Here is a 139,657-nt window from a genome sequence, read left to right on the forward strand (position 1 = left end):
TCCTCACCAAAAAATAAAAAAAAGTTTGGGTCTAACTAAATTGTACAAAATAGGTACATGTTAAACATGTAACTGAATCCTATTTCAGATTGTAGCAGGGATACTTGCTATCTGGAGAAGCATCCTGAAGTAAAACAAAGTATTATACCTAATTTTACTGTTTTTATATTTTTTATTGATTTTTTGTCGCTATTAAATTGGGGTCTGTGTTAATATTGTATTTCATTCTTTCCACCCTTTCCTTTGTATAAATAGGCTCCAATACTGAGTGGCTACCATGCAAATAAGAACACCTTATCTGGGGGTAACATTTTAGAGTTTACACAGACTGTCTCATTGGATCATCAGAATATCTTGTTTGGTGGGTTTTCCTCCCATTTTACAGATGAAGAAACTGAGGGTCTGAGATGTTATGAGACTTGTTGAAGATAACCAGCTAGTTAAGTGATAAAGTTGGGGTGCAAAGCCAGGTTTTCTGAAGCCAAATCACCTGTCCTTCCAGCACTCACGACGTCACCTTTGGGAACTGAGCTTCTCTCCTCCACCGGAGGCTCTAATTGTTGATGCGGTCAACGCAAGCATGTTGAAAAGTTTGGGATTTCTGCTCGCATTTTTGCTATGGCAGAGGCATGTGCCTCTAGCAGCGGCTTAGGAAATGACATTTTAACTCTCTGATCTACATTCCTGAAAAACATTTTCTTCTTGCAGGGAGATATTTGGGCCATTACCTGGTTAACATTTGCAAATTGCTGCAGGAAATTCATTAGCTTGAAAGGAACATGATTACAGCTGTCACACTTGGAAACAAAAGGTGAGGCGTTAATTATTAACAAGCGATCACCCAAAAGATACAACACAGAATTACTAACAGAGCTGTTAGGACTGTTAGGACAGAAGGAACAGAGTCCATTTAAGGCATCTCGGGAGCATAAAAAGACACTGCTCCTGCCCTGAGCATTCACAACACCCCTATAAGAGCCCAGTGGGAAAGAACCACTTGCTATTCTCATTTAGTTATGATGCTCATTCTTATTAAAATGTATTGAGCCATTCTAAAGCCTATGAGGGGCCAGTTTCATGCTTGGTCAAGGCACCGGCATTTGCAATCCAATAAATTCAACCATTCTTTATTGAGCACCCATGGTGGGCAAGGCTCAAAGCTACAGTCTTGGGGGCCTGGTAAGGAGCAGGATGCTGAGCTGCCCCTAGGACTGCAGTCATTCATTGGGGAGGATCACGATGACACACAAATCCCTATACTGCAAGCCAGAATGGACCTCTCCGAAGACCTGGGTGGCTTCGAGAAAAGAAGAAAAAATATCTGGAAAGCTGACTAGGAGTGAGGAGCAAAATTAACTAACATTTCCTGAGCACTAAGTACAGAGCACTGTGCCAAGTGTTCAGTGTTATTTAACTGAATCTTCGTAACACAGCAACTTGATGAGTTGGGTTATGATGTCCATTTCACAGGTCAGAAGACTGAGGCTTGGTGGGCTAACTTGCCCAGAGTCACACTGGTAAGTGGCAGAGCCAGAGTCACACCTAGGGGGGCCTGCTTCCAGGCCCCATCCTCTCAACCTCTCTGCTCTACCTCTGAAGAAGAAGGGCATTTGGAATCACCCCAAGGAATGGTGGATAGAAACAAGGAAACGGAGGGCAAATCCTTTCAGGCAGTAGGAATTTAGGAAGAGCCAAGGGAAATTACAGGTTGGTGTCTATTATGAAGAATCTTATATGTCAGGCTTGGGAGTCTGTGCTTAAGTCGGTCAATAATAGGAGCCTTTGTATATCAAACCATCTCTCCTCAGTAAATTGGGATTCATGGGGTTCAACTAGAACCCCAGGTTTTTCTAAGAACATTTAACACATAAATAAATACAGGAACAAAAGATTTACTCTACTATGACCAGACTGAAACAAATGTAAACTCAGTAACATAAATAAATTGATAACCAACCATAAGCCATTTTATTTGTCATCAACAAGATGTCATCAACAGATTAAAACAAAAATGTCACAAAAGGACAAAGGCACACACACACATACACACACACACACATACATCTACTGAGAGTGAACAATAACCATCCCAGGCTTTCCAAAGCATATCACTTTACACACTGCATGTAATTACACAAGGCATTAATTTTTATTTTAAAAGAGCATTTTTGCATGTGCTTTATGATTATAAAGGTAATACATGTTTACTGCAGAAAACTTGCAAAATGCAGAAAAACACAAATATGTGTCTACCTTATTTACAACCCTATCTGCTGGCTATCCTGTACAGCTGCTATTTTTCTCCTTATAAAACACTCTAGTGTTTATTACAACGTGTGAAGCATTCCCTCAATTAATTACTCTATTGACTGGAATTCCAAAGGATTCTGTTCACACCGATTACCAGTACTGGTCACACCTGTTAGATTCTCAGCTTCCTTCCTTGTCTTTTCCTCTCCTCTCTCCCCTCCTTTTAAGAAAGACCCATCTCATGAGCAGCCTGAGAGCAGGGACCAAGTTCTATGCGTATCTCCACCTTGAGCACTCAGCATGTGTGCTACTCTCCCAAGCCTCAGAAATTAAAAATAAAAGATAGGTGACAGAGATGAACTTAAGAAGGAAAAAGCTGGAAAATAAGCATTGAATCTACATATACTTTAAATGTTTTAAAGAAAGCATGTACCTTCTCATCAAATTTGTGTGGGGAGGAAATGGGCTATGTGAAAGCAAGTTAGAATTTTACTTTGGCTGTAATTACACAATTCTACGGTATTATTTTTGCCATCAATTGCTCTCCAAACATCCCCTTTTCTATCACAATCACAAGAGGCAAGCAGAAGCATTTGAAGAGTTAAAAGAGGGGGAATAGCAGCCCCCCAGCAATGTGCTCCCGGGGAATCATTTGCCTGCTGCTCTGTTTACAGAATTTTATTTGCGTACAAGAACTGCAGGAGCTCTGGATGGTAGTGGCTCTGAAAGAAATTAGCAAAGGTATACATGAGGCAGGGCTTCGATAAACCTCCTTGACTATAGAACAAGTAGACAGTGTCAAATGCAGAGCATGAGGACAAGCAATCTTCAGATTCTCAGAGGTGGAGGCATCATTGCCTGCGTTCATCTAATGATCTGAACACAACTGCCAATATATTGTGTGCACAATCCTCCAGGCGTTTTGCCATTTACATTGCATTATGGGTCAATTACAATTGAAACATAATTGGCCTGAGTCATTTTACGGGGAGTCACTCCCTGGTCAGCCTGCCACCTTCTGCATTACCACCAGGAGGGCAGGGACCTCTGAGAGAATTCTCTCTTATCCTCGCTCACTCACCAGCTGCCGGCAGAGTTTAGGGTTCCTTTGATCTTCTTCACTCTGGAAGCTGTATTCCTTCCTTCGTCTCAGATATGGAGAACAGGCTCGAAAAGCTGTTTTGCAAGCCTGAGAAATATAATATTACCATCTTATTGTCAAAGATATTAGAGAGTTCTGTAATCCCAAGCAAGGAAGAGGTTTGCACCCAATCTGTGGTCTGGGGGCCACTAAGAGTGTGAAAATCACTTCCAGGAAGTTTGAAAACTTGAACCTTAAAGGATTTATGTTTATAAAATGACCGTGTCTATAATTTGGGGCTGGTAGGGAGGGCATAGCTTTATAGTTCACCAAAGCCCTTGTTATCATCCCATCAAAAGTAGTGGATTCCTAAATTCAATCTCTCTCTCTCTCTCATGTGCACTAACTTAAAGAAGACAAGTGGTTTGATGGAACTCTTTGCTCCCAGTGGTTTTGAAACACTCTCCCACTCCAAAGCAAGCCTGAGGTTGATCCAACCCCGTTAGGACATATTTTCTTCAAGAATAAAACAAAAGCTCTATAGGGAATCGAGAAGCCAGGGGCTGCAAATCTATACTAGGCACAGTGACAAAAGCTAATTGGCATGAATAAATATCCTCATTATGTGGGCTGCTGCCCTACAGATTAAGCCTGCACCTCTCTGCCCCCATTAACCTGAGCTTACCTAGTATTGACAGGTGCTGGGATTGGGCAGGTAGGGCAGGAGTAAATGGAAAAGAACACCCTTGCTAGGAGAGAGGTTACACAAGGAGGCACCTTTTCCAGATTTCACACGGATACACAGCTAAGTGTCCATAACTGAACTGGCAGGAGCTGAGGGTCTGGCATCTCAACTCAACATGGCCGCATCACTACTCCCTTTATGAATGGCATAGGGATTTCATGCAGTGGGTTGGAGAGTCACAGACTTACCTTGGCAACCTGGGGATTTCTATCCTGTAAATGGATCAGGAGGGAATCTTGAGTCTGCTTAACCTGACTGGTGAAAAATTTCTTCCATTTCCGCCCAGCGAAGGCAGCCAATTGCCCAAACAAGACAAAGGCCGAGTATCTCAGACTGTCATTCTCCTGTGCGTCCCCCATGAACAAAACAACAAAACCCAGGTCATTCTCCTGTGTGTCCCCCAGGAACAAAACAACAAAACCACAAGGCAACAGCATCAGAGAACATCACAGCCATCCGTTCTTTGTGGGATCTTACAGGGTGGCCATCAGATCCCATCTAAAGCACTTAGCTGGCTGGGGTGGAGGAGATGGGCTGAGTCCTCAATGAACACCTTCTCCAGTGGACAGGAGGGTTAGACTAGGGGATCACTAGTGCTACTCCCAGCTTCCTAGCTTTTTCTTCATTACTTAGTATTTTTAAGATCAAATACATTTATATGGTGCAAAATTCAAAATAACCAAAAAAGGTTACTTTAAAAGTTAGTCTCCGGGCCGGCCCTGTGGCTTAGCGGTTAAGTGCGTGCTCTCTGCTGCTGGCGGCCCAGGTTCGGATCCCGGGCGCGCACCAACACACCGCTTCTCCAGCCATGCTGAGGCCACGTCCCACATACAGCAACTAGAAGGATGTGCAGCTATGACGTACAACTATCTACTGGGGTTTTGGGGGGGAAAAAATAAAAATAAATAAAAAAATCTTTAAAAAAAAAAAAAAATTAGTCTCCTTCCTACTCCTGTCCACTTGCCACCAAATTTCCCTCCCCACAAGCTAGCAAAGTTATGTTTTGTGTGTATCCCTCCACAAAATTAAGAAGAAAAAAGAAAAAGCTATATATTACATAGTCCTTTCCCACATTTTTACACAAATAGAAGTATACCATATCACTGTTACGCATCTTGATTTTTCCACCAAACAATCTATCTGGGAGCTCTTTCCATGTCAATACATAAATTTTCTTTCTTTCTTTCTTTCTTTTTTTTTTTTTTTGGCTGCATCATTGGACCTGTCCCCTGTTTACTACTCCCAGCACTTTTGCCAGGTCATCTCTCTTTACTTTTGGTCTGCATTTCTCCAATCTTTAGTAGATATAACAATTATGTTTCTTCCTGACCCCCGCCAGCTCTCCCTGGTTTGCCCCTGAAGGCATGTCATGAGTTCAGTCCTTCCTCCTTCTCCAAGGTGAGCTGTCTGTCCAAGTAGCTTCCTTTCCAGGTGAGGAGACTGAGACCCAGGGCACATCAGTGACTTGCTCAGAGTCATACCATCAGGTAACAGAGAACCAGGCTAGTCATCTCGCCTCCTGACTCTCAGTGCAGGGACTTTCATATCAGTGTTTCCTGGTCCTGTCCAGCTCTAGGTGAACTAGAGGGAACAAGGCTAGGACACACCTCCTCAGGGGCAAGGAGCACCTAGAACTGGGGCTCACAGACACTCAGTAAGACTAAAGACCACGATCATTTTGCGAAGCATTTTAAAATATTGTTTTAGCACATGTGACACATACAACAATTGCTCTAGCGTTATACTTTTTTTTACTGTTCTACCTGTGTGTGTGTGTGTGTGTGTGTGTGTTTAATTTGACTACCATGTACTGAGACCTGAGTCTATCCAAAGCACTACCCTAACACTATGAGATGTACAGAGTTGCGTTAAGACGGGTACCTGTCCCCAAGGAGTCTGACAATCATCCAGTGGGGGACACGTGCACAAGCGAGCACGCCATAAGGCAGGTAGTGAAGAGTCTATCCTAGTGACACACACTGCCAGGAAACAACACTCCATCACTCTTTCCAGGTTTCTACACCACCGGGGCTTTCTGATCAAAACTTACGGTCAACCTGGGTTTAAAAAATGATTGCATGGCAAACAAGCGCAGGAAATTAAGACAGCACCTTCAAAGAGATATCTGCTTACATTCCAGGGAGGTGAAGTAGAGACCTTCCTCTCCCCTCCCCAGAGAGGACTGGTTTACATTCCAGAGCAAGGGTCTCTTTGTCTCTCTGAGAGGGAGGAGAGGCAAACGTGCCAGCAGCTCCTGTAAAAGCTCCAGGTTTCATCATTTAAAGATTTTTCTTCCTCCCATGTGGTGCAAGCACATCCAGCTCTCCCTGTGCTACTCCATGGGGAGTTAGGTGTGGGGAACTCATGCAAGATGCTCTGTGAGTAAATAAAAGGTCTGTTCTTTGTTCTACAAGTCTTGTCTTTCTGTCAGAGAGTGCATGTGCGTATGTGCATAACTGTGTGTGTAATCAGTTGGCCTGCAAGGAAGGTATCTCAGAGTCCTCAGTTTCAGACTAAACAATGTTATCAGTGCACTTTCTGAATAGCCTGCCTTGTCGCCTGGCAGTTAAGAGTGCAGGCCCTGTCGTCAGAGGGCCTGGTTTCATACCGACTTACTGGCTCTGTGAACCTTGGGCAAATTGTCTAACCTTTCTGTGCCTTGGTTTCCTCATCCATAAAGGAAAAAAAATAATAGTGCCTATCTCACAGGATTATTGTGAGGATTATATGAGATAATCCATGTAAATTGCCTAGCACCAGGCCTGGCACTCAGTAAGGGCTCATTAGATGCTAACTATTGTTATTGTTACATTTATGAGACAGCATTGAATACATGTTGGTATTGTCATCAGCAGCAGCAGCAGCATCACCATCATTATCATCATCACCATCACCATCATCACCGTCACCATCATCATCACTATGATCACCATAGTCATCATCAGTGTACATATATTCACTTCTCTATTACAAGGAAAACTCCTTGAGGGGAAACGATGGAATCCTACACTTCTTTATATGTCTTCCACAACCCCCAGCACAGTACTAGTCTCCCAATAAGATTTGTTAATAAATAAGTGAATAATAGAGATCTTGTTCCCTGAGGAATACACCACCCAGGGCTCACATTTCTAATCCCACCTTGATTTCAGTAACCCTGAAGTTTTCTGAGTTGTCTCACTTACATCATCTAATAAAGTCCTGGTCTGAAGAGTGATGTCTATGAAGAAGGAGCCCAAACCTTTCCCCTGGATCTTGCCCAGGATGATGGTCAGAGTCTTCATACTCTCATGGATGACTTCAGAACTCACAGGGTCATACAATCCATGTACCAGCAGGTCTAGGACAATTTTCTTATACTTTCTCACCTGTTAGCAAGGTTGACAAGCATTAGCAGCACAGAAATTGCGCCCCATGAGTTAAAAAGCAACTCTACTTCTAATCTTCCAATAACCTAGGACTTGGACTACGAGACCATGGCTTTCTTCAGGATCTGCCACAACAAATCTCATCAAAATACAAATGCTTCCATTAACCTGACCAAAGAGTCCCACTCAGTCTTGGAAGGAGAACAGAAAGGGCAATCTGGAGTATGGCCTATGGGTAGATAAGGCTAGGTAGGGCACATCAAGGAGGGTGGTGGACCTGGATGATGTATGGATCTGGGGCATACTGGGGTACCTTTATAGGGGACAAGAGGAAATGGTCACTGAACTTGACAGATGCTAAAGAAGTAGGTGGGGGAAACATCTTTTACAAAACAAGCGTAGCTTATTAGAAAATAAATTAAAGTCATCAAAGAGAGTGATAGCCAGTTGTGTGTTAATCCTGCCTGAAGTTTTGTTTCCCAAGGCTGATCAAACTGAGATGGGATGACCCTAAGATGACCCCAAATGAGTCACGCCCTTGTACAATCGCCTTCCCTTGAGCCTGGGAGGAACCAGTGACTTGCTCCTAGCCTATCGAATATGACAACGGTGATGGGATGTCACTCCCATGGTCACATTACATTATATAGACTCTATCTTAGTAGACAGGAGTGGGAGACACTCTCCTGTGGGCCTTGAAGAAGTAAGCTGCCATGTATGAGATGGTACCTCTACGAACTGAGGGTGAACAGCCAACAAGAAAACAAGGACCTTGGTCCCACAACTGGAAGGAACTGAATTCTTTCAACCACCACATAAGCTTGGAAGGGGACCCCAAGCTTCAGAAAGGAGTACAATCTGGCCCACACCTTGATTGCAGCCTTGTGAGACCCTGAGCAGAAGACCAGCTAAGCCCAACCTGGACTCCTGACTCAAGGAAACTGCAAGATGATAAATGCTAGGTCTATGGTAATTTGTTATGCAGTGATAGGTGACTAGCACATGAGGTACCATATCCAGTCCTGGGGACTCCAGGCCATGAGAGTTGACCGAGTGCCACCTTCCCTTCTTACCTTGTCCGGGGTCTCACAGGCCATGGTTCCCAGGCCTCTCATTGCCATGTGCCGTTTTTTAGCACTGGGGTCACGGGCTTTTTCTGCCAAGATGAAAAACACATTCTTCAGAGGCTCCCGTTTCTGGAACCTCAGTTTCCAAGAGACCTGAATAGTGAGTGAAAAATATATTAATTTGGGAGTGTTCAGAGTCACAACCAACTCCAATCCCAACCCCAACCACTCCCTCTAAAGAGAATCCTGTGTTGCCTGATCAATCTTACCCCTTCTTTTGCCACCTAAAGACATCTGATTTTTGCTAGAAATATATGTTTGATCTACATACTGAAGAAATTGATGGAGGAAGAGGAAAGGGGTAAAGAAAAATTATGCAGGGCTGGTGTGGAGGTAGGTTTGGGGAGATTATGGAAAGAGTGCTCTAGGGCAGCTGTGGCTGTGATAGAACTGAGAAGAAAGGGGGCTTTAGAAGTGTTGGTGTGGGGCCGGCCCCATGGCGTAGTGGTTAAGTGCACGTGCTCCACTGCTGGCGGCCTGGGTTCGGATCCCTGGCACACACCGAGGCACCGCTTGTCAGGCCATGCTGTGGCGGTGTCCCACATAAAGTGGAGGAAGATCGGCCAGATGTTAGCTCAGGGCCAGTCTTCCTCAGCAAAAAGAGGAGGACTGGGAGATGTTAGCTCAGGGCTGATCTTCCTCACAAAAAAATAAATAAATAAAGAAGTGTTGGTGTGAGTTGAGAATGGGGATCCCTTTCACAGGACAAGGGACACTGTGTTCTTCCCATCTCAAAGAAGAGTCCCTTGACCCTTCTTCTTCCTCTAGCTCTTCTCCACTTTTCTACTCTACTTTGTAGCTATACATCTTGAAAGACATATCTATACTTGCTTTCTCCAATTCCTCTGCTCTATTCTCTCTTGAACCCTCTGCAATCAGGTTGATGTCCCCTCCACCCCTCCTGTCCAATGTGGCTAAATCCAAGGGTCAATTCTCAGTACTCATCTTCCTCAACCTCTCAAGAGCATTTGACACATTAGCAAAGCACATCTACAAAAATTTCAGGGCACCTTAAGGATATCCCACCCCAGAATGCATGCATCTGAGCTATAAAGATCAGGAAAAGAAATGCATAAATAATGCAAACTGGAAAACACTGTGTGGCTGATGCAGACACCTGTATTTCAAGGACTAAAGTCTAAGTATCTGCAGGGCAAGAGATGGGTTACCCTCTGTAGGGAGCACAGGAGCCCTGATACCAGGAAGGCGCCGGTGTTCTGCACATCACAGGACATGGCAACATGTGCTGGAGTCAGAACCAAGACGATGCAAGATCCAGACAAGAACCAAGAAAAAGCCACCTCCCCACCATCCTTCACAGTGGCAGGGCTGGAGATGGGATCCACAGACCTATTTGGTGTTTTGGTGATTATCAAGCCTCATTATTATTATTCATCACAGTTTGTTATATATTTTATTATTAAGTTAGCAGCAAGTTAAATTCTCAACTCATCTTCTTGTTATCCTAAAAACACTCTATCCATGTTTAAAGAACTGCCATCAAACTTTTTGCAGAAAAAGAAACCTCAGTGCAGCGGGCCTAACTAACGCAGACCAGGCAAGCACACATGTTACAAAGCAGCTGCTAGGAAGGGTCATTTGTTCATAATAGTTGTGTCAGACCTTGGAAAAGAAAGACATCATTGATGTCCTTTTCTTCTTGGGCTGGGCGGTGAGGATGGAAGGGGGCTGGTCCAGGATTCTCCTCTGTGTTTGATCCATGGAACTAAAAATAACAAAATCATCATGTCAGCCACAAACACTCTTTTGAAGCCTCCTCATCAAGGAGCATCATCAAGAAAGCACTGTGCCAGGGGAAGGATATAAAGAAGCAACATCTCTCGGCCTGTCCTTAGGAACCTGTCACCTTGGTGAGGAGGTGCAACAGTCACATCAGAAGATAAAGGGCAATTCAAGGCAGCCTGAGAGGAATCATTGGGGTCAAGATGGTTCTGCCCCCTGGTTCCCATTCCACCCTACAGCCTTCTTGTATCAGAATCACCAAAGAAATAAACTAGAGATTCTGGACCCCACCCACAGAGATTCTAATGAGTTGAAGCAAAAAGTAGTCTGAAATTTTGTGGGTTTTTTTTTTGTTTTTTGCGGGGGGTCTTCCAGCGAGGACCGGAAAACCTGCTAGACAAATTCTAAGAGAGCTATAACACTAAATTTTGTGTTTTTTAAAGCTCCACGAGAATGTAAATTGGCACTGCATTTTAGAGAGGATTTTGATATTATCTTACAATTTTAAAAAGCACATATACATATATATCCTTTATATACATAAAGGATAGGCACTATAGCCTTGTAATGAACAACCTAATGTCCTTTAATAGTTGTAATACAAATAAATTATACACGTATATTACAACTACACAACTAGAGGATGACTATTATGCAGTCAGTAAAACGAATATTGGGCAGATCAACATTTGCTAAAATAATCTCCAAAATATACTGTTAAGTGAAAAGTACAAATCAGTATGTAAGTATGATACGATCTGTATAAAAACAAAATGAGGGATGGAATCTATATGTGCATATGTGCGTGCATATGCATAGAACAGGGAAGAATACCCAAGAAACTAACAAAGATCGCCTCTGGGGTAGAATCTGAGCAACTGATGTGGGAGGGAGACTTACTTTTTTCACTCTTTTTTTATATATATACAGTTTGTAATTTTACCACGTGTATATATTATTTTAAATGTATATTATAAATAAATGTAGCTCGCAAAGGGATTCTGACTACAGCCTGATTTGAGACCCACTAGTGTAAACCAGGCCTTCCCAGACATCAGTGTGCACTCGAATCATCGGAGGATCTTGTTAAAATGCAGGTTTGGACTCAGAGGAGCTGGGGTGGGGGCTCTAGAGTCTGCCTTTCTTGTAAGCTCCCAGGGTTGCCAATGCGGCCAGTCCGAGGACCACACTTTGAGGGCGGGGGTGTAAAGTTAAGTGCGACAGGAGTCAAGAGAGGCCTGTGGCTGGGAAGGCTGGTAGGGACCTGCTTTAAAGGAGAGGGGGAAGCATATCTGACACGTTGGGGTTCCAGTGGGATTCCATGTGGGTGGTATCATGGTCTGGTAGTAATAACGATTACAATTTAAGAGAGTGGTAAAAGATATAGCTACAGGAAGTAGTAAAAGGCCAATGGTGAAGGACTTTGACTGCTAAATTGTTTAGTTTCAATTCTATTTTGTAGATAAGAATGAACCACTGATTTTTTTTATTGAGGTAAAAGCCACATACCACACAATTAACTATCTTAACAATGCTGTGCAACCACCACCTCTATCCAGTCCCAAAACTTTTTCATCACCCCCAAGGAAAATCCCATAAATCCCATACCCATTAAGAAGTCACTCCCCATTCTGCCCTCCCCCCCAGCCCCTGGCAACCATTAATCTACTTTCTGTCTCTATGGATTTACCTGTTCTGGATATTTTATATAAATGGAATCATATAATGTTGTGATCTTTTGTATCTGGATTCTTTCTCTTGGCATAATGTTTTTGAGGTTCATCCATGTTGTAGCATGTATTGGTACTTCATTCCTTTTTATGGCTGGATGATATTCCATTATATGGATATGCCACATTTGTTTATCCATTCATCCGCTGTTAGACACTTGGGTTGTTTTCACCTTCTGGTTATCATGAATAGTGCTGCTATGAACACTGGTGTACAAGTACTCGTTTGAGTATCTGCTTGCATTTCTTTTGGGTATATACATAGGAGTGGAATTCCTGAGTCATTTGATAACTCGATGTTTAACTTTTTGAAGACCCACCAAACTGTTTTTCACAGTGGCTGCACCATTTTACATTTCTATCAGCAATATGCAAGGGTTCCAATTTCGGCACATCACCAACATTTATTTTCCATTTTTTAAAATTTGTTATTATTATAACCATCCTAGTGGGTGTGAAGTTGTATGTCACTGTGGTTTTGATTTGCACTTCCCTAATAACTAACGGCATCTTTTTGTGGGCTTGTTGGTGATTTGTATATCTCTTTTGGAGAAATGTCTATTCAAATCCTTCGCCCATTTTCAAATTGGGTTGTTTGTCTTTTTGTTTTTGAGTCTTAGAGTTCCTTACATATTCTGGATACTAGACCCTTATCAGATATATGACTTACAAATATTCTTTCCTATTCTGTAGGCTGCCTTTTCACTTTCTTGATAATGTCTTTCATGCACAATAGTTTTTAATTTTGAAAAATCTAAGTTATCTATTTTCACTGTTGTTGTTGTTGCTAATGCTTAGGGTTAGATCTAAGAATCCATTGCTAAATCCAAGTCATGAAGATTTACCCCTATGTTTTCTTCTAAGAGTTTTATAATTTTAGCTCTTATTTGGGTCATTGATCCATTTGAAGTCAATTTTTCTATATGGTGTGTGGTTGGGGTCCAACTTCACCAGAACAATTTACTTTTATTTGTTTGGGTTTAAAAATTTGTTTTTTTTTTTTGGTGAGGAAGACCAGCCTTGAGCTAACATCTGTGCCAATCTTCCTCTATTTTGTATGTGGGTCACTGCCACAGCACGGCTTGATGAATGGCGTAGGTCCGCACCTGGGATGCGAACCCGCAAAGCTAGGCTGCCGAAGTGGAGTGCACCAAACTCAGCCACTATGTCACCAGGCCAGCCCCTGAAACTTTTTTAGCAGGAGAAATGACAGACAACCAGCTGTAGCAGTTCTCAGCCCTGGATGCATCAGAATCACTTGAGGAACTTATAATCTTCTTAACACCCTGGCTACACCCCAGACCAAGTCTGTCCTCATCTCTGAGGCACGCCCAGGCAGCAGTAACTTTTTTTTTTGGTGAGGAAGATTAGCCCTGAGCTAACATCTGCTGCCAATCTTCCTCTTTTTGCTGAGGAAGACTGGCCCTGGGCTAACATCCACGCCCATCTTCCTGTACTTTATATGTGGGACGCCACCACAGCATGGCTTGATAGTGGTGTGTGGGTCTGTGCCCGGGATCCAAACCAGGGAACCCCAGGCCGCCAAAGCAAAGCGCACGAACTTAACCACTATGCCACCACGCCAGCCCCAGGCAGCAGTAATTTTTAAAGCTCGCCAAGTAATTCCAGTGGGCAGTCACTGAACTAGGGTGACTAGTGACCAACCACATTGGTTTGCCCGGGCTGAGGGGTTTCCCAGAACATGGGACTTTAGGTGCTAAGACTGGGAAAGCCATGGGCAAACTGGGACAAGCTGGCCACCCTATAGATTATTCTTGAGTCTCGAAATTACTTACATGCAGGTAGCTGACAGAACCCAGCCCCGTCAAACAGCTGTGCTTTGGAACATTGGACTCTATTGGACCTGGAGGTGCATGGCGCTTTGATTTCTCCACCATTTTTGCCCCCCTGCTGGTTTCAGTAATGCTCTCTTGGTCCAGAAGACACTGGAGGGGCCCATGAAAACACTTCCCCATCCCCGAGTCTCTAGTCCATCTTCATCTCTGGCCAGCAGACCTCCCCTCACCACTGCAATGAGGGACCCAAATAGAAACCCAGAAAATTGCAGCCCCACCAATTAGCAAGCCTTTCCTTATTTGGGTAAAGGCATTCTCATAGGCTTCACATTAAGCTAGTGGTTCTCACACTTGAGCTTGTATCATAATCACCTGGAGGGCTTGTTAAAACACAGATTCCCAGACCCAGTCTTCAGTCTCTGACTCTGCACATCTGAAGCAGCGCCCAATAATTTGCATTTCTAACAAGCCCCCAGGTGGTACTGGGTGCTGCTGGTCTGCAGACCACACTTCGAGAACCACTGCATTAAAAGAAGAAACCACAGTATTACTATTGCATTCATCTCCAGAATAAAGGGATTTAAAAATTCACGCTGAGGCAAAAAACATGCTTGGTGGTTTCTTCCTGGGGGTTTTCTGCACACAGTCTTCTGTTTCAATAGAACCTGGCACTCCTCAGGTGGAGTGCTCTGGATCAGAGCTAATGGGTGCCTGACAACGGGTCTGAAGAGCTTAAAAGAAGCAAAGCTCCCTCAAGCTGGGGCCACTCACCGAGGAGGGTACAGGCCTCATTATGAAACAGCTGACCTCTCTGTGCCGAGGCATAAGAAAATCGTGCTGGAAGCTTCTCTCCATTGGGAGGAAAGTAAACCTGGTCTTTAAAAGTGTTTAAAATGGACTTCTCCTGCAGAATTAGCATAGCGGCTAAGGGCTTTAGCCAGCTAAGGAAGCTTCCCCAGGCTTCAGAAGCCAAGCATCAAGCCTTGTCACTTCTTAACAGACACATCTAGAATTTAAGGTCATGGGTGGCTCTCAAGCAGAGCAAAGGAGAGCTGAGCCCTCTGCGTGGAAGATTCAGCACATGGTTAGAGAGAGACATACAGCTCCACCTCTGCTAGCTGACCCTTCCCTACCTCCCCATCACAAGATAAAAACTGGTCTAGTTCAACCTCACAGGTCATCAGGGCTCATCTCCACCTTTGGTGCAGGGAAAGCAAAGCATTTCTCCCAGTGTTGGCTGGGCCTCCTACATCAGAATCCCGCAGAGTGCTTGTTGTAAAGTCCAGGCCTACCCCATAACTATTGGATCTGAATCAAGGGAGCATAAGGCCTGAGCACTGCATTTTTTTTTTTTACAAGGTGCCTGGTGATGCCACACACACACACTGGTATATAAGAACCGCCAGTGGAAATTAAATAACTCCAGAATTGGCATACTCCACTAACCTGAGGCCACGCATCAGGAGAGACCCCAGAAGTCAGAGGAGCAGCTGGGGCAGAAAGGGAAGAAGGGGGAAGTGTCAGCTTCTTTGCAGAGAACAAAGCATTGATGGCACATGTTTGTGAAGCACATTGAATTTCACTTTCAAAGTAAAATTAAAATCACTTTGAGCTATACATGCTAGGATCTGTGCACTTTTCTTAGATGCTATTCTTTTTTCTTTTGGTGAGGAAGATTAGCCCTGAGCTAACATCCAATGCCAATCCTCCTCTTTTTGCTGAGGAAGGCTGGCCCTGGGCTAACATCCGTGCCCATCTTCCTCCACTTTATATGGGACACAGCCACAGCATGGCCTGACAAGCGGTGCGTTGGTTCGCACCTGGGATCTGAACCTGTGAACCCCAGGCCGCCAAAGCGGAGCGCACGCACTTAACCGCTATGCCACCGGGCTGGCCCCTCTTAGATGCTATTCTCAAATTAAAAGTTTCCTTAAAGAATAAAACAAAATAAAAGTTAATTTGGGGTCTCAAAGCCCCTCATCTGGGCTCTGTATTTCTTGAGCTTGCAGCTTCTTAAAGGGCTCCCACCACCAACCTGCCCTCCTTCCTGCCCGCAGTGTCCTCCCTCCTTTGTTCTGACAAATTAAGTCCTTTGGACCCAGTCCAATCAAACAAAAGGATAATTTCCATCTGTTGCCATACAGGATCTCAGAAAGGAACATTTTAAACAAATTACGAATAAACTTAGGACACAGTTTCAAAGGTTTGTTATGTGTTCTAACTCCACCCACCAGCCTGCTCAAGCCCAAACGGCCCTTGGCAACGAGTGAGGTTTTTCTGGTGGGTTGCTCTGGTCATCACAGGCACCTAGTCCAGTGTGAGTGAGGCCAGGAGGCCACCTGGCCCTCTTGAAGCCAAAGGCACAGCTCTGCTTGTAGTTTCATTCATCCCCGCGCACATTCTTCAATAAATTCTTCTTCCGTTGGGGAGTGCTTCCTGTGTGTGCTGATGCCCTGTGCCCCGGGTTCCACCCTCCGCTAGATCCTGGAGCTTGGCTTCATTGTCACCTTGTGCTTCTATCTGCTCTTCCCGACATACACGGGTCTGGGGTGACTTAGAAGACTTTATGCTGACTCCTAGATGCCTTTGCAAATTTAAATCCTTCTGACTCAAAATATTAGGTTTATGGTCAATAATCCTTTTATTTATGGAAACCAAGAGGTGCACTATGAAGGCCAAAATTACAAAACACTTTGATCCTCTCTCCTCATTTGTAAAATGAGGGGAAGAAACTGTTAGATTTCTAACAATCCTTCCAACACTGAACTTATTAATGATAATAATAATATTAATAGCTACCATCAGCTGGACATATGCATGCTAGGCACTATGTTAAGTGCTTTGTGTACGCTGCAGGAGAAGCTGCTTTAGCTGATCTCTGCTTACCCAGCCTGCCAGGTTAACAGTGATTGTCCAGGCGCTCGGTAAACTGTACCAACCAATGCTTGTCGCTGATAGTGCTCGCTCCTAACTTCTGTCCCACTGGTCCTTATATGCTTACATGACACCTGCACTTGTTATTGTAACTGTGAAATTTAATTAAACACCATATAAACTGATGAAATATGAGTATACAAAGAAAGGAAGTTGTTTCTATGAAAGTAAGTTTGAACGTTTTGGAAACACTTGAAAACAGGAATCTGCTAAAAAATTGTTATCTAGTCAGTATGGACAGTAACAATTTGGAAACAGTCTTAATAATCTGGAATGATGATTGGAATTGGAATGATTCTGTAGAAAGTGACTTTAAAGTGTCTTCCCAAGTGTCTTTAAGTTCTCACTACATTGAAAGAAACCCAAACTAGAACTCATAGATGAAGTATTATGCGTGTGGCTTATGCAAAAAAGACAACTCAGAAAACATCAACTAGGGGCCGGCCCGGTGGCGTAGTGGTTATGTTCGTGCCCTCTGCTTTGGCGGCGTGGGGTTCACAGGTTTGGATCCCAGGTGCAGACCTACGCACCGCTTATCAAACCATGCTGTGGCAGCTGCTCCCACATATAAAGTAGAGGAAGATGGGCATGGATGTCAGCTCAGGGCCAATCTTCCTCAGCAAAAACAGGAGGATTGGCAACAGATTAGCTCAGGGCTAATCTTCCTCACACACACAAAAATATCAACTGTGGATCCATATTCAAAGAAAAGGCCATGGCCCTACATTAAAGATTGGGAAATTCTATATTTTAAGATAAAATAATATTTTTGAGGTATGTATCATCTTTTATAATTCTGCTTTAACCAACTTCTCCCATTAAGTCTCTAAAATACAGTCCCAATCTCTCAAATAAGAGGGATTTTTCTGTATTTCATTTAATCTTCACAATAATCTTGAGAGGTAGGTTTAATTATGCTCATTTTATTTATTTATGTTTTGTGTGTGTGAGGAAGATCAGCCCTGAGCTAACATCTGCCATTCCTCCTCTTATTTTGCTGAGGAAGACTGGCCCTGGGCTAACATCCATGCCCATCTTCCTCCACTTTATATGGGATGCTGCCACAGCATGGCTTGACAAGCAGTTTGTCAGTGCACACTCGGGATCCGAACCGGCGAAACCCCGGGCCTCCGCAGCAGAGCGCTCACACTTAACGGCTTGTGCCACCAGGCCGGCCCCTAATTATGCCCATTTTAGAGAAGGGGAACTGGGGCTCAGAGTAATGTAAACAATTCACCCAAATTCAAATAGCTAGTAGTGGCAGAGCAGAGTTCCAGACTCCAAAATCTAGACTGTCCATCGCTATATTGCAAGCCTCTCTCCAGCTCCTAGACAGCGTCTTGCGTGCTGACCAGGTAAGGAAACACTGCTTCGACACTTCAGTTTGAAGCATCAGTATCTTCTCGCAGTCCCCTCCCATCCTAAAGCTCTTTGCTGACTTAATATAATGATCTATAATCCATCGTAGATGGGTTGACATAGATTGGATTAAGATATTTTGTGGAAAAAAAATTGGCTTCACGGTCAACATTGTCCACTTCAGTTTTACAAAGAGAATGTCCACGCCCTGTGATACCAGTGACCTGAGTGACGTTGGGCTGCTCCCGCCCACAGCTGGCCCTTACCTGCGGCGGTCACGTGGTGACGGGCGGCGGGAGGGCTGGAGCGCCGGTCCAGGGCGGCTCGGAGGGCTACTGTTCCCGGGATGGAAGCCAGATGGGATGACTCGGTTCAATTTTCCCAGCCCTGAAGTCCTAACAGAGAAAAAGGGAAATGAGAAGGTGAAGTAGGGTCTGTTCAGGATAACGGGTCAGCACAGCGCTGGACGGTGAGAACCATATGAGGAAAAAAATCAAAGTTTAGATGGTATTAGGGTAGGGGGCGGAATTTCCCTCTGCAACCGACAAGGTTGTTCTAGGTGCCGCACAAGCATCACATGCCCGTTACTTCCCCGAACTGTGCTGTTTTCCCTCCTCCCTTGTGTTTTCCTCTGCGATGAGCCCTGTTCCGCCTGCACCGTGCCGCCGCTAGATGGCGCCATCGCTCAATGAACGGGTTCCAGGCGCCTCCACACAGCCGCAGCTGTAGCGCTTTGGTCCATAATCCTGTTAGAGCAGCATGTAATCCAAGGACGGCACATTGTGTTCCAGGCTACGCAGCCTCATTGTGACTGGTTAGTGCACCAACATCTCGAGCATTAACCATTGATGCCCTTTCCTCCTCAACAAACACCATAGGTCCTGAAAGGAACGATTTAAACTCTCACCAATTTAAATGATTTATTTGTAAAACAAAACAAAACAAAAACTTGGGTGTAACAGTACTTGCAGAATTTGGGAGCCTCCCTCTCCCCATCACTCCTTTTTTCCTGGACTCTCCAACCATGTGCATAAATCTATTTATCAGTAATTATTTATTGTCTGGCCCTGTGCTGGGTAATTTGGGCGATATGTCCTAAAAGGAAAAAAAACTTACATTTTCAAAGATCTAGGAGCTTATTTTTATGCTAATAGATAATATTTATTGAATATTTCTATGTGCCAAACACTGGAGTAAATATCACATAGACTATCTCATTTGATTCTTACAACAAACCTGAGGCAAGTACTCTTATTATGATGCCATTTTAAGGAAGGAGAAACTGAGGAACAGAGAGATGACCTCGCCAAAGGTCACGCAGTTTGTAATGGAAGAGTTAGAATTCAACCACAGGCAGGCTAATCTCTGAGCTTGGACATTTAGCCACAATGCGATGCAGTGGGCAAGTTTGTGAAATCTAACTAGGAGATAAGTGAACAACATAAACCAGAGAACTATGTTAGGGTGGAAGGTTGAAAGAAAAACAGGGGAGGGAAAGAAAACCGATGTTCTTGAGAAAACAAGAAGAATGAGGCTAAGACAAAACTCTCTTTGGACTTGGTCCACAAGGCACCGTTAGTGACCTCTGAGAATGCAGTTTCAACAGTGACGGAGGAAGGAAGCTAGACTGCAAAGTTAAGGGGCTATGTGGAAAGAGGAAACGGAGATAACTTGCTGCAAAAGGAAGGCAATAAATACACTGGAAGTGACAGCAAGGCCAAGCAAAGGCATTTCAGTTTTCTTGTGAACTTCTTAAAATAGAATCAAGCCTGGGCATGTTTGACAGCAGCTGCAAGGGAGACCTAAGACGTGGTGGTGCAAGTCGTGAAAAGTGGACTAGGAAGAGGCGAAGGGAGGGGTCAGGGGCACAGGGGAAGGGGTTAGCTCTGGAGAGGAGGAAAGGGGTGCCCCCCTTTCTGTCTGAAACTGGGAGGCAACCACATAGATGGAGATGCATCAACGTTAAAACGAGAAAGATGAGCAAGTTCAGTTCTTGCATATTAGCCTTAATCATCTCAGTAAATCCAGAGGTGGGTTATCTGCCAAGAGTGGGATAAGACTCGCGAGGACATATTCTTATACTGGACTAATTCATGTAGCGCTTAGAATGATCAAAAAGCAGATAAAGTTAATCCAGGCAACAGAGGCAGCTGGAGAAGGGAACTCTGCACTGCGCTGTAAGGATGCTCTGCCAAATCTCACTGGGGAACCAGGACTGAAATTTACCCCCACTGCATGGACAGAAACACAACAGGTACCCTATTAATGACCGCTTATGTCTACAGTTTCTTTGTACAGTGTTCAGATTTTAAGACATTTGACAGACTAGTATTGTCTTCCTCATTTGCCAAATGAGAAAACTTAAGTGCAGACAAGTTTTCCTGTTTGGCTTAAAGCCACAAAGAAAATCAGGAGCAGAACCAGAATTGGTACCCAGGAACCTTACTGATCCAACTTGAACTTTATTAAACACTTCCCACAAAGGGCATGGACATAGCTAATGGCTCCAGAGAGTGCAGACACAGCACAAACTTGGGAAGAATCCAAACCAGGACATGATGCCCAAGAGAACTAAGATTCCCCTAATGTGGCCTTAGCACACAGCATGGTTCTTCCAGGAATTAGAGGGGAAGTGTGTCAGATAATTTGATTGCAACATATTGACTTACTGATGACATGATATTCTTCACACACCATAATTATTTAATTTTATTGTTAATGGCTCTATTTTCATTCTCAATTAACATTTCCTTATTGTCAGAAGTACACGGGGGCTGATGCAACAGAAAAATGAAAGAGGGTAATTATTTAGTCTGCATTACTGATGAAAGGGGCAACAGGCAGAACGAAATCAATCAACAATTCACTTCCGATTTAGACTCGGGGAAATAATGACAAATGACAGTCACCAGTCAAAATGGTTTCCTGTCATTGTCAGGATTTTCAGAAGACCCTCCTTCTGTGATGGTGCATTGTCTAATCAGGAGACTTGTCTAAAAGGGATGGGTTTTAGCTTCCTCCCTTTCATCTTCTTTCAGGAAGTACCCCCAGGTCAGGCCGAACCCTCTCCTGATTTTCAGTTGCAAAGAAAATCAGCTGCCTGCTCAGCTGCAAATTGGGAATACCAACTTCTCCTTCATTCATTCTTCAAATGTTTCTTGAGATCCTACTTTCAACAAGGCAGACTGCTCGTCAGGTGGCAAATGCTCAGACTGTGCCCTCCAGGAGAACTGACCAGGAGAGGAGCTGAGACATGGTCTAATGTGTCCGTAGGAATCAGTAAGTGCCACAGAGAGGAGCTGACCAAGAGCGTGGAGTCAAGGGCAGTCCATCAGGACATGCTTCCTCAAGGAAGGAGCATCTGTACCTGGGCTTCCCGGAAACAGGGTGTAGCAGGGAGAGACAGAGAAGAAAGGCATTCTAGGGGGCAGGTGCAGCACGGGGTTGGGGGCCCAGATGGATGACCCCAGATGAGCTAGGTAACCTCGTGCTCCCCAAACCCTCCACAAGCCACTTGCACCAATGGCAGAGCCCAGAGCCTTGGGAGGCTCTTCTCAAACTTCAGCCCCCGTTTGCTTCCCACTCTGCTACATATTTGGTTTGTTTTAATATAAAACAACCGTCTTTTTGTCTCAAGTCTTGAGTAAAGTAGATGCCACAGGGAGACGCACCACATTGATCCCTCAGCTTCAAATACCCGCTGGCACAGGGAAGCAGCAGCCTCCTGATGCCCAGATGGGAAGTGGACCGAAGGCTCTCCAGTTCTACAAACTCTATGAACAGAAAGCTACTCTCAGCCGTTTCCTTGTCCAACCCACTGTCTGGCTGACCTGCCTTCTGTTTTCCTGACTTGATTACTTGGCAGTCATTATTACTACCGGGATGCAAGAATAAGTTCAAGTTTGTCCATAAGTAGCCTGTGATGACCTCTGAAAATGGTTTGCTACTCACTTGACCCAGAAAACCCCACAAAATCGTGCAAATCAAGAGGTTCAAGTCACCATGTTCACTTTAAGAACATCTGTGAAACTGCCTGGACCGTCAAAGGTACACATTTCTGAAAAGCCACCGACTCTCTGAAGGATGTCCCTTTACAGGAGCAATGCATGCCACCCCATTGTTACAGTGGTGGAGCACCCAGGCCAAATAGTGGGGCCAGACGCAGGGTCAGAGGCCCCAAAAGAGTGCTGAGTTTTTGCCTCACATGCTTAAAAATACAGAGTAACCCTGAACTTAACAGGTTAGATGTTGCCTCTCTGGTCATTGAGCTCATCCAAGAACACAGCCCTCAAGATGCGCCCCCAGACTGACAGAGCTCAGAGACTGATGAACCCCCACATGAACTCCTGTGGCCACACTGAGATGATCCTTACTGAAAAAGAGCAGATTGTTGCTCAGAAGAAAAAACTATCCCAGAAGAAGCTGAAGAAACAAAAACTCATGGCCCGGGAATAAATTCCGCATAAAATAAATGCAAATAAAAGTTTAAAAAAAAAAGTTCAAATTTAAACATCTTTTCTATCTGAGAGATGAATTACCCCCTCACCATCACCAATACCCTTACTTCCAAAAAATAATCATAAACTTACATAAACATTTTTACATAGCCAACTGGTTAAATCTATAGCAATCAACACACTGTGTTGAATTACAATGTTTCGTAGAATTGGTTGAATCTAGAAAATGTTCTGTGCTGTCTTACCTGAGCTAGGCATGGGGAATGAAGTACAGCTGGCTTCTGACTCGGAGCTCATCCTGATGAGCGACAAGTGTAACTAATCCCGGGAACATTGCTGTTCTTTAAACAAGCTTGGAGCTGACGGTAAACCACAGTTTGTCCTTGAAGATGAAACATAGAACAGATTAGCGTTTTATCACTAGAGAGAAATACATAATAAGACCTTCCTAGGCTCTCTGCCTCTGACAACTGCTAGAGATACATTTCAGGCTATGCCATTCTGCACACTTAGAAGATTCTCACATTAGTTCCTATTTCTGCAAAGGCCCGATGAGAAACCCACACGTGCTTTATTGTTGAAGAGAATTGGATCAATAGACAGAACGGTGAGAGGCCAGATCAACCCCACAGACGTGACCGTGTGTCACTTTGTCCCTGCTTTTAACTTCCCAAAGCATCCTTATGCTAGTTGTCATTCTGTCCTAGGAGGGGGGTCATTCTCATGCCTCTTTGACAAGTAGGGAAACTGAGGGGCAGGCAGAGTGAGTGGGGGACTTGCCCAAAGTCTCAAAGCTGGTTGATGGGACTGGGGTCTCGGTGTTTGGCTTCCTCTCCTGCTGTGACCAGTCAGTCATTCTGTGGAATCTGTCAGTCACCTCTAAAGGCCATTCTTATTCTCTGTGGCCTTCCTGTCTTCCATCCCTTCTACCTTTTCCCACCTGTTTTCTTCTCCACCCTCTCCCCCACCCTCCTTCTCTCCATTTTCAGTTTATTGTGGACGTTGTTTAATATGTCCCTTCCTCTTTTTTTTTTTTTTTTGTGAGGAGATCAGCCTTGTGCTAACATCTGCCAACCCTCCTCTTTTTTTTGCTGAGGAAGACTGGCCCTGGGCTAACATCCATGCCCATCTTCCTCGACTTTGTATGGGATGCCACCACAGCATGGCTTGCCAAGTGGTGCATGCCCAGGATCTGAACCGGCGAACCCCGGGCCACCACAGCAGAGCACACGCACTTAACCGCTTGCACCACTGGGCCAGCCCCAATATGTCCCTTCCTCTTGATCTAACCATGTCTCAGGGTTGCATTTGCTTTCCCTTCAATTTTACATTTATAGGAGAATCCAGTAGCATCCCACTGGTGACAAATGTGTCAGCATTTGATGACAATGAGAACAATGTCAGGTGCAAATTTGACCAACAGAACAATACACCCACGTCCAAAATTTTACAATGTGTGCTACTGTCATTAAAAATCCAGCCTATTGTTAGGACAACTGACTCTTCCTTGAGAGACTGGAGAAGACTATAATAGAAGGGCGTTCTTTCTTCTAGTCATGTGCCGTATAACTACGTTTCTGTCAACAACGGACCGCATATGCGACGGTGGTCCCATAAGATTACTACCATAGAGCCTAGGTGTGTAGTAGGCTGTACCATCTAGGTGTGTGTAAATATACTCTATGATGTTCATACAACGACAAAAACACCTAACGCCATATTTCTCAGAACGTATCCCTGTTGTTAAGCCACGCATGACTGTAGAACCACAACGGACGTATTTCATTTTTTTTTTTTTTTTTTGTGAGGAAGACCAACCCTGAGCTAACATCCGATGCCAAGCCTCCTCTTTTTTGCTGAGGAAGATTGGCCGTGGGCTAACATCCGTGCCTATCTTCCTCTACTTTATATGGGACGCCGCCACAGCATGGCTTGACAAGTGGTGCGTCCATGTGCGCCTGGGGTCTGAACATGCGAACCCTGGGCCACCGAAGCAGAGCACGTGCACTTAACCGCTTGTGCCACCAGGCCGGCCCCAAGAAATATTTTTTAATTGCTGTGCACATCCCCCAACAGACTACATTAAAAATTGAATTGCAGGGGTTTTTTTAACAGCAATGGGGCCAAAGAGGGGAAAGGGGAAGAGGCTGGTGGTGAAGCAGGAAGGTACACCGCTTCCTGTACCTCTGCTCTCTGAGGGCATTTTTCACTTCTCAATTCTTGCTGCTGAAAACAAATACTAAATTCATTTATCTATTAGACAACTAATATATTTAGTCATAGAACAAGAGTATCATTAATCTCCCTTTCTTTTATTAATTCAGTTCTAGTCAAGTGTAAACTCAAAGCTTCCAGAGTTGCCATCATTTAAAATCCCATTAGCAAGCTACTAATAGTGTGCATCCTTCATTTTACGGTGCTAAGTGGGTGTAGAAGAATGAGGTTGGTTGTCTTTCTCATTTTGATTTTGGTCCCTAGAGAAAAGAGAATTCTAGCCTTCCATTTGTTCCTGAATTTAAGCCTCTATTAGAATAAAAGTAAAGCTGAATTCATTATTACAAATTTTATGCTAAGAATTCACTCCCCCGAATGAATATTTATTTAGGCTACACATACATTGTTCCAAAAAAAAGAGGATGAAAAGGAGGATTTTTTTCTTGGATGAGCGGAAACGACATTTCATTTAATTAAGTAACATAGCAATCCCAAATCTAACAATAGAGTGACATTTATATCTTTAAAAAAAAAAAAGAACTATTTGTATTTCCTTTTTAAAAAATTCCCTTCAGGAACGGATGTAGGAGGAGAGCACTCTGAATGTTACAAATTTTTTTTTTTTTTTTGCAAGGAAGATCAGCCCTGAGCTAACATCCATGCTAATCCTCCTCTTTTTGCTGAGGAAGACCGGCTCTGAGCTAATATCTATTGCCAATCCTCCTCCTTTTTTTCCCCAAACCCCTAATAGATAGTTGTATGTCATAGTTGCACATCCTTCCAGTTGCTGTATGTGGGACGCAGCCTCAGCATGGCCGGAGAAGCGGTGCGTCGGTGCACACCCGGGATCCGAACCCGGGCCGCCAGCAGAGGAGTGCACACACATAACTGCTAAGCCATGGGGCTGGCCTGAATGTTACAAATTTTACAGAAACCTTTTCTACTTTGGAGTTTTGTATTTTGAATCACTTGTTCCAATGTCAAGGGTATCATACCTGGACTTTGATTACAAGTTATACACATTTTGTTTGTAAGTTACACACATTCCATTCTTCTACACATAAGAAAGTAGGTTTTAAATATGAACTCATTCCAGGGCAAGGTCTCCTCTTGGCACATGAATGTTAACAAATTCTCTTTTATACTGTGCTGAATTTCTGTTTGGAGACTGATTATTTAGGGCCCCAGCATCTATTTGCTCAACACATTTGCCTAGGTTGCCCTGACTGTGTCATTAAACAAATATTTATTCATTCAACAACCATTTATGGAGAGTCTCCTGGGTGCCAGGCTCTCTGCCCAACACTAGGGCACAGGGAATAAAAAGATAAATATGCAGATAAAAACTATACGGTCCCTGCCCTCAGAGAGGTCACAAGCAGACAGCCCATGGGTTCTTCCATCCTATGCCCATTAGAGTGTTTGTCCTGGACAATCAGGGCCAGGACTAAAGGAAAGCAAGAGAGACACCTAGGACAAAATCTTAGGAGACACTCACCCTCAGGGGTGTGCAAATGCAGGTGGGCACCTGAGAGTGAGGGTCTCAGTAAATATGGAGCTCCGGAGCTCCTGGCTTCACCCTTGTCCTGGCCTGCCGGCATCCTAACCCAGCCACCTGGTGGCCTGACCTCCCACCTGGGAGCCACCTGGCCTCCTCTTCCCTCCTGCTGCCCTTCTCCCAACTCACTGACAGAGTCACTCTCACTCTCATCTCAGCTCCAGTCACTTCCCTGAAAATGTCTAACTCAGGGTCTATTCTTTTTTTGTGTGTGAGGAAGATCAGCCCTGAGCTAACATCCATGCCAATCCTCCTCTTTTTGCTGAGGAAGACTGGCCCTGAGCTAACATCTGTGCCCATCTTCCTCCACTTTATGTGGGACACAGCCTCAGCATGGCCTGACAAGTGGTGCGTCAGTGCGCGCCCGGGATCCAAACCGGGGCCGCCAGTAGTGGAGCACGCGCACTTAACCGCTATGCCACGCGGCAGCCCCCAGGAGCTATTCTTCATGCCTAGGAGTATGCAACGCTCCCTGTCCCCACCCCTCATGTACCCACTTCTTCCAGGCCTTGTTCAAACCCCACGCTGAAAGTCCTCCCCAGACCTGACAGCCTGATCAATTTCTCCCCACGCACATGCACACCTATAATGGCCTTGATCCCGAGCCAATTTGTATTCAAACTGTTGCCTAGGAACCTATCTCCCTGACCTGGGTTGTGTGCCTGTGGAAAGCAAGACCTATGTTCCAGTCTTTGTGGGACCTTGCTCCAAACCTGCGGCACCCAGCACAGTGCCTTACACATGGTGGGTGTCTTAGGCCAGTCAGGCTGCTATAACAAAGTACCATAGACTGGGGGGCTTAATAACAAACATTTATTTCTCACAGTTCTGGAGGCTGTGAAGTCCAAGAGCAAGGTGCCAGCAAATGCAGTGTCTGGTGAGGGCTGCCTTCCTGGTTTGCAGATGGCCCTGTTCTTGCTGTGTCCTCACATCACAGAGGGCAGATAAAGGAAGCAAGCTCTCTCCTGTCTCGTCCGTCCTGTAAGAGCACTAATCCCATTCCTGAGGGCTCCCCTCTCATGACCTAATCACCTCCCATAGGCCCCAACTCCAAACACCATCACTTTAGGGATTAGGTTTCAACATATGAATTTTGGGGGGACACAAACCTTCAGTCCATAAAGTGGGCTTTTAGCAAATGATTCCTCCATTTATCTGAATCTTTACAATCTTCAGCACAGTTTTGGTGTTTCTTTTCACTTCAACAAAAGCAAACATTTGATTTGAGGCATTCACAACACTCTAATTCTACAGAAGTAAAATAGGAATTATAATGAGTTAGCTTGCTAAAAGAAATGCATTTTCTTATTTCCCAGCGGCTAATTAAATGCAATAGTAGCTTAAGTAAATGGGTATTTTGTTTAGCATTAATTTCATTTGTGTGTGGGGGGGTGGTAAATTGTTTATGATGATAGGCTTTTTCTTTATTGTAGAAAAGATGGTCACTGGGTGAAGTTCTCCATATCCCCTTCTAGGAGTAACACCACTATTGAGTGGCTTCTAATAAAGAATTACACTGGTGACCTTCAAATTGGGCAACTCTTAACAATAGCAGGATCTTCTCTTTACTGATGATGAGAATGTGGTGTGGGATAGAATTGGATGCAGCCAATTTTATAAGCAGCATTCCCGATATACTACTCAGGCACACCACTTCATCAGTGTAGAAAATTGTAACCCCTCCTCCCCCACACAAGCCACAAATGGTCATCTAAATGTACAGTTTGGATACTTCTTGAGACGGTGTCCTGAAGGAGTTAGTGGCCTGGGACACAGCGTAATTTTACTAATGGCATATGCTCTATACAAGGCCACAAAAGGGATTGATCTATCACAATTATCCTAATATCAACTCCACCCTGAGCATTTGTGGCCAAGGCTTGAATTTGCCCAATCATTGGAATTAGAGTGTAGCCACCCCCTCTTCTTGCTGTTTCCTTGCAAGGACCTGCTGTATGAGACGTTTGTCTTCATGGTGTGACTTGACAATACAGCTTAGAGTTATAGCAATTTTGCTAACATATTCATGCAAGCAAATTCAAAATGCTGAATGGAAAACCCTTATCTTTCTAGGAAGACCCTAGCTAAAGCCCTTTATGACATGTTTTTCCTCCTTCCTCACTCCACATCCAGGCACCAGTCCTCTTCCATCTAAAATGTGTAATAATTAAAATCAAAATGAGCGCCACGTGCTAAATGTGGAACAGAGCAGGGTTTTTCTAGTCCATGGTGACTTGACTACTGCAAGCAAGATAGGCATTGTCAACCAGGACAGGTTCCAGACTTAGAGGTCCCAGAGCACATTCAGGAGATGTGACTTGAAATGGAGCAAGGGTGCAGCCAGGAGGTAACTAAAGAGAAATTCACACTGTTCAGTAGATGCACATCTGGAAATCTGTGTAAAGGCTGAATTCTGTAAAAGCAATGAGATTTTAAAATTGGTTCATTGGGAGTTGGTTGTTTTCAAGGAACTATGAATGAAGACTCATCAATTTTATCTGCTTCCAAGTTTTGACTTTAGGGCTTTCTAAAAGTATGGAGCTTCCTCCAAAAATTAAAAACAGAACTACCTTATGATCCAGCAATTCCACTTCTGGGTATTTATCCAAAGAAAATGAAATCACTATCTCAAAGAAATATACGCACCCCCATGTTTATTGCAGCATTATTCACAGCAGCCAAGACATGGAAACAACCCAAGTATTCATCAATGGATGAATGGATAAAGAGGTGATAGATAGATAGATAGATAGATAGATAGATAGATAGATAGATAGACAGATAGATAATGGAATATTATTCATCCATAAAAAAGAAAGAAATTCTGCCACTTGCAACAACATGATGGACCTTGAGGCCATTATGCTAAGCAAAATAAGTCAGACAGAGAAAGATAAATACTGTATGATCTCACTTATATGTGGAATCTTAAAAAACTGAACTCAAGAAACAGAACAGATTGGCAGTTGCCAGAGGCCGAGGGTGGGGGTTGGGGAAAATGCGTGAAGATAGTCAAAAAAAAGAAGAAGAATATTTCATGGTTGGTGGAAGTTATACGAAATTCAAATTTCAGTGTCCATAAGTAAAGTTTAATTGGAACACAGATTAATTAACTAATTTTAAAAAGTAGCCAGTCAGTTCTTTGAAGCTTGGATTCCATGATTATGGACCTGAACCATCCAGAAAATGATGAAGGGGGATCTGTACAGATGTCACTCAGTACCAGGTACTCTGGGCTCATATAGTTCATTTGAATTGGTAATGGGGCAAAGGAAGAATGCCTTGCCGTCTGTCTTAGATGTTGTCTCTGCCACCACACATTCTATTACTCTTTGCTTCTGTGGATTCAGAACCCAAATTTAGGATCATCTCGTAGCCACCAGATTGAGAGTGACTGCCAGGCACAAATAAACTGCCACCAAGTAACTCACCCCAATTTTTGCTCATTTGTTCTTGGAGATCTCTTGGAAAGATTTGCAAAAATTCTAGAGTCTGATTGCTTCAACCTTGAGCATGTGTTTCTTGGTAATGTTGTCACTTCATTGGTTTGGGGTTGGGTAAACAACTGTGAACAAAACTGGGACCCTTCTCCCTGGTCTAACAGGTGAATCTAACAAGCGAGCTACATAGGCTTTAAATCAGTACAATAAAAATTCATGCTGTACTGTGAAGCAGCCATGCAGGCCTCCTAAGCCTGTGTCTAAATGACCTTCTCATCATCTCATGGCTGAAGACGCCAGCAGGATGAATCACCAACGGGAAGAGATAAAGGGCACCTCACTCTCACATTTCCCAGCTGCATTTCTTAGATATTGAGGGAAAAAGTAACAACCCTGGTCCTTGCCTCCCTCCACACATAGATAGCGCCAACACTCCAAGCCTTGTTTGATGTATAACCAAAAAGTTCTTGTTCTCTTTGAAGTATATCACTGTTAGATGTGTAAGCCCTTTCCTGCACATACACTGCATTGTTAAAAAGTATATAAACTACACTCAGATCTGTAGACCTCAGAGCAGTTCCTCAGAACACTCTGTTGGACTGTTTCCTGGGACTGGAGATCCTCACTTTGATTATTGAATAAACTCCTTGATTTAACCATTACCTAGACTCTTTATTTCAGTCAACACAATCATAATTGTTTATGGAATATTTTTGGATTCACATCTTGGACATAATGTGGTTTATACACACAAGGATACCAAAAAGATGAAAGATGAAGCCTCTGTCCTTAAGAAGTTTATAGACGAAATCAAGAATCAAAATGAATTTCCCTGACTTCATTCTCTGTGCATTTCACATGATTCCATAACATGACTTCCAACTAATCTTCTAGAAACTTCAAGAACTTTTCAAGATCAAGTTCAGGCTCCTCATACCAGTCCTCAAAGCTTTCCAGGTTCTGCCCCATTTTAAGGTCTCCAACCTTATCTCCCCTGACCTGTTATCTGCATACGTTCCACCTCCCCCAAGACCTACCCCAGTTCCAGGCAGCCCAGGAGTCTCCCTGTCCCTCCAATATCAGTTGTTTGGTTCATCCTCCTTGCCATTGCTCACAAAAGATATCCCCAATGGCACTAGTCAACAAAGGCTTTATGTAAGAGATGGTTCTAGAGAATGAAAGCCCATTTTAAAGATCTTCTGTGGTGGCCTCAGCTAATTAGCTTCCATGTCTTCACTTGAGATACATTCATCTTTATCCAAATAGTAATATTTTATATGTAGTAAAACTTAATTGATTCTCATAGTTTGGAACTTGTGCAGATAAGGGTTAATTTGAAGTTTGACTTTCACAACTGAAAAATGGCAACAATTAATATACAAGCAAATTTTATGGGGGGAAGGTTTAAATATCGTAAAAGATCAAATTTTTTTAGCTCGTTCAAGTATTTTAGAAATACTCCTTACAAAAAAAGGTGAACTAATTAGAAACAAATCTTAAGTATTTGTTAAAGCATGATTCATAAGGTAATCTACTAATATATTTATTAACTTAATTGGGTACTGTACATACTTCAAAGTAATCAAAATCCATTTTCTTTACATATTATGTAATTTAACTTTTTCTCTAATTCAGATCCCCTTCAATTTAGTGCAAACAAATAAAACATTATTCACTTGAAAACTTTACTCATTTGGAGATCATTAAAATAATTCTCTATGCCTAACTCCTGTGCTCTAAGGTTTACAGTGTGACCTTGGACAAGTTATTTTAACATCTGTAAGGCTCAGGTATGTCATCTATAAAATGGGAAAAAACAATACCTCTTGTGAGATTGGTGAGGATTAAATGTGAAGACATCTGGTGTAGACACTCAATACACATCAATTTCTTTTTCCTTACCTTCTTTCTTACTGATTCATAAAAGATAGCCTGTATATATCTTTAGATTGACGTTTTGGTACTATATTTTTATTTGATGTATGAATTTCTTTTACAAAACCAAAATCTCCCTATTGGCATTTTGTTAAAATAAATCCAGGGGCTGGCCCAGTGGCGTAGCGGTTAAGTTCACATGTTCTGCTTTGGTGGCCTGGGGTTTGCCAGTTCAGATCCTGGGCTTGGACCTACTCACTGTTCATCAAGTCATGCTAAGGTGGCGTGCCATATAGAAGAGCTACATCTCTACCACTATGATATGCAACTATGTACTGGGGCTTTGTGGAGAAACAAGAAAAAAGAGGAAGGCTGGCAACAAATGTTAGCGCAGGGCCAATCTTCCTATAGATAAATAAATAAATAAATAAATAAATAAATAAATAAATGTTTTCCATTAGTTCTAGTAAGTGTTTTTGATAGGACTGACAACATCTGGTCATTGAGGTACTCCATATCAATTAAGAATGCTTTTAGCTGCAAGTAATGGGATATCCAACCCATAGTGTCTGGAAAAAGAAGAGTTGTTTTTGTTTTGTTTTGTTACATAACACAAAAATCCAGAGATAGGTGTTATTAACATTGGTTCATCTGCTCAGGGGTGCTATCAGGACCTCAGTTCTTTTCATCTTTTTACTTACTCTTGCTATTGTCATTATACCAATGCTTCATCCTTCTGCTTGTCTGAGATTGTTACCACATCTCCAGTTTATCTTTCCACATTCATGGTTGGATAAAGGGGAAAGAATAGAACATCTTTTTCAGCAAAGCAAAATCCTCACCAGAAGTCTCTCCAGCACACTTCCTCTTACATATTTTTAACCAGAACTAGCCACATGGACATTTCCTTCCATTGCAAGAGAGCAAGAATATCAGTATCTGGCAATGGAAAGATGGATTTCCATAATTTTCTTAGACTAATGAGACATCAACTGGACCAAGTCACATAACCACCTGGAACAAAATCAAGAATTTTTTAGCAAGAAAGAAGGAGGGGGGTGGATACGACATTGGTAACAGGGTCTGGATGTATGGACCTTCTATTCCACGAAAGTAATCTGTAGGGTTGTGAAGCACTGCTCTCTGCCCTTTGTCTGTCACCCACATCTTTCATCAGTTACAAAACTCTCAGATACAATCCAATAATTAAGATTAAACTTGTATGAATCTCAAATTTTTGTTATGTTTGCTTTATATATTTTGAAAAAAACTCTTTAAAGGCAGAAAGCTAGATTAGATGATTTCTTGAGATTTCTCACAGATCGGAGACCTATGATTCAAAATTCAATATGAAGACCATAACTGTACTCTGTATACTTCTTATATAAGAATATCTTGCACTGTGCCCTTATCTGCACCTTACTCAAGTTGTGATTAGTTAGAATTTCAAGATCTTTTTCAGAAAGTCCACTTTTTTTCTTTTTGCAGCTTATTTTTCCTCAATAAGTTAACTAATTGGTACTTTTCTCTATTAATACCTTCCCAACCAATTTGAACCAATATCATTCAATCATTCTACAAACCTTAATGAAGCACTTACTTTGTGCCTTGCTCTGGGAATATAAAGATGGATAAGAAACCATTTTTTGCCTACCAGCAGTTTATAATCTGAGAGAAAGATGGATTTGTAAGCCAATAATGTATAAGGAATAGTTTGTCATAGGCACTATGAGAGAAATAATAAAGGAGAAGGGGAGAGAAAGGCAGGGGTGGTCGGTTCTTGAAGGGGTAGAGTCAGAATGAAACTGAGAATGAAGAAGTTAAAATCTTCCCTAGAGAAAAACTTTGAGATAAGATTTGCTAACTGTGGTTTTGTATACTCAGCACAATCAACTGTTATTCGAAACTAACCAGGTCTTTCTGTCCCTCTGTAGTATATGAGTGAGCTGTTTTTCCCAGAAGTTAAGGTCCAGATGTCAAGATTCAGCCTCACAAGGCTGAACGCAGGCTGAAGAAGAAAACTAACCAGAAAATTCCAGACAGTCAAGGGAAAAGAAATTCAGTCTTCAAGGCCAAACGCAGGCTGATGGGAAGGCACCAAACAGCAAGGCCACATGCTCTCCCTCCCCTACCTAAAACCCAAAATGAAAACCCTTACCTTTCTCCCTTTAAGGAGGTGGTTTTGAGTTTTAACTCCCATCTCCTTGTCTGGCTCCCTTTCAATAATAAACCTCTTTCCTTGCCACAAGTATGGCATTCCAGTTATTGGCCCTCCTGTGGGGCAGTTAAACAAATCTGTGTTTGTGTTCAGTAACAAGAATTCTAGGACCCTGAGTCATTAACATTGGAGACTTTCTCCAGAACTAGCATTTTCTGGATTGATTGTATTTTCAAGGAGTTCATTCATATGTGTGTTCCTTTAGTTAACATATGTTATATGTTACCATATGCATATGTTAGAAACTCTTTAATTAAAGATTTGTTAGTAGGAGAAAGTCTTTATCATGATGCTCTCTAGCTTTCGAGAAGAGAGCCAAAGGGAAAAGATTGATTTCCCAGTTTCCTGCGAGGTCAGCAGGAAATCACTCACTCTTTTGCCTCTTGGCCACTCAGCTCCCCTGACACACATTTTTACATGATACTAGGAAGTGAGTAGGCACCTACTTGTGATCACCAGTTTCTGAATTCACTTCTTCAACTTTTAGCTAAATGAAGATGAAATTAGAAATTCAGTAACTTCATGTATCAACTAGTGTTTTCCAAACTACAGATTGTGACTCATTAACAGGTCACGAAATCAATTCAGTGGGTCTTAATCATCTTTTTTGTTAAGAAGTAGCATAGAAAATATCAGAATGCATTTCACCTAGTAAGATAAAAATTGTTTGGTGAAACTTTTGTTGCAGTCGTGTGTGTGTGTGTGTGTGTGTGTGTCTGTGTGTATTGAGTCACAACATAAAATATATTTCTCACTGTGTCACAGTAAAAAAGTTAAGCCTGAACTTGACTCTGTGGGAGATCAAAATTGGCTACCCTGAAATATGTCTCTTTACCTTGATTATTTTCTCTGACAGGCATTTGACCTCCCCCAAACTGCCTAAAGAATTTAACATAGAAGACCTGTTTCAGGAAGGAGCCAACATCATATGATGGCTGTAACATAGTGTAAAATGAATGTTACAATAGGAAAGGCACCAACAAGCCCATCTTATCAAAAATTCTGTCTCTCCCAGGCCACGTTCTCTAGGTGGCTCTGTAAAGAGTTACCAGACAAACATTTACATTTAGAAGGGAAATCTCCATTTGTAAAGGTGTCTCCCTCTCTGTATTGGGAAGAGGGGGGATGGGCTTATCTGTGGAAACTCTTATCAGTATGGAAGGAGAGGACTTAAATCTGCATACCCTTGATTACTGTTATTTCTATCTCTCTTCTGTCTCCCACCCCACCCCTCCAACATCCTCCTTTGTCTTTAGCTGAAGATGGTATTTAAGATGAGAATCGCTGCCATCGTGTTGAGAAACTCAGTTTCCCTGGTTTCTCCCATGTATACATATTTATTGAACTTTGTATTATTTTCTCCTGCTAACCTGTCTTTTATTTATTTGGCCAGCCATAAGAACCTTAAGGGAAAGGGCGGAGGGGGATTCTCCCTCTTCCCCAACAACTCTAATCTCCATGAAGTCACTTATTAACCATCTAGCAAATATTTGTTGAATTGAACTGATTTGTACGTGTGTTTGTTGGTTTACTCAACAAATATTTACTAAGTCTAACTGTGTACACTACATTGACCATTGCAACCTCTCATTTAAATTTTGTTAAAATGTGGGACACCAGCAGGCTCTCAAAGGTTAATCAGATTCAGTAAATGCTCTTTTTTGGGGGATAAACCATTCCATTTACTAGGACTGCTTCATAATCTTTAATCTGGCTTAACCCCCACCTGCTGTATAAAATAGACCCTAATGCCTCTAAATGATGTCCAGAAAAAGATCTTATGAAAGCATGAGGTACAATTGGTCATCAGCAAACAGAGCCTTCAGATCCTTATCAGTCCTATTCTGGTCTAAACCTCTCCCTCACAGTCAATCAGAGCAGCTCTACACAGTCCTTGTCACCAACATAGGTGATGTCACAGGTCTCTGTCCCCAGTGTTCCTTTTTCAGGCATTGGGTGCTGAATGCTTATCTTTTCTTGCTATAATGACACCCCACCCCCACCAGCACTGCTACCAGAGTGCTGGTACATTCTCACTGTCCCTCAATGGGCAGAGTTCCCCACTGTCCAGAGCCATCACAGTTCTCAACACCCAAGACGTGCCCCCAAGGGCCCCAGGCCATCCCAGGAGACTACAGCTTGCCAGATCTGGGCCAGGCCCAAAGTTGCCTGCACCACCTGCTCTTTCAATTCCCAGCCTGCGTGGGTAGATCTTCCTATGAATTCCTGAGTTCTCTTCCTGCCTTGGACATGGGGGCCAAGCTGTGGCAGGGGCATCAGGTTAAGATTGCAGTGATGACTAAGACTCAGCCTCTGACTTGCTCCAAGCCTGGTGGAGGGCATGGCACCATGATGATCCACAGATACGTGAGCAACCAGGGGGTTGAGCAAGACTCTCAGAGGTCCCCCTCGTTTCTCACCCTCCCTACTCCAAAAGAGAATGCACTCCCACGCCCCATTAGCAGGGACCAGGGCTGTAAGTGTTCACAGCATCAGCCACAGCCCACATGCCAGTGCTTGCTGGAGAGGAGGCTTATCACGTCTCCAGCCCCGCCCCTGTCAGGCATGTTCATATCATCTAAGCTCTGAAGCTTGGGTGACCCTTGTGAAAGTCCAGCCTGGGTCAGTTAGGCTTGGGACCGCCTCAGCTGCACTCCTCCCGAGCTTTCTGAACTCCCTAGCAAACAGGCAAAGCGTGAAAGCAATCAGCATTCTGGAAGTCACCTTTTTCTCTCTCCTGAACCAGATCTACATTACTCTGAAAGAGAGTGGATTTGCAGGCGTTTCTCAGCCTTTCTCCTAATCAAACCTTTGGCTGTGGGCTGGTTCTCCTTCCTCCTCGCTGGCCCCTCCAGTGTCCCCAAATAACTATCCTGGCTTACCCTGTGGGAGCTGTCATCCCATTGTACCATATTGTCTCCCTCACTATAGTCTAAACGTCTTGAGGGAAGTGAGTCTATTTTGTTTGTCTTTCAGTCTCTGGTATCTAGTGCAGTCCTTGGACAGAGCTGGTGCTCAGTAAAAAGCTTGCAGCTCATTGAAAGAATAACTGAAAATTGCAGAAAAATAGAGCTGGTAGGAAAAATAAGATTCCTTTATTACACATATTCCAGGGAACAACCTTAGCAGCTATATCGTAAACTAACTGTTGTATGTTGAGATTTTCTCATTATAGTAGATGTAATTTGACTTGTTTTCCATCCAAATCTTCATAATAAGTGGTATCACAATGCAACCCACCATTTCCCTATTCCTGTGGGTTCTGTGTTATCTAAGCTTGCTTCTCAACATCCCTCTGAATGGAAATCTTTTCTTAAATTGTCATTATATCAATAACACATGGTCACAAAAAAATCCCAAGTCTGGATAAGCTAAACTAAATATAAACCTAAAACACTCCAAATCCTACCACCAAATAATTATTGTTAACGTTTTGGATGTAGCCTTCTAAGTTTTTTTTCAAATAGCCTTATTAAGATAGAATTCACATATTGTACTAGTTTGCTAGAGCAATATATTAGAGTTCTCCAGAGAAACAGAACCAACAGGATGTGTGTGTATGCGTGTGTGTGTGTGGAGAGAGAGAGAGAGAGAGAGAGAGAGAGAGAGAGAGAGAGATTTATTAATTTTAAAGAATTAGCTCACATGACTGTGGAGGTGCAAGTCCAGAGTCTGCAGGGTAGGCAAGCAGGCTGGAGACCCAGGCAAGAGAGGCAGCCCAAATGCAGTCTTCTGGCAGAATTCTTCCTTGCCCAGAGGAGGCCAATCTTCATTCTAGTCAGGCCTTCAACTGATTGGATGAGACCCACCCACATTAGGGAGTGTAAAACAGCTTTACTCAAAGTCCACAGATTTAAATATTAATCTCATCCAAATAGTGCTTCACAGAAACATTCAAAATAATGTTTGACCAAATATCTGGGTACTGTGGTCCAGCCTTTAAGTTGAAAAATAAAAGTAACCATTGCAGGCTGCCGTAACAAAGTACCACAGACTGGGTGGCTTAAACGATAGACATTTCTTTCTTTACAGTTCTGGAGATTGGAAGTGCAAGATCAAGGAGCTGGCAGGGTTGGTTTCTTCTGAGGCCTCTCTCCTTGGCTCTTGTAGAGGGCTGTTTTCTTCCTGTGTCTTCACGTGGTCTTTCCGCTGTGCATGTCTGTGTCCTAATCTCCTCTTCTTATAAGGACACTAGTCATATTGGATTAGGGCCCACTCTAATGACCTCAGTTTAACTTAATTGCTTCTTTAAAGGCCCCATCTCCAAATACAGTCATACTCTGAGGTACTGGGGGTTAGAACCTCAATATATGAATTTTGAGGGAGACACAATTCAGCTTATAACACATACCATACAGTTCAGTCATTTTAGCACACAATTCGATTTTTTAACACATTGAGTTGTACAACCATCACCAAAATCAAATTTAGAACATTTTCATCACTCCCAAAAGAAATCCCATACCTATTAATACTCACTCTCCATCCCGCATTCCCCATCCCAACAGCAGAGGGATCTAAAGCTCTATTCATAATTGAGGAAACTGAGGCCCAGAGATTAGTCCAAGGCTAGAATCCAGCTGAGAAAAACCACAGGGCTTCCTCCAGGGAGGAATTTGAGACACTGCTAGACAGTCACTTGCTCAGTTATACTAATTTTTTAAGTGTCAAAATAAGAATTAATATCCCCAAGAATTTTTTCCATCTGTCAATAAGTTTCATGGCTATCCCAACTGTATGATTGTGCTGCTGGATATTTGCTTCTTCTACTCTATTTCATCAGCATGTTACAGCCTTATCTTTAAGCATCCTGTTCATTACCCCTCAGTAGTAGGTACCAAGTGCCCTTCTCAGGGAATGAAGAGCTGTCCAAGCCAAACGCATTAGCTTTTTACCCACACACCTGAGGTTTGGCTTGTAATGTGAATGTCAGCAAAGAAACATGATATTAATTGTCCAGAAATCCTTCCACAATAGCCCCACTTGGAAGAGACAAACCAACTAGTTTTATTTACATTACGTAGAAAGGACAATATGAAAAGCCAGGATAAATTATGTCATGGGTTATGTGGTTCTTGAGTTGAAAGACAAAACAAAACACCATGTAGGGGGATTTCCTTTCTTGTTATGTGTGTCCCTAAGTTGCTGGTTTCTTTTGACTTCTAGTTACTTCTACTTAATAAGATGACTTCCAGCATAGCATTCAGCAGCCACCTTTAAACTTCTAGCCCCATAAATTTCAAGCATTATCACTGTGTAGTTTGAAGATGCTGACTGGCATACTACTGTTTTATTAAATGAATAAGTAAAATTCTTCTGGGGTGGTGGGGTTTCCCATAAAAGAAAGCATCGAGGGAGACAAAGTTACAAGATATGGAAGACACTGTTCACAGCTTGGGGTGGTGGGTAGATGCTGGTGAAAGCGAAAGCAGGCACCTTTCAACTAGGTTAATGTGTTTTTTATGGAACCTAGTTTACTAGATTTAAGGGCTCTAAAATTAAGAACAATATATTCTGCATTGTTATAAACACATTGTCCGTCCTCTCTTTGTGTTAGAACATTTAAGACACACCATAGGATTACAGAGTTACATAGTTAAGCCAGAATTGCCTGTGGTTTGAAGGCTGAATATAGCTCCATTACCAGGGTCAAATACATACCAGTGAGACTGGCTTGTAGCCACACTCGGGCTTTACTTTGTGGCGAAAGGATATTTCAGGCCTAAAATCTGGGAACAGGCCCAATCCTTCTTGAGTCAAAAGTCAGAGCACGGTCAAGGTTGTTGTTAGAGTCCTGTTCCAATTTCATGCCCCTGCTAGCTTGACAAGCCAGTTCACACCCAAATTTCCAGCTCTTCCAGTCCAAGAATAGACCCAGAGAGGTGAACCACCCTCATTCTAGAAAAAGACAGGGATGCAATAAAAGTACCTGCCTTTGCCCAGGTTGTATACTTTCTCCACCGGTCAAAACAAACGCAGACCTCGTCTATTCCTGACATAGGCAGTCAAAAAGGATGATCTGGAGTTTACGTACAGATTATTTCTTTGCTTCTCTATGATGCAATTATCTATTAATAAGAAGATAAGAAGCTGCCATTAACAGCACTAATTGGCTTTCAGGTGAACTCATTGAAATACAGAATTCTGAAAGTACAGACAGATTCATATCAAGGAGAAGCAAGAGGTACCAGGACTCAGTTTCTTCTCCTCGACTTAGGGTAGAGGCTTCCTTCCCAGCTCCCCCAGCTTTGTCTAATGCCATCACCAATTTATCAATCACTTAAGATTCCAAAACGTGGAGCATAATTGACTCACTCTTCTTTCTTTTCTCCCTTATCCTATTAGTCATCAATTTCCAGGCGTTATTTCCTTGAAAAGTCTCAGGTCCTCCCTTCTGCTCTCAGCCAGGGCAGGTCCTCAGTAACCCACACGCTGATTATTACAACTCTTACTCTAGGCTCCTCTCCTTCCCATCTGCGTGGCACATCCTTGCCAGATATCCCTGAAATGGCTTCTTCATTGTATCATTCCTCAGTGCAAACATGTAGAACGGCAGCCCCCTGGCACCTCCGACATTGGTCTATAAGCCATGACCAAGTGTTTGAGGTCCTTCATACTTGACATTCTTCCACTAAACTTTCACCTCCAGGAGGGCAAGGCTGGTCTTGCTGATCCCCTGTTTTAAGATGGCACAGTGTGTAACACAGAGTAGGCAGGCAGTAAATTCCAACCAAATGAACCAACAAACTTGGAAGCCCATGGAAGAGGTCATATCACCCATTGGATTATAATGACTGGAGCAGAGTAATTAATGAGTATTATGAATATTTTCCTTTTGCACAGGTGAGAAAGCACAGGAAGGGCATATTGATGGGTCAATGCTTTGCCTGATCTTGGAAGCTCTTGAGCTCTCTCTTGAGTGTAGAGCAATAAAATACAATTATTTCATGAGTACTTTATAAATAGTAGCACAGATTCAGAGGAATTGATGTCAAAAATTTCTTAGGGTCAGCCCCGTGGCTTAGCTGTTAAGTGTGCATGCTCCACTACTGGCAGCCTGGGTTCAGATCCGGGCACGCACCGGCGCACCGCTTCTCCGTCCCTACTGAGGCCGCTTCCCACATAGAGCAACTAGAAGGATGTGCAGCTATGACATACAACTATCTACTGGGGCTTTGGGGGTTAAAAAAAAGGAGGAGGATTGGCAATAGATGTTAGCTCAGAGCCAGTCTTCCTCAGCAAAAAGAGGAGGATTAGCATGGATGTTAACTCAGGGCTGATCTTCCTCACAAAAAAAAAAAATTCTTAAAGTTTACTGTACATAATTTGAGGTTGTGATAAATACTCTGTCTGATCAGAGCTCATTGATCTTTTCTTGATCATGTATGCTTACACACAAGTCAGAAACACTATAAATAGGGCCACTTGGGGCCAGACCCATGGCTTAGTGGTTAAGTGCGTGGGCTCTGCTACTGGTGGCCCAGGTTCGGATCCCAGCCGCACACCAACGCACTGCTTGTTCGGCCATGCTGAAGCGGTGTCCCACATACAGCAACTACAAGGATGTGCAACTATGACATACAACTATCTACTGGGGCCTTGGGGAGAAAAAGGGGGAAAAAAAGGAGGAGGAGTGGTAACAGATGTTAGCTCAGGGCAGGTCTTCCTCAGCAAAATGGGAGGATTGGCATGGATGTTAGCTCAGGGCTGATCTTCCTCACAAAAATAAATAAATAAATAAATAAGACCACTTGAAAATATAAAAATAAAAGGACAAGTGACTTTGGGCAAGCCACTTGACACTTCTGGCCTCAGATTCCTCATCTGTAAAATGAGGAGGTTGCACAAACCAAGTGATCTCTGTGTTCCCTTCAATTCTAAGAATATTTTATTCTGTATGCAAAAAAACCACCCTTTGCTCCTTAAATCAGCAAGTTTATTCGTTTGAGCATTTCATAGGCCAGTAAATTTCCCTTACCTCTGGTGTTTTTCTATGGGATCTTCATAGGGTTAGAAGCTTTTTATTTTGTAAAGAAAGAGTTTTTTTAATTTTTAATACTACCATCCTACCAACCATTACCATCATGTCATTTTAACAAGCCATATTAAGACCAGGAATTTAATCTCTGGATAAAAGATGATCCTTGTGTTTAATACATTTCGTTTATTAAAAAATTCATTGCAGCCTCTTTATTTTTCTCATTCCATCACAGACTAGTGAAAACTTTGTCACAGACATATCTGTTTGTCATACTGACTTATCAGTTTTTTCCCTCTGAGTCACCAAGGATGTAGTAAATCCAGCTTCCCCATGTGCAACACAGAGATATGAGTAAATCCACTATTTTATCATCCGTAAATATTATAAAATATAAAATTTCAGCATTGGAAAGTGTATTAAATAGAATTGAGGGTAATTGGGTCCATCCACCCATCAGAAAGGTGTCTGCATTCTTTCTACTACACCACTACCAGAGAGTGATCCAAACTGACGGCTGACAACTGGGTAGTTTTCTGATTCTGAAGGTGGGGAGGCTGGCTATGCTTAAAAATGCTTCTCCAGGAAGTCTTCCCCACCTCTCCAGCCAGAAGCAATCTGCCCTCTTTTGAACTTTCCTTAGGTATTGTTTGACCCTATCTTATGGCACTTTCCAGTTTCCTCTGCCTTTGTGTTACAGTAAAATGTGTAAAAATCTTATTTCCCCTCCTCGATTCCTTGGAGTCAGGAACTATGTCTTTGGACACCATGCATAGGCAGACACATTTAGCAAAAGTATCCTACAGGAAATGGATTCTCAGTCAATTGAGGGAAGAATGAAGAAAGAAAAGAAGAAAAAAAGAAGTCTGTTACATAAAGGAGAGGACTTCCTCCATGGAAAAGTCCTGTAAGCAAGTAGTCAAGAGAAAGTGAGGAAGCAGAAGAGAAAAGTGAGCTGGGTTAAAAGCCAACTGATTAAGGGATTGTGCCTAAACAAATAAGGTGCAGATAGAGGAGGGAGAGCGTGGGTGTGGAAACATGTTATCTTTATGATGACACTTTGCATCATAGCCTGACTTTCCTTCCTCTCTCACTTGTTGCTTTTCAAATCCACTTGCTGCATGGGTTTACTTGCTACCTTTAAAGACATCAGAGCTATAGGCATATGCAGTAACCACAGGCCGGCTTTAATTCTAAGAAGCCGAGTTAATCTTTCCCTAGAATGTAAGCACTATCTCTCTGAGAGCCATCAGCTGGCTGCCTCAGTTAGAAACTTTTCTCTACTGCAAATGAGCAGATTTGTTCCTACAACTAAATCCCTGGAACATCTTGTTCAGCCAAACTGTTTCTTCTTCAAGGGAACCTACGCCAGTGCTCATGATGCCAGGCTGTTCCTCGCCGACCCAGGACACTGTCTTCACAAATCAACTTAGACTGAGTCAGCAGGGGCATTGAGCAGAACTCTCTGTCTCTGATTGGATGCAAGGTCATATCACCCACCTACTGCTATCAGACATTCTTCCCAACTTAGATCTTATTTTCATTTGATGGTAGGTTGGTTTCAACCATTGAGTCCCATCAGTCCAGGTCTGACTTCTCATGACTAGACTGTCTTCATAGAGCCAGCACCTCAAATTCAAGTTGTCCAAAATGGAACTCTTCACTTTCCACACACCCAGGCTGCTTTTCTTTCTGGTTTCTCAATGATAAACTTATCTATCTCCCAGGTCAGGAGCTCATAGACCTTTCTACTACCTAGCCCCAAAGGCTCGTTCTTTCCTGGGCTAATTCAGATGCCGGGATCTCCTCCCATCTTTGCTGCAAACTCCAGGGATGAAGCCAGAGTTCCCCTCCTCATCCAAGGGTTGCCACCAAAGACAAAATTAAGTCAAAGAAAACTTAATCACTTTCCTAGGAAGGGTCTTATAGCCACTCCCACGGCACAGGAAACATTAGTTCACTATCAATAAACAACATACCATTTATAGAGTTCAAAGGGTCACAGTCTGGGGCTTCCAGCCTCTGTTTCCAAAGGCAAAGTTCGCCAAACCTCACACTCCCCCTCCTTCTGGCTTGACCTTCAGCCCAGGAGCATGCAATGTTCACGCAACTGTTGAGCTGCCCTCTATCAAGCATGTGGTTTACATTTCTGACTCCCCTGTTTCTGGGACTCTGCCTAGAAAAATGACCACTTTCTATTTTTTTTACATTTTCTTTTTTTAAAACCAACTAGTCTTAAAACTTTAGAATATCTCCTCTCTCTTTCTCTCAAAATTGCAAGGCTCTATCCTTTATCCTCTCCTTTCTTTTTTTTTTTTTTGTGTGAGGAAGATCAGCCCTGTGCTAACATCTGCCAATCCTCTTTTTTTGCTGAGGAAGACTGGCCCTGGGCTAACATCCTCTGCCATCTTCCTCCACTTTATGTGGGACACCGCCACAGCATGGCTTGCCAAGCGGTGCATCGGTGCATGCCCGGGATCCTAACGAGCGAACCCCGGACCGCCACAGCGGAGCACGTGCACTTAACCACTTGCGCCACCAGGCCGGCCCCTATCATCCCTTCCTTTCCAATCTCATTCCCATTGTTCTGGTTTAGGCCCCCTTCATGGTTTAACTGGTATAGGCTATCGCTCTACCATCCTAACTGGTCACCTGATTTCTGATATCACTCCATAATAATACTTTTTGTTTCTTTTAGTTTTACTGACATAAAATTGACATATAGTACTGTATAAGTTTAAAGAGTGATACTTCTAAAGCACATTTTGATCATGTCACTACTGTCACCCTACCCCCTTATGACTCCCAAAAAATTTTCAGTAACTCTCCATTGCTTGCAGAACAAGGACAAGGTTCTTAGCATGATATTCAAGGCTTCCACATTTGAGCCCCAACCTGCCAGTCTAGTCTTACATTCTCATACTTTAAATTCCTCTTACTGAAGCAAGCTCTAAGATTTCACATCCGCCTCTGTCAGAAATGTATTTCTACTGTCAAAATTCTAGCTATCATTCACACAAAAACCTGCACATGGATGTTTATAGCAGCTTTATTCACAATTGCCAAAACTTGGACGCAACCAAGATGTCCTTCAGTAGGTGAATGGATAACTAAACTGGTACATCCAGACAATGGAATATTATTCAGTGCTAAAAAGAAATGAACTAACAAGCCGTGAAAAGACTTGGAAGAGACTTAAGTGCATATTACTAAGTGAAAGATGCCAATCTGAAAAGGCTACACACCATATGATTCCAACTACGTGACATGCTGGAAAGGGCAAAACTATGGAAACTATAAAAAGATCAGTGGTTACCAGGGTTGGGGGAAGTGAGGGATGCATAGGCAGAGCACAGAGGAATTTTAGGGCAGTGAAACTACTCTATATGGTACCATGATGGTGGATACTTGCTATACATTTGTCCAAACCCGTAGAATGTACAACACCAAGAGTGAACCCTGGTGACCTTAAACAAATAGACAGCCAGTTATTTCTCCAGCAAAAATGGATTTATTCAGGATCAGCAACGAATTACAACTTGGGTTCTGCAACCATGGTGAGTCACCTGCAAGTCCCCCACAGCAAGGGAGGAGAAACGTTTTTAGAGGGGAAAAAGAATTTGGGAGGGCTATGGTAAACAAAGAGTCCATTGGAGGAATTGAGAATTCAATGTGTAATGGCTTTCCATTGGCTGAATTGTGACAGTCTCTCATTGGCTGAGTTTCTTGCTGTCAAGAAGAGGAAGCATTTCTTCTTCCTGTTGGGCTCTGCTATCCACGTAGGGCATGAGAGCTCCCCCTTTTGGCTTCCCAACCTCAGTTTAATGAAGTTTCTGTTTATTAATTTCCACAACTCTAAGGTAAACTATGACTTTGAGTGATAATGATGTATTGATGGAGGTTTATGGATTGTAACAAATGTACTACACTGGTTGGGGATGTTGATAATGAGGGAGGCTCTGCCCATGTGGGGACAGAGAGTATGTAGGAACTCTCTGTATCTTCCTCTCAATTATGCTGTAAATCTAAAACTACTCTAAAAAATAAAGTCTATTTAAAAAAACAAAACAAAAACCCTAGCTATCCTTCAAGGCTCAGATAAAATGACACCTGCTCTACAAGCCTTCCTTGATTTTCCCTACCTGAAATGCTTTCTCCCCACTCTGAGTGTTCATGGCACTGGCACACATCTCCTCCAGAGCACTCGTCACCTTTTACTTGTATTACAAGTAATACAGTAGTGACATGATCAAAATACAACCAGGATGTGTACACATCCTGGTTCCTCTTCCAAACTGAAGGCTCCATGAGGTCACGGAAAGTATCACTGACTTTTATATCCCTTTCATTGCCTAGCACATTCTCTTACATAAAATTACTTAATAAAATATTTGTTAAATCCACTGGTACACTAGTGGTGAGTTTAGTCAACAATTTTTGTTTATAGTAAATAGCTTCAACTTCAACCTACAAACTTTTTGAATTTGGGTACATTTTGCCAAGAAATTATGTTAGTCATTTCTCATATAATCATACTCTCAGTCCAGAGGTTAATCTATACAGGGATGAGCTTTAATTATAAATCCATAAGTTCTATTCCAGATAACTGTGTAGTGCTTACCCTGCACTTTACATAAGAACTAACTCTTTTGTATTCCCTGTGAGTCAGGGGAGGAGAGGAAACCGGATGGGTAAGGAATATATTCAAGGTCCCCAGCAAATGAGGGCAAATTAGAACATTGTAAGATTAAGGCAAAGGTTTATGCTGAGATTCCCGGGGCGCTGGTTCTCTGTGCAGTTGGTAAGTCATCCACAAAGGTGCTCATTAATAAACAGTGAGATTTGGCCAGCATCTTGCTCAAGACGCTGGAGAAAGGTATCTTGTAGACAGATGACTGCCCTGTCGGTGTGGTATGTGGAAGAGTGAGTTCTAGGCAGGCAGTCAGAGAAGGTAGGTTTTAGCTGGATCCTCAGGGAAGTCATTCACTCACCTGAGAGTGACAACAACACGGGCCTTAGGGAATCATAAGGCCCCCTTTCAAGCTCTAAAGCTGTGATCTGGAAGAATTCATTCTATCAATCAGTACACATTCTGAGTGAGTGCCTTTGTTGCACCCCTGGGAAGTACAGAAGAGCCTAGAGCCCAACTGGGGAGAGCAAAACTAACATATCAAAAAAAAAATTAACTAAGTGGGGAATAGAATAGGGAAGAAATAAAATGAGGCCAACTCATGGAGAGTTGGGCTAAAAATCTGACCTTGATATAGGAGAAGGTTAAGAAGAGAGAGGAAGAGGGCAGAGAATATTGGACTTCAGATTTTTATAAAACCTTCCTTATCTCATCTGAGCCTGAAGAGTTGTGTGAAATATAGACAATGAGCAGGTTCATCTACAGGTGAATAAAATATTTCAGGACCCCCAAGAATGATGTCCTGGCTACAAATCTTGATAGGGGATAGATTCCATTCTGGACCATTAGCCTCCTGTAATTTGTACTGGCTTCTCACTAGTGCTGACTTTGCACTGCACCTCCTCTGTTGCCAGAAAGATGAAGAACCTAAAATGAGAGAAATAAAATGTTTGCCAGACTTCTGACTTGAAGTTCACTGTTTCTTTTCACTATCCTAACATGGGGGCATGATATGATAAAAGTGTTAATTTTTGAAAGATAAGTTAGGCAGTCATTTGTAAGATGGATGAGTACTGCAAGAGGAGGGAGACAGAAATATGACCAGTTAGGAGGTGTGGTAGTTCATAAGGACTGGAGAAGACAATGTAAAGGGCAGGAAGTGGGTCTTGGTGACAAATTCATTTTAGCAGATGAAGGAAGAATCATATTCAGATTCCATTGATATCTATTGAGCACTTATTATATTTCTAGTTATACACTTGGGTGCTTTCACATGCTCATGTTCTGTTAGGATTTTTTCTTGCCCCCCTTAAACTTAGACAGCTGCCCAAGTGATCTCTTCCAAATCCAAAAATGGCCATATCTCTTCTTTGCTTAAAACCTTTCAGTAGCTCCCTATTGTCCTTCCCTCATCTGGCCATGCATCCTCTCCAGAATCCTCTCTTTTGTTTTCCAGCATCATCTCTTGCCCCTCACTATCCTGTCCCCTGCTCCAGCAAATCTGAATTGCTTGAGCTATGCCGAATTGCTTGAGCTATGCTATTTCTCACCTTCTGTTCCCTCTGCCTGGAAACCTTTCTCCTCTACACCCCCTCTGAGCTAACCCTACTCATCCTTTAAAACTCGGGTGAGATACTTACCCCCAAAAATCTTGCCCAACACTCCAATAAAAGATACTCAAGTCACGAGATAGGATAAGCAATGAGGAGTGCAGAGCAGCATCCCCAACCTTCAAGCCACTGGTCTCCAGGCTGCTCAACCACCATGATCATAGCCACAGCCACCACTGGACTCCCTAATGGCCCAGTCCTGCTGAATGACCACATGCTACTCCCCCCACCCAACATCCCAGCACTTCTAGACAGTTCCTCTACCTTCTTGTCAAAGCATCTTCTCCTATGAGGTTTTCTATCTACCTCTCCCTCACCACCAACATCCAATCACCAGGCCCTACAGTTTCTCCCTCCTACACATTTCTCAAATCTGTCTACTTCTCCCCATCTCTACTGACACCCAAGACCAAGTGATCCTTAACTTTCATCTTTAACTTTCAAGTAGAAATCACTACATCCTCTCTCCTCATTGGCTCCTGCTCCCTCTTCAATCCATTAGCCACCTGTAGCCAGACTGAACTTTCTTGAATGGAAATTTGATCTTGTCAACTACGGTTTAAAAACTGTTCCATGGTTGGTTTCTGTTTGAGATAAAGACTAAATTATTCAACTACAAGGCCTTGTAAATCACATTCTACCTGTCCCTGTCACCTCATCATCTTAGTATCAAATAGTCTTCTGTTAAATTCTCCTTCTTTTGAGTCATCATGCCCCCTGACTACTGTTTCCCAACTTCACCTGGCTAATCTCTACTCAGCTTCAGGCCTCAGTTTAAATGTCATTTCCTCTGGAAAGCCATGACTAATTCCTAGGCCAGATTAGATCTCCCTTTTAGACACTCTCCGGCACTTTGTGCTTATCTCTTTGTAGCATTTATCACAATTATAAAATTGTATGACTCGTTTCATGTGTTTCTTCCACTTAGTAGACTGTAAGCTCCATGAAGGCAAGGACCAGGCCTATCTTGCTCACTCTTACAGTCTTAGTGCCTGGCTTGATAACTGGCACATAGTAGGTCTTTGCTACTGCTTGTTGAATGAATGTCAATTAACATTTGTTGAATTAGAATTAATGTTTCCCCACTCCCATCCCTTCTCTTTGTGCCTAATTAGACATTGTAATACCCATTTCTATGATTGCTCTGACTTTATAATTACCTGTAGATGTATCCACTTCCCAACTCTCTCCACTCTTCAATACTTCACCTCCACCATCTGAGTGCTCCTTGAGGGGAGAAACAATCAAATATGTGTTTGAAACCAAGTAGGCACTCAAAAAGTGTTTACTGAATGAATGGAGCCTTATGAGGAAAAAGGACAGTATCAAAGGTGAAAACTCACAGCGGAGGATCCAGATTTGGGAGTCATCTCAATGGATTACGTTTAAGATTGAACTGTGGGCATCACCCTTCATTATGGGGCAGCAGGAAGAGGGGATGGCAAAGGCAAGGCCAGAGACCCAGAGGAGTATTGTGTCAGGGAAGCCGAAGGAAGTGTTTCAAGAAGGAAGGGAAGGTCAACTGGGTCATATTTTGCTGAATGAATAAGGAAGTTGAAGACTGAAAAAAGGTTTGAATTCCACCACAAGAGAGGAAGTTTTGCACAGTTTTAATAAAGTTGTGGAGATAGAAGCCAGATTGTATGAGCTGAGGAAGGGACTGGTTTCTTAGGAGAGTGGAGCTGCAGGCTGTTTGTTGAAAGGACTTGGCAACACGGAGGCGAGTCAACATCCCCCATTTGAATAGAGTAAAACAAGCTCCAGAATGTTCCCTCTCACATTTTCTTCTCACGTCTCCTTTCTGCCCTCATAAGTACAGGATGAGCTGGGTTCATGACAGCACTGTTCAATTTCCCTTTTCTCACTGTTGGTATAACGTGTTTTGAACACTATTTTCATAGCTGGCATGAAACAAAATTCTATTCTTTCCCCAAACTTCCACAAGGATTACTGTTGCTTTTCATGCTTATTCAGAGAATCTGAATGAAATATGAAAATATAAAGTCATTTTTCTTCACAAAAGGAGCTAAAATACTTTTTTTTTTTTTTACCAAGAAAACATTGTAAAATGCTTTTTAAAAAATCCTCTGGTAGGCTTTCAAAAATGCCTCTAGAGCAATTACTCCAAGAGTAAGAAAGTCAGTAATAAATTACTTTCTTAACATGTCTAACAATATGTGCCCCTGGCACAGGAGAGAATAAATTCCTTTTAAATAAATGAATTCCTCTTAACAAGGAACAAAAGATGACTAAGAAAAATTTCCTAAATTATAAACCTTGGAGGCTTGGAAATTTGGCCGATTTTCAACTTGAACACAGCCTCTGCAATGCAAATCAGGTAAACCTGAATTGCATCATAATGCCGAATTCCTGGGCTACAGGAAAGCCGTGGTAACATTGTCTAAACAAAGCTCAATAAGTTGGAATGGAGTAGAATTTACTGAGTTGAACTCATAAATGTCTGAAGGTAGAATGAGGGTCTTAGCCGAACTTAGATAAAAACAAATAGCCTAGTACAGAGGGTTGTGAACCCTAGAAAGTATGTGAACTTGGACTGAGAAAAATATATTTATTTTCACTAATCTCTAACTGGAATTTAGCATTTTCTTCAATTATGAATGTAGGCAACAAACCACTATGATTAACAAAAACCATGAATTTTTCATATCACCTTACAATTGTTGCAGATACTTTGAAATATCATTTATGATCATCATTACTCGTTATTAGACCCACCATTACACTTTTTATTTATTGCATTATAAAGTAGCACATGTGTTATTATACCAGAAATTTAGGGTTTAAAAAATATTTTGATAACTTTATTTCATACAACTGGATTGTTTGGTTATTCTATATATTTTATTTTATGCATTTAAAAAACCATTGTGAAGAGTCTGTAGGCTTCACCAGACGGTCAATGGTGTCCACTGCACAAAAAAGACTAAGACCAGGGGCCAGCCAGGTGGCCGAATGGTTAAGTTCAGGGCTCTCCACTTTGGCAGCCTGGGTTCAGTTCCCAGGCACAGACCCACATTGCTGTTTGTGGCCATGATGTGCCGGCGGAGACTAAAAAATAGAGGAAGATTGGCAGGGATATTAGCTCAGGGCAAATCTTCCTTAGCAAAAAAAGAAAGAAAAAAGAAAAAAAGATTAAGATCCCCTGATCTGGTATTTTATGAATAAAGCTTATGATTCGTCATTTCTAGTTGCAGACACAAAGATATGAACAACAGATTCTGTTTGCACAATTTGGTGCCCTTAATAAGTTGGAATCCAGATACAATTTTTGCAAGATTGTGTTGTTTAGGACTAATCATTTATTCCATGTTCTTTGCAATATAATTTTGGTTCAAGTGTAAGGAAAGAAGGATATTCTACTTCCCTTTGGATGCCTGTTAAAACAGACTGCTCCCAATTAATTGCTGGAGCTGGTGCAGACCCCAAGGTGGCTAAGTCCCAGTGTGAACCATCGGAATTGAGTCAAATCTCCAGGGTGGTCCTGGGGTCCCCAGACATTCCTGAGGTAACCAATGGCCATAGAAAGAACATCTGGAGGAATTTCCAGCCCAAGAGTGCAGGTTGGTGTGGGAAGTGATTCACTTTGGGAAGCATTTCAGAATGCTAGCAAGTCTAAAGTCAAACAGTATTGGGAGGAAAGATACACCGGGGAGATTTCTTTTGTGGTTAGACCACAGCTTATTGGTGTAAAAGATATGAAATATTCCACTTAACAACGTCAAACCTGTTTTTAGGGTTCTGATATCCCATGTACCAAAGAACCACCATTTTTTGCTCAGTAGAAAAATATTGGATTATTAAACCCAATTTATCAATTTAGCTTCCCTTAAATTACTATATCTATTGTAGCTACTCTCTTGGCTAGAGAAATCTTGAACACTTTATGGAAAAATGTCCCTGTACTGCCCCCAAGAGATAGAATCTTAGAGATAGCTTTTCATCCCATGTAGCCGGAGGACTATGAAGCCTGCGGAGTCTATTAAGGACTTGTATGCAGAGTAATGCTCAAGATACCAGGAACACTATTTGGATGATCAAGGCAAACATTCCTGGGATTTTTTTTCCCAGACATCAGCCAGAGACTTTGCATCCACCCTGTTTGGTGCAAATGTTCTGCTTGGTGAATAGTTCGTAACTACATATCTGGTGAATGAACAATAAAATTATACTGCTCATGGCTTAAGCATAACATATTTTCAGTGCGGGAAGGAAAGAACAACTGTGTTTGTCTTGGCACAGGAACTTCTTGAAGGTAAAGAAAGTATCATGGGCTTCTCATTATCCCATACCTAGAAATAAAAATCCATTCACAGCAGCATGAGTTCACAGAATCTATAACTTCAGGAGTCCTCTGAGCTTCTCAAATGTTAATGTGCCTGGAACCACTTGGGCATGTTGGATCCTGATGTAGTAAGTCTGGGGTGGGGACTCAGATTTCATTTTTCTAACAAGCTCCCTGGTGATACCAATGTTGCTGCTCCCGGAGTCCTCTCTTAAGGGCTTATAGATAATGATGGAGCCAAGGACTAGGATTTAGAATGATTAACACCAAGCAGCTTATGGTTTAGGAAGATTTTAGAGGTGGCCTTAGTAAGACTGAATCACTTTCATAAAAGAAAGAGGGTATTCCCGCAATGACATGACGCTAGTGAACTTTTGCTTTATTTTCTCAGGGATACCTAATAAGTCCTAGAGAAAAATTAAGTGTGGTACAATATTATTCATAAATACCAAAGTGCTACTTTTCCTTAAGGAGTAAAGGTTCTTCTATTGTTAATTAGCCTGTGCTATTAACTTCTTTGTTCTTCACAAAAATTTCTAGAAATTTCCTTGAAATATTTTGGTAATGAAGACAGTGCTTACCATGACAGCCAAAAAAGTTATATTTATTTTAATTACATAAAGAATTGTTAGTACTTTATTTGGAAGTAATTACCATCATTAGCACTTCATTGTATTTTGGGAATAACTAAAACGTTATTATTTCTTAATGATAGTACTTACCTACACCAAATGTTTTTATGTCTCACTTCCAGACTAGTCTGACTGGAGGTTTGTTTCTGCAGAGTGTCTAGCACAAATGCCTTTAGATATACTGTTTACTTTCTCTTGTATTTTTAAAGAGTTTGCATTTTTAATGACCGTAATTTATTGGAGGATAATTCCCAGTGGTGCCGTCAGCGTTATTATTAATGTCTTCTGTTCTAAGGCGGATGGGGCTGTGTAAATCTAAATGTGTGATTAGCACAATCTATCTGCTTTTGCTATAAATGGTGTGTCAACCTAAAACTGACAATCCTACTCATGTATACTGTCATTTACAAAGAGAATGACCTTTTCTACAGTTCTCTGAAACCTCAGTAATATGGATTTTCCTTAAGGAAACACACTGTGGTGTGTGGATGAAAGAAAGCTGCTCTGTTTTCATGGCAATTGATACAAAAGTTTTTCCAAGCATCTTCCTTTAATTTTGAGAAAGGTGGGCGATGGTGCGCCCATCTTGAGATAACTGGCATACACACCACTTACACTGCCTATTGAAGAGTTTCACAGGGAAGTCACGTGGCCAAGTGTGCCCTGGCAGCCTGCCCCTTTAAGGCTTCTCCTACCTCACATTTGAATCAGCCAAACCGAAGACAAAGCCCGAGGTCACAGCTTCAATTCCCAACAGTGCAAGACTAATATACGTACCCACACACATGTCCTCTATTTGTTCAGTGATACCTGATACCTATTTCCTCCTCTCAGTTTCCTGTTGATTTGGGCCTTGGTGTCTTATTTTACCCGATCTCCTGCGTTGTAATCCATCCTTCCAGGAAGAGTTTGTGTCTTCTTTCTGGGCTCAACATTGTTTGTATTGTCTGTATGGCCATTCCAACAACTCTACAAGGCCTGGTGAGCTACTTTCTGGGCAGCCAACAGTGGTCTGCTTTTTCTGAGAGGGTCCAGTGGAGGACACCAAGGAGGAAGCCTATAAGGAAGGCACTGGATCCACAACAGAGTTTAGGGGGCATTTACTCCAAAAGAAATAGCAATATACAACACAAATGGTTTATTTTATTGGTGTGGGTGTAAAATTTGTGCCGTGAGGTGTGTAAAGTACCTCACTCAAGCTTGATGACTTTTTACATATGTACACACCTGTGTACAGTCATTGTCCAGACTGAGATATAGAACATTCCCTTGTGTCTCTTTTTGGCCAAACCCCTGCTTAAAGCTAACCACTTTACTGACTTCCACCATCAGAAATTTCTCCTTAAAAGCTAAGTTCTTATAACTCATCCAATCAATCATTTCTGTGCTTAGAGTACCAAGCGATGTCATAATAATTCTTTGTCATTCATAGTAAATTTAGCTTAAATATTATAATAAGCAGTATTTAAGTAATAAATTATCTGCTTAATCCTAGCAAAACTGAAATTAAGAATTATACATAGCCTTTTCCTGATTTCATGTACCATAAGGATTGCACTTTTGGATCATACAAATGGATGAAGCCCTTGGAGCCAGTTGGACTTCAGAACTTTTGGATTTTGGAAAACATTATGAAGAGCATGTAGTGTGTGTTAGGTACTGCCCTCAGTGGGATCTGGGGCAGTGCCTTCTAAAATCAATCATATTACTGAAGAATATGTAATTAAATACAAATATTTACATTATGTGGGGAAAATAAAGACTACAGATAGCTTTGTGACAAACTGTCACCACAAAAATTCTGGCACCACCAAAATTATAAACGAAAAAAACATTTTGGATTTGGAATTACGAATAAGAGTTTGTGGACTTGAGGATAACACATTATTTATAGAACTTTTCTACTTAAGTCAAGGCTTGCTTTCATGTCATGTCCTCCACAAAGCTTCCTAGGTAATCCAATCTTAAGAATTGATAGCTTCGGGCCAGCCCCGTGGCGCAAGCGGTTAAGTGCGTGCGCTCCGCTTCAGTGGCCCAGGGTTCGCTGGTTCGGATCCCGGGCGTGCACTGACGCACTGCTTGGCAAGCCATGCTGTGGCGGTGTCCCATATAAAGTGGAGGAAGATGGGCACAGATGTTAGCCCAGGGCCAGTCTTCCTCAGCAAAAAAAAAAAAAAAAAAAGAGGAGGATAGGCAGATGTTAGCTCAGGGCTGATCTTCCTCACAAAACAAAAAAAAGAATTGATAGCTTCTTTTGAACTACTACAGCACTTTGAGCTTATTCCTCACATATTGCCCTTAAATTTTTTTATCATGAAATGTTTGATTATACACAAATGTAGAGAGTATAATATAATAAACTCCCTTAAAGATATCACCCAGCTTTAGCAAATAGTAACATTTTGCCAATCTTGTTTCATCTGATGAAAATAGTAAGAATAAAGGGCTGGCCCGGTGGCGTATCAGTTAAGTTCTCGCACTCTGCTTCGGTGGCCCAGGGTTCTCTGGTTCGGATCCCGGGTGTGATCAGATGCACCGCTTGTCAAGCCATGCTGTGGTGGTGTCCTATATAAGGCAGAGGAAGATGGGCACCGATGTTATCCCAGGGCCAATCTTCCTCAGCAAAAAGAGGAGGATTGGCAACGGATGTTAGCTCAGGGCTAATCTTCCTTACACACACACACAAATAACAGGAATAATAAGTTTTCACATATTGAGATAGATGGGGAAGCCATTCTGGTTTAAATCTGATTTGGTCTAAAACTTGTTTTTCCCAGAGCAGCCTGACTTACAGCCCACTGAACATGCATTGTTCATCTGCTTCCAACATTTTCCCAAAGCAGACTGCACTCTTTAAAGATAGGGATGAAATGTCTCCCTCTGTCCAGCATTGATACTAGTACTTCTTTGAAGATCAGCTTTTCTTCCCAGAGAACTAAGGTCAAGTTGACCGCAGTACATGCTAAACTGCGGCAAAACATCTCCTTGTGACTTTGGGGGAAAAATGCATTCCTTTCATGCTTGATGTATGTTCCATCATTACCAGATTACCCGTAAATGGGATGTCTAATCGGTGGATAATCTATACTCTGCTTGGAGTTGTATTTCTTGTTCAGCCTTATTTTTAGTCAAGGATTGTCAAGTTCTAACTCCATTTATTAGAGAGAACTCTGCATTTAGCAGAGGTCCTTTCATTCTCTCAAGGAAAATCCAGAAAGTGGAAAACCTAAAACAAGACAAGTTTGAACAAGAAAGTCCTCTTCTCCAACACACATACAGTTGGCCCTCCTTATCCACAGTTCTACATTCTTGGATTCAACAGATCTCGGATGGAAAGGCCTGCCATGGTTGCCTCTGTACTGAATATGTACAGACTTTTTTTTTCTTGTCCTTATTCCCTAAACAGTACAGTATAACAACTATTTACAAAGCATTTACATTGTATTAGGTATTATAAATAATCTAGAAATGATTTAAAGCATAAGGAAGAATGTGCATAGGTTATATGCAAATACTATGCCGTTTTATATAAGGGATTTGAGCTTCTGTGGCTTCTGGTATCCGTGGGGGGTGCTGAAACCAATCCCCTTTGGATATCAAGGGACGACTGTACATGTATACTGGGAATGTTAATATAGCAACTAACATGTTCCTTTTATGTAACTGGTACTTGGTGACATATATTCTGGATCTGAACAATGAAAGCGTAGGAAAAAGACAAATGTAATTGGAAAACATGAGTAATCATTGATAGAAACATAAAACCTAAAACCTCTCAAAGTTTCTCTCTGTCAGTTTGTGTAGGCAAGAACTACACCAAAGGATACAACTCCTGGGTTAAATAAAGTGCTCATTACTCCGTAACTAGTGGTGAGTTTTCCGTAAGATTGAAAACAAACGTGTGGGAAGTTACTCACATACTTTAAACACAATAATCCTCTTAAGCTTTGAAAATTACTGTACTCTTTTGAATTTACCTTTTAGCCTCTATCTGTCCAACAATCTTGCTTGAATTGAGCTATTTCATCCATAAGTGATGCTATTTTAATTAAGGAATAGTCATAGTGAGACACTATGTTAAGGTCTCACTAGTTAATGTTTAAAAGGCCAAAAGGAATCACATACATCTCTAGGTCTCTAGAAATAATGTAGGTGTATAGACAAATTTCAAGTATAGGATTTTTTAAAATGAATTTAAAGGTCTGATATCTAATATAGTGGATTGGGGGCACATAAAGTCAAAGGAGTATTATTATCATTACTACTACTACTTCAGATCTGATATCCTCAATTTGACCTAATGGGAGTTATGAGCTTTTCTAAAGAAAGAAGTATAAATTAAGATAGTATGACAGGGACCAAATTTTTGTGCACTTTAACAGTAACTGTTAGAAATTATTTTTAGATCCCAAACAACAGAACACCCTATTTGAGTTGATTTATACAAACAGAGGCTCATTTCACAAAACAAGAAATATGGGGGTAGCAACCAAGGCTGAACTCAGTAATACTATTGGGGGGCCAGCCTGGTGGCACAGTGGTTAAGTTCTCGAGTTCCACCTCAGTGCCCAGGGTTCGCCACGCAGTTCAGATCCCAGGCGTGGATCTACTCACCGCTCATCAAGCCATGCTGAAGCAGCATCCCATATAGAAGAGCTACAACTCTACAACTATGATACACAACTATGTACTGGGGCTTTGGGGACAAAAAGAAAAAAGAGGAAGATTGGCAACAGATGTTAGTGCAAGGCCAATCTTCCTCAAAAAAAAAATAATAATAATAATACTATCAGGGACCCAGGTTCTTCTATCCTGCCAAAATCCTTAAGAGTGTAGGCCTTCATCCTCTTGCTTGTCATCTTATGGTTCAATGAATGGGTACCACGCCTCCAAACATTTCTGGCAAGAAGAAGTGGGATGAAGCAAAAAAGCCAAAGGCACATGCCAGTTGAGTCTATTCTTTAAAAAAAAAAGTTCCCCAAAGCCCTACCCAACAGCTTCTACATATGTGACTCTAACAGGGTCCTCTTAGACCACCTGCACTGTCCAACTGGCATATAACGCAAGCCACAAATAGGAGCTACATATGTAATGTTAAATTTTCTAGGGCCGGCCCGGTGGCTTCGCGGTTAAGTGCGCGTGCTCTGCTACTGGCGGCCCGGGTTCGGATCCCAGGCACGCACCAACGCACTGCTTCTCTGGCCGTGCTAAGGCGGAGTCTCACATACAGCAACTAGAAGGATGTGCAACTATGACATGCAACTATCTACTGGGGCTTTGGGGGAAAAAGAAAAAAGGAGGAAGATTGGCAGTGGATGTTGGCTCAGAGCCAGTCTTCCTCAGGAAAAGAGGAGGATTAGCACGGATGTTAGCTCAGGGCTGATCTTCCTCACAAAAAACAAAAAATCTGAAAAAAAAAATTTCTAGTAGCCATGTTAAAAAAGTAAAAAGAAAGAGATGAAATTAATTTTAATAATATATTTCATTTAACCCAAAATATACAAAATATTTTGACATGTGATCAATATTTTAAAAATTCACATATTTTACATTCTCTTTTTGCACTGTTTTCAAACTCAGTATCTCAATGTAGACTAGTCACGTTTCAAGTGCTTAATAGCCACAAGTCACTGTATTGGACAGGAAGCCTTGGACCAATTACCAAAGTGACTAAGGAGAAGTTAATTGGGATGAACTAGCCAAACAGCAGTGTCTGCCTCCTTGACATTAACAGATATTTCATTAATAAGGAATGAATTAACCTCAATTTAACCAAAATAAGTCCCATCCATGATAGCTCTCTACAACCCTTCAACCTGAGATTATTCTAACGTAGGGCAAACTGTCTTTCAAAGACAAAAGAATTTTACCTCTACAAATGAAGCATTCATAGTGACACTTGAAATTTTTGAAGTTTCCCTCATTTAGCTTGCTGCATCTCAATAATTTCTGGGCAGCAGGGTTATTTTAGGTCATAGTTATTTACAGTCTTGCTTTTACTGCAGTGGTTACTATAGCAGCCATACCGATCTTTTATCATCTAACTACACTGTTCCAAGAAAGCCCCACCCTTCACTGCTCCCAATGGCACGGCTGCTCCAGATTTTACATAGCTGTCAAAGAGTTTAGGAGGAGACAATCTACTTTTCTCTATTTCCACTCAATTTTCTCTATCTTACATTTCCATCATTTTCAATTTTCTTACTTCCTCTGTCTTGCCTCTTTTTCATCCTTTACATCTTTATCTTAAAATCATCACCACCATACTTCAAGAACACACTCGAACCCACTTTAAGAACTCGATTACAGTAAAGAATTTTTGGTGATAACATTTCTGAAATAAGAATGAAAAAATATCCTCCAATATCATAACCGTGGCTGAGTATAGATGTTAACCGTGGATGAGTATAGATGTATTAACATACGGTCTCTGCTGCTTTCAAGGTGACAACAGTGTTCCAGTGTTTTTCTGAGAGGGAACATTGACTATCTATCGACGGTGACTGTGAAGGTAGGGATCATTAGTAAGTTCCCTGTGGGCCAATAACTATGCCGGCAGCTGTGGAGAGTGCCAAAGAATTTCGCAGAAGAGCGAGTCCTAGACACACAAACAAAAATAGTTGGGAAACATACATCGTTCCTAAAAGTGCGGAGACCTCGTATTTCCTGGGTCCTCCCTCTTCCGCTTCTCCATTCTCCCGCCCTGTACCCAGCCCCTAAATCTCCCCTCCGTCCTCCTCCTGCCTTCACTGGCTGTCCAGGACGGACGCAAACTCCCAGTCTTCCTGTCGCCTCCTCGGGCTGGAAGACTGGTACCCGCCGACATCCCCCAGCCCCGCCCGCGCCTGCGCAGAGCCTCTTCTCGCGCGAACGCGCTGCCATCACCCCCAACAGCCCCGCAAACCCCGGCGATGCGAGGTCCGCGGTAAGCCGGCCCTGGCTCCTTTCGTGGAGCGACAGGTGTCGCCTGTATCTCCGGACTCCTACTCTACACGGCCCCTCTCACATTCCTCGGGATCGCGTCCACAGGGGCGCGCGCCCGGCCTTAAAACAATAACCTCCGGGAATGAGACGGAGACAGGTCCTGCAGGGCAGGAACCGGCGCGCGGGCCGCCGAGGCGCGAGGCGGAGCCCCGCCTCTCGGGGCCGGCTTCCTGCCTCCCCATTGGTCCGCGCGCCCGTCAGTCTCCGCCCGTGGGGCCGCGCCGGCTCTCCTCCCGGCGCCCTCTCCTCGCTACGCCGCTTTACTAGCTTCGTCGGCGCCGTCCTGCTGCACACGCCAGTCGCGTCCTCAGCTGGCGCGGGCCCTGGGGAGCTCGGGGAAGGGCAGGGCCGGGCCTGGCCGGAGCTGAGCATCGCCCGGGTGGACGGCAAGGCGCGGCCTCTCCGCGGCCAGCACCACCTGTCGCGGGGCGAGACGTCGGGTAAGGCTCCGGGGGCGCGCAGCTGCGGGCGCCCTGGCGCGGCGGGCCCGGGCGGGAGCGCCGGGAGGGGAGCGGGCGCCGGCCTCCTCGCGCCGGCCCGGGGAGCCGAGCGTGGACCCGCCGCCGGGCTTCCGCGTGTGCGGCCGGCGAGGTCCCGGCGTGGAGGATGGGGGCAGGTGAAGGGAAGGGGCTCACTGAGTCGGGGCGGGGATGGCGGGAGCGGTCAGGTCGCGGCGACCCCCGGTTCGACCGTCCGCGGCTCTTCCCCAGCACACGGTTTGGGGGCGCGACTTCCCAGTTTCTCGGCTCCCTGGTCCCAGGGCGCTTCCCTCCCGCTCCGGAGTGAGGCCTTGTGGGCTCCGGATCACGAGCATCTCTCCTCTTTCCTCCAGCGCCCCTTAAAGACCAATTTTGTGGCTCGTCAAATCTCTTTTTATGCAGGGATGAGTTAATGACAGGAGTTAGGTATTGTGGGTGTGGGTGTGTGTGCGGTCGTTCGTTCCTTGCTTTAAAGGAAGTTTGCTGCAAGCTAGAAAGTTCTAAGATTCTGTCCATTCATATGAAATGGCATCTGTGGACCCGGATTGGCAGATGATTCTTTGATGTCCGCGATAACCATCTCTCCTTGTGTGGTGTTACATTTGTGGTCCTGGATTTGACTTTCTTTCTTGGTTCTGAAGATAATTCTAGAAAACATGTTGCCTTTTGGTAGGAAGCGTAATCAAAACAACAAATCTCAACAGAAGTGCTTCTTTATGAAACGTGTTATCTCATATCTGTTTGATTTACCTTCCTAAGGCTTGTGGCAGTCACTTCTAAGCAAAGCAGTTAATAGCATTGTTATTTTTTTTAATGTTGCAATTGATGATGATAACAATAGAAGCACGTATTAATTGTTAATTATGGGCCGGGCACTGTTATCTCAGTAACGCTTTGAGGTTGATAGTGTTATCTTCTCCAATTTACAAATGAAGAAACTAAGTCTTAGGAGGGTTAAGTAACTTGCCCAAGATCACAGGTTTTAAGCGGCAAAGCCTGGGTTCAAACTGAGGCAGTCTAATTTATTAGTTCCAGTCCTCTCTTAACCTTGTATGCTCCTTAAGCATTGTTCATGTCTTTAAGCTAATTGCAATGTTGTACTCATAAGTTTTGATCTTCAGTAGCCGAACATTCTGGGAGTTAGAGCAGAGACAGTCGTTCCCCACCCCACCCCCCATATACCCATATCCATGTGTGTATATATATGTATATATACACACTCACTATAGTATATATATATATGTCTATTGTGTGACTACTATAACTAGTTCAGTTATGTGTTGCTGTGTTACATGGTTTGCAGAAATACAGGAAAAAACAGTTTAACTCTGTCATCTAATATTGGATCTTTAAATAATCAATTTTGAGCACTGATTTATAACCTGTATCTGACTCTTTTATGGTAGTTATAAAGATTTCATTAAAAGTTAGGGTTAGAGGCCAGAAATGCTGACATTACCTTTACCATACCTTACTAGAAAACGTTAGGCTGTGCTCTTGTAGAAGTTCTTCATTCTGTTGAGAATTAAAACATACTCTTTCTGGGGGCCGGCCCGGTAGCGTAATGGTTAATCTCGTGCTCTCCACTACCTGGGCCCAGGGTTCGCAAGTTCCGATCCTAGGCGTGCACGTACATGCCACTTACCAAGCCGTACTGTGGGTGGCAGGCGTCCCACATATAAAGTAGAGGAAGATGAGCCCAGATGTTAGCTCAGGGTCAATCTTCCTCAGCAAAAAGAGGAGGATTGGCAACAGATGTTAGCTCAGGGCTAATCTTCCTCACACACACACACACACACACACACACACACACACACACAAACAACATACTCTCTCTTGCTCAATAGTTATTCTTGAGAAAGAATTGCTCACGGCTTAGAAGGTGAATATGTATAATGTTTTTGTATGTTAATATATTTGTTATGAAAACACATTAAAAAATTCATAAAGGAAGAACTCATTTACCATTTGAGAATTTCTTTTGTAAATTAACTCCTACTATAATGCTGTTCATGCATAGCTTGTATTTAATTTCATATAAAACTAAGCTATGCTAAACTATATTCAATTTTATATTAAGTTAAAGTAAAATAAATTCTAATTTATGTTGGTGAATTTCAGACAAACTTTACAGCCATATTTTAAAATGTAAATAACACTGAAACTTATAGTTGTTTACTGAGGAACAATGTTAGAGGACAAAATTCACACTAAGTATAAAAATTACTCTACATTTTATTTATTTTTTTATTATTATTTTTTTAGTGAGGGAGATTAGCCCTGAGCTAACATCTGTTGCCAATCCTCCTCTTTTTGCTGGTGAAGATTGGCCCTGGGCTAACATCCGTGCCCATCTTCCTCTACTTTGTATGTGGGACACCTACCACAGCATGGCTTGATAAGTGGTGTGTAGGTCTGCACCTGGGGTCCAAACCTGCGAACCCTGGGCCAGATCGCATGAACTTAACCACTATGCCACCAGGCCAGCCCCTGCATTTGCTTTTATAAAAAAGTAACTGTTTTATTTGAAAGTTATCATTTTGGTTAGATGGCTGCATATTATACCTCCTTTGATCAATATGTACAAATTTCAAAAGTAATGAAAAATATTGTATTGATTCTGTAGATATTGTTTAGGATGACATTTGATGTTGCCTGCATCTATATGCCATCCAAATTCTCATTCTCGACTTGGAAACTTAATTTGAAATAGTTTAAATAAATGTTAACCATGATTATCCTCGTAGCCTCTTAATATGGATTTCGCATTAGAAGATGTTGATGCAGAAACTAACAGGCCTTTAGAAGACTCTTTCTGACCACCTTAGTCTGTTACTACTAATAACAATAATGCTTAGATAACTAGCATTTATAGAGCACTTAGAGGGCACTGTGATAAGCATCTTACATGGATTATCTAATTTAAATCTTAAAACGGCCCTGTTTAGTAGGTCCTGTTGTTTATCATCCCCATTTGAGTGATGAGACAACTGCAATTTAGGGAGATTGTGATTTACTCTGACTTACTCCGACTTGCTCAGGATCAGCGCTAGCAATGGCAAAGCCAGGATTTACATCCAGCAGTTGATTCCAGAGCTTGCCTTTGACCACTCTGCTAGACTGCCTGGGTATGGATTGCATTGAATAAACCTTCAAGTCAAGTAGTCAAGCTATTTATGATGATGATAAAACTCTAAGGGCTTGATACTTTATATATATCATCATTACTACATACAACCATAGAGTTTCTCCTCCCCTATTTTATTGATGAGAAAAGTGAGACTTCTAAGTCAGTGGTTCCCAGACTTTTGGACTTCATGGGCCAGTAAAAAAAAAAGTGTGTGTGTTAAGGGGGCAACTGGGACCAGACATAAGATGGCAAACTTTTAATTCTGTCAAGGTTAAGGACCTTTTTAAAAACTACACTCAACCATCCCCATCTTTTTATAAAAGAAAGGACATTTTTATCACCAAAAAGGTAGGAAGATCATAATTACAACATGAAAACAAAGACAATAAATTTAGTATTATGAAAAACTGTATTACATTGTCCTAGTTTTTCTCATTTGGTCACAGACCAGTGAAAAGTGTGTCCCAGACTAACACCAATTCAGAGACCATTTGGGAATGCCTGGGTCACACAGCTGATTCCAAAATGGTAATTAGCTGAGTCCACATTCAAACTTAAGTCTGTCTGACTACAGAGCTTGTGCTCATTGCACTAAGTCATGACCTCTCTCAAATTTTGGTCTTGAGGGCATCGACCATCTCTTTTCTAGCCCCAAGTAGAGTAGTTTCCAGTAGCCAATGGCCTAGCAGTTTCAGTCCTAAGCCAGTTTGTAAACCCCACTGGGAGAGTAAGTTCCACTGGCTCCCAGGATAAGGCAGTGTGAATGACGTACCGAGGGTAGAAACCACAGACATATCTTAATATCCAAGAAACTCTTAAGCAGCTTGATTATGAATAACAAAAGATCCTCCATCACTTAGGAAATTCTGAGGATTTTTAGGAGCTCTATACCAGAAACTGGGGACAAAGACCAACGTGTTTCTTATACTACAAGTACTGATTACAAAATGTAATTTTTTTCAGATTTTCTTTAATTTAAAATAAAAGGTATTCCTTACTATTTTAAATTTGCCTACCTTGCCAATATACTGCAATACTAAGTCCAGTCTTTTGATACCAAAGTTTTAATTGTGGTAAATAAGGCTGCCCTGGAAGAACCACACAAACACATGATCAATGCTACCATTTAAAATTTATTTTGAAATAATTTGAAAAGCTTTGTTGCATACATCATACCTTTTGGCCCCTTAATATTTCACTGTGTATTTTTGGAACAAGGATATCTCTTACATGTGGTTATCAAGTTCATAAAATTTAAAATTGCACAATACTTTTATGTAAGAAGCTACAGTATATCTTCCAATTTTGCCTATTGTCCCAGTAATGTCCTTTATAGCATTTTTTTGGATCAGGTTTTGCATTTAATTGTCATATCTGTTTAGTGTTCTTTCAACTGCAATAGTTCCTTAGTGTTTGTCTTTTGTGACATGAACATTTTTGAAGAAAATCAAAAACCACAAATCAGTTATTTTGTGGTATGTTATTATTCTCATCTATTATTATTATTATTATTATTGAAGTATATTCAACGTATAACATTGTGTAAATTTAAGGTGTACAACATGTTAATTTGATACATTTATATATTGTAATATGATTGCTGTTGTAGCAAGAGTTAGCACCTCTGTCATGTTACATAATTATTTCTTTTTAGTGGTTGGAATAATTAAGTCCTAGTCTCTTAGCAAGTTTGATGATGATAATACAATATTATTGTCTATATTCACAATACTGTGCATTAGATCTCTAGGACTTACTACTCATCGTAGGTTTGTACCCTTAAACAATATCTGTCCCATCCCCACCCCCATCCCCACCTCATGATTCTTGATGTTCTTATGATCATATAGATTTCTTGTTTTTGTGGCCATATTTAGGGACCACATTTATGTGAAATATCCAGAATAGGTAAATCCATATAGACAGAAAGCAGACTGGTGGTTGCAGGCACTGGGGGAGAGGGGAAAACTGCCTAATGGGTACTGGGTTTCCTTCTGGGATGATGCAGATGTTTTGGAACTAGATAGAGGTGGTAGTTGCACAACATTATGGATTTTCTAAATCCCTCTGAATTGTTCACTTTAAAATGGTTACATTTATGTTATATGAATTTCACCTCCATAAAAATCAACTTTAAAAAATACCAATGTAAATGGTTTTGCTACACCCCCATATACGATGGCTTTCTCATCAAATAGAAATTCCATCAAATAGAAATTCCATTTGGGCCGGCCCTGTGGCTTAGCGGTTAAGTGCGCGCGCTCCGCTACTGGCGGCCCGGGTTCGGATCCGGGCGCGCACCGACGCACTGCTTCTCCGGCCATGCTGAGGCCGCGTCCCACATACAGCAACTAGAAGGATGTGCAACTATGACATACGGCTATCTACTGGGGCTTTGGGGAGAAAGAGGGAAAAAAAGGGGGAGGATGGGCAATAGATGTTAGCTCAGAGCCGGTCTTCCTCAGCAAAAAAAAAAAGAGGAGGATTAGCACGGATGTTAGCTCAGGGCTGATCTTCCTCACAAAAAAAAAAGAAAAGAAATTCCATTAAAAAACTTATTGCATGGTAATTGCAGTGATTTGTGATGATTAAAGAAATACATGGGCATTGCAAATTGATATTTGGTAGGAGAATTGATATGCAGAAGAATCTATATATTCCCATCAGTAAATATTTAAGGTTTAATGTACAGTCATGCATCACTTAACGGGGATACTTTCTGAGAAATACATTGCTAGGTGATTTCTTTGTTGTGCAAACATCATAGAGTATACTTACACAGACCCAGATGATACAGCCTACTACACACCTAGGCTATTTTATGGTACTAATCTTATGGGACCACCATCGTTGAGCAAAATGTCATTACGCAGTGCATGACTGTTATGTGGAGTTTTCCATTTTGAAGAATTCCCATATGTTTGTGATGGATGTGAAAGGACGAAAACATGTTTTCTAGCCAATTTGCATGATTTTTTTTTTATATTAACAGGTTTTCTAAAACCAAAAAAAGTTTAGTACATTAAATTTAAACATAGAATGTATTAGTACATTAAAATTCTAAGTCTAGATTAAGAATCTGGATAGCTTCTCTTCCTCTGAATGTGTATGCTCCAGGCTTTCCTGTTATTCACTTTTCCACCTTCAAGCTAAGCTCCCACACTCACTGACATGGCACTCACTTGGCTCTTTACAAGCTGTTACCTTGTTTCTTAACATCTCAATTTCTTCTCTCATAAGTGAAAGATACATACCTTGCCACGCTTGTGTGGATTAGAAAAAGGGTAAATGTTTAGCACACTGTAGTAGATAAATACATAAAGAGGAGCACTAATTATTATCCAAGGACTTAAGAGTGTTGTCAGGAAAAGTAAGTCTTTGCCTTCACCTTATTGTTACCTTTTTAGAATCGTTACAACTTGTAGAAACATAAATGTATTTTGAAAAAGCTTTTTCACATGTGGAAAGTTAAGCTTTCTAAATCTGCTTTTGAAAACTGATACCTGATGTACATGCAGTTCTGTACTGTTTCTCATCAGTGGTTAATTTGCTTTGCTTTTCCCAGGTGAAAGAAAAGATGTTGTCCCGGTTAAGAATAGTTGCTGCTCCTTGTCCTCTGGCATGTCGTCGTGTTCACACAAAAGAGAAAGGCAAGCCGCTTATGTTGAACCCAAGAACAAATAAGGTTAGTAACACTCATACTAACATACATTGGCTCTCTTCCTGATAAAGGTTTTTTATATTTTAGATTGATAAAGTATGAAATTTTTGTATTTTGTAGCTTTATACTAAATCTATTCAGAGGTATTTGCTTTTTCTGCATGAACTTTTTTTCAGTGTCCTCCACGTGGCGAGAATCGTGGCTGCTTTATAGCTCCCAAATTTCATCCTGTACAACTTCTACCACCAGAAAGGATCGACTTTATATCCTAGTTCTAACTCAAAAAAAAAAAATCCCCAGAATAGCAGTCTGGCCAGGACTTTTGGCCAGATATGGAATATTTAGATTGACCCAGCTCGATTCAGGTACTCATTCTGGACCAATGAGTTGGGCCCTTGGAGGGTGGGGTCAAAATTGTAAAATGAAATTTTATCTAACGTCCCCCCCCACCCCACCTCTGCCCAGCTTTTTGGACAGAAATGATTGCACACGAGTGATTTTGCCCATTAATCACACGACTGCTTCAAAGGAGAGACACCTGTGCCCCTTTTTACACCCTTGGGACAGAAATGATGGGCAACATTGAGATCTAGTTGTGCCTTTGTTCCTCATCCAAGCTACGTTCAGTGGGCAAGTACCTGTATTTTTTAGTGGCAATATTAAATAGTAAGTAATTCTGGAAAGAGATTTCTTACAGAAAGCATACATTGGGTTTATTGCTGTATATGCTATATATGAAATTTATCTTTTGGAAAAGTACATTCAGATGAAGGTGTCATTTATTTTAAAACAACAGTCATAAAAAATTTGCTAATCTCATTTGTTTCCCGTTATGGGGGGGAAATAATTAATTGTTGGTGTGATGTGTTTTGAGGGGTTTCAGGCCTACAGAGGGGAATTTGACCAAGGGTCACACAGAGCACCTTATCTTTGCGTTTTTGGTACCTGGCACAGCACGAGAATTCAGCAAGCAGTTAGTGAATTAAAGGAAGCTTAATGAGGGATATTCTAATCCTCTCTTGTTTCTGCCTCACCTCCCCAAAACTTGCTTGCTCTTCAAGATGCAACTCATTCAAAATCCACTTCTCCTCTAGAGCCTTTTCACACCACCATATAGACTGGAATAATCACTCCCTTCTCTGAAACCCCGTAGCAGTTTTTATCTTCCTGTTCCTATGGCAAAGAATCAATATATGTTGCTTTGTGCTTCTTTTCATGTCTAAGCTGTCATTGAAATAATTGATAGTATTTAGGTTTTCATGAATTTATATTTCAGGTTCCTTTTGGGCAGGGACCATTCAAAATTTCTTGTATCTTTTACAATTTCATTGTGTATAAATTTGATACAATTTATCAAACATTTGATAAATATGGTTTTATTTTATTTTTAGAAACTATTTAAAACATACTTTGGGTGAGTTATAAGAAATTTATAAAGTACATTAAGTAGCAAGTGAATTTTAAGGAGGATAGCCTAAAATGTATTATAGTACTTCTATAAAGAAAAAATCTAACACTCTGGCCTGAAATCTCTAAGGTTGGATAGCGTCTGTATGGTTACCTCATTGAAGGACAACTTCTGGAAATCCCTTAAGCATCATGAAAAGTTTTTTGTTGTGTTTGTTTGTTTGAGAAGGAAGTGATTCCCAGTGTGAGGGTCATGGACTCCTTGGGGGCTTACCATGCAAAGAAATCAGGTTTGTGCTTCAAACATTGTGGACTAAATTAATATTTTTCACATATTTATAAATACTGTTTTAAGAGTATGTTGCTGCTGTGATTACTAAAATAGTAACTAAAGGCAGTACTGAATTCTTAATCTTTTTAAATGTATGCCTGTAATCACTGTCTACTAAAGGTATACCTGGTATTATGTGTGTAAAACATTTTTATTGTGGTAAAGCAAACATAATGTACAATTTACAATTTTAACATTTAAAAGTGTACACTTCAGTGACATTAAGTACATTCAGTGTTGTGCATCCATCACACTCTCTAGTTCCAGAACTTTTCATTACCCAAAATGGAAACCCTAGTAAGCCATCACTCCCCACTTCCCCTGTCCCCTCGTCACTCAGCCCCTGGCAACCACTAATCTGTTTCTGTTCCTGTGGATTTGCCTGTTCTGGTATGAATATGAAATTGTTTATGACAAATTTTTTTAAGTCCTTATACTTTAAAGGATTGGACATTATGCTAGATTATGAGCAGGAGTTGTGGTGCTAATTTGAGCTCTGCCACTTACTAGCCATGAAACTTTGGCAAATCATTTAACCTTTCTAGGCCAGTTTTCTCACTTAAATAATGTAGATAATAGAGCATTTTGAAACATTCAAAGGACTGTACAAGTGTAAAATTAGATTTCTCCTTTCTCCCCATGCTCCTTTGGCTAACTTTTCTAATAGTTTTTTGAAACTCAGCTCTGCATCCTTTCCTCTAGGAAGCGTTCACTGACCCTTGTCCCCTCCTTCCCCACCACACTGGAGGAGTCCCTCCACCTATGTGTTCTTTTAGCATTCTTGTGCTTACCTCTATTATTACCATTGATAATTCTCTATTGGAATTATCAAACTCCTCCATGAGACTGTGAGTCCCTTGAGGATAAGGACCATGTCTTGTTTCAAGATCCTCAATGCCTTAACATAGTACTCAGCACACACAGAACCCTGGTAATGATGGATGGATGAAGGCACAGATAGAAAAAGCCTGAAGTAGTTGATGCTGCTCGTTTGCACAGATAATTAAACTTGAGTTTTGTTTCCAAGAAAGATGTTTGGATTCGGTTGTTTTGTCATCTACTTTTGCAAAGTAAGAAGGTAGGAAATAGCCGTATTCACAGCTCTTCTTCCAGTGTGCTGACTTTTGTGTTTCCTTGTGATTTTTGTGTGTTTTCCTTGAGCCTATTTCATCTTACAAAGTCTTAAGTTGTATATATGTTTTAAAAGTAAGAATAATTTTAAATTACATTAAAAGTTTTTCAGTTGATGGACATATTTTATTTCTAATTTCTGCATTGAGTCGTAAGACCTAGTTCCTATACTAAAGCAACAGAAGCTAATTAGAACATCTGATGTGAATAATTATGGATTTCTTATGAACAAACCTTGCCACTTAGTTACAGTTTTCTCCTATTGGTGCTATTTCATCTCATTTAACACATTTTCAGAAATCTAAACAAGCATTTGAATCTTCCAGGACTACGTTATACTAGTGCCTGAGTATACTGAAGTTAAGGGAATGCGTTATATAAATGGATTCTATCTTCTGAATCAATTGCTTTCTATCTGCCCTATCATCACAAATCCAAATCAGTGTTAAAGTATCTGAAATGTTTTAGTGTGGGATTATTTCTATAACTCTCAGGATATACGTCCTGTTTGGCTTATACAAGGCCTAAAGATTTAGGTAAAATGTGCTTTAAAGTATAAAATGAGTACCAATAAATGAATATTAGGTTGAGTCATAGAAGAATGAGAAAGTATATAGTAAATGAATTAGATATTTATTTTTAGTGCAGATTTACAGCTTTTAGAGGTAATTATAAGCATTTAATAATGCTGCCTTAGGACAGTTTCTCAAACAGGAGATCTGGGGAGTATTCAGGCTGAGGTTTATTATGATAACAACTGTAAAACTGTAAGCAGTTGCTTGATTAAAGATGGGCCAACTCTGAACTCTGTGCATAGCCTCCGCTCCCAACTCTTTTCACTTTCTTCCAGTTCTTCCTACCTGTGGATTGGCTGCCTTAGCAGGAGAGAAGCAAACAATTTTATTGATGAAGTGATATGGGTGTCAAAGGTATCAGAGTCCTTCTGAAATCAAAAAAATTGCTATTGATATCAACTAGCAATTCTCAAAGCCCTCCTGCTGTCTAAATTTTTTATTTTCCTGGTTCCTCCATAATATTAGTGAATATCTCTTTTAAATCAAATATTTTTTTCAAGGTGGAAGAGTTATTTCAGCCAAATTTGAATATCCTAAGGAACTTTATTTAGAATAATGTACCATAGATTGCTAGAGCTAAAAGAGCTAGATAAATAGTAAATGCCAGTGTAAATCATTAACATATTTGGAGGAGAAGTGTTGAAGAAGAGAATTAATAACCCCTTCACTTTGTGGATTAGGAAATTTAAGCCCTAAAAGATTTAATAACTTGCTTGAGCTTTGTATTGGGAGCTCTGGTTTTATGGTTCTCATTCTATGAGAATTTTGGTTTGTTTGTTTTTATTTTAACCTCCTGTGCCTAGTTCCCTAAGAGATAAACTAATTCAGACTTTTTTTGTGATTCTTATTATTTACACAGATAATATTATGACTAACAAAAAAAGAAAAATCACATTCCTACTACCCCAGTATATCATCTATTTTTATATTGCCATGATCCTGTTAAAAGTATACTTACTTTTAAGACTGTAGTATTCAATTTTATATGCCATTTTATCACTGAGAAGAGTATATTATAAATAATCTCCATGATGTTTCATAAACCTTATGATATATGGCTGCATAATAGTTTAGTAGATAGATATGGAATTGCAAAGACTGATGAGAGTCCTATCTTGACTGGCTGTTTAATCTTCAGTGTAGATATGACCTCTTTGGATCCCAGTTTCTTCATCTAGAGTGCTATAGAGAAAAAAGAAAAATTATAAAGCTACTTTAGGCACTGTAAAATACTATGTAAATGTGAGTTATTCCCTTCAGGTGATGTTTTATAAATTAGCCATGACCCTGTTGCTGAATATTGTTTCCAATTTTGACATTATAAATCATTAGTTACTAGTCATGTTATCAGTTTTATAAATAAGTTTGGTAATTTCCTAATCCCTGGTGGATTTTATTCTAACTGCACTTGAAGAGAAGGAAATAGAAGGGGCCTTTATTTCCCCCCTAGCATGCTTACCTGCACATTCAAGAGTCTAGTTAAGGGATTTTTACCAATATTGGCTTATGTGGGGAAACAGCATGTGTCTAAAGAAAACAGCTCAGAGGATCATTCAGGATCAGCTGAAGGAGGTACACTTCTACTGTGTAAATTGAGAAGGCACTGCTGTTGCATCAGAGATGAGAAAAATGCAGACTTGGTGTGATAAGTGGCATTGGGAGATGGAGAGAGTAGGAGGGCAGATGAGAGGAAGATTGTTTCTGCTGACTGTTAAAGAACTAATCAAGGCATTCATTTTAAACTAGTGTTGTCTCTGCAGGCTTGCTTCAACTTTAAGAATTTGACCACTATTACCATACTTAATACTTAAAATTATTTCTTTAATAATCATTTTAACTGCTACCCTGCATTATAAATAAAATGCTTTTGAGTGTCCCCTCAATCTAAATAGGAGATAGGTAGTGAAACCTTGTTTAGCCAACTTATTTATCTTTGGCAATAGGATAGGTAAAGTAATTTTAAATGAACTACGTAGTTCATTTAAACAGAAATTTTAGCTTTTTCGCTTTAGCCTTTTACTAGATTTGGAAAAAGGAAGAGAGACAGTTTTGGTTTTATCTCCTTGATATTTCTCAGCCTTAGATAAAATCTTACAGGGAGAAACATATGACACAAAGGATTTAGTGATTTGAGTCTTCTCCTTTCTTTTCTCTTTCAGTCCAGCTAAAGATTTATCAATTTTGTACATCTTTGCAAAGAACCAGCTTTTGATTTCATTGATTTTTTTTATCTGATTGTTTTTTCTATCTCATTTATTTTTCACTGTAATCTTTATTATTTCCTTCCTTCCTTCTTGCTTCAGGTTTAGTTCGCTCTTTTTTTTTCCCCTAGTTTCTTAAAGTGGAAAGTTAGGTTATCAATTTGAGATCTTTCTGCTCTTTTCATATGGGCATTTATAGCTATAAATTTCCCTGTAAGCATTGTTTTCACTGCATCTCATAAATTTTGATATGTGTTTTAATTCATCTCAAAGTATCTTCTCATTTCCTTTGTAAATTTCTTCTTTGACTAATTGGTTATTTAGGAGTATGTTGTTTAATATCCAAATATTTGTGAATTCCCCAAATTTCCTTCTATTATTGATTGCTAATCTCATTGCATTGTGGCTGTAGATCATACTTTGGATGATTTAAATCCTTTTGAATTCATTGAGACTTGTATTTTGGCCTAACATACAGTCTGTCCTGGAGAATATTCCATGTGCACTTGAGAAGAATGTATATCCTGCCGCTGTTGAGTGGAGCGTTCTATAGGTGTCTCTTAGGTCTAGTTGCTTTATAACGTTGTTCCAGTCTTCTATTTCCTTGTTGATTTTCCGTCTTGTTTTTTTCTCCATTATAGAAAGTGATGTATTGAAATCTCCAACTTTTTAAATTGTCTTTCTGCCTTCAATTCTGTCAGTTTTTGCTTCATGTATTCTGGGCCTCTTTTGTTAGATGTGTATGTGTTTATAGTTGTTATATCTTCTTAATGGATTGACTCTTTCATTATTATAAAATGTCCTTCTCTAGTAACAATGTTTCAGTCTATTTTGTCTGTTATTAATATAGCCACTCCAGCTCTTTTGGTTACTATTTACATGGTATATCTTTTTCCATCCTTTTACTTTCCACCTTTTTGTGTCTTTGAATCAAAGTGTGTCTCTTGTAGACAGCATATAATTGGATCATGTTATTTTGTCCATTCTGCCAATACCTGCCTTTTAATTGTAGAGTTTAATCCATTTACATTAATGTAATGACTGATAAAGTACAGTTTATACCTGCCGTTTTGCTATTTGTTTTCTAAATGCCTTCTGTCTTTTTGTGTTCTTCTGTTCCTCCATTGTTCCCTCCCCTCTGTATTAAATAGATATTTTCCAGTGTACCATTTTAATTCCTTTCTCATTTCTTTTATTGCCTTGTTCTGAGTTATTTTCTTAGTGGTTTGCCCTGGGGATTACAAGTACCATCTTTATAACAGTCTAGTTCAGATTCATACCAGCTTAATTTCAATAGTACACAAAACTTTGCTCCTGTGTAGCTCCCCACCTTTTGTGCTGCTTTGTCATACACATTACATCTTTATACATTGCCTGACTGTCAACACAGATATATAATTATTGCTTTATGTAGTTGTCTTTTAAATCGAGTAGGAGAAAAAAAAAGCTGCAAACAAAATACATTTGTACTGTCTTTTATATTTACTTATATAGTTTTATCTTACCCATGTTCTTTATTTCTTTGAGAGATTTCAGTTACTGTCTAGTCTCTTTTCATTTCAGCCTGAAGGACTCCCTTTGGTATTTCTTATGGGACAGGTCTGCTAGCAATGAACTCTCTGTTTTTGTTTATCTGGAAATGTCTTAATTTCTCCTTCATTTTTGAAGGATAGTTTTGTAGGATTTAGAAATTCTTGGTTGACAGGTTTTTTTCCTTCACTTGGAAAATGGCATCCCACTGCCTTAGGACCTCCATGGGTTCTGATAAGAAATTAGCTGTTAATCTTTTTGAGGATCCCCTGTACATGATGAGTCACTTCTCTCTGCTTTCAAATTTCTCCTTTTGTCTTTTGACCATTTGAATATGATCTGTCCAGGTGTAGATTGAGTTCTTCCTGATTGGAGCTGCTGAGCTTCGTGGATAGGTGGATTAATGTTTCTCATCAAATTTGAGAAGTTTTTGGCCATTATTTCTTCAAATATTCTTCTGTCCTTTTCTCTCCTTGCCTTCTGGGACTTCCATTATACACATGTTGGCACTTTTGATGGTGTCCCACAGGTCTCTGAGGCTCTGTTCATATTTATTGTTTTTTCTTTCCTTTTCTCAGACTGGATAATCTCAGTTGATCTGTCTTTTAAGTTTGCTGATGCTTTCTTCACCTGCTTGAATCTGCTGTTGAGCTCCTCTCGTGACTTTTTAATTTCGGTTATTGTACTGTCAACTCCAGAATTTCTATTTGGTTTCTTTATATAATTTCTATCTCTTTATTGATATTCTCTATTTAGTGAGATGTCATTCTCAGACTTGCCTTTAGTTATTTTCTTTTTTTTTTTTTTTTGCTGGGGAAGATTCACCCTGAGTTAACATCTGTGCCAGTCTTCCTCTATTTTGTATGTGGGTCACTGCCACGGCATGGCTGATGAGGGGTATAAGTCCACACCTGGGAACCAAACCTGTGAACCCCGGGCCGCTGATGCGGAGCATGCCGAACTTAACCACTAGGCCACGGGGCCGGCCCCCACTTTAGTTCTTTAGACATAATGTCCTTTAGTTCTTTGAATATATTTAAGATAACTAATTTAAGGTCTTTGTCTAATAAGTACAATGTTTGGGCTTCCTCAGGGACAGTTTGTATTAACTGCCCTTTTTTCCTGTTTATGAGCCAGACTTTGTTTTTTGTATGCCTCATAATTTTTTGTTGGAAACTGGACATTTTAAATAATATGGCTGCTTTGGAAGCTGGATCCTCCTCCTGGGTTTGTTGTTTTGCTATTGCTGTTGCTTATTTAGTGACATTTCTGAATTAATTCTTTAAAGTCTTTATTCTTGTTGTATATGTCCCCTGAAGTCTCTGCTTCGTTAGCTTAGTGGTCAGCTAGTGATTAGACAGAGACTTAAATACCTAGAACCAAATAAGTCTCCCATTCTTTGGCTCTTTGTACATGTTGGGCATGCCTTCAGTACTCAGCCAGGCAGTTTACAACTGTAAATCAGCTTTCACTGCCTGTTTACACAAAGCCTCAAGGTTAGCCAGAGGTGGGAGCCTTGGGGCCTTCTGAAGTCTTTCCTGGACATGCCTACAGCTCATGCACATGACCTTCTAGAATCTCAGGAATATATTAGAGCTTTTCAAAGCCCGCCCTGTGGACATCTCATTCCTCAACTTTTCCTTTTCAGCTTTTTGGTTAGCCTATTGTTTGCCTCAGCTGTTATCCACTGCCTTGGAGAGCTGCCATGTTAAATAATTGCCTCTGATTGTTTCCAGCAGGCTCTTCTGGGAAAAAGGCTGTTCATACTGGGTGAGCTCCAAGTCAGGTCAAATGAAGACAGCCTTGCAAGTGGGCTCTTCCAGGGAACCAGTAGACGGGTCAGATAATGCCAGTTCCCTGGGTATGGGGCTTTTTAGAAGAATCTCCAACCCCTCTACCCTCTCCAGTGGCTGCCAGGCTAATTTTCAAAGTGGTTGTTTCACAGTAATTGCTGTTTTCAAGCCTACTGTGGAGCTGGGGAGAGGAGAATAGGAATAAGGCAAGTTAAAATGCCATGAAGCTTGCTGTTCTTATTGAAATTCAGCTGTTTTTTTTTTTTTTTTTGAATAAATGCTCCCCAATTGCTGAAGCCTTTGGTTAATTTCCAGAATTCTAAAGTTGATTCTGATCATTTTGCCAGTGTTCTTGTTGCTCTTATGGAGGAAAAGATTTTTGGAAGTCCTTACCCTGGCGTTTTCACAGGCATCATTTTGATACAAAGAATTTAACCCACAGCTGAATACCAGAAATTGAAAAAGATTTTCTTATGACATGGTTAATTTTTTCTTAAGCATCATTTTTTCCTTCCCTGTACCTCTACTCAGCCTCACTTCTTTCTGGTGGGGGTAACCTCTGTTATCAGTTTGGTTGTGTTTTTTCAAAGTGTATTCCGTTGATTTCATTTCTAATGTATGGATGCATATGTGTATAATATATACTTTATGAGGGTTTTTTAAACACATTAGTTAACGGTGAGTGTATTTTGATTTGCAGCTTTCTTTTTTTCCTGAACTGTGTAGCTCATATTTCTACTACACACTTAAGAGATATATGTTTAATTATATGGTATTTCATTATATGGAAATACCATAAGTTCCCTAACTTCCATAACTGATGGACTTTTAGTTAGTTTGTAATAGCCAAGAGAACTAGAAACAATGCTACAACTAATCTCTTTGTATATGCCTCTTTATGTATGAATATTTCTCTAGGATGGCTATCTAGAAGTAGAATTGCTTTATTGTAGAGTATGTCCTTTAAAAATTTTAAGAATACTTTAAAATTGTCTTCCAAAAAGCCTAAACCAATTTATATTCCCAGCAGTGGTATGTGAGAGTATTACCCTCACCCATACTAGATGTGATCAATCTTATAAATTTTTGACAGTCTGGGCAGAAATGATATTTTGCTGATTTCTTTTAAATTTATATTTAAATTACATTTTGTAGTACAGCACAATTGCTACCCTAGTAAGTAATAATTTTTAATCCTTTTATTTCTCCTTTTTAGGGAATGGCATTTACATTACAGGAACGACAAATGCTTGGTCTTCAAGGACTTCTACCTCCCAAAATAGAGACACAAGATATTCAAGCTTTACGATTCCATAAAAACGTGAAAAAATTGAATGGCCCTTTGGAAAAGTAAGAGTTAATTAGATGTTTAGTTTTTTATTGATGTTCTGATCAGAAAAATTGGGAGTATTATGGTTATTATGGCATGAGAAATATACAGTCTCATGATGAAGTTTGTGTTTTAATCAGTTAACTGTTACTTTTATGATGATTGTGTTTCCTTCACTTCAGTGAATACTTGTGTTCAGTATTGTAAAATTTAGCAGAAGTCAGTTTTTAATGCTTAAAATCAGAGAGCATTTCAAGTTTGAATGGAATTTTAGAAGCAAGGCTATCATCTGATTTGACCCATTCTATTCAACAACTTCTATTGATCACCTACTTTGTGTGTGCCACTGTACTAACCACTGAGGGTATAAAGTGGGTAGTAGATGGGGTGACCATGTAATATATAATCCAATCCAGGACACTTTGGGGAACGAAAAAGAGGAGTAACTGAAACTGTCCCAGGCAAACTAGAATGTGTGGTCACCCCAGTGATGCACAGCTCTGCCTTCTAGGAGCTCTTCAATAGATAGTTATACTGTGACTATCATTGTACTCTGTACTATAGCGTGCAGGACAGTGAGAAAAAGGTACATGCAGAGTATATTCTGAAAGCACGAAGAGGAGCACCTAGCCCAACTTGGGGAATCAGTTAAAACTTCCTGGAGGAAGTGATGACTAAGTTGAATTTTAAACAACATGTTACATGTAGCAGGCAAAATGGAAAAGAAAGGCAAGGTATTCTGGGTAGAGGAATCAATCTGAATACAGGATTAAAAATATCTTTTGGGTTTGTTAAGTGTAAGAGATTATTGGTTTTTGATGGCTGGCAAGGGGTGGTTTTTTTTTGATGTGATGGGGCAAAAGGGTGACTGTAATAGATTGAGAAATGAGTGGGAAGGGAGGAAATGCAGACTCTTTCAAGAAGTTTAGGTAAGAGGGGAAGGAAAGACATTGAACAGTAAGTAAAGCAGGACCTGGGTTTAAGGGGGTATATTTCAGGCCGGAAGGAAGTTGAATGTGCTCATAGCTGTGAGGAATGAGCCCAGGAGAAAGGATAATTGATAGAACAAGATCCTAGAGAAAGGAAAAGGGCATAGGGTCAAGTGTAGAGGTAGAGAGGCTGGCCTTGAACAAGGAAAAAAGAACAGCTCAATCTCTGAGGCAAGAGCAAAGAAGAAGAGTAAGGATAAGCTATGCAGGTGATGGAATCTCATCATACCTGATGACCTTGATTTTCTTTATGGTGTAGAATGTGAAGGTTGTGGCTAAGATGGAGGAGGGCCAAGGTTGAATAGAGTTGGTGAGGAGAGTGGTAAATGTTTGGAAGAGCCATTTAGCCATAAAGTGAGGCTGAACAAGGACAGGTTAAAGGGATGAGAGTAGGCCCCTGAAGGCCTAGTGGCATGATCTTGTTTGTATTGATGCCATTCTGCCCGGCAGTGTTATTTTTCCAAGGAAAGGTGCAATGTAACATTGATTCAGGTTTGGGGTTTGCTGGGCTGGCAAAGATGCAGCATAATTCATTCAGCTAATATTCCTGCAGGGCTGTTATGTGCCAGGCATTGTTCTAAGATCTGAACTACAAAAATGAAAAATTCCAGCCCTTGCCTTCAGGGAGTTCACAGATGGAAAAGGCAGACACTGTGGAAGGGTAGTGCCACGATAAAGATATGAGAGGGTTCCTAAATGGTAACAATGGTGAGAGATTTGTTCAGAGTGAGAGACTTGATCATGGGATCCAGAGTGGGGAAGGAAGAGGAGCCAGAAGGGAGCTAATAGAATGGGAGAAAATGAAGCCATCAAGGAGTTAGAGATCCCTCGAAGAATTATGAAGCGAGGGCATTGTATAGCTAGCCAAAGGGTAGAGGATTGTGATCAGAGAGTGAAATAATGGCATTCAAGGTTTCTGAGCTATAACAAGCCTAGGTGAGGATGACAAGATCCAGCGTGAGGCACTCAGAAGAGTGACCAAAGGGAAATGAAATGAAAGTGAAAGTGATAACATTAAGGAGGTCCAGGAATTGCACAGCTTCCCTCTGTCACATGCCTGGTAGGTCTTCTGTTCTTTCCTTAACATTTATGCTGTCTGTTTCACAAAGCTATTCAGTCTTAACAGCCCAATTGTTAGTTTTCTTTCCTACACTGAGAAGAAATCTCCTTTCCTCTAATTTCTACCTATTGGCATTATTTCTGCCCATGGTAGCTATATAGAAAATATTATTTCTCTTCTGAATGGAATCACTTCTCCTTATTTATTCACCAAGTATTTGCACACCAGTTGTAGTCCACGTACTTTGCTGGTTCCTGGAAATATAGAAGTATATAAGGTGATAGTCCCTAACTCATGATATCATCTAGGCTAGAGGGAAGAGAGACAGTCGAGAGTGGAGTGAGAGTTACAGAAGAGGGAGTAGGGTCTTATGGGACCTGACAACAGGAAAATCTAACGTGTGTATATGTGTGGTAGGGGAGGGGAACAGGCAGAAAGGGACCCCCAGAGAGTATGCCACCTGAGCTGCACTCGGTGAGCATGAGTGTGGGATTGTGCCTGGATAGAGAGGGTGTTCCAGGCAAAGGGTGCATTGTAGGTAGCAGCTCCAAGGCCAGACTTGTGATGCATTTGAGGGACTGAAGCAAGTTCAGTATGAAGATGAGTCTGGAAGGTAGGCAGAGGTCTTGCTAGCTATTTTAGGAGGTTAAGCCTATTTAACTGGCATTTGGAAGTCATTCAAGGAAGACAGAAATAATCAGAGTTATGATTTTAAGAGAAGAGTAGATTGGAGCAGGGGAGCAAAATCGTGTGTAGAGAGGCTGGTTAGAAAGTTCTTGAGGTAGCCCAGGTGAGAAATGATGGTGGCTTGGACAAGGTAGGGGTGAAGGTAGGAAACATATATTTGAAAGATCTTTAGCAGATAGACTCTGTAGAACTTGTTGATTTACTAGATTGGGGTAGGGGAGAGTGAGAGAGGGAGAAATCAAGAATGGACTCTGCAATTCCCATTTGGTCAGATGATAACAGGAGGAGAAACAAGTTTGGGGAAAAGATAACGAGTCTGTTTTAGACATATTTAATTCAAGGTGATTACTGGTTTTTCAAGCCAACATTTCCCTATTTTCTAAGCTTTATTCTTTAAGAGCTGTTATTATATATTTATATGAATTGACCTTTGTGCCACCTCCGTGCTCTATGTAGACCTTGTAATGCCTATAAGCTTACTGGATTATAAACTCTGTGAGGACGGGGGTCACTTCTTACATCCCTGAAGTTCAGAATAGTGCCTGGCACACAGTTAGTATTTAGTAAATATTTGAATGGATGCCACTTTTTTTGCTTTCTTATTTACATGTCAGTCACTTTGAAGATGAGTTCCTTAAGGGTGGGAGTGCCTCATGGTAATCTTTGCATTTCCAGTGCCTGGTACAGAGCCTGACTCACAGTAAGGGCTCAATAAATGTTAACTGTTGTTATCCTCTTCATCATCATCATCTCCCATTTAAGTACATTTGTATTTTTGTTAATTTTTACTCCTGGGTGTTAAATAATGATAATTTAGGATTTTGTTTTCGGGGGGAGGGGTCCTTAATTTTTAACATTTAGATTTCACTTCCAAAGGCCAAAACTTTGAATGTAATGCTGGCTGATGTAGACATTATTTGCTGTTCTTAATTTCAGATACATCTATATAATGGGAATACAAGAAAGAAATGAGAAGTTGTTTTATAGAATACTGCAAGATGATATTGAAAGTCTATTGCCAATTGTATATACACCAACAGTTGGTCTTGCCTGCTCCCAATATGGACACATCTTTAGAAGACCTAAGTAAGGCTTATTTTTAAAAATATATTTGTAAATGATTTTTGTATAGGAAAAATATGACTCTGTAACACCTGTTATATTCCTATTTTATGTGTTGCAGTCTTATCTCAACCACATTTCCTACCTCACAAAAGCTTAATTTGGACAAAAAGGGATTAATAAAAACCCATTATGTAGAAATAGCATTATTCATTCTTAACTTTCTTTAAGTTGTTATGATTGTTATAGAAATTATGCATTTTTGTACCCAAAAAGGTACCCTTAATTCTGGTGGCAGGTTCTCCAGAATTATCATTAAAGTTTTTGACAGTTTGGCCAGATTAAGAGATTGCTTCTCATTGTTTGTCATCCTTAATTTCTGTTGTTTGTTTATGAACTTTCACAAATTTTAGTTTCAAATAGTTCTAGCACCTCCAGATATTTTAAGTGGAAAGAGTACTAGAATGGGCATTGACTCAGGTCTTTGAATAAGTCACTTTATCCCTTTGATCTGTTTTTTTATCGTAAAATAGGGATGCTGGCATCTATCAGAGAGCTGTTGAGAAGGTCAGATGAGGAAATTGATGCGATAGATGTTCTTTATAAACTTGGAAGCATTATATAGATGCTATTTTTATTTCGAGTTTTCTTTGTCCTTTTCCTCTAACCTATTATCATTTTCCTCAATCCTCACATCTTTCCCATGTTCTGTTTACATGTTGATACAAATATAGAAATTCAGACGATGTGTGCTAGCATTTACCTTCAGTTTCGCCTCGTTTAGTCTGATGGTTTTGAAACTTTAACGTGCATACAAAACATTGATGGGACTTACTTAAAATGTTGATCCCTGCCAACTTTCCTCTTTTTCCCATTCCCAAGATTCTGATGAAAAAGAGAAAGGTCTGGAGGTCCAGATTTGAATGAACACCGTGGTGATGGTGTTGCAAGTATTCCCTGGAAGACACTTGGAGAACCTGTCTGTTCTGTCCTGTGTGCTGTCATCAGTTAATGTGTCTAAAACATTTCTATGATATAACCCAGCTGTCAGCTCTTAGTTGCTTTTTCACTTAGCATAGTGGTTCTCAATCCAGATGAAAGGACAAAGGGAAACTTAAAAAAAAAAATAAAAACAACTACTGATGCCTGGGCTCTACCCGCAGAGATTCTGATTCAGTTAGTCTGGAGTTGGGGCCAGATGTCGGTGTTTCATAAAAGCTCCTGGTGTGATTCTGATGTGCACCAGGGTGAGAACTAACGTGATACATAGAAAGAGCATGGCTTTTGGGTGAGGGCAGATACTGTGTATCATTTTTGCAGTGTTCTGCGCAATGGTTTTTTGTTCCTTTTGTTTTTTACATAGAAAATGGTCAGTAAATCTTGGTTGGTTAATTTAAACTGCAGGTCAGTTAAATCAGAATCTCGGGGAGTGGGACCTTGGCATTTTTAAAAAGCTCATTCTGTTATGCAGCTATAGTTGAGAAGCTGTTTAAATTGATTTGAGCTAGGATAGTAGTAAGGCCAAAGTTAAGATGCCAATAAGAAAGTTAAGTGTAAGAATCAGTTTGAAGGCACTGGGGACCTGTTGGCCCTCATCTCTGCCCAACTTATTTTCTAGAACCTGTGTTTCTTTTTTTTTTCCCCCTCTTTCTCTCTCTCTTGCTTTTTTGAAATCTGATTATCTCAGTTGGATAACAATATACAGTGTGTTTAAAATAACTTTCACTTTTTCCTAATGCTTCAAGGATGCCATCTTTTATGTGAAATTACTGTAGTTTTTTTCTCTCCATTGCTATTCCTTCAAATTGCAAATTTTCCGTTTCAGTGAGTTTTAACAGTAGTTTGCTTAGCCTTGTTATGCTCTCCTGCATTGGTGGTTTATCTTTATATTGCTTTTTACTAGAGGTGTATTGAGTATTTTTCAACATGAGATGTGGTAACATTTCTTCTGGGGTAAAATGATCATATCATTTAATAATAATCTTTGTGGCAGCTACTATGTGTAAGCAATGCAATTACAGTTTGAAGTGGTTGAAAATGTTTGAAAATAGACCAGTGTGACTTAGCTAAATCTGCTTGGAAATTTTACTGTGTCTTGATATTTTATTAAAATATCTAAATATTCCAGTTATGAACAAAAAATTAGAAAAAACAAAAAACTGTTGTGAAATGCCAAGGTGTTTTTGTTCTGTTGCAGGGGATTATTTATTTCAATCTCAGACAGAGGTCATGTTAGATCAATTGTGGATAACTGGCCAGAAAATCATGTTAAGGTACTAATAGTACAACCTTCCTTTTCACAATGTTTTTTTCTTTCCTTGTAAATCACCACTGAATTTCCAAGAACAGTTTTTCATTGTTGCTCTGATTTATTTTGCATTTAAATACACACAGATTTAGTGCTCTGAGGAAATCATGATAGTAATAATTACAAAATGGGTTGCTGGTGTAGAGTTTGACTCTGGGAAAGAAATTAGGGCTGGTACACAAGGTGAGGCTGCTCACTGTCAGTACCACAGGTGTCTCCTGCCTTCTCTATATTCCTTTTCTATTTCAATTAATATTCTAGGTAGAAAAAGTACATTAAAATGCCATAAAAACTTTTATTCTGATGGGTGGTGGAGAGGATTCATTATGCTTTTTTTCTTCTAAATTTAAGATAGATTAGGTCCTTAAGCAGATATAAAACTCTTAGAGTTTCAAATTTAGCAAATATATTGTTCAATCTTGCTGTCTTTCTTAAAATAAAATCTAATGACTTATTTAAGATCTTTTGGTAGGCTTTAGTGTTTATTACAGGAGTAATCTTACCTGCCTTTATCACATCTCTTCCTCACCAAAATAATGTTGATAAATAATCATTAATTCTAATAATCTAGAAAAAATTTGGTCAGATAATTAAACTCACAGTATCATCTTAAAACCTTGTAGGTAGGTATATTTTTTTATTCTAGATCTTTTTCTCTCTCACCGTCGCTAAGGTTTTTCTTGTTTGTTATGATGTTATGGTGTTATGATGTTGCAGTAGCAAGTTGTTTATTTCTAAACTCTTATTTTCTCTTACGGTTAATCTCTTTATCAGAAGTTTGCTTACCTCTCCCTATTTAGTCTTTGTGAAGATGTTTAAGTTGATCCTCCAGTCAGAAGTATTCCATTCCTAACCAAAGACAGAGGGAAATCAAACCTAGTTAATTCTTTTTTACATCTAGGTCTAGAAATCCTAGAATTTTAAGTATGCTTGGTTGGTTTATTTCAGAAGTTAGTCAAGAAACAATTTCATTTTTAAAAGTGAGAGTGAAAATATGCGAAGAGAATCTTTTAAAAAATGTTTTGCATTAGTGCCCTGTTTTTGACAATTTTTAATTTATATATTTTTTGTAATTAAGGCTGTTGTGGTGACTGATGGAGAGAGGATTCTGGGTCTTGGAGATCTGGGTGTCTATGGAATGGGAATTCCAGTAGGAAAACTTTGTTTATATACGGCTTGTGCAGGAATACGGCCTGATAGATGCCTGCCTGTGTGTATTGATGTGGGAACTGATAATCCAGTGAGTAAAATCATTTTCCCCCTTTGATCCTCCTCCCATATTTAAAAAAAGTGTTTTACTACATTCTTTTTTTGAAGATAATATAAGAAGGGATAATTTTGTGATTAGATGTTAATCTTTGTCTTAAACTCTGTTTTTAATACTTATACTAATAATAGTAAATTAAGCCTTTTAAAAGTGTCTTGAAGAAGGGCAATAAGGTTTAAAAAATTATATTAATTTTTTTATTTGGAAATTTTTGTTTTATAGAGTATATTTAAACTAGTTATGTGACAAAATGATTTTATCTTTACATTTGGTGTATTTTATAGGCACTCTTAAAAGATCCATTTTACATGGGCTTATATCAGAAAAGAGACCGATCACAACGTTATGATGATCTGATTGATGAGTTTATGAAAGCCATTACTGACAGGTATTTTTTAAAAATTTGAATATATGAAAGCACCTTAAACTTGGGGGAAAAAAAGGAACCACAGTTTTGTTTTGTTTTCCTTTAGTGCTTGTGAAGAAAGGTAGGAGGAGATTAAATTTTTGAGAACTTGTGTTCTTTCCTGCCTGATTAGATGTGCTGATACCTGGTGGTACCCCTTATACGCTGCTTTGTGTTATCTGACTTCTTGAGGGACATCTGCACCCACTGCCCCTGTCAGACCCTCACTGTCCAGTTCTTTCAGCCCTGGGCAGCCAGGCTCACGTCCAGCATTCCAGTGAAGCTCTGGTGCAGCTTTCATGTCTTAAACTCACTGACCATTTGGTCCTCACCTCTCTACAGCATCTGACCAGGTTTTCACCCCCTCATCTTTGAAATTCTCTCTTCTCTTGACTAGTAGAAGACTTTCCTAACTCGGTCTTTCTCCCACCTTCTTTCTTTCGTTGTCTTCACTAGTTCTTCTTGCTCTCTTTTATTACATGTGGATGAGTGTATAGTTCTCTTCTCTTTGAGTCATATAAGCTATGACCTTTATGCATGTGACTCATAAATCCATGAAGACCCATCTCTGTGGTCCCACCCCTCTCTGAAGCCTGCATTTCTAACAACTGGAATGCTCCATCTAGACATTTTGTTGCTACTTCATATTTATGTCCAAAACAGCTCCTTCCCTTTCCAAACTGCCTATCTTCTGTATATCCAGCCTCTGTTAATGGCAGTAACGTTCGCCCTATTGCCAAACCTTTGATCTTGGTGTTATCTTTGACTCTTCCTCCTTCTCCATCAACCCCCTGCACACTCAGTCAATCCTCAAGTCTAGTTGATGCTACCACATAAATGCCTCAGAAATGTATCTCCTCTTTTCCATTGCCACAGCCATTCTGCAGCCTCATCTCTCTTCTGGATTCTTCTAAACTTTCCTCCAGTTTCTCTCTTCTCCAGTTCATCTCCACCTTACCACCAGATTAATCTTTTTAAAATGTGTACTTCATTATGTCATTCTTTTGCTTGAAATCTCTCAGTGGTTTCCTACTGCCATTGGGTAAAGTCCAGACTCTTTGTGATCTAGCTCTGCCCTTTCTTTTAAATTACTGGTACATAGAAGACACTAAAAAATTAATTTCAGAGTCCAAGTTGACATATCTAAAATTAACTTTTCATCTTCCCAGAAATTGCCGTCTCCTTCCCTTCTTCTCACTTCCCTACCTTGGACGATCAAATAGTATCTTCTTAGTCATCTGGGTTGCCTTGGCATTTTAATAACTTTTCCCTTACTTCCCAGTTGGTCCTCACCATCAAGTTCTGTTTGTTCATTCTAATGTCTCATAATTGTCCCTTTCACTTCCTGTGACTTCTGCTTCAGATCATCTTGTCCTCATATCATAGTAGCCTCCTACCTGCTTCTCCTGTCTTTCTCATCTCTCCCACACCAATATGTGCTGCACATCACTGCCAGGCTTATCCTTCCTAAACGGAGTCTTACGTGAATTCTTCCCTTCTCTGAAGCCTTTAGTGATTCTACATCGGATGCAGAATAAAGTCCTCATTCCCTAATTTTGCATTCAAGATTGTCTCTTATCTGTTTCCAACCTACCTTAACCAACCTCTCCTTTATCCTCTCACATAAATCCTGAAATATATAGCCAGGCTGTTGAAAATTCAGGGTCACCAAAATACACCTTGTTTTTCTTCCTACCTCTTTACTTTTTGTTTTTCTTTTAGGGCCCAAATAAAGTCCCACCTTCTTTTCAAGCCTTCCCTTACCCCAATTCACCAAGATGATTGATGTCTTTTTCTGAATGCCAGTGAATTCATACAACAATTATTTTTTAACCTCTTATTTAATATCTACTGTCCTGTGTTGCTCTTTAACTGCTAATGCAATGAGAATATACATATCAAATGTTTACTTTTTGAGACTCAGAAACAAAAATCTCTTCCTTTTTAGGAAATTATTTCGTGCTTATATGTGCTGGGCATCCTCCTAGGCCTTTGGAAATAGTTTATACAGATTAATATTCATTCATTTATAACATTTGTTTTAAGCATCCCACAAATTTTTCTGAATGAGTAATAGATTTCTACATTTTGAGTCTAGTCTTTCATAGGCTCTGAAGATTGCCAGATGGCTTTAAATGAACTAACATAATACATTATGTATTTTTAAATGCAATCGTAAGGAATATTAGACAGGAAAGCTGTTTAATAGTGGTATTTTCAACCCAACCATTATGAGTTTTGCTGTTTTTAGATATGGACAGAACACACTTATTCAGTTTGAAGACTTTGGAAATCATAATGCATTCAGGTTCTTGAGAAAGTATCGAGAAAAATATTGTACCTTCAATGATGATATTCAAGGTAATGCAAAAAAGAATACCTTAAGTTTTTGATTCCTACTTTTTAAAAGTATTTTTAATGTGCTCATTTTTATTTTTAAAAATCTTTCTGTCTCTCACAGGCACCGCTGCAGTAGCTCTAGCAGGTCTTCTTGCAGCACAAAAAATTATTGGGAAATCGATCTCAGAACACAAAATCTTATTTCTTGGAGCAGGAGAGGTAAGTTTTTGTAAGCTTTTAGAATTTAAAGCCAACACTCTCCTTTAGAATTGGAAAATGGGGATAAGGAGCTTATAATTTTGTTGAGATAGAGGGTATGAATTCAACGTCTCTGTCATAAAGTAGGTAATTTAAAATACGCTTAGAGAGAATATCACAAAGAATCAACTTCTGTCTGATTTGTAAGGGAAGAACAAACCACATATTCCTCATAACAAATAATCTTCATGTATAAAGTCATTCAAACATTGCATCATACTCTAGTCTTTATTTTTAAAATTTATGTTTTGTTGGACAGGCTGCTCTTGGAATTGCAAATCTTATAGTTATGGCTATGGTAGAAAATGGCCTCTCAGAAGAAGAGGCACAAAAGAAAATTTGGATGGTTGACAAGTTTGGTTTATTATGTAAGGTAAGGTATTTAAAACTCGGAGAAGCAAAAGAATGTTGTTATAGTGATATTTTTTAGTTTGATTTTTTAAAAATATTACCAGTTCTTAAAATCTTGTATCTCACTGGCCTATCCACATTGTACCAGTAGGGGACCTTCCAGGATATTCTCATCAGAAATCCTCAAACTTTTGTCTTTTATAGAGACTCTTGCTTCATATTCAAATCATGATCTCTATGTTGGCAGCAGACTTATTCTTTTTTTCTTTGTTCTCTGACTCTTAAGAGATCAAATAACCATATAAGTAAGATTATACTTGACCCTTCTAAAACTAGGTTTTTAATCGGAACTCAGAAGTTTCTAATTAAATTGTTAGCAGGACATCTGATATTTGAGCAAAACTTCTTTAACCCTTTGGAGATCATAATCCCCTGTAGAAGTCTGTGGACCTTTTCCCCCAAGAAAGGCACATATTCCTGAAGCCAATTCATGGATAATAAAGAGCTTCTACCCCAGATTAATCTAGTATCCTTTGGACCTGCCTGCCTTCCTAGCAAGCGTTCATATGTGTTGAGGCTAATCCCGCCTGCACTCACAATCACGCTGGCCACTGTGTGAGGATCTGTGACTTGGATCGCAGTGCCGGGGTGGGGTGCGGGCTGCTCCCCTAGTTCCACTGCTTCCTGCGGGGTCCAGTCCACCCACCTTCAGATGTATAGCTGTGTGGATCTCTCAGGCTTCCTGTTGTGCTGTGGAGGGAATCCTCTGTTGGTTAATGGATGTCCGTTTAGTTGTAACTTAGAGGGGAGAGACAAAGGGAATAACTCACTCTGCCATGATGCTGATGTCACTCCCTGCCTTCCATTGATTGCCATTTTTAGTAGCTTAAGAAATGCGTTATGTCTTATACTGTGTAACACATTGAAATCTAGGTAAATGTTTCATGGTTGGACCTATCCGGCATACAGTGCTATTGTATGTTTGCTGTATATAATGATGTAGCAGTTACTTGTCATTTACATCTTTGGAGCAAGCTTATCTCAATGTACTTTGTTCCAGTTCTGAAATCTTTTCTTCTTTATTAGTACCAGTATTCTATTAGTATAAAAAATTAAATGACAAATTAAAGTGTGTGAAGGAAAAATCTTGAGTGCTTAAATTATATGTAATTTAACGTAGTAGTTTAAAATGTACCAGACAGTGTGATAAGACTTTATGGATCATATCTCATTTAATCTCAAAAATCCTATGAAATTTTATAAATGAGGAAACGGTGGTTTAAAAAGGTCGTGACTTTTCTAAGGTCATCAGCTTGGAAGTGATGGAGGTGGGATTCACACCCAAGTAGCCTGACTGTGAAGACTGTGCTTTTAACCATTCAGCTGCACTGCCTCCTGAGTGGGCTGTAACTGCCATGTTTGCTTGTATATAGGATGCAAGGGTTATAAGACAGCGTACTCTTAGAAGGCTATGGGGAAAGTGGAAAGTGATATATATTTTTTCTGGCACACAATTAGTTTGGTGCTTTTATTTGTGATGTTGGTTTTCCCAAATGTTTGGTGATTATTATATTTGTAACAAGTCAGGTCTAGAGTGCGTGTGGTATTGGTTAGCACAAGTAAGAATCCCTGTTCATCTGCAAGTTCAGAGTATATTTGCCTTTCAGGGTGTGTAAATAGCTTAATCTATGGGTTTTAGGCTTCCCGTCTCTCCTGGGGACCCAAAACACTGTCCTCTTTTTTGAGACTGAGAGTTTCATGTTGAATCCCCATATTGCAGAGCTGAGGTCCTGCTGGGGGCAAGCATAAGAAGCGACTGTTGAGAGAACCTGGAACTGTTGAGGCTGTTTTTCAGTCCTTAGATTAACTTGCCAGCCAACTCATGATAGTGTGCTGCTTTTCCCAGCCCCTGCTGGTTCTTATCTGGGGTTATTTTGGAGTTCTGATGGAAAAATTCACCTTTGTAGGGGAGATCTCTTTTACCAAAATTACGGATCTGGATTTCTCACCTTGATTGGCTTTTGTATTCAGTATGTTTTTGCCTGCTTTAAGTTGTTGAGAAATTCTTAATTGTTCTAGTTTGTCAGTGGTACCTCTCCTGGCTTTGTAACATTACCAAGGACTTAATTTTTACAGTCTTTGACCTGGGATTTGAGGAGGAAAGCATGTTTCATCATTCAGCCATCTTGAACTAGAATTCCCTGTTCCTCTTGTTTCTGAACTTTTGGTAGCACAAGTCCATGATGTCTAACTGCAATTCTGAAGTCCTAAAAGCTCTGAAATCCCAAAGTTTTTTCTGAAATTCATTTGGTAACAAATCTGACTGACCTGAACTTATCTGGTAGCAAAACCAGAGAGGATATTTATAGTCTTAACTTTCTGTATTTGGTGTGACTATTCATAAGTTTTGTTCAGTTGTGAGGTGCCCTTTGGGGGGCATTTGTAATTTTTGATACACTATCATAATACGTTGCTAAAATATGAAAAGTTTTGAATTCCAAAACGCATCTAGTCCAGATAAGGGACTGTAGGCCTTTGTGCCATACTGGATTTAGGAGGACTTCACACAGTAAATAAGTTATTGAGAGGGATTAGAAAGTTTTTGGTTATAATGGGATTTGATTTATGTTTTATATTTGGGTTTATGGACACTGTGAAGATAGAATTGGAAGAAACGAGTTGAAGAGAAAAGTAAATGAGAAGACATTGCTATTATATAAACAATATGTGGCTCATAATGATGTCTTCAATTAATCGTCAATAAGTGTTTACTAAAAAATACTATATTTTATCTAAAAATTTAGGGACGGAAAGCTAAAATAGAGAGTTATCAAGAACCATTTGCTCACTCAGCCCCTGAGAGCATACCTGATACTTTTGAAGATGCAGTGAATATACTTAAGCCTTCAGCTATAATTGGTAAGTAAAGTTGTTGACACATCGTTCTGTTACTTAACTGTATATTACTAGTCATAACTACAGTGCAAGATTACTGAAAATGAAATGGCAGGTTTTTACCTAGCTTTTAGCATATCTGATGTTTTTTGTGATAGCTTTTTGATAACAGTGTGTGAAGTTTAGTTAACGGATATTGCTTGTACTTTCAAGTGGTAGCAGCTGTGCTGTTGATCATGCTGTGCTTTTAGAGTTGGTATGACTGTTGGGCTCAAAACCTGAAAAAGACCAAGGTCATTTGACAGATTGTACCAAGAAAATCTTATGCAGAGGCAGAGATTTTCCTTGGCAACAAAGTTGAAAGCTTTCGGTACGTTTTAAGAGTCAGGCATTGCATAGCTGATGTCAGACTCTGCCAACATGGCATTACGTTCACAGCAGAAAATATAAAAGTCTTGAAAAGAGGAGCTATTTCATTTCCTATACGGCTGTAAGATTTGAATCTATAATTTTTCTTGTAATTTTGTCAATTTCACGTAGGAGCCCTATTGAATGTTAAATAGTAAAACTGTCACAAATGGTAAGTATTAGCTTCTTCATTGATTAGAACTCATAGTTTTTTTAGAGTGAGAAGAAATCTTAAAGATCATTTAGCCCATTTCTGGAACCTGAGAATCTGTTCATTGACTTCATCCCTGGCTGGTCAAGGAAACATAAAGAAATGTTTAACTTTTTTAGAACTCAGGAACTCCTAAGAATATGTCTATGTACCTCCACACGAAGAAACACTGAGTATAAATTCCTTTTTTACATAAGAAAAGCACAGAGATGTTAAGCAACTTGCCCAAGATTTGTGAATATTTCATATAGACAGGAGTGACAGAGCAAGCACTAAAACTGGTCTCCAGATCAGTATTTTTCTTTATTATATATCAGTTAATAAAACAGACTTAAAGATTAATTATTTTGACTATTGAATATAAGTCTTTTTACTAGATGAACTGGTTAAGCACTCAGCTGAAGCATTACTTGGTCATCCCCAAATTCCCATGTGGGCTAAGTATTTCTCCTTCATGCTGTGCTTCTGTAACACTGTTTACTTAGCACCTGTTACAGGTTTTCTGATTTCTGTTTACTTTATTTTCCCTCAACTATAAGCTGCCTGCATTATACTCATTTTTATATCCTAATGGCCTAATATTAGAGTCTAAGGCATGGTAGGGACTTAATAAAGGTCATTAAACTGAACTGTATCAAACTTGAGTCAGGATGATTTTATCCCTTCTGAATTCCTATTATTTTGTAATGAGTACAATAAAGTTGAACAATTTAACTTTTGAGATGCAGGTTATCTTTTTTTTTTATTTTAATTGTGGTAAAATATGCATAACATAAAATTTGCCATCATAACTATTTTTAAGTGTACAGGTAAGTGGTAGTCTTAAGTGCATTCACATTGTTGTGCAACCAATCTCCAGAACTCCTTTCATCTTGCTAAACTGAAACTCTGTACCCAATAAACAACTAGATTCCACTAGCAACCACCACTCTGCTTCCCGTATCTGTGAATTTGACTACTCTAGCTGCCTCATATAAGTGGAGTCATACAGTATTTGTCTTTGTGTGACTAGCTTATTTTACTTAGCTTATTGTCCTCAAGGTTCATCCATGTTGTAGCAAGTTTTATCTTCTTAATTAGACAGAGTGATGGAGATAGTCTTATACTCTTTTTTATTTCCCACAGTTTACTGTCTGGGGTAGACAATAAATATTTAAGTGAAAACTTTAAGCATTTTACTGTTTTTCTTTTCAGAGTTGAGATTGTGTTCCCATGACAGTATCTCAGCAATGCAAAATCTATCTTTGCAGTGGGAGTTTACCTGTGCTTTTATGTTAAACCTACTGTAGAAATGCTGTTGGTAAGAACTGCTTTATTTCACCTGTAATGAAGTTGCTTTTTTTCCCCTTATTTATTATAGGAGTTGCAGGAGCTGGCCGACTTTTCACTCCTGATGTAATCAAAGCCATGGCTGATATTAATGAAAGGCCTATAATATTTGCTTTGAGTAATCCTACAGCAAAGGCCGAGTGCACAGCTGAAGAAGCCTATACACTTACAGAGGTAGTAATCAAAAATAATTGTATGAATTGATTATGTCTATTTTCCCTCTATTGGCCTGTTAGTTATACATTCTTGCATAATTCTTTTAATGGTTACACTAGAGATTACAATGTATGTCCATGGATCATCAAATTCTGATATAAATTACTGCTTGTATCAATTCTGGAAAGCTGTTACCTTGTATCTCCATTTTAACACCCTCACACTTTTCGTGCTGTTGTGCATTTTAATTCTCTATATATTTTAAACCCCAAAAGATGTTGTTTTAAACAAAAATTATTCATTTAGATTTACCTACATTTTAATATTTTCTCTTGCCATTCCATCCTTTCTGCATGTCTGTGCTTATATCTAGGGTCATTTCCTTCTACCAGAAGAACTTTCCTTAAGTGTAGGTCTGATGAATTCTCTTGATAATTTTTTTATTTTGTCTTCATTTTGAAGGATATTTTCACTGTGCATAGTAATAAAAGTTGGTAGATAACTTTATTTCAGCACTTTGAAGATACCATTCTATTGTTTTCTGACTTCTGTTTTCCTTTTGATACATCATTTTGTCTTGAGTTTTGAGCAGTTTTACTACAATGGACCTAGTTGTGGTTTTCGTTGTATTTATTCTACCTGGCAATTGCAGAGCTCCTGAATCTGTAGCTTGATGTCCTGTTTTTTGGGGGCTGGGGGTGGTCTATTCTTGCAATATCTCTGATTTGGCCACATTCTCTCTCTCCTCTTGTGGGACTCCAATTATGTGAATGTCAGACGTTGTTTACTATATCTCATATATCTCTTACACTGTTTTCTGTATACCATCCTGTTTGCTCTCTGTGTTTCAATATGGTGATTTTCTTTGGACTTTTCTTCCAGTTTGCATGTTCTCTTTTTAGCTGTGTAAACGTATTGTTAGGTTCTTAATTTTATTGTATTTTTTATTTGTAGAATTTCTATTTGATTCTTCTGACAATAATTTATTAATTTAGTGACACAGACTTAAAATCACATATTATAGAAATAATCAATTTATAAATACTGCTTTCTTGCCCTCACATTTTATGAAACAATTCTTTTTACCCTCTTCAAATGTATCTTCACCATCAGTGTTTGTCTTTATGAGGGCCATTTTTTTTTTGTGACATAAATTTTTACCTTCATCCAAATCATTTGATTTAGTTCTTTTGAATTCTTGGACACTACCACTGAATTATATCCAAGTTACAAGTATCTGCTTATATACCATTAGGACAGTTGTTTTTTTCCTACTGTTCTGTGGGGATATATTTGTAATCTCCACAATGTATTCATTTTCTGTATTGTTCCTGTAAGCGATCTTTAAGTGGCTCTAGGAAGTGATTTTAAAAGGCTTATTTGCAATGATATCAGGCAGTATAATTGTTAGGTCATGCACTTAAGAATAATTAATAAATATGTGATAAATGTTTTTGTCTCCACTCTATTAAAAAAGTTTTTTACTATGGAAAATTTCACACATATGCAAAAGTAGAGAGAATAGTATAATTAACTCTCACATACCAATACCTAGCTTCAAAAATGATCAGCTCATCGCCAGTCATGTTTCTTCTACGTCCTACCCACCCAGATTATTTTGAAGCAGATCTCAGACATCATATCATTTCATTATAAATATTGTAGTATATCTCTCAAAAGTTAAGGATTCTTTTAAAAATATAATCACAGTATCATCATCACACCTCTCAATTTTAACAATAATTTTCAAATACTTATTGATCCTTTTGTGTAGCTTGCAGCTCTCTGCTAAAATTTTCTATCTTGCCATTTAAATTTTTTTTTTTTTTTTTTTTTTTTTTGGTGAGGAAGATTGTCCCTGAGCTAACATCTTTGCCAATCTTCTCTGTTTTGTATGTGGGACGCTCACAGCATGGCTTGATGAGCAGTGTGTAGGTCCACGCCTGAGATCTGAACCTGCATACCCTGGGCCACCAAAGCAGAGCATGTGAACTTAACTGCTACACTGTTGGACTGGCCCCGTAATTTCTTGAATATATGAATCATAATTAAAGTCAGTGTCTGATAGTAACAAATATCTCACTCTCTGTGAGTCCATTTCTATTATCTGTCTTTATTACTCTTGGTTATTCAGTTCTTTTTGTAAGCCTAGTTTTATTTTTGTTGATTTATTATTAATGAGAAGAATTATAGCAATAATTTGAGACTGTCAATGACATTATCTTCCTCCAGAGGGGCTTTACCTTTTCCTCTGGTGGCTGTTAGTCTGGGGTAGCTCACCATAATCTAATCAGGATACAGCCCATGTGATGCCCGGCCTATTTTGACAGTTTATCCTTTCTCCTGATGTGTACTCCTTTGGGTATGAATCAAAAGCCCTGGGATATTGATTAGCACCCCTCATCTCTCATGGTCCCTGAACTGGACTTTTTCTCTCTCTTTTTTTTTTTTTTGTGGGGAGATCAGCCCTGTGCTAACATCCGCCAATCCTCCTCTTTTTTTTTTTTTGCTGAGGAAGACGGCCCTGGGCTAACATCTGTGCCCATCTTCCTCCACTTTATATGGGACGCCACCACAGCATGGCCTGCCAAGCAGTGCGTCGGTGTGCGCCCGGGATCCGAACCAGTGAACCCCGGGCCGCCGCAGCGGAGCGCGCGCACCTAACCGCTTGCGCCACCGGGCCGGCCCCGACTTTTTCTCTCTCTTATCATGAGACTCCTGATAGCTTTGCTGCTCAGGCTCTCAGCCACAGATTTTGCTTTTGAAATCAGCAGTCACCTTGAAATTAGCTTCAAAGGCTAAGCTCACGTATCTTGCTTTCCTCTTCTTTTGGGTCTTGAAATATCTCCCAACTCCAAACTCTATCTTGCTAGTGCTCCTGCTTCATTGAAAAATATTTTTAATATATTTTATCCAGTTTTTCTTATTGTCATCAGAGGGAGAATTGGTGTGAAACAACCTAGAAGACCACTGCCAAAGCAAAACTCTGTCTCAGAACTTTCTTTTTTTTTTTTTTTTTTTTTCTTTTTTGGTGAGGAGGATCAGCCCTGAGCTATCTGTGCTAATCTTCCTCTACTTTGTATATGGGATGCCACCACAGAATGGCTTGATGAGCAGTGTGTAGGTCCGTGCCTGGGATCCAAACCTGTGAACCCTGGGCAGCCAAAGCAGAGAGCGCCAACTTAACCACTACACCACTGGGCCGGCCCTCAGAACTTTCTGAACTTAATATTCATGTGCTTGATATATGAAGCATTCTTTCTTTGCTCATTGTTAAAAATTTTATTTTGACATATATGTTCTCTCAAAATTCCTTTTGCTTCTATGTTAGTCAAAATAAATTCTCTTGACTATTGGTTTCCAACATTTATAATAATTACTGAAACATCTAATAATTATTAAAATCTTTTCTTTTGAAATCATCCACAAAATCTGCATACAGATTTTAAAAAATCAGTCTTTAGTATACTGTCTTACCTTTTTACCCAAGTATGGTGTTACTTTTAGCTTGATTGTTCATCCTCTTCACCAGTCTTTGTTACTGAAAATTAATGGTTATTGTGCCCAAAATTAAACCTTAGTCTTATACCATGACTATTTGATAAATATACTCAATATATCATGGGCTTTGGCATTTCCAAAATATAAAAAATTTAAATGTTTTGGGCAGTAGTAGTATATCACTAGAAGACTGCTCAACATTTAAGAATTTTATTTTTTTAATAAATGTTATTGTAATAGATGTACATTATTGGAATAAATAAAACTCCCCAAGGGGACTAGTTTGATAAACTATATTCCATCAGTTCTAAGATGAAAATTTTTTCACAATTTTTATAACTTTGAAATTGTTATCACTTAAAAATGATAAAGCATTGTGTCATAGTTTAATTTTACATAAATTCTTAGTGTTACATAAAATAATGGCATAAATTTATGTATTTGCAGTCACCTGGTAAATTTTTAATCTCTGTTTGTTTTCAGTGGAGAGATGTCTTGGTGTTCCTCTAACACCCTCTGCTGCTTAGTGAGAAAAATTCTTTTTTTTTCACTGTCTTTATATTTTAATGGCCAGTTGCTCATAAAACACAGAATAGGCTAACTTGGACTTCAGAATGAGAATACTGTTATCATTAGGATCTGGCCATGGTTAAGCTCTTGGTTGGTTATGAAAGGAAAAAACAGAAGTATGGCCTGGAGAAGGTAAACTGCTGTAGAATTTGGCCATTCTGGAGAAGATTCCCAAGATGTTTCTAAATCTCCAAATTTATTGATATCATGACAACATAACATTTTTCCTATAAAGAGCTATATTGTACAATCTACTTTATAAAGCTATTAAAATTAATAGTGCCACAAAAATAACCTATATTATTATACACATCATTATTGTGGTAACATGTATGGCATTAACCATGAACTAACCTTAATCTTCAAAGAAACAACATTTTTGTCACAAGTACAGCTATGCTTAGAACAGGTAGAGAATAATAGCTATCTGTAGAAAAGGATATAGCTATCCAGAGTTGTAGGCCCAAGATAGTCACCTGGGCCCACCACTAGCATAGTTAACTTGTTTCCGCACTTAAACCTTGTATCATTTTGAAATTGAAAGTGTCTTGTGAAAGTAATAATTACTATACATTGTGGACCTTCAGATTGTCCAAAGGTTCAAATTCTTGAGTGTTAAATCCGCTAATGCCAAAGGTCTATTATATTTCAAAGAATAATCACTCTTGGTATAATACACATTTTTAGATTTAGGGAAAAGCAGACAAAGCATTGTCTAAGCACTTAGAATAACTCTGCCGAATGTTCAGGTGTCATGTCAGTGACAAAACGATATATAAAGTATTTATAAATTAACTTTCTGGTACTCTTCAATTTCATGGGCATCTAATTCTCTTAGAAAAACTGAATGTGCTAGTAGTATTTATTATATGCCATTATAGAGCACAGTACTAAAATTGATGTATACAGCAAATTTGGAGACATTTTTAACAAGGCAACGTGCCATATTTTTCTGAGGTGTTAGTGTGGTTATACCATATGCTTGTTTTATAAACTGCCGAACTGGGGGGCATTATAGCGTAATAGACCATGGGCTTTGGAGTTATAAAATATCTAGATTCAAGCTGAACTACAGTTGTGAGGTGTGACTTTTTACAAAGTACTTGGAAATATCTAAGCCTTAGCTTTCTGAGATTTTTTTTCTTTTATATCAGTGAAATGGAGATGATGATAATCTCATAAGACTTTTATGCGGGCTAAATTAACTGAATTAACACATATAAAGCACCTGGTACAGAGCCAGAAACAGCAGATGTACAGTTAGTGGTTGCAATTTAAGTTTTGATGTTTTCGCCTTCATTCACAGATGTTTACAGCAACCTTTATTATTTGGGATGGTATTTTTTGGCCATTTACATTTTTCAATTTTTAAAGAAAATAGAAGTGTCAGGTTTTTTTAAAGTTTAATGGACATTTTTCAACTTTATGTGAATGTATGCTATGCATAAAACCTCATTCTAATAAGGATTTTAAGGAAAGGATCATGTTTTATAGTAAATTTATGCCTGTTTGCTAGTAATATATTGGTCTACTTTACTACAAGATTTAATTTTGTTTGAATCTACCTCAATTTTCTAGTCTACATAAAGTAACAAAATTGAGGGTATTTCATTTTTTAACAGGGAAGGTGTTTGTTTGCCAGTGGCAGTCCATTTGGGCCAGTGAAACTCAGTGATGGGCAGCTCTTTACACCAGGTCAAGGAAACAATGTATATATTTTTCCAGGTAAATGCCACCATTATTTATGTTATACAGTAATAGTTAATTACATAAAAATACTTCATGAAATTCTTTGGAATTTAAGATTAAAATGAACAACAGGATTTTGGTGTGAATGTATAAGGAACTCAAGGAATTCAGCACATCCAACTTGTTCTATTTCCACTGAATATTTATTCATATTGTTCATTAAACTTGTTTTTATTATAGAAATAACCATAGTAGTACATGGTTCATAAAAATGCAAAAGGAAGAGAATGATTTAAATATTTAACCCTGTTTATCTCCCCTTGGCACCTCCTTATCACACTTCTCAGCCATAACCACTGTCAGTGGTTTGCTTTGAGTTTTTCTAGTGGTTACCATCATGACCGATACACTTATATCCCCTTATCTTGATTCTTCCAACTCTAGACTGTATGTATGAACTTCCCACGATGAAATATAGGTAATATTACACACATACCTCCAAATACCTTGCTTCCTCTCTCTACCTCTCGATTTGTGTTACTGCTTTCAGTTTTCCTAGTAGTTACCTTTACCTTTATATTATATAACACACAAAGAGCTTTTGTTAGCAACTTAAGACAGTTTTTATCAGCTTGCCACAGTGAAAAAAATGAAAAAATTTGGTATTTAGCTTTCTTATCTCTTTTTATTCCACATCAATTTTGATTAGTTAATTGTAGGGAGGGTGTTTTTGACATTTGCATTGTATTCTGTTGTTTTCCATGCTTTGTGTATGGACTGGTTCTGAAATTACATGATTATGTCATTCATGTCTAAACAAGAGTGTGATATGATAAATATGGTAGAATATGCAATTCTATATCACAAAACTTTTGACACTCAGAGTCTTTCAAATATCAAGTATAATGAATCCTCCTTTAATTTCTTGCCAGCTTTCTTCACTTCTCCTTGATCCTACTCCACAACAAATGATTTCTTGTGTCCCATGTTCTTATTCTTCTCTCATGTACATGTGACTATTCTTCTCTGTCTTGGTCTCATGTTTCTGGAATACATCTTTGAATAAGTTTTTTTATAAGGCATGAATGAAAACTTCCTGAGTTTTTACATATCTGAAAATGTCTTTATTTTTTCCTGTCTATAGTTTGGTTGAGTAGAGATTGTAGATTCAGAGTCATCTTCCTCAGACCTTTGAAAACATTTCTCCATTCACTTTTAGTGGCCAGCGTTGCTGATGAGAAATCTGTTAGTGAGATTCTCATTCCTTTATATATTCTAGCTTTTTCTCCCTAAAAATGTTTAAAATTTTCTCTTTATCTTTAGATTTTTGAAAGGTTACTGGGATGCATCCAGGTGTGGGCTTATTGCCATTTATCATGCGTGTCTGTAAGTGGGCCAATTCCCTGTATCTTCTTTTCCAAAGGATTTTTTTATTTCTTTCCATTATTTCTGTTTTTTCCTTATGGAACTTATGTTTGACTATGGTGAAATCCCTCTATTGTCCTTGACTTGTAAATTTTGTTTCACATTTTCACCTCTGCCTTTTTTATTCAGTAATATGGGGGATTTCTGTAGTATTCATTTGTTCGTCTGTATCTGTTCTGTGTTTTAGCACTTCTGGTATATGTTTTGTTTCAACAGTCTTTTTTCTTTTTATTATGGAAAATTTCAAACATATACAAAAGTAGAGGGAAGAATGAAGTCCCATATTCCAATCTCCCACATTTCAGCAGTTATCTACACGTAGCCAGTCTCATGTAATCTGTATTCCCACCCACTGCACCTTCACTGGGTTATTTTGAAGCAAATCAGAGACGTCATATAATTTCATTCATAACTACTTCAGTATGTATCTCTAAAAAAGTAAAATTTTAAATTAAACATAACCATAATACTGTTATCACACCAAAGGAAATTAACAGTGATTGCTTAATATCATGTATCATCAATTCAGTAAGTTCAAATATCATTTTTGTATTCTCATATCTTTTTTAATCCTAGAATCACTCTTTTTTAATAGCCACTTCTATTTTTTTTTAAAGGTTGCAGTATCCTTTCAGATCTCTCCTGAGAGTTACTAAGATTCTTTTAAATATTTCTTCCTTTGTGCTGTTTATTTTCCGTAAATTTCTGGTGATCCTTAGTTCATTCATTTTAATGAAAGACTATGTTAAGTAAAACAGGAATTTGGCATGAATTTCCTTTGTACTTATGTCTTTCTCCTTGTGGGCCTCTCCTGGAATAGCTGGCAGCAGGCTCTAAGATTTCATGACAGGTAGATTTATAGCATACATAGGCTGGCATCAAGCAAGGATGTTATAACTGTTATCAAAGTAAAGATATTTGGCCTGTGAATATCCTAGTGCTTCTGTATATGAACTCGCCTCCTTTTTCCCCATGTAGTTGTGGTTGTCTAGAGTTCTACCCTGCTTGGCTCTTGACTCAGCCTCTGTAATAGAAACTGTCCCATCACTGATGATCTCTTTCTAGAACTTGATAATGTGCAAAATCAGTCTGTTCCATCCAACAATATTTCTATGGCATAAAGGCATAAGAGCATGGAAAAGCATACTTCTCTGCTGATTTTAACAGCCCTTTTTTGTATCATATTTGACTAATAAGGAATTTGGCAGTGGATTACTTTTATGCAACACTTCAAAGTCCTAACTTGATTAATAACAGTTATTAGCAGTATAGAGATAGACATAAAAATGACTTGGTAGTGGAGGTAAAAATGGGCTTAAAAACAGGAGGATTGGCCAAAAGTTTGTTTATAAAGCAATTAAAAACTTAAGGCTCTGGCAGTATTTGAATTACCTAGCCCGGCAATTATAACAACTGAATGAAATAACAACAACAATAAAACCTTAAAAGAGTCAAAAGGCTAATAAGATATTGACTAATAAAATATTGGAGAATTCTGGATCAAGATTAGGGAGAGAACTAGAGCTCAGAGGTGAACCAGCATTCGAAGGTGTTTTGCACTGCAAGCATTCTCTGATCAGGAAGAAGTGGCTGAGAGAGAAAGCCATGCTTTTCGTGGAGGGACGATAAGAGTTGGAGTATAGCACCTGCCAAGGATGGGATTCTAGTGAACCACCTCCCACTCTGGGCTGAAGCCCTCATGGGCTGAACCTTGGAATATGGGTGTAGTTTATATATCATGTGGGTGATTTAGAAAACCTCAAGCCTTTGTTCTGGACTACCAGTGCCCACAAGTGCCTGGCAGAAGCAAACAGAAATTTCTGGAACAAGATAACACTATCCTAGTCCTCAAATTACTTTTACAAATAAATTTTCAAATACAACCCCAGTTAAAAAATAAAAGATAGAGGCTGGCCTTGTGGCCTAGTAGTTAAGTTTGGCGTGCTCCTCTTCGGGAGCCTGGGTTTGGTTCCTGGGCGCAGACCTACACTGCTCATTGGTGGCCATGTTGTGGTGGTGACCCACATAGAAAGTATAGGAAGATTGGCAACAGATGTTACCTCAGGGCTAATCTTCAGCAAAAAAATTAGTTAATTAAGAAAATAAAAAATAAAAGATAATGAGGCATGTTAAGCAACAAGACAACACAAGCCAAAAGTAGCAGAAACAACAAGCAAACTCAGGAACTCTATGAAGCAAATATGCTTTTTATTTTTATGGAGATAAAAGTCAACCTTGAAAAATTCAGCCAAGTAACACTAAGTTCTAGAACTGAAAAATACAATAAATTAAGAACTCAGTGAATGAGGCTTATAGCAGATTAAACTACAGAGAATTAATAAACTTGAAGATAGGCCAGAAGAAACGATCCAGAGACCAAAAAAAAAGAGGACAATAGAGAAGAACAGATAAGATATATACCTTTAATTGATATACTTTTAATTGAAGTTCCAGAAGATGAGAATGAGAATGAAGCAGAGGCAATATTTGCAGGCCTCGTGGCTGAGAATTTCTTAGAACTGATAAATGACATCAATACACAATATTCAGGAAGCTCAGTGAAACCCATGCAGGATAAATAAAAAGAAACCCATATTTAGAACATCGTTGTGAGCCTTCAGAAAATAAGAGCAAAGAGAAGACTATGAATGCAGCCAGAGCAAAAAGATTTCCTTCAAGGAGCAACTGTTAGACTGACAACTGACTCTTACACAGCAACAAGATGCCAGAAGGCAGTGGAATGCTCTAAGTTGCTTATACAAAATACTTGCCAAGCTAGAGTTCATTACACAGTGAAGATATCTTGCAAGGATAAAGGCAAAATGAAGACATTTTCAGAAAAACAGAGGATTCACCTGCAGACCTGTAAGAAAGGAAAAGAAATTCTAAAGAGTGTTCCTTAGGCAGAAGAAGAATAATCCTAGCTAGAAGCTCAGAGATGTAGGAAGGGATGATGAGCAAAGAAAGCTGTGAATGTGTAAGTTAAACAAAATGGATGTTTTATATAGAGAGCAAAACCATGATGACATGGGATTTCGAAAAATATAGCCACAGGGCCGGCCCTGTGGCTTAGCAGTTAAGTGCGTGCGCTCCGCTACTGGCGGCCTGGGTTCGGATCCCGGGCGCGCACCGACCCACCGCTCGTCCGGCCATGCTGAGGCCACGTCCCACATACAGCAACTAGAAGGATGTGCAACTATGACATACAACTATCTACTGGGGCTTTGGGGGAAAAAAAAAAGGAGGAGGATTGGCAATAGATGTTAGCTCAGAGCCGGTCTTCCTCAGCAAAAACAGGAGGATTAGCATGGATGTTAGCTCAGGGCTGATCTTCCTCACCAAAAAAAAAAAAAAGGCAGTTGTCTCTGCAGAGCAAGAAATGGAGGGTTGGAGGTGGGCTGGGAATTGATGTTTTTTGTAACAAGTGTTGATGAATTGTATGCATTTGAATTTTCATAAATGTAAAACTAAATTGAGAAAAGCCATTTGGTACTTCTCAAGTTATTTCTTATAGAAGATAAGAATTGTAACGGTTAACAAAGATCACTTGATATTTAACTCGCAGATTTCTGTTTTCTCTTGGTTGCTTTGTTTGGGGTGTGGGGAGGCTGTTAGGGGTGGGAGTGACTTACCATTAATTTGCCTTAAATGTAGGAATTTATTTGGCTCCTTTCATAACTTGAAAAGTAACTTTACTAAATAAACTATTTAAAATGTGTTCTAGGCGTGGCTTTAGCTGTTATTCTCTGTAACACCCGGCATATTAGTGACCATGTTTTCCTAGAAGCTGCAAAGGTAAATGTTTTAAATACTGTTTGGTTTTTTAATAAAGGATGAATTATCAAGATAAATGGATCTTAATTAAAAGCAGAGAGAGAATGGGTTAAATCTGCCTTATGAATGGAAAGGAAGTTACTTATCTGTTGCTTTTTTGATTTGCCTATCTACTTTTGCATAGAATTGATTTTTTCAAATGTTTGATTGTAAGCTATGAATCCTCCCATATTTAGAGCACATATACTGTACCTGTATTTAGGATATCTGAAGGTAACATTGTGACAGCACAGATAAACTATAACTCCTTACATTTTTTTAATGGATAAGTACTGGTTTCTTTGGAGTGCTGGCCTATTGGAGCTCCAGAATTCACAATGTGAGTTTTGAAGAACTCACATTAATACAGATATTAATGTCTATTTTCGTGTAGCTATTGTAATTACACCAAACCTTCTATGAATTATGTGGAATAGGTCAATAAGTCTTTAAATCTGGGTTTTTTTTATTGTTTAGTAGTAAACAGTTATTAAAACTGTTCTGCAGTGCTTTAAGTGTATTCCTGCTAGGCATAAGGAGAATTAGGTCACCTGTGTCATTCTCTGCTCCTCTAGCCCTTTTTCCATTTTTTTAGGTCCTCATTACTATGTGTTATTTAAACAAACAAAAGTAAAATGCTGTTTTTCTCTTAGGCACTGACAAGTCAGTTGACAGATAAAGAGCTAGCTCAAGGGAGACTTTACCCACCACTTGCTGATATTCGGGAAGTTTCTATCAACATTGCTATTAAAGTAAGTAATAATTTATACCCCTCCACATAAATTTTAACGGTGTTTTCTTATGCAAGTAACACAAACTTATTAGAGAAAAATTTGAAACATTTAGAGGATGCAAAGAAGAAATGTTAGGTCACCTATATTCTTACTACCAGAATATAACCTACATTATTATTTTGGATTTGGTGCCTTCTGGTCTTTTTTCTTCCTAAACACACACATACATATGCACACACATCAACAGTCATCTGTGCCTGTTTTTATAGTTGGTTTCTTGCTGCACTTTTTTCCACTTTATTTGTAAGCCTTTTCCCATGTAAGTCAATAAGAATTCCCAAATTATTGCCCATTATCTCTTCAGAAAACAAGTACTGATTACATTGCACCTGTTAGATATGAGTGTACCTGTTTTCCCACACCTTTGCCAATACTTAGAATTATTATTTTTTTAATCTTGCATATTTAATAGGTGAAAATTGTATCTAATTTTTATTTAAAGCATTTATTATTAGATTGAAGAATTTTCCATGAACTGCCTGTTCATGACCTTTGCTCGTTTTTATATTATGATATTTGTCTTTCTAATGTCCGATACTGATTTATAAGGGCTCTTTGTTAAGGGTAGTGATCCTTCTGTTTGCTGTGGTACAGGCAATTTCCCATTTGTCATTTATTTTAACTTTTGGAATTGTTTGACATGCCATTTTTCCAAAGTTTTTTTTATAGAATGATCTGTTTATTTTATGGATTGTTTCCTCATCTTTTATGAATGTTAATGCCTTCTCCCACTCCAAAATCATATAAATATCTACCTGCATTTTCTAATAACATAAGACTTTTTAATCCCTCTGAGATTTTAGTGTATGATGTGGGACAGAACCATTTTTTTTGTGAGTAGTTAACCAGTTGCCTCAGCACCAATTGATTGAGAATGCTCCTCTTATTAACATAAAATTCTTGAATCTGTTACTGGGATTCTGTTTCTGACCATATTTGTCTATAACTAGGCACTCTTTTAATTATTAGAGTATGTATAATGTGTATTATTTGATACTGTATATTTCCCATCATTATGGTTTTTCAGTATTTTCTTGTCTATTCTAACCTGTTTATTCTTTTGGATGAATTTTTCTATCAGTTTTTTTAATTCAAAGAAAACCTTGCAACTATGTACGAAACTCATGTTTATAAATTGTTTATTATTTTCCTAGATATTTAAAATTTTTTGTTGTCCTGTATAATAAAGGTTTTTCTTTCCATACATACTTCCCTGCTTGTCATTTCTAATATATGGGGAAGGTATTAATTTTTATGAATTTATTTGATAACTGATTTCTTTGTTGAACAATCTTAATTCTTTTAATAGTTCTCAGTTAATGCTTTTGGAATTGTTGAATCATCTGCAAATAATTTCTTTTTCTCTTTTTAATATATATGGCTTTTTTTTCCCTATCTTACTAAATTAGTTGGTACTTAAGAGCAATTTTAAGCAATTGGGTTGATAAGGGCATCCTTATATTTTAATATTAAGTGTAATGCTAGCTTTTGATTGAAATAAGTATTTTTTTATCTTTTTAAAGAAGTAGGCTTCTATTGCTAGTTTACTAAGATTTTCTTAAACATCAGGATTAGATGTGGAATGTATCAACCACTTTTTCCACTTGGACGTTAATGATCATAAGGTTTTCCCCTTTATCTATTAATGTTACTGTTGCATTATTTTAATACTCATAAACTAAGCAAAGATTGGGAATTGGTAAAGGATGATATGTTAAGGAAATAGCAACCAATCCAGTTGAGCTGGAGTCTAAGGTATATGTAGGAAAATGGTACAAGACAAGATTTGAAAGCTGTCTGAAGGCCAGCTTGTACAGAGAGCACAAATGCCAGACTAAGGCGTCTGAATACTTTACTATTGCAAAACAGCTGCAGATTTTAGAGCCCAGAACTAAGATGAATAGAGTTCACCTTTAGAGAATGATATTTATAGAATGATATTACAAGTGGGACAGATTTTGGAAGCTGTCAGTTAAGAGATTACTGGTATATCCAAATGAAAGGTAATACATGAAGAAATAGAAGGAGATTTGGGCTTCGGGTTGGTATAGGAGCGTAGCCCCAGGATCATGTCTCTTCCCCCTTCCCTGGGCGGTAGAGAGTTTGCTCCTTCTCCAGTGGCTTAGGGCTTTCCTTTGTAGGAGCAAGGGATCAGGAGAGTAGGCAGTATTTTGTGTCTGTCCCCCACCCCAACCCGCAGCCACCGAGCCTCTCCTTATGGCCACCAGTCATCTCCTGCATGCCTCCATGACAAGGAGAGCTCACTCCAATCTCATGCCTTGCCCCCAGCCTTTTCTGTGGGTACAAATATGTTTCCTACAATAGACTAGGAAATAATTGAAACACATTTTCCATCACAAAACATAGTGAGATTGAGCTCCAGGGACCAAGGATTATTTTTAATAACCACCATTTTTTCTCAAGGTTTTCTTTTAGAAAGCTGAAGGAAACTTCAGTACTGGTCACCGTTTAGAATGAGAATTAGAGGAGGAGGAGAAAGATAATTGTTTGAATTTTTGTTTTTTTTACCGTGTGTCACTACATTTTTTTAAATTAAAATAAAACCATAACTTCAGAACTTAGTGTGTGACAGGCACTGTGCTACCCTGAAAAGGTGAGGAAGCTTTTCATACGACCTCATTTTACATCAAAACAGGCTCAGGGTTTATCCTCACCTTCAGTCATGGTGTGTGGCTTGGTTACAAAGATCAGAAATCCACTCAAGCCAGTTTAGGTGGGAAGTGACCTAGCTTAACTGTCTAGGGTCTGAGATCTCGAATCAGAATGTTTTGGGTTTGAAACAAGCAGTTTGAAGTTGTTTGAACGATGAAAAACTGAAATAGTTAAGCTCTCACTTAACTATGTTGGGCAGGTTACTTAAACTCCTCATAATTGGGTGTCCTTGTATGTAAAATGAGAATAATAGTAGTACTTACCTCAGAGGGTTCTTGTGAGGATTAAATGAGATATCCATGTAAAGCACATAGAACATGCCAGGCACTCATGATGGTGTTGAGTTGCCATGTACCGCTTCTAGCCCTAACTTTACTTGACCTTATAGTTCGTGTCCAACACCTGATTTATAATAGTGTCTTTGTCTCTCGATCCAAATTCTAGAGCAAAAGCACCAGGCTCACTTTGGGTTAGGTTTTCACCGCGGTCCAGTCAGTTATGACTAGGAAGTAGAGCCTCCCACACACCGTTTCAGCCAGGCTGTGGGGGAAGGACGTGGGCTGGGCAGGTTACCCAAACAGGTCTACTTGACTGACACAGTAGAGCTTAAAATTGTTTGTTGGCTTGAGGTATTGAGCACCTGCTATTAATTCTGGGGGAGAGGGGAGACTGTAAAACACGTCAAACTTAAGGTGACATCGCAGACTTTTATTTCATCTTTTAAACTTTTAATAGTTTCTGAGTGTTTTGAAATGAGTCAAAGTAATGTTATTTTTTATCTGGAAAAAAATGCCATTCTTCTAAATTTATTTCTCTGTCTTTTAATAATACTCTTTCTCTCAAATAGGTTAGTACTCAGAGCCTGCCTACACAGTAATCTTATTTATTTTTCAGGTTACAGAATACCTATATGCTAATAAAATGGCTTTCCAATACCCAGAACCTGAGGACAAGGCCAAATATATTAGAGAAAGAATATGGCGAAGTGAATACGATTCCCTGCTGCCAGATGTGTATGAATGGCCCGAATCTGCGTCGAGTCCCCGCCAGATAACGGAATAGAAGCACACCCACTGATAAATACTTTCCATGCTTCAGAGAACACCTTTTTTCACACAAAAAAGAGAATGTTCTCAAATTTATGGGTTTTTCTGTGTTTTATTCTTCCCCACCACTTTGCTTGACTTAATTTTTCCCATGAATCTACACTCTGTAGGGGGCAGATGTGTTGACTGCGTTGTTCATGCCCACCAGCACCCTGCAATCAAATAACCATAATACTTTCATTCTGATCTGTAGCTCATACCACATCAAAGAGATGTTTAAATTGTATTTGTGAATATCTTCACTTGTGCTCTTGTTCACGCTTCCCAGAGTATTTGCTGTTTACATAATAGGTAATAATCTTCTCTCACTCAGCTCTTTTAGTAAAATTGAAATTTACTTCTGTGGATATGGATACAGCATTCTGAGAAGCCAAATTTAACCAAATTCTAAGGACAAACTGTCAGTATCTAAAAATGTTCTTTTATTTCTGCTTCATTTTACCTTCATGCTCTGAAATTCCTTTCCGGTAGATACATGTAGAGAAGTTTGAAAAATCTACCCTATTATTTATCTTCTGGAACAAAACTGAAGATTAACTATAATGTCGTGAGAAAGAAATGGGAACTACTGCTGCCTTTAGACAAATAAAAAAAACAGTTGTTGTTTTCAACAGTGTATAAAAATCATAGTGTAACTTTTTTATCTAATAAAGGTAACATCTTAAATTTAATTGCTTCAATTATGCTATTTTATTGCCCAGCTAGGAATATTTTCATTTTCTTTATTTCTAGATGATACTAAGGAGAAGGGTATAGGATACCTAATGCATAAATTATGACTCATGTGATGTCTCATGTGACTTTTAACAAATTAATCATATGTTTCACATCTAAATGAGTCCTAGTTAACTGGAGAAGCTATACCCCTCCCTGTTCCAGTAGTGGTGCTGTTCATTACTTGATATAATTTTGGAATGTTGCTATGATACATTCCTTTGAATATCATTAGTGACAACTCTTTCTCCATTGAAGATGGATTTAATTTTTTGAAACCACCAAAATTAATTTAGAGCTAAGTGGGGACGAATGATGTAGGTGTTCAGACTAGGAAATGCCGTTTTTAATCCCGGTAAAATGGGTAATAATTGGCTTGTGAGACCAGTTTTCTTATGTGGCTTACATATTGGAGAGTTCTAAAGGAAAATCCAAAAACATTTTGAGAAGTAGTATTGCTATAAGTGTACCTAACATGGTTGCTTTGAGGGAACAAAACTTTTAAATGCTCATTCTAGAATATTAACTTCAAGAAATTATTCATAGCTACGTATTAGCATGCACATTATTTGGTATTTCCACAGTCCTTAATATGTTAGACATGATATTCTGTAGAGAAAAAAGAGCTTCATTTTTATGTTCATCTTCCCTTCTACCCATAGGTAGAGATTGGGTCATAATAATTTTGAATACAATTCAACGTTTTCAAAATGGCAAGGCCATTTTGAGTACGGGAGAAAGCAGTTGATTAATCCATTTAACAAATAAGTAAAGTCAGAAATCTGTTTCATAAAATAATCAACTAGGTCACAATTTGTTTCTTTTAATTAAAGATGAAAAGTTTATGTTTTTCATGTTATCTTTGTCAAAACAAAATCACCCCCAAAAATATTCTCTGTGAAATCTTGATTTTAGGTTAACATTGTAAGTATAATTACAAACCTGTCATTTACTTAATGCTTATTGAAGGCAGGAACATATGTTGAATTAATCTTACTAAGATTTTTGCTTATTAAATATGTATAGTACAGTCTTCATGGAAATTTTAAATATTTTAAGGAAAAAACAAGGCCAAATGGCTTATAGCCTGCAAGAGAAACCTTATATATATATATTTTTAAAAGCTGCCTATTCTTAATATGTGTTATTTACCAACCAGTATTTTAACAAGTAACACTGGATGTAAATTAAAGAAAAAAAATTTTAATAGTTCACCCAAGAATAGAGACAGGGGGAGAGGTGGCATAATGGCATCAAATTGGAAAATAAACTAAAACACTTGGACCTTCTATGGAAACTTAACCTAGCAAGAAAGTAGTTATTTTGAAAAACAGCCATGGAGAGTCATTTTCATTCTTTTAAATAGAGAAGAAATTCTGTAAATTTGTCAAATTATTTAGTAGGGAAAAGTGAGAATACGTGTTTTTCTAATCTGGCACCACTACCTGTAGTGTGAAACAAATTGGATTAATTTGTGAAGGTAAGGTTTATTGACTATAATGAGAAAAGTGTTAAAGAGTTTGGTTAAAATCTTTTTAAAGGATGGATTCTTAACCAGGAAGTTGCATTAAAATCACCATGAAGCTTCTTTAAAATGCAGATGCTTCTGCCTCTCCTCCCAGGCCCCCTAGACCACCAGGGGCAAGAGCCCTGGCAGGTGTATTTTCAGCAGGTCCCCAGGTGATCCTGACGCACACTCTTCCCCGGTCCTCCCAATCACTGCCTTGAAGCAGACTTCCGAATCAGCTGGGGATGACTGATTCCTCCTGCTGATGCAGGGGCGGGAGAGAGGGGGCGGGGGGCGGGGGTCCAAGATTCTTCATTTCTGACAAACTCCTGGGTGATGCCCACGCTGCTGGTACAGAGAATGCACTGAGTGCCATTGTTCCAGAGTACTGAGTGTGATGTGCGGTCTCTCTGTTGGTTTTTTCTGAGAAAGATTGGCCCTGAGCTAACATCTGTTGCCAATCTTCCTCTTTTTTTTCCGCTTGAGGAAGATTCACCCTGAGCTAACATCTGTGCCAGTCTTCCTCTATTTTGTATGTGGGTCACTGCCACAGCATGGCCACCAACGAGTGGTGTAGGTCCATGCCCGGGGAACCAAACCCGGGCTGCTGAAGCAGAGTGTGCGGAACTTAACCGCCAGGCCACAGGGCCAGCCCCCTGATGTGCAGTTTAAGTTTAGTGCTCATACAGTATATACTTTATATGAAAAAGATAACTGAAATTATGTTCTTACATGGAACTGGTTTCATCTATTTTTGTTATGTATAGTTTTTATAGGATGTTTATAAGAACAAAAATTAATACAGAACTTAAACATTTTTCTGAAAATACATAACTAGAATACTGTTCAATTCTAGGTTACAGATTTTCAATGTACTTATTTAGTAAAACCTAGCACCCAGTTCTCATTTATAAAAGATTAGCTATCAAATGGATATTTCTTTCTTCTCTATTATTGTTGTCTTATGATTTATCCTACCCTTTGTCATTTCTTTCTCTAAATTATCAGCCTCTGGAGAAATAAGATTCCACATTGTCCCTTGCAAAGAAGTTGCTAAGGAATTAAGACCAAAGCATAATAATTATTAAGGGATGTGGAGCATTACTTCTCTGAGATAACTGAGAAAGCCCAAAGGGGATGGTAGGGGAGTGGGAAAAGCCCTGCTTTAGAAAAAAGGCTTCATTCAAATGCTCCTGTAGCTTTTTTCCCCGAATCCATTCAGTATCCCTGGAAGATAATTTTATCTGGATCTTCATACTGTTGAACAGCTCCAGGGTTCTGTTGAATTCACCAAAACGGAACCAGCTCTGTTGAGCATACATAATGCTTGAGAACATTAGTATAAATCTCAAAGCTCTCTGCTGGGATTCCATTTAAAGGGACTGTCATAAACAATGAAAGAGCACCAATATGGTATTTCCATCTAAGACAGGACCACACATGTTCAAGTGCAGGCATAGTGCTGGCTTTACAAAAATGGCATAGATTCATTATCTACTTTGGCTCTCAACCGCTTTGTGATTTGCACTTTGATGTGTATCTAAATGTTGAAATGAAATAAATCCTCTATAGACAAGCTAAATAAAGTAACATACTTAATATTTAAAATATTCAAGATAATTTGACTGTAGAAAACTTCTCCCTCATCTGAAATCAGGATGTTTTAATGTAAGCAGAGAAAAAGCTCAATGCTTTGTTTCAAATTTTAATAAATTCAACTGGGCCTAATTAGGATATGACTCCTATTGCAAATTCCCTTAATCCTTGCCAGGAGTTACTCAGATAAACTAGTGATTAGATTTTAAACCGTAAGTATTTTCCTTTCTTGGATAAGGAAAATTGTGCCTCTTAAAGAGGACAGTAAGGGTATGATATGGAAATATGTTCATAATTCAGTTGCATAAAATATACAAATTAAGTCAAATGACTTTTGGGTGCTTTGTCTCTTTCTTTAACAGGTTTTTGCCAATAAACTGACTCTTTTTCATATGGCTATTTAATCGTGTATTTTCCAAATAAAAATTTGTTTGCCATTTTGCTGTTTAGGAAGTCATCCCTACAATCAGCACACTTTTTAAAGTTTTAAGACTAAGGGGAAATTTGTGGGTACATATTCCCCAGTTTTCAGTATGTCCTTTTATGTTCTAGAAAAATTATTTTCCCTTACTTTCCTAATTTTAAGTGTATATTCTAGCAAATCATTGATTCCTACATAGTCATTGAATTATCACCAACACCTTAGGTATGTACAATTATCGAATAATGATAAGCTAAATTTTATGGATAGCACCTACTCTGTGCCGGGTATTGGTCTAAGCATCATATGTGCATCAGCATATATAATCCTCACAATCACATTCTGTCACCACATCTGTTTTACAGAGAAGGACATGGGCACAGAGAGGTTAAACGCCTTGCCCAAGGTCTGTGCTGGGGAGTGGCAGAGCCTGGACTCTTAGCCTCAGCCCTTCTCTAGGAAGAAGGGCCTCTGTGACATGTGATTTTATCTGGATCTTAAATTCCTTATCTTCAAGAATTGTTATTTCAGATGATAATTCTTCACCTATTCTTATAAGACTAGTCTTAGGTCATTTTTAATGCATTTTACCAGTTCATTTGATTTTTACTTAGTTCGCATTTATAATTCAAATACAGTATAAACCTATTTTACTTGTTAGTCTTCAGCATTTTAAGTATTGGATGTAAACATAAAAGATTTGGTTTTGAGTTTGATAAATTACAACCAAGATTCTCGGTAGCCAGCTCACTAACATCTTTTGATTCGGTAGTCTTCACAGAACCACCAGTTGCTGTCATTTCTGTGCAAATCAGTTTCAATAGTGAGTATACACTTTGTGAATCTGCCAATGTCGCTGTGACTTTGAACTGTAAGATATATTTAAATGATATCTACTGTATTATATGCATATATATAACTTCTTCCATTAAAAAGTGAGAACAGTTAGAAAGTAATATAAAATGTATGTGTGGAACAAGGAATTTCTGAGAGCTATTTTAGCTAAATATTTGACAAAGTAAAATTTCTGCCTAATGTTTTATTATACTTTGCCTAATGACCTTTAAAATTAGCTGAAATTAAAACCATATTTTTGCAATTGATACTGTGTTCCCTTTGATAAGATCCCAAGTATTAATTATCAACTTCAAAGAAGCCACACATTGCAAGTCATTGCTTAGCCTTTCTCACCTTTGGATTTAAGATAAAGAGATAGAATAAACCGTCTTGTGGTAATCGCTTATGGGATTACTAATTTAAGGGGAATGCCTTGTGTACAGTATATGATACCAGATCGACTTATTGCAGATGGTTCCAGGAATCAGTCCAAAAACTTCATAATGATGTGAATTATTTTTTCTCTTTTGTGATATATAAATTGTAATGATGTGTGTATTTTCTTTGTAAAATTTTCCTATGCATAAAAAATGCATTATGACCTTGTTTTTAAAGGCTGCTATATATAGGGCATTTTAAAACTTGGCGTTATCTTAAACCTTAAAACACATAAACACACTCCACAATACTTGATCCCTTGGGAATATATTGTTTGACTTAAAATCACACGTGGAGCACTGGTCGTGCTCCTCACCTTTTCATGTCCTTTTGCTGAACTATTTCCCTTCTTATTTAGTTTAATCATAGCAGTAAAGGAATTATTTCTCACCTCTTCTCCCCTACTACATACACATTCCAAGACTCTAATGTAAGAATACAAAATCAGGAAAGATTGCATGTTGATTTTGTGATAAAGGGGAAAAACTGGTATAACAGCTAATATCTACTGAGTGCTTACTTCAAGCCAGGCACTGTGCTAAGTACCTGATACCCATTTACTCGTTGAAACTTCACAACAACCTCATGAGGTGTAGGTGTAACATTTTCCCCGTTTTACAGATGTAGACTCTGAGGCGCTGAGCCATTAAGGTCATGTAGCTACTAAAATGGCAAAGCCAGGATTCAGACCTCTTGCGTCACGGTTTAACAAAACTCCGATTCTGTTTAAACTAGACACTCCATCTACTCTGAGCACAGCCCATGCAGCAGAACGGCTGCAGAGAATCACAGTCGTGTGGTCTGTCTCAGTCATAATCACTAACTTCAAGAAACTCTTCATGCTCCTGGCATTTCCCCATCCAGTGACTGTGATACCTTCCCTGCTGTCAGATTTCTGACATCCTCCTGTGTCCTCACTCTCAGTAGATATTTCACAGAGAAATAGGACAATCAGAAGAGAATGTCCTCAAGCTCCCCTTACCCCCTCCATCTCCCCAGGTACCTTGAGCAAGTGAAAAGCAGCAGCTCCTGACCTGCAGGAGCTGGCCTGGCGCTATCAGCTGGCCTTGCTGTGGCTAGGAACTCAGCTAGGTCTCGATGTTCTGTTGGATGTAAACCACCTCACAGAACACCAAAATCAGGCAAGGCACTCTGACCATGTCGGATGGAGACAAAAACAAGGTGTTTTGTTTTGAGGGCAGCAAATTAATGCTCAGAGACCGAGATTGCCTTTGCCAATAATTTGTTTAACACAGGTTCACTGTGGGATTCATAATAGTTTCACAAGCCAATAGCCTACAGGATAATGTCTTTTAATAAGCTAATAAAAAAATTATACCCCAAACCAATGATAGATTAATCACACTATTGTTCCAGGCAAGGAGAGATAAAAGGAATAAAGTCTAAATTTAATCCAGATGTCCCTTTTTGTATGAGTATACACTTGAGAGAGACAGCTAAACAAACCAAGAGCTGACTTCCAGCTGCCAGTGCAAAATAAAAGTCCCTTGTTGCTAGAGCATGTTGCTAGGGAACAATGGTGCTGGTGTTGGCGCGCAGGCTGATCTCCTTCACGGGCCATTGAGCAGTTTGTCACCACTATTGATAAGGGAGTTGCCCTTACCATGGTAGAAGCTAATGCCCCAAGGTCTTCAGACAGTTTGTTTAGGTCAGCAAAGTGTTTCCTTGCCCAGACCGAAACACTGGAATATTTTTCACAAACTCTGGGTATTTCTAGTCTAAATGTCCCCTTGCCATAGTTGCTTCTCCACGTGTTCTTACTAATAAGCCCCTCAGCAGTGTTCACCCAGCTGAGCTACTGAGTGCTTATCAATGACAACAGATGAGATGATGACAACCTGATACAACTTAACTTCATTCTTATATCAAAACAAGTTTGGGGTTTTTTTGGTCTTTGTCACAAACAAGTTGGATTTGAAATCATATCAAACTAATACACAACACAAGGCCACTCCATCATCCTGTCTGTACACAGACAAAACATGGGCATTGTCCAAACCACAGAAATGACCAAACCCCACCCTACCCCCAGTCCTGGCTAGCATGCTTGAAGACTAACACTTGACCAATTATAATTTAGCCTCACTCCCTGAAGGTAAGATTTGTGATAACCAATCATAGAGTTGTCCCTGCTTCCTAAGCAAATTCCAATCCAGAGCGAACCCCAACTTCTGTGGCCCCCTGCAAAATCACCCAACCAAAACCCAAATCCTATAATAGCTGCTTTCTAACACCCTGTTACTGAGATGCTCCACAGTTCCCCACGGGGTGCATTCTCCCTCACTGCAATGAATAACTACAGGTGTGCTCCTGGTGGTCTTTGGCTGGAGGGCAGTGACAATCTTCACCCACGTGCTTAAGAACCAACTATACTCCTGTCAACCAGGACCAACTCCTCCACTTAGGCACTAGGTACCATTTCCTCTCACCCACTCAAGGGCCTTGCTCGTCAATTCTCCCTTCTCTGCATCATCAACTTTCTCTCTATCAGATCGCTGGCATGCTGCTTGGGCTAGGAGGACTCTTGACTCCTCTTCCCTTCAGCTATTGCGCCAAGTCACTATTCTTTAAACCAAAACTCTTCAAAAGATGTTCTATAGTTACTCTATACTTTCTGACTTCGATTCCTCTCCCTCCACTCTCTTTTGAACCCTCTCCAATCAGGCCTTCCCTACCCAGCCTCCAATGAAACCTACAAATTGCCAAATTCAAAGGTCAAATTAAAATTTTTGTTTTACTAGAGCCATAAGCATCATTTGACACGGTTGATCACTCCCTCCTCTTTTTTGTTTTTACTATTTTTTTTGATAGATATAATTTCAAACTTACAGAAAAGTTGCAAGAGTAGTACAAGGAACTCCCAAATGCATTTACCCAGATTCACCAGTTGTTTATATTTTGCTTCATTTGTTTCATCATTCGTTTTCTCTCTTTCTCAGTATACACACATAAACATTTATTTTCTGAATGATTTTGGAATAAGTTGCAGACAAGATGCCCCTTTACCCCTAAGTATTTCTGTGTGCATTTCCTAACATCAAGGATATTCTCTTATATAACCACATAACCATTCATTATCAAAATCAGAAAATTTAACATCGATGCAATACTATTACCTAATCTAGTATCCCTTCTCCACTCTAAAGTTATTTTCCCTTTGTAAATAAGTAATTTGTTGGGAAATGTTTTGAGACTATGTAAATAACCTCCTCCTGATCAAACTTTCACCCAAGTTTTAGCATCCATTGATGATTTTCTAACTTTATAATTTCTTCTATATGTATTAGTTGGCATTCTATTATAAGGAAGACCTTTTCCTTCTTCCCATTATTTTATTCATTTCTTTATATTGGTAGGGACTCATCGGTTCCTATTTTATTCAAGGTTATTCTGGGTTCTTACAATGCCTTCCTAACTGGTCTCCCACCCTTGCCACCTACAGAAATCTCTTCTCAGTAGAGCAGCCAGAGTGATCCTTTTAAACATAAAATGAAGCAAGTCATTCTTCTGTTCAAAACCCTCAATGGCTAAGCTGAAGTCTTTATAGTGCCATGAAAGGCCCTGCGTGATCTCCCACCACTACCACCGCCACCACTTACTTCTCTGACCTCATCTGCTATGCTCCCCGCTTTCCTGCTCTACTTCAGCCATACTTGCCTTGAGCACACCAGGCAAACTCCAGGCAGGCCTTTCATTTGTCGCACCCTTGGCTGGGGACGTTCTCCATATCTCCACAGCTGGCTTCTTTACCTTCTTCAGGTCTTTGCTTAATGTCACTTTTTGGTGAGGCTTTCTCTGGCTCACCCTTTTAAAAATTGCAGCCCAAACTCACCAGCATTCTCTCTCTCTCTTCCCTACTTATTTTTCTCCACAGAGATTATTACTGTCTGATGTAGTATATATTTTACTTATTTTGTTTATTATCTATCTCTCCCCAGTAGAATATAAATTCCATGAAGATATGATTTTTTGCATCTTTTGTTCATTCTTGTATCCCATAACCTAGGACAGTGTCCAACTCATTATTTGTTGAAAAAATACCTTTTTCACCTGGGGGTTCATGAATAGTCTCAGGAAGTCCAGGAAGCCCCTGAGATTGTATATGGTACCGTGCTTGTGTCTCTGGGAGGGAGAGGTTCCATTGTCTTTATCAAATTTTCTAAAGGGCCCTTTCTTTACCTAAGGTAGGTTTAAGAACAACTAGCCTACACCATTTTTAACTAGTCTATCAGATTTTTTTATTGGAAGAGTTGGCATGCTGAGATACAGGTTCCAACTTTCACTGAGGCTGAAATGGGGAAACAGACAAATAAAGGTCTTTCATTGCCTGATAAAACAAATAATACTCAGATATGTTGGCAATATCAGTGACTCCACACCTCCTTCCCCGAATAGTACCTGCTCTGTTCTTGAATCCTGAAAAATATGAACATCAAATACCATCTGGTTTGTGTCTAAACTGAAGAGAAGGCAACTTTAAAAACAATTTTCTTACTCAAACTGGTCTAAAAATTACACTTAAGACACTACAGGGGCCAGCCCTGTGGCATAGCGGTTAAGTGCGGGCACTCCACTGCTGGTGGCCTGGGTTCGGATCCCAGGCGCGCACCGATGCACCGCTTGTCAGGCCATGCTGTGGCGGCGTCCCACGTAAAGTGGAGGAAGATGGGCACAGATGTTAGCTCAGGGCCAGTCTTCCTCAGCAAAAAGAGGAAGATTAGCATGGATGTTAGCTCAGGGCTGATCTTCCTTACAAAAAAAAAAAAAGACACTACAGGTGCAGCAACCAGGAAAATGTGCCTTTCAGATCTCCAACTTCTAGGAGTATAATTGAGTACCAGCCCCAATTGCCGCACTCTGAAATCCGTCTCTGCATTCTCATGGAATGCATGCTTCCTGCAGGCTGCTCTCAGCAATGACTTAACACAGCAGGGATAGTAAGCCAAGCCCATTCCTGGGAGACAGGGGACTCTTTGACAGGTGACTTTAGCTCACCTGGGCCTTGCCAAGCTCAGAACTGTACTTCAATCTAAAGTGCTTTCTATACCTACCCTTTCTTCCTTCTCCCGCTCCTTCACGTGGAATCAGACCTGCATCAGGGTCTGAAGGCTCTCACAGCCTGCCCAGCTCCCTCCTCAATTTCACAGGCATCTCCTCTAATCAATTACTTATATGTTTAATCCTGTCTTGGTGTCTGCCTCTTGGAGGATCCAGACTAATGCAGCAGGTGATTCAGGATGTAAGTCTGTAGGTTAGAAATATTGAAATTATTAGAGCTATGGGTAAAGTAATTAGACTTTCTAGATTTTTTGATATTGTTTCTTTTCTAGATAATGTCCCAACTCTAGACCATGTTGTGACTGGTAACACTGGATGCTTTAATCTGCTCATCCGAGGGTGGAGAGGATCTCTGAATTGTTTTGGCCAACCCACCTATATTGAATAGCTTGTACTTTTAGAATGAGAGCCCATTTTTAACGTTCATCATGCTAATTAACAAATCACTAGAGTAACCAATAAAATCCATGTTTCGACATTCAATATGCTAATAAGCAAAACGTTGGTTTTTGATCAAAAACGATAATAGCAGAAAGTCTTGTGGTAGCTGCTTTTGCAGTGTAGCCTTTCCTCATATAAGATGCTCACTCCCGGACTCTTGATAACACATTGGATGACCACCCCTAAAATTAAAGCTTAAATTAACTGACAAATACTTAATATCACATGAATAGACTGAAATATTTAAAAGCAAATTACGGCTATTGTAGCAGATCAGCTATCCCAATGTGATTTAGAAAATGGTCACCACAGATTTGAGAGGAGAAGAATGGTGTTGAAAAGTGCTATCAAAAAGGGCAGGAAAATAGTTAATTTGAGTGAAATCCAAGTGCTACCATTGCAAAAAGAAACAACGTGTTTGAGGAATGAATTGAGGAAGAAGCAGGTATGGATGAAGAAAGCAAAAGTTCCATATTAGTCAGCTAAGTTTGAGGTGCATATTAGACATATTTTGGGTGACACTCAGCATCCAACCCTATTATTTTGGAACAATTCCCCAGTATGAATAGTGTTGCAGGGAACAGAATGTGCTGCCTTCCTCTGTGGAAGCCAGAGCTTGTGGGGGAAGATCCTCTTTCGCTGTACCTCATGGCAGCCAAGAACAGTGGCAAGTATGCCGTGGTGGTGTGTCAATGGCAGTGCCCTAAGAAGGCACTGAGGCAAGACCTTGACTGTGGTTCATGCTACCTCCATTAGTTCATGTTTTCTCTCAATTCTGTGGGCTCTCCAATCTCCTTAAATTAGCCAAAATTGATCTCTATGCTTGTAACCAATAATTCTGATTGACATCCAATTAACATGTCTATTTATAAGTGTCTTATATTAACCCATCTAACTAGACTTTAAGCAAATTGATGGCTGGGGTCATGTCTTTTGTTTATTTTGCATGGTCTCAAAATCTCTTTCTCACTCAGTTCAGAGCTCTTTCTCTATATAGGTTTAAGCAGTGCTTGATTTCACATAAATGATCAACAAAAAAGTTTCTCAATATAATTTGAATGAGGAAAATAAAGTCATGGAGTCTGCCATGTTAGTACTTTGTTGACTCTGAAACCTTCCCACTGCTTTTTACTAACTTGTAATCAGAGGTATTATCCTTCCCACTTAATTCCAGGTCAGTTACACCTGTAGACGAGGTAATAGGTAGGTTTATTTACTGATTTGAGAAAACCACTATTATATTACATGTAGGTTACCTCTAAGCAAAGGACAAGAGAGAAAAGGGAAGGCAGCCTTCTTCTATCTGTAGAAATTATATTATTAGATGTGCTAGGTATCACTTTGTAATGACTCACATTTGAATAACACTTTACAAAGCATTTTCAACAAACACCATTTAGTCTTTATAACAAAAGTTTGAGGCAAGAAGAGCAATTATTATCCTCTTTCTGCCAATGGAAAAACAGAGGCTCAGAAAAGTTAAATGACCTGACCAAGGTCACCCAAACACAAAGGGGCAAAATCAAGATTCAAACTATCAAGCAGAAGTTGATGTTGTGAGCAATGTGAAAAGACAAAGGACAAACTGGGAAAATATTTGCAACTTATAATTAGTAATTATCCCTAAGATATAGAAAGCACCTAAAAATTAAGAAGAAAAAGGCCATCTGTACAATAAAAAACTGAGCAAAAAAATGCACAAAAAGCTCACAGAAAAAGAAATGCAAATGACCCTTAAACTTATGAAAGATACTCAACACAGCTCATTTACAAAAGATGAATGCAAATTTAAACTACTCCAAAATGTTAGATTGGCAAAAATACAAAAGTTTGACAACATGAGCGGTAGTAAGGCTCTGAGGAAAAAGGTACTCTGATAAGTTGCTAATGGAAGGCAAAGTGGTACAACCCCCATGGAGGGAATTTTAGCAATCTCTAGCAAAATTATACATGCATTTACCTGTCGAGCCATAAATCCCATTTGCAGGAATCTATGGCAAAGATACATTTGCAGAACTAAAAAATAACTTACGCACAAAGCTATTTGTTACCACATTGTGATAGCAAAAGACTGGAAACAACCCAGAGCACTGATTGAATAAACTATCACAGAATCATTCAGTATTAGATAGCTGTGAAAATGAATGAGGAAGAAATTTGTATGCTGATACAGGATCGTGGCAGCCAAGGAAGTGTGTTGCTTGGAACTTCCTTCCAAAAATAACTTGCTGTCCAGCTGCAAGCAGTGTACCTTTACTGCTGCTTTTTGTTTTTTCATGTGGATTTAAATTCCATCAAGGTTCACTCGCTTTTAGCCCGAAGAACTTCCTTGTAAAGCAAGTCTACTACCAACAAATTCTCAGTTTTGTTTATTTGGGAATGTTTTTATTTCACCTTCACTATTGAAAGAGAGCTTTGCTGGATATAGGATTCTTGGTTGACAGTTTTTTTTTTTTTGTGAGGAAGATCAGCCCTGAGCTAACATCCATGCTAATCCTCCTCTTTTTGCTGAGGAAGACCGGCTCTGAGCTAACATCTATTGCCAATCCTCCTCCTTTTTGTTTTCCCCAAAGCTCCAGTAGATAGTTGTATGTCGTAGTTGCACATCCTTCTAGTTGCTGTATGTGGGACACGGCCTCAGCACGGCTGGAGAAGCGGTGCGTGGGTGCGCGCCCGGGATCAGAACCCGGGCTGCCAGTAGCGGAGCACTCGCACTCAACCACTAAGCCACCGGGCCAGCCCTGGTTGACAGGTTTTTAATTTGAACGCTTTGAATATTTTATCCCCTAGCCTTCTGGCTTCCATGGTTTCTGCTGAGAAATCAGCTGTTAATCTTACTGAGGTTCCCTTATAAGTGATGAGTCATTTTCTTCTCACCGCTTTCAAATTTTTCTCCTTGTCTTTGCTTTCAGCCTTTTTACTACAGTGTCTGTTTGTGGATTTCTTTGTGTTTATCCCGTTTGGAGTTTGTCGAGCTTCCTGGATGTGGAGATTATTGCTTTTTAAATAAATCTGGGAAGTTTTCAGCCATTATTTCTTTGAATATTTTTTTCTTCCTTTCCCCCGTCCTTTTGGTACTCCTATTACATGTATGTTGGTGCGCTTAATGGTGTCGCACATTTCTTTGAGGTTCTACTCATTTTTCTTCATTTTTTGGTCTCTGTTCTTTGGATTGTAACATTTCTGTCAATCTAGCTTCAAGTTTTCTAATTCTTCTCTGTAAATTCAAATCTACTGTTGAATCCCTCTACTGAATTTCCATTTTAGTTGCTATACTTTTCAACTCCAGAATTTCCATTTGTTGTTTTTTTTTTTTTTTTAAAGATTTTATTTATTTATTTTTTCCCCCCAAAGCCCCAGTAGATAGTTGTATGTCATAGCTGCACATCCTTCTAGTTGCTGTATGTGGGACTCGGCCTCAGGATGGACGGAGAAGTGGTGCCTCGGTGCGCGCCCGGGATCCGAACCCGGGCCACCAGCATCAGAGCGCGCGCACTTAACCACCAAGCCACGGGGCCGGCCCTCCATTTGTTGTTTTTAAAAAATTTTTATCTTTTTTTTGATATTCCTTATTTGATGTGACATTGTCATCATACCTTCCTTTGCTTCTTTAATCATGATTTTCTTTTCTTCTTTGAAAATATTTATGAGGGCTACTTTGAAAGCTTTGTCTGTTAAATCCAATATCTGGTCATCCTCACAGGCAGTTTCTATTGCCTACTTTTTTTCCGCTGTAGGGGTCATACTTTCCTGTTTCTTTACATTTCTTATAATTTTTTGTTGGAAACTGCACATTTTAGATACTCTATTGTAGCAATTCTGGGTACTGTCCCCCACCTCTGGGCTTTATTATTGTTATTTGCTTGTTTATTTGTTTAGTGACTGCTGGCTTATTTTAGTGGAGCCTATCCCCCCCTCAGCCTACAGAGTTAAGCCTCTGATATTTCTCCTCAGGCGATGCAGCCTTGGGTATGCCCACAATCATCCCGGGATGACAATGGTTTTGGCAGGACTCTCTGTGACTGTCTCCTTCCCTGACTACACCCAGCTATTAGGCTCCTCTAATTGCCAGCTATTGCTCTATTGTTTTCAACAATGTCCTGGGGCATAAATTGCTCCATACACTAAAGCAATCAAATTTGAGTTCCTTTGAAGGGATAGTTCCTCAGGTCAATGTTTGAGTTTTGTTCTGACTCCAGGTAGGCTCCTCCCAGTTCTCTGTTGCCCCTGAGTTCTCTTAGGAAAACTAGCTGCTGACAATTTAGCCTATATGTCTAACGATTCTACCAGTCTCCTCCCAATCCCCTTTCACCATCATCTCCACTCATTTTGAGAGTGCCTTTAAGCTTGAATGTCTTCACAGTCTGTTGTAAGTGAAGTCAACCTGTTGGAAAAGGTTAAGAGGTATGTTTTAGGCCTGCTTGTCCCCCAGGCAAAATCTCTGAGCCAAGGTACTGGGGCTGGAGAGCTAGAGACAAGGCATGCTACTCTCTCGTGTGACACCACCAATTTAGGAGCTGGGCACTTGGGGAGGAGGGCAGTGACCTTAAAGCCGGGTACCTGAGGGTTACTGTAAATATTCAACCCTGTTCCAAACACAGACATAGAAGAAAAAAAGCTAATCTTAATTTGCCAATTTCTTGTTTAACCTAAGGGGTGTCTCAAGGATCACAAGGATTTATGAGCTTGTTTTGTAGAAGAAAAGGAATGCCTTTAAGGAAGTTACCACCACCAGATAACCAGACCCCAGCTGCCACTGACACCCGGAAGTCTGACTGTCCAAGGGCTTATCTGGAGTGAAAGAAACATGGATTTCTCCTTGTTTCTCTGAAATTCCTCCTTCCAAGCCCCTTAGCTCTATAAAGACCCCCTGCCGCCTTCTTTTGTTAAAGCAGATTTGAGAGAACCTATCCTCCTTCATTCTTGTTTTGGCCAATTCAAATAAACCTTTCTCCATCTCCAAGCAAGGATGTCTCAGTGATTGGCTTATTGCACATCTCGCACACAAACTTGAGATTAACAGTTTCGGTGCCAACCTCAGGTCTTCTTGGCTGGCCTTCCTCAGCATGGAACCACCACATTATTAGCCATGGCAAGGGCAATCAGGGCCCTAGTACTATTCTTGGCAGGACATGCCCAAACTAAAGCCTCAATCCCACCTCTTAGGCACACGTGCCTGGAATTTAGTCTCAACAACCAGTGGCTGGGGACAGGATGAGAAACACTAATTTGTGCTAGCCCTTCCTGGAAGACAGCCCTCTGACTGTGAGCTGGGAGGACAGGGAGCCCTGTCTTACTGGTTGCACCAGTCTGGAGTGGAGGTTCAGTCTCAGTGATTTGGGAGGAGTGAGGGGCAGGTCTCAGTTCAAATACTACAAACTCTCATTGTTCCTACTGAATTTTAGTAGAGGTTTTAATAAACGTTTCTTCATTTGCCAAATGTCCTTAGGACAATTTCCAGAGACTTTAAATGGTTGTTTTCTGATCACTTTAACCAGTTTTTCCCGGGAATGGGCCCATGGAGCTCCTCATGCTGTCATTCTAGAAGTTCCTCTAAAACTAATTTTAAGAAAGTGTCACCTATGGAAGGAAGGAATTGATATTTTTCTGAATATAATTTTGACTTTGGAACCCATGTAAGTGATTTGCGTAAGTAAAAAATAAAAAGACAATACCAAAAAATAAACAAACAAAGGAATCTAATTGCATATCAGGTTGATGGCAGAACAATACGGAAAAAATCATTCTTAAGTAACCTAAAAAGACAGTATTTTGACTGCACACACCTAGTGGGATATATCCAGTCGTGTGCCAGGGTTACTTTAGTGGGGCTAAATAAAATAAATTATGTTAATGTGATTAGGAATCAAGATTTTTTTTGTGTGTGTGAGGAAGATCAGCCCTGAGCTAACATCTGATGCCAATCCTCCTCTTTCTTTGCTGAGGAAGATTAGCCCTGAGCTAACATCCACGCCCATCTTCCTCTACTTTACATGGGACGCCACCACAGCATGCTCTACAAGCAGTGCATCGGTGCGAGCCCGGGATCCGAACCGGCAAACCCCAGGCCGCAGCAGTGGAGCGCAAGCACTTAACCGCTTGCACCACCGGGCTGGCCCCAGGAATCAAGATTTTTGATATAGTGACATCAGTATAAAATTAAAGAAATTAAGTAGAAACTCTATAATCTTACACAAATTGAAAATATCAGTATGAATTCATGATTTATTTTACCTTAAAATATATATATTTCTTAGCTTTATCTACTAAAAAGGCTTACAACAAGCCTCTAGATCTAACTCTCATGTGATAGGAAATGCAGGGGGTAGAGGAACTTATTAAACGATATGATGGAGATGCAATCAACCAAGTCCAGCATCTGGAAGATTCTAGAGGAAAAATGACCTAATTTCTTCCACAAATAAGTGGCAAGAAAAAAGGAGAGAGAAAAGAAACCATTAAAGTTTAAAAGAAACTTTAAAGACTTATACCAAATACAACATGTAAACCTTTTTTGGATCTTAATTCAAACAAACCAACTCCATATGAGATACTTCAGGAGTAATTACATAAATTTGAACATTAAGAAGTTATTAGATGATATTAATAAGTAATTGGATGTTATAATAAATTAGATTATATTAATTATTGTTAACTTTTTCAGATGAGACAATAATACGGTAGTTAAGGTTTTTTTTAAGAGAGCTTTTTAATTTTTTAATTTTCTATTTTGATTTTCTGACTCGAACAAGTAAGCTTCAAAAAGTTATGATATGATCAGGAAAATTTGAACAGTGACTGGATGTTTGATGATATTAGGGAATTATTGTCTTTTTACGATAATGATTTTATGGTTGTATTTTTTAAAGTCCTTATCTTTTATATTTATATACTGAACTGCCCACCATCATTATGTAATAATGAGATGCTAAAAAAGAAAAGATCCTTAAATGCTTCTAGAAGTATTTACGGATAAAATGACATTGTGTCTGGAATTTGCTTTAAAATAATCCAGGGTTTTGTTGTTGCTTTTGAAGAGGCAGGGGTAATAGGTAAAACAAGATGAACCAGATATTAGTAACTGTTGAAGGTGAGTGATGATTATACATAAAGATTCATTAAATGTTTTCTCAACTTTCAAGTATGTTTAAAATTTCCCATAATGGAAAGTTTTAAAAATGAACAAAAAGTGCTATCCGCTATTCTCTAAAGATATAACAACCCCTAAGAAGAGGAGTTGTAGGAAGCCTTGAGGGGTGGGAAGGAACAAGCCAGGATCCTCTGGAAAGGACAGGTCTATGGAGGGTACCGCTCCCGGGGACCCCCAGCTGAGTTGTGATCAAGACCAAGCAGCAGAACATGTGTCTTCTTGAGCACTTCTTAGCTAGGCAAGGGTCAGATAAATAAAGTTCAAGTTCTGGTGTGTAATACTTTGCTAAATCAGACCCCACCAGACCAAATCCACCTTATTTTTTTACTTCAATAACATTAATCTAAGTCTCAACCATCCTACAAGATCCTGCTCAAGTCCTACTTCTTCTTAACTAATCTCACAGCTAGTAATCTCCCTCCTTCCATATTCTTATCACGCATTTTATCTTCTCATTTGTTCCCTCATATTGTTAGTTGACTGTTTCCTGATACATTTTCCCAACCTCAGTGTGTGCTCCTAAAACCAGGAGACATTACATATTTTAAAAATTCTCTCTGCATAAAAATGATACTCTCCACAAAGTCTGAGCTTAATTAATACTTGAATAAATAAAAGCTTTGAAGAGGCCCCAAAGTAAATTACCTAATGGCTTATTGAGCAAAGCAGTCGGGTGGGGTGGGGTGAGGGGAAAGGGTTCTCGATCTCTCTCCTGGTAGTTTCAAAAACCCCACAGACACAGCCCTTCTCTTCCTGTTATGAAGCTGCTGGATATTTTGACCACCTCGAGTACGTCGAACAAAAATCAGTGCATCTGGCACTGCACAGGAGCTTGAAATACCTTTTTATAAGCTGGAATATAAACCGAATGTGTCTTTTCCCCTTGTGGTTTGTAATCACCACGTGAAGATTCTGCACTCAGCAGTCCCCGGCTTTTCACTTGCCCGTCCAGCAGGCTATGCTGTGTGCTAAGAGTGAACACACACATCTTCAATGCTTGTCTGAGTCCAGCACAGGCAGCTTCAGATTTTAAGCAAATATTCCAGGTATCCCGAGAATAGAAAAGTGGAATAGACCAGACTCATGATCTATAGCAATGCTGCTACGAACTCTGATTCAAAGGCACGTTGCTTTTTCCTCTTAAGGCACCGCAAGCTTCAACTTTTAGATTTAGTGATCAAAAGAGATTCATCTCAATGAAACAATAGAAATTACACAAACATAGGCATGAGCTAAGCATCAAGGGGAATACTCTTGTTTGAAAACATTACACACAAAACAAAAAGCGGAACAGTAAACGTTTTCACTTTGGGCGCTGTGGTCCTCACAGGTTACCGCCACCATTTCACCCAGAGAACTGATGGGGGCTAGGGAAGGAGGGGAGGGACCCACTGCAGGCCGGGGTCGGTGTCCCCAGCCCGCGCCGAGCCTCCCGGCGCGGCCTCCCTGGCTGGGCGCCACCGAGCGCGGACCTCCGGCGCGTCCTAGAGCGGCCGCGCGCGGACACGGCCGGCGGCGCACTTCCGCCTGCGCCCGTCGCTGCCCCGTGGACGCCTGGGCCGCGCTGCGAGCCTGCGCCTCCCTCGCCTCCTGCGGCGGGCCTGGGGGAGTGGGTGAGTGGGGCAGGGCGCGCCGGAGGGGGGCGGGCCAGGGGCTGCGCCGCCGCGGCCTCCCCCGCGTCTGCCGTGTGGGCTGAGCCGCGCGGGCGGGTGCTTCCTCCGGACTCGCGGGCGGGGCCCGGGGCGGAGGACCGGGCCCGCGGAGCGCGGGGGAGCGAGGGCGTGCCTCCTCCGCTCCTCGAGGCGGGAGCCGCCGCCGCCCTGCGCTCCGGCCGCCGCCCACCCCTCCCTTGGGGAGCCTGGCAGTGACTTGGAGGAGAGCCTGGGCTCGCTAGTGGTGGGAGACCTGGCTTCTGGCCCTGACTCTGCTTTGGCCGCCCACTCTCTCTCTCCGGGTCACGGTTCTTTTATCATCTCTAAAATGGAGGGTGGCAGTATCTGCCCTACCTACACCACAGGGTGATGGCAGGGTTGGCACTGCCTGCCGGGAAACTGCTTTTCAACCTGGCTGCCTTTAGAGTCATTTGGGAAGCCTTCCAAATGCTGAGCCCCAGAATCACCAGGTGACTGTGATACGCAGCCAGGACTGAGAACCACTGGCCCAGAGTGTCAAGTGACAGTACTGTGGTCCTGTGCTAGGTTCTCGACCGGAATATGCACTTCGTCCAAGGTGGATCACAGTCATGAGAAGGGAAGCGGCTGGGTTTTCTGGTCCAAGAAGACGGGGACCAAATCGAGTTTGGTCGCTTTTAATTTCTAGTGTCTAAAGTGGTGTATGTCACTAAACATGAACCATTGATTAAATGCTGATTACTTCCCAACCTAGTGGAAGGGTTTTGATTTTTGATTATTTGGCTTCTTTTTAAACTTTTTATTATGGAAACTTTCAAATATATACGAAAATAGTGTACCGAATTCCCAACTCATGATCAATGTTGTTTCATCTGTTACCCTCACCCCCACTGGATTATTTTAAAGCAAATCTAAATGTACCATTTCATCCGTTAAATACTTCCGTTTATAAAGCACAGTAACTCCTTTTTAAAACAAAGCCGTTATTCATCTAATAAGCATTTAATGTTATCATCTATCCAGTCAGCATTCACAATTCCCCAGTTGTCTCTTTTTTTCCGTCCCGTTATCAGTTTGTCCAAATCAGGATCCAAACAAGCTACACATGTTACGTTTGGTGGTTGTCTCTTCCATCTCTTTTAATCTCTTTATCCCCCCCCTTTGTTTTATTTATTTTTTTCTTGTATTTTACTTGTTGCAGAAACCAAGTCATTTGTCGTGCTAAAGTTTCCTGCACACTGGATTTTGCTTTTTCCATCCCTGTGGTGCCCTTTAATAAACTGGTATTTAGATTACAGCGTTTTTCAGATTCATGTTCACTTTTTGGCAAGAAAATCTCATAGCGTTACTGTGTACTTCATATTGCATCACATCAGCCATTAGATAAGGTCTTGTCTCTCTTGTGGTGTTAAGATTGATCAGTGGAACTTTCAGTAAAACTTGTACTGTGGGGTAGCTAAATAATTGACTGGAGAATTACAGAAGGATGCCAGCTAATAACTGCAGAAGGAATGAGAGAATATCACCTTTTGGAAACCCCTAACGAAATAATGGATCCTGGCAATGATCAGTAGTGGCTAACATCAAAAAAGACAGCCAGCCAGCCAGTGTGTGCTTCCTGGTGGAAGGACCCAATACCACTTATCAAGTATCCTTGGATGATGGGTGGGGGATATAGATGAAAAAAGATTGGCCATGAGTTGATAATTGTTGAAGCTCGGTGATGGGTATGTGGCAATGCATTATACTAATGTCTCTACTTTTGTGTGTGTTTGAAATTTTTCATAATAAAAATTTTTCAAAAAGATTGACTAGTTGACTAGTGCATTCAGGTCAGCCTGATCCATCCATTATAGTTCTCCATTAGCCTTTCACTAAGTGGTTCTCAAATCTGACTGCACATCAGAATCAGGGGAAGAATTTTTTTTAATACTAAAACATATGTCTCGCAGATTTTAATTGTTCTGGGATGGAGCCCAATCACTGATATGTTTTAAAAGCTCTCCAGGTGATTCTAATATGTTATGTACCACTGGCCTAGATGCATTCTTTGTTAGGGATTGCAAAGTGATTATATCCTATTATTCCTTCTGCATTTGTTAACTTTTAATATTTTAAATTTTCTACATTCTGTTTACTTCTCACCTCTCTTTCAAACTGCAGTCCAATAGGAAAGCCTCTGCAAATTAAACTACTTAATTATCAGAGGAAGGCTGGATCTTGGAAGTGAAAATGTGGAGTAGCACATGGAAGGGACACTAGCAGTAACCTCAAGGCTTGTGCATGGGGTGGAGAGATGTACCACATGTGTGCACGAGGAGGGTGGGGAGCTGACTGTGTCCCCAAATGGACAGAAAGATTAGGTGATGTGTAATTAGAAAAGCATGTTCAGACTTAAGACATTTTTTAAAAATCATCATTTAAAAAATATTAAATAAATTAAATAGATAAATGCTGCTCATTGCAACCAAAAACAATCCCAAGATTCAAAAGAAAAATTAATAATCCCCTCTCCACCACCATTTTAATCACCCCTGAGATAACCAAGATTAACAATATGATGTGTATCCTTCCACACCAGACTTGCTGTCTTATATAAATGTAGGGGTTTTAGGGCATTGTTTTAAAAGTGAGATCATGCCATAGCTATCTGTAACTTTTCTTATTGTTATCCCTCCAGGACAAGAGTTGCAGACCTGACTTAGCTGCAGAATAAATAGTTCGTGGTATGAATGTGCAATAAAATATTCAGGTGTTTCCCTATTGACATACACTCAAATTGCTTCCATATTTTAGCCACCTTAAAAGTACCAGAATAAACATCATTGTACATAGATCCTTTATTTTTGTAGGATAGATTACCAAAAATGGGATTGCTGGGTTAAAGTGTGTTATCATTAGCAGCTTCGTTGTTATTGGTAATGTGTATTGCCAGATTACTCTCCCAAAACATAATAGCAATTCACACCTCCATCGCTAGTACCATATGAGAGTACATTTTTTCCCTTGTCTTAGTTAGCACTAGCTAGCATTAATATTTGCCAGCTGATGTGTGAAAAATGGTGTCTCTTTGTTTCTTTAATTTGCCTTTACTCTAACTACCTGGAGACTGAGCACTTTTCATGCTTATTGGCTTTTTGGGTTTCTTCTGTGAATTTCCTGTATATATCCATTGCTTATTTTTCTATCAGTTATTTTTGTTTTTTTTTAATGCATTTTCATGAACTTTTTCTTAGGGGCATTAACCCTTTATCATACAATGCAAACAGTTTTCTCCAGGTGTTTTTTTAGTCCTTTGACTTTATGAGTCTTGATATATGAAAGTTTTTATGTAATGAAAATGTCCATTTTTTTCTCATTTGTGAGTTTCCTATCTTGCCAAGAAGGGCTTTCTCATCCCCAAAGTTATATACATATTCTCCTAATTTTTTTGAACATATTTTATTGCACCTTTTACATTTAAATTTCTAAACCACGTGGAATATATTTTTATATATAATGCAAAGTGAGAATCTTGCTTTACTTTTTTTTTTTTTTGCTGAGGAAGATTTGCCCTGAGCTAACATCCATTGCCAATCCTCTTCTTTTTTTTGCTCGAGGAAGATTAGCCCTGAGCTAACATCTGTGCCAGACTTCCTCTATTTTTTTGTGTGTGTGTGTGGGACACCGCCACAGCATGGCTGGAGAGTGGAGTAGGTCTGCACCTGGGATCCTAACCTGAGAACCCAGGCTGCTGAAGCGGAGCACAAGGAACTTTAACCACTCGGCCATGGGCCCCGGCCCATACTGTTTTCTGCAAAAATAGCCAATTATGTCAGTGCTGTTTGTTAAATAAACCACCCTTTTAACACTTTTGTTATATATTGATTTCCATACATACCTGTGCTTATTTCTCAGCTATCCCCTCTCTTTCACCTCTATTTTTGTGCCAATATTATTCTCTTTTAATTATACCTGATTAGTGTAGTAAGTGTTGATATCTGGAAAGGTAAGTCACTGGTCACTACTTTAGGTAATTTTCCTGCCCATTCCCAGACATTTATTTTTTCTTCCATGTGATCTTTGGATTATTTTTTGTTCCAAGATAAATCCCACTGGAAATCTGATAGAATTTGCATTAAATGGATCTACATTAATTATGAAAAGATTAACATTTCTGTGTTATTAAATCCTCCTATGAAGGAACGTAATGTGTATCTCCATTTCTTTGAGTCTTTTAGGTCCTTTTCCTTTCCTGTTAACTTTATTGCTAATGATTTTATAAGGTTTTTTTTTTTTTCTCTTGTGAATGAGATTTTTTTCCCATTTTTATTTTTATCTGGTTATTGCTAGGACTGAGAAAAGTTATTGATAGTTTTGCATATTTATATATTGTATATATAGCTCTCTGTCAAATTTTCTTATTTTAGTACTTTTTCTTAAAATTATTTATGTGTTTTCCTCCCTGCCATCAGTATGGATAATCTATAATTGGTTATGTGTAAGTTTGAGTTTATTCTCATTTATTCTATTTGATGCACATCTCCCATCACAAAAGTATATCAGAGGTAGCGGATGTGCCCAGAAATAGTGAAAGGAAAAAGAGAGATGCCAGGAGTTGGCAGAAATCTACACTTTCAACAGGTTATTGCTGATCACTTATAAGAGCAGAAACCCAAGTCCTAACCAGTCATGGACCCTGTCTTTTAGGAGAGTGAGACATCCACTCAGCTGTACTCTGAGGGGTCAGCATTACTGTAGAGTATTGTAGAGCATTGCTGTATTTATGATAGTTCAGAGAAAGGGCTGATCACCATGGGCACCAGAGATACCACTTAGTCAGCATAATTAAATCCCATCTCTTGCCCAGAATCTCAGCTAGAGTTTTTATTGTTATTTAGTGTTGATTAGAAGGACTTTTTAAAAAAATTAATGAGTGGGAAGTACAAAGAGTTCCTATATACTCCCTCACTCCACCCCCCAGCGCCCCTTTTTGTTAACATCTTGCATTAGTGTAGTATGTTTGTTACAGTTGATGAATCAATATTGGCACATTATTAATAACTAAAGTTTATATTAGTGTTCACTCACTTTCTGTGTTGTACAACCTATGGTTTTTTTGTTTTTTTTTTTTTTTGTGAGGAAGGTCAGCCCTGAGCTAACATCCGATGCCAATCCTCCCCTATTTTGCTGAGGAAGATTGGTTCTGGGCTAACATCCATGCCCATCTTCCTCTACTTTATATGGGATGCTGCCACAGCATGGCTTGACAGGCGGTGCGTCAGTGCACACCCAGGATCTGAGCCTGCGAACCCCGGGCTGCTGAATTGGAGTGTGCGCACTTAATTGCTTGCACCACTGGGCCAGCCCCCAACCTATGGGTTTTGACCAAAGTATAATGACATGTGTCTATCTTTACTGTATCATACAGAATAGTTTCACTGCCCTGAAAATCCCCTGTGCTCCACCTCTTCATCCTTCCCTCCCTCCCCCTAAACCACTAGCAACCACCCATCTTTTTACTGTCTCCGTAGTTTTGCCTTTTCCAGAATGTCATATAGTTGGAATTCAACGATAGTTTTTAATTGACTGAGTTTGGCTGTTCTTTTATTTGTTTGTGAGCAGTCCCATAAGGTTTGGTAACTTGTGGTTTTAACTGATTAAGAGTTATTAAAATATTCCTTTGGATTCCTATGGAAAACTGTTAGAGAACAGGAATCCAGACTGTTCTGAATAACCAAAAAATAAATAACAGTAAATCTCACGGGAACTTGTTTTTGGTGATTTTGAGCAGTGATGTGAAATGATCCCTGGGTGATCTTTCCTTTGCAGGGTGGAAGATGTCTATGGATGTGACGTTTCTGGGGACAGGTGCAGCATACCCCTCCCCAACCCGGGGTGCCTCTGCTCTGGTCCTTCGGTGTGAGGGCGAGTGCTGGCTCTTTGACTGTGGGGAAGGAACCCAGACACAGCTTATGAAAAGCCAACTTAAAGCAGGTTAGTGTGCATTCAGCTATCTCATTAAGACTATCTCTTGTTCTGCTTCATTTTCTTGGCTCTCCTTGGGCCTTTGCTCAGAAACAGCCCTGACAGTTGCATCCCCCTTTAGTGCTAGAGCCCTGGCAAGACTTGGAGGGTTCTCAGTCATCTGGCCACATCCGCTGAACGTCATTCATTTATTTACTTTTGATTCATCCTATAAACGTTGAGAGCAAGAATTTACATAGGCTCAGAGGGTAGAGGATGGAGTGGATACATCAGGCATATTAGATAGACACTGCCCAAGCAAAGGAACGGTCTACATACTTATTTCTACTAGGAGATAGTTGTGAGTGTCATGAAAGAATGCAAAGGGCAGTAGATGTCTAAAGGAGGGAGGTATTCTTTTCCACTTGGGGTTGTCAGTGTAGGCATCTCAGAGAAGGTGACCTGTGAACTACTGAAGGAGGAGGAGGGACTCCCTGGGCTGGTGAGAGGAAGGGCATTCCAGCCAGAGGGAATGGAGTGAGCAAAGGCCCAGCATCAGGGAGACCGAGGAGGACAGTGGTGAAAAGCCTCACCCCAAGTCAGGCAGACCTGGGTTCCGGTCCCAGCTGTGTCTCTGCTTGTGACCTTAGCAGGTCAGCACACTTAAGCTTTACCTTCCTCATCTTGAAAATGGGGATAAAAACTCTGCTTAGAAGAGATATTATGAGAATTATATATAATAATCCCTTCTCTGTGTGCTTGTCTCCTTCTCATCAGTTAAATCTTAGCTCAAATGCCATCTCTTCAGAGGCTTTCCCTGAACCTCCAGGAAATAAGTAGTTCCTCCCTCACCCCAGTCATTCTGCTGCTCCATCCTATTTTTATTGACTTCTTAGCATCATCAATATCTAAAATTATGTTATTTAAATAGTTGTTTCTATGTACAGTATCTCCCTGTACTAACCTCACTGATCACTTATGTACTAGTAGATGCCTAGTAAATATCTGTTCAATTAATGCAGGAATAAGACATTCAGCACTTTAGTACAGTGGGTCTCACTTATTAGGATTGATACGTGGTGGTTATTGAAGTTATTATTCCTATAACTCAACACAGTGCATGGCATTTGATGACTAAAGGAAAGATAGTTTCCAGCATCCAAGGATCTCTTGGTCTAGTGGTGGAAACTGACATGCAAACAGTTGTAGTGTAATGTGATAAGTAGAATAATGGAGGTGTTTTCCAAGTACTTTTGGAGCACAAAAGAGGGGGGATACTAACTGAACCTGTGTGTTCAGAGAAAGCATCCCAGAGGTGGTAATCATTGAGCTAGGATCTAAGAGATGAACAGAAGTTTCTCTGGTGGGGGGAAGTAGGGATGGACATTCAAGGAACAGACAACAAAGTAAGCAACAAGTAAGGGAGTTTCCAGGAGAGAAATGACATGTTTGGGGAATATTAAGGCATCCAGAGAAAACATTGAATACTTGGCTAGGATAGATGGGAGATAATGCTGAAAAGGTAAGTGAGGGCAGACTGTGAAGTCTTCTATGGTATGCTAAGGTTTTGGGCCTTATTACAGTCACGCATTGCTTAACGATGAGGATATGTTCTGAGAAATGTGTCATTAGGCCTGCAAACATCATAGAGTATACTGAAGGGGAACAAAATTTGTCACCCCAAAATATGTCTCTTGAACATGAAGATTATTTTAGGTTAATTATTTTTAATAAACAAAGACTCAGAAAGTTTTTCTTGTTACTGCCCCCTTAACTGCCTAAAAGAATTCAGATTAAAAACCTGTCTCAGGAAGTGAGCTATCACCTTAGCATAAAGTGAACTAGGTGGTAGACAGGGAGGAACCTAGAAAGGCCTGTTGGTTGGGCTCCCCTCTGTGTTCTTCTATTTCTGTGTGGCCAAACACTTGTTTTCCAAATGTTTGCTCCTTTTCACATACCTGTGAATTGCCTTCCTTCCCTTCGAAGCCCTTGACTCTCCCCTCCCCCAACATCTTCTTTTGTCTTTAGCTGAGGATGGTATTTAAGGTGAGGGCTTTGGCCATTTTGGTGAGTTACTCGGTTTTCCACGGTTTCTCTCATGTATACATGTTGTAAAGTTTTGTTTGTTTTTCTCCTGTTAATCAGTCTCATGTCAATTTAATTCTTAGACCAGCCAGAAGAACCTAGAAGGGTACAGGAAAATTTCTTCCTCCCATACAGTTCTTACACAAACCTAGATGGTATAGCCTACTACACACCTAGGCTATATGGTACTAATCTTATGGGACCACCGTCGTCTATGCAGTCCATCATTGACTGAAACGTCATTAGGCGGTGCATGACTGAATTCTATTGGCAATAAAGAACCATTAAATGTTTTTAAGCAGGGAAACGACATGGTCTGATTTGTGATTTAGGACAGTTTTCCAATGGCAAATGTATTGGGAGAGAGAATAACATCAGGGAGACCAGTTCAAGGCAGCTTCATTCATCTGAGAGAGAGAGAGAGGAAGAGGATGTTGAAGCAGGACATGGGGATAGGGATGAAGACGAGAGACTCAATTTAAGAGATAACTTGTAGAGCCAACAAGAGGTGGTGACTGATGAATGCCTAGGGTATGAAGAAGAGAAGCATTATTACAAGTTATAGGTGGTGAAGTCCCAGACCTAGATAGGGAGTCAGGAAAAGAGCTGTTGGAGGAAGGAGCTAATAATGCATCTCACTTGGGACACATGGCCTTGAGGTATATACAGTTCAACCCTAATTATATACTGTCTTGTGTTGAAACCCTGAGGTGAGGGCAGGTACTATACTTTACTTCCCTTGGATCACACAGGGGTTTCTTTCATGAGAACTCTCAGGGTAGGCACAGGCCAGAGTGGAAGCTGTAATATTTAACATGGTAGAGAGTAGGAGGTTAAGTGGCAGGGTCATTAAAATAGAAACCAGAAACTGTTAAGTGTGGGTTCCAGAGGTTTGAGTGTAGGGATAAGTCTTTACTTTTTATTTAATACCTGTATCAGTTATCTAATGCTGCATAACAGATTACAAATTTAGTGGCTTATTTGCATTTATTAGCTCATAGTTTCTGTGGGTCAGGGAATTAAGGCCTGGCTTAGCTGGGTTCTCTGCTTCAGGATCTCACTGGGCTGCAATCCTGTTATGGGCTAGGGCTGAGGTCTCATCAGACGCTCAACTGGGGAAGAATCTGCTTCAGAACTCACTCAGGTTGTTGGCAGAATCCTTATAGTTGTGGGACTGAGGTTGCCCAGAGCTCCTGGTGGCCTCCTGAAGTTCCTGGTCATGTGGGTTTCTGCTTCATGGCAGCTTGCTTCCTTACTGCCAGCAAGGGAGAAGGAAACTCAAGAGCAAGTCTGCTAGCAGGATGGATTCTTATGATGTAACATAATCACATTGTATCCCTGTGCCATATTTTACTGGTTAGAAGCAAGTCACAAGTCCCACCCACACTCAAGGGGAGGGAATTATAGAAGGATGTGAACACCAGGAGGTGGGGGCCAGGGGTACCACCTTAAATCTATCTAACTCAATTCCTTTTCTCTAATATTTTATAGCTATTTTATATCTTTTTAAAGTAAACCGTTTGCAAAGCTAAGCCTGGCAAAAAATTAAAATAAAATGAAATAAAGCCTAAGGGAACCTTTAGTTTACTAGATTTTTATTGGCTTAAAAAAAAAATTCCTAGCCTCAGAGAGGAGAGAGAGATGGTAATCCCAGAACATTGTCTATGACTCCCTAGCACCTCAAAAGCCCCCAGTCTCAAACTGGAATGCAGCACCCTCAATACATCTTGGTTTCTTTCTTTTTTTTTTTTCTTGTGAGGAAGATCAGCCCTGAGCTAACATCCATGCCAATCCTCCTCTTTTTTTTTTTTTGCTGAGGAAGACTGGCCCTGAGCTAACATCCATGCTCATCTTCCTCCACTTTATATGGGACGCCGCCACAGCATGGCTTAACAAGCGGTGCGTTGGTGCGCGCCCGGGATCCAAACCGGCGAACCCCGGGCCACTGCAGCAGAGCGCACACACTTAACCGCTTGCGCCACCGGGCCAGCCCTGTTTTTCTAATCATTTTTTAATTACACTTTTGTAATACTTTTTATAATCATTTTTGAGGGAAAAAAAAGAAAGCTTAAGCTCACTCTTTAAAATTATGAAGGAAATAGACATGGCAAACCTGTGCCTATTAATCAGATGCTTGCATGTTAGGACCTTGCATATTAGAAGCTTGAAAGTATGTTTGGATAAACAGCAAGTACTTCCTTATGAAACTCGCAAAATATTATTATCCCAGGAGGTAGTACAAGGTGAGTTTCAATGAATCAAATAATGATAGGTCCATATTGGGTTACTGAGAGAAACCAAGATGTAGGGGCTGGCCCCGTGGCATAGCGGTTAAGTGCGTGCACTCTGTTGCTGGCAGCCCAGGTTTGGATGTTAGCTTAGGGCTGGTCTTCCTCACACACACAAAAAAAATTATTAGAAAAAGTATAAATGCTTGTAAAAGTTCAAACAAAGCAGAGAAGTATAAATAAGAAAAGCCTAAATCCCCCTCTCATAGGTAAATTTTCTGTACATGTAGATATGGTAATGGTGTAGGTGTATTTGTGTGTATATGTAATTCTACATAAATGGAATCACGCTACACTTGGTATACCCTGCTTTTTTTCATCTGAACAATATATATGAACAATATATTGCAGACATTTTCCTCTGGCAGTAAATACAACTGCATCATCACTTAGAGGATGCTTAGTATTCCACTCCTCTGTGGATGACATATTCGCCGGTAACTTTCTTGTTCTCAAATGAAAAGGAACTCATACATTTTTCTTTCTTCATTTGATAGTTTCCTCTTGCCTTTGATAATTGTGGTTGCCATTCCTTCTCCCTCTGAAATCAAATTTCTTGAAAAATGAAATGTTTGTCTTCCCTGAAACTGTGATAACTGTGGGAAGCAATTTTTTACTTAATTTGT

The 139,657-nt window shown here is 39.9% G+C and overlaps 3 protein-coding genes and 1 non-coding gene across 6 annotated transcripts in view; 2 read left to right on the top strand and 2 right to left on the bottom strand.

The window, feature by feature from the left end:
• Positions 1-1,941: 1,941 nt before the first annotated feature.
• MRO (maestro) lies at positions 1,942-22,939 on the bottom strand. The gene is made up of 8 exons (XM_004422542.3): positions 22,836-22,939; positions 18,400-18,528; positions 10,195-10,297; positions 8,518-8,664; positions 7,262-7,444; positions 4,265-4,420; positions 3,332-3,439; positions 1,942-2,972 (listed from the first exon to the last, which is right to left on the bottom strand). The coding sequence occupies exons 3-8, from the start codon at positions 10,291-10,293 to the stop codon at positions 2,919-2,921; spliced, it is 747 nt and encodes a 248-aa protein (XP_004422599.2). The 5' UTR covers positions 10,294-10,297; positions 18,400-18,528; positions 22,836-22,939; the 3' UTR covers positions 1,942-2,918.
• LOC147915312 (U7 small nuclear RNA) lies at positions 10,677-10,738 on the bottom strand. The gene has a single exon (XR_015554362.1). It is a non-coding gene; the product is annotated as a U7 small nuclear RNA (small nuclear RNA).
• Positions 22,940-59,954: 37,015 nt separating the features above from the next.
• ME2 (malic enzyme 2) lies at positions 59,955-109,569 on the top strand. 2 transcript variants are annotated; one of them, XM_087439245.1, is made up of 16 exons: positions 59,955-59,973; positions 67,207-67,326; positions 77,487-77,620; positions 81,273-81,422; positions 83,596-83,671; positions 84,785-84,946; positions 85,258-85,361; positions 87,631-87,740; positions 87,841-87,938; positions 88,237-88,350; positions 91,133-91,247; positions 93,203-93,345; positions 99,021-99,123; positions 104,237-104,307; positions 104,979-105,077; positions 108,687-109,569. In XM_087439245.1, exons 2-16 carry the CDS (start codon positions 67,219-67,221, stop codon positions 108,852-108,854), a joined length of 1,755 nt encoding a protein of 584 aa, XP_087295371.1. In that variant the 5' UTR covers positions 59,955-59,973; positions 67,207-67,218; the 3' UTR covers positions 108,855-109,569. The 2 variants fall into 2 exon arrangements, with proteins under 2 accessions (XP_087295371.1, XP_004422601.1); XM_004422544.3 differs by lacking the exon at positions 59,955-59,973 and adding an exon at positions 60,262-60,472.
• A 19,052-nt stretch (positions 109,570-128,621) lies between these two features.
• The window catches only part of ELAC1 (elaC ribonuclease Z 1), a 15,539-nt gene continuing 4,503 nt past the window's right edge, over positions 128,622-139,657 (top strand). For both annotated transcript variants that reach the window (XM_087439246.1, XM_004422546.3), the window contains exons 1-2: positions 128,622-128,694; positions 134,524-134,688. In XM_087439246.1, the coding sequence (XP_087295372.1) occupies positions 134,532-134,688 (157 nt within the window). In that variant the 5' untranslated portion in view covers positions 128,622-128,694; positions 134,524-134,531. The remainder of the gene's footprint in view (positions 128,695-134,523; positions 134,689-139,657) is intronic.

This window comes from Ceratotherium simum, chromosome 14 (assembly GCF_057802395.1).
Source record: "Ceratotherium simum simum isolate JZ-2026a chromosome 14, ASM5780239v1, whole genome shotgun sequence".
NCBI lineage: Eukaryota > Metazoa > Chordata > Mammalia > Perissodactyla > Rhinocerotidae > Ceratotherium > Ceratotherium simum.

Bases quoted from the DNA above. Each gene is read 5' to 3' on its own strand.
- MRO (XM_004422542.3), bottom strand. From the start codon at position 10,293: ATGGATCAAACACAGAGGAGAATCCTGGACCAGCCCCCTTCCATCCTC. The intron at 4,421-7,261 runs GTAAGTGAGACA...GGGGACGCACAG, and splicing joins CCAGGACTTTATTAGATGAT to GAGAATGACAGTCTGAGATA. The intron at 2,973-3,331 runs GTGAGTGAGCGA...AATTTCTTTCAG, and splicing joins CTAAACTCTGCCGGCAGCTG to AGCCACTACCATCCAGAGCT.
- ME2 (XM_087439245.1), top strand. From the start codon at position 67,219: ATGTTGTCCCGGTTAAGAATAGTTGCTGCTCCTTGTCCTCTGGCATGT. The intron at 83,672-84,784 runs GTACTAATAGTA...TTTGTAATTAAG, and splicing joins GGCCAGAAAATCATGTTAAG to GCTGTTGTGGTGACTGATGG. The intron at 104,308-104,978 runs GTAAATGTTTTA...TTTTTCTCTTAG, and splicing joins TTTTCCTAGAAGCTGCAAAG to GCACTGACAAGTCAGTTGAC.